The sequence below is a fragment of the Pseudophryne corroboree genome, chromosome 12, assembly GCF_028390025.1.
Source record: "Pseudophryne corroboree isolate aPseCor3 chromosome 12, aPseCor3.hap2, whole genome shotgun sequence".
Taxonomy (NCBI): domain Eukaryota; kingdom Metazoa; phylum Chordata; class Amphibia; order Anura; family Myobatrachidae; genus Pseudophryne; species Pseudophryne corroboree.
In genome coordinates this window covers 5,493,913-5,595,568 of record NC_086455.1, presented here as the reverse complement: position 1 = coordinate 5,595,568, position 101,656 = coordinate 5,493,913, and the positions used below count along the sequence as shown (strand labels likewise).

The 101,656-nt window shown below is 48.5% G+C and overlaps 1 protein-coding gene across 1 annotated transcript; it reads right to left on the bottom strand.

Annotated features, from left to right (window-relative positions):
* Window positions 1-27,781: 27,781 nt before the first annotated feature.
* LOC134980099 (acyl-coenzyme A thioesterase THEM4-like) lies at window positions 27,782-94,357 on the bottom strand. The gene is made up of 11 exons (XM_063946754.1): window positions 94,264-94,357; window positions 88,774-88,876; window positions 88,515-88,677; window positions 82,119-82,272; window positions 81,870-81,980; window positions 48,553-48,655; window positions 48,294-48,456; window positions 45,879-46,032; window positions 45,634-45,744; window positions 37,007-37,131; window positions 27,782-30,235 (listed from the first exon to the last, which is right to left on the bottom strand). Exons 2-11 carry the CDS (start codon window positions 88,855-88,857, stop codon window positions 30,189-30,191), a joined length of 1,215 nt encoding a protein of 404 aa, XP_063802824.1. The 5' UTR covers window positions 88,858-88,876; window positions 94,264-94,357; the 3' UTR covers window positions 27,782-30,188.
* Window positions 94,358-101,656: the final 7,299 nt, after the last annotated feature.

Here is a 101,656-nt window from a genome sequence, read left to right as displayed (position 1 = left end):
GGTAACATTGGATCCCAAAAGACATAATATGGGGGTTAAGGTTGGTTGGACCTCATGGCGGAATGTGTCAAGGAAAACTTTGACCCAGAGACCTGTTCTGGGCCTTCCACTAGATGGATTTGGAAAAAAATTCACAGAGTGGTAACATTGGATCCTAGAAGACATACTAGGGGGTTGGGGGTCCTGGAAGGACCTCAGGGCTACTGATGCCACCACAAAAACAACTGTAAGCTACTAATTATTTTGAATATGTTGACAGTTACATCCAGCTCATCGATTACTCAATAACTGTAAAATGTAAATCCGGGCAACGCCGGGTACTTCATCTAGTTACTACTGCTTGTAACATCAACTCTCCAGATGTCCCCGAACTTGCCGTTTTGCTGATGCAAGTTCCCCCATCTCTATCTCCTGTTTGGGGGACGTAGTGACCTCAGCATGTGGCAGATAATAAGAATTTACTTACCGATAATTCTATTTCTCATAGTCCGTAGTGGATGCTGGGACTCCGTAAGGACCATGGGGAATAGCGGCTCCGCAGGAGACTGGGCACAAAAGTAAAAGCTTGAACTAGCTGGTGTGCACTGGCTCCTCCCCCTATGACCCTCCTCCAAGCCTCAGTTAGGATACTGTGCCCGGACGAGCGTACATAATAAGGAAGGATCTTGAATCCCGGGTAAGACTCATACCAGCCACACCAATCACACCATACAACCTGTGATCTGAACCCAGTTAACAGTATGATAAACGAAGGAGCCTCTGAAAAGATGGCTCACAACAATAATAACCCGAATTTTGTAACAATAACTATATACAAGTATTGCAGACAATCCGCACTTGGGATGGGCGCCCAGCATCCACTACGGACTATGAGAAATAGAATTATCGGTAAGTAAATTCTTATTTTCTCTAACGTCCTAAGTGGATGCTGGGACTCCGTAAGGACCATGGGGATTATACCAAAGCTCCCAAACGGGCGGGAGAGTGCGGATGACTCTGCAGCACCGAATGAGAGAACTCCAGGTCCTCCTCAGCCAGGGTATCAAATTTGTAGAATTTAGCAAACGTGTTTGCCCCTGACCAAGTAGCTGCTCGGCAAAGTTGTAAAGCCGAGACCCCTCGGGCAGCCGCCCAAGATGAGCCCACCTTCCTTGTGGAATGGGCTTTTACAGATTTTGGCTGTGGCAGGCCTGCCACAGAATGTGCAAGCTGAATTGTACTACAAATCCAACGAGCAATCGTCTGCTTAGAAGCAGGAGCACCCAGCTTGTTGGGTGCATACAGGATAAACAGCGAGTCAGATTTCCTGACTCCAGCCGTCCTGGAAATATATATTTTCAGGGCCCTGACTACGTCCAGTAACTTGGAGTCCTCCAAGTCCCTAGTAGCCGCAGGCACCACAATAGGCTGGTTCACGTGAAACGCTGAAACCACCTTTGGGAGAAATTGAGGACGAGTCCTCAATTCTGCCCTATCCGTGTGAAAAATCAGGTAAGGGCTTTTATAAGATAAAGCCGCCAATTCTGAGACACGCCTGGCTGAAGCCAGGGCTAACAGCATTACCACCTTCCATGTGAGATATTTTAATTCCACAGTGGTGAGTGGTTCAAACCAATGTGATTTTAGGAACCCCAAAACCACATTGAGATCCCAAGGTGCCACCGGGGGCACAAAAGGAGGCTGTATATGCAGTACCCCTTTGACAAACGTCTGGACTTCAGGCACTGAAGCCAGTTCTTTTTGGAAGAAAATCGACAGGGCCGAAATTTGAACCTTAATGGACCCTAATTTTAGGCCCATAGACAGTCCTGTTTGCAGGAAATGTAGGAAGCGACCCAGTTGAAATTCCTCTGTAGGGGCCTCTTTGGCCTCACACCACGTAACATATTTTCGCCAAATGCGGTGATAATGTTTTGCGGTTACATCCTTCCTGGCCTTTATCAGGGTAGGGATGACTTCTTCTGGAATGCCTTTTTCCTTCAGGATCCGGCGTTCAACCGCCATGCCGTCAAACGCAGCCGCGGTAAGTCTTGGAACAGACAAGGCCCCTGCTGGAGCAGGTCCTTTCTTAGAGGTAGAGGCCACGGTTCCTCCGTGAGCATCTCTTGAAGTTCCGGGTACCAAGTCCTTCTTGGCCAATCCGGAACCACGAGTATAGTTCTTACTCCTCTCCTTTTTATGATTCTCAGTACTTTTGGTATGAGAGGCAGAGGAGGGAACACATACACTGACTGGTACACCCATGGTGTTACCAGAGCGTCCACCGCTATTGCCTGAGGGTCCCTTGACCTGGCGCAATATCTGTCTAGTTTTTTGTTGAGACGGGACGCCATCATGTCCACCTTTGGTTTTTCCCAACGGTTTACCATCTCTTGGAAGACTTCTGGATGAAGTCCCCACTCCCCCGGGTGAAGGTCGTGTCTGCTGAGGAAGTCCGCTTCCCAGTTGTCCACTCCCGGAATGAACACTGCTGACAGTGCTATCACATGATTCTCCGCCCAGCGAAGAATCCTTGCAGCTTCTGCCATCGCCCTCCTGCTTCTCGTGCCGCCCTGTCTGTTTACGTGGGCGACTGACGTGATGTTGTCCGATTGGATCAATACCGCCTGACCCTGAAGCAGGGGTTTTGCTTGACTTAGGGCATTGTAAATGGCCCTTAGTTCCAGAATGTTTATATGAAGAGATGTTTCCATGCTTGACCACAAGCCCTGGAAATTTCTTCCCTGTGTGACTGCTCCCCAGCCTCTCAGGCTGGCATCCGTGGTCACCAGGATCCAATCCTAAATGCCGAATCTGCGGCCCTCTAGTAGATGAGCACTCTGCAGCCACCACAGAAGAGACACCCTTGTCCTTGGCGACAGGGTTATCCGCTGATGCATCTGAAGATGCGATCCGGACCATTTGTCCAGAAGATCCCACTGAAACGTTCTTGCATGGAATCTTCCGAATGGAATCGCTTCGTAAGAAGCCACCATTTTTCCCAGGACCCTCGTGCACTGATGCACTGACACCTGGCCTGGTTTTAGGAGATTCCTGACTAGCTCGGATAACTCCCTGGCCTTCTCCTCTGGGAGAAACACCTTTTTCTGGACTGTGTCCAGAATCATTCCTAGGAACAGGAGACGTGTTGTTGGAATCAGCTGCGATTTTGGAATATTTAGAATCCACCCGTGCTGACGCAACACTAACTGAGATAGTGCTACTCCGACTTCTAACTGTTCCCTGGACCTTGCCCTTATCAGGAGATCGTCCAAGTAAGGGATAATTAAAACGCCTTTTCTTCGAAGAAGAATCATCATTTCGGCCATTACCTTGGTAAAGACCCGAGGTGCCGTGGACAACCCAAACGGCAGCATCTGAAACTGATAATGACAGTTTTGTACTACAAACCTGAGGTACCCTTGGTGAGAAGGGTAGATTGGGACGTGGAGATAAGCATCTTTGATGTCCAGAGACACCATATAGTCCCCTTCTTCCAGGTTTGCTATCACTGCTCTGAGTGACTCCATCTTGAATTTGAACCTCTTTATGTAAGTGTTCAAGGATTTTAGATTTAAAATTGGTCTCACCGAGCCGTCCGGCTTCGGTACCACAAACAGCGTGGAATAATACCCCTTTCCCTGTTGTAGGAGAGGTACCTTGATTATCACCTGCTGGGAATACAGCTTGTGAATGGCTTCCAAAACTGCCTCCCTGTCGGAGGGAGACTTTGGTAGAGCAGACTTCAGGAACCGGCGAGGGGGAGACGTCTCGAATTCCAGTTTGTACCCCTGTGATACTACCTGCAGAATCCAGGGGTCCACTTGCGAGTGAGCCCACTGCGCGTTGAAATTTTTGAGACGGGCCCCCACCGTGTCCGAGTCCGCTTGTAAAGCCCCAGCGTCATGCTGAAGACTTGGCAGAAGCAGAGGAGGGCTTCTGCTCCTGGGAAGAGGCTGCCTGGTGCAGTCTTTTTCCTCTTCCTCTGCCCCGGGGCAGAAATGAGTGGCCTTTTGCCCGCTTGTACTTATGGGAACGAAAGGACTGAGTTTGAAAAGACGGTGTCTTTTTCTGCTGAGAGGTGACCTGGGGTAAAAAGGTGGACTTTCCGGCCGTTGCCGTGGCCACCAGGTCCGATAGACCGGCCCCAAATAACTCCTCCCCTTTATACGGCAATACTTCCATATGTCGTTTGGAATCCGCATCCCCTGACCACTGTCGCGTCCATAACGCTCTTCTGGCAGAAATGGACATAGCACTCACTCTTGATGCCAGGGTGCAAATATCCCTCTGTGCATCACGCATATATAGTAATGCATCCTTCAAATGCTCTATAGTTAGTAATATACTGTCCCTATCCAGGGTATCAATATTTTCAGTCAGGGAATCCGACCACGCCACTCCAGCACTGCACATCCAGGCTGAGGCGATTGCTGGTCGCAGTATAACACCAGTATGTGTGTATATACCCTTCAGGATATTTTCCAGCCTTCTATCCGCTGGTTCTTTGAGGGCGGCCGTATCAGGAGACGGTAACGCTACTTGTTTTGATAAACGTGTGAGCGCTTTATCTACTCTAGGGGGTGTTTCCCAACGCGCCCTAACCTCTGGCGGGAAAGGGTATAGTGCCAATAATTTATTAGAAATTAGCACTTTTTTATCGGGGGAAACCCACGCTTTATCACACACCTCATTTAATTCATCTGACTCAGGAAAAGCTACTGGTAGTTTTTTTACTCCCCACATAATACCCTTCTTTGTGGTACTTGTAGTGTCAGAAATGTTCAATGCCTCCTTCATTGCCGTGATCATGTAACGTGTGGCCCTACTGGACATTACGTTTGTCTCCTCACCGTCGACACTGGACTCAGTATCTGTGTCTGGGTCTGTGTCGACCCACTGAGGTAACGGGCGTTTTATCGCCCCTGACTGTGTCTGAGACGCCTGGACAGGCACTAATTGATTTGTCGGCTGTCTCATGTCGTCAACAGTTTTTTGTAAAGTGCTGACATTGTCACGTAGTTCTTTAAATACAACCATCCAGTCAGGTGTCGACTCCCTAGGGGGTGACATCACTAACACAGGCAATTGCTCTGCTTCCACATCATTTTCCTCCTCATACATGTCGACACAATCGTACCGACACCCAGCACACACACAGGGAATGCTCTGATAGAGGACAGGACCCCACTAGCCCTTTGGGGAGACAGAGGGAGAGTTTGCCAGCACACACCAGAGCGCTATATATATATATATATAGGGATAACCTTATATAAGTGTTACTCCCTTTTATAGCTGCTGTTTATAATTTAGCTGCCAATAGTGCCCCCCCTCTCTCGTTTTTACCCTGATTCTGTAGGACTGCAGGGGAGAGTCAGGGAGCCGTCCTTCCAGCGGAACTGTGAGGGAAAATGGCGCTTGTGTGCTGAGGAGATAGGCTCCGCCCCTTCACGACGGCCTTATCTCCCGCTTTTTTCTGGAAAACTGGCAGGGGTTAAATACATCCATATAGCCCAAGAGCTATATGTGATGTATTTCTTTTGCCATCCTAAGGTATTTCAGTTTTTATTGCGTCTCAGGGCGCTCCCCCCCAGCGCCCTGCACCCTCAGTGACCGGAGTGTGAAGTGTGCTGAGAGCAATGGCGCACAGCTGCAGTGCTGTGCGCTACCTTAGTTGAAGACAGGAACGTCTTCTGCCGCCGATTTCACCGGACCTCTTCGTTCTTCTGGCTCTGTAAGGGGGCCGGCGGCGCGGCTCCGGGACCCATCCAGGCTGAACCTGTGATCGTCCCTCTGGAGCTAATGTCCAGTAGCCTAAGAAGCCCAATCCACTCTGCACGCAGGTGAGTTCGCTTCTTCTCCCCTTAGTCCCACGATGCAGTGAGCCTGTTGCCAGCAGGACTCACTGAAAATAAAAAACCTAAAATAAACTTTTACTCTAAGCAGCTCAGGAGAGCCACCTAGCATGCACCCTTCTCGTTCGGGCACAAGAATCTAACTGAGGCTTGGAGGAGGGTCATAGGGGGAGGAGCCAGTGCACACCAGCTAGTTCAAGCTTTTACTTTTGTGCCCAGTCTCCTGCGGAGCCGCTATTCCCCATGGTCCTTACGGAGTCCCAGCATCCACTTAGGACGTTAGAGAAATAGCGGATGTCTCAGCCTGCAATATATTATTGTGGTAGAAAGCCAGAAGTAGTATAAGGGGAGGGAATGAGACCCCTCCATGGAAGACCCCTGCTTCCTCCCTCTCATAGTGACAGCCCAGCCTTGAGCAGTAAGAAGGGGTGTGAGCACCAGGCGATTGAGCTGTTTTTTTGTTTTTTTTGTTTCTTTTGTTTAACATATGTTTTCCTCAGAGATGATAGTAAGTTCTGTGGCACACTGCAGAGGGTGATTGTGTTGCCCCAATTCCTGAGGTATATCTAGCATTGTGGCTCATTTGGTATTGGGGTGTGTGGCCCAGCTTCATGGATGTTGAGGCAGGTACAGTAGGGAGCCCAGGAAACATGCATTGTGTCTGGTTGGTGTTCCGCACTCCTCTGCCGCCCCCGTCATTACCTGTGACCTAGTTGTGCTATACTTCAGTCTCTGACTCTTTATTCTAAGTGGCCAGCAGCTTCTCAGGGATAAAAGGATTCTCATACGGGAAGTATATTGGATTCAACAATTAAGAGTCCGCTCCAAAGGAGGTCTGCATAGAGAATGTTATTTCTGTGTTTGTGCGTAACATTGTCACTGCTACAATAATGTACTTTATTATGTGACATACTGGGCCTGATTCTCAAGTGGGAGTAAAGGGAAAAAAGAGCTAGTATATTGCCGGGATTGGCACATATTTGCAGAGGGGAGGGGGGCTGAATGGCACGATTGTCATAGAAACAATTCATTAGGCCACGCCCCCTTCTCAGATCACCGGGGCTATTCAATACAACGTGCTGTGACACCTGACGACGGGATTTCTTCTCGCACCCCTGGTGCAAAAGTGCCGGCCCAATGCTGATTTCTGCCCTTATCGCAGCGGAAACAGAATCTCGCCGGGCACTTAAGTCGGAGAAAGCCGGTTCTCCTGAGAAAACACCCTGTTTAGTGTATCTTTGTGCTGTATTGAATAGGCCCGGGAGCTAATTCCCGTTGCTGTTCAACTCTCTAAGAATTGAATAGAGCCCATTGTGTATTGCTGTAAGCACTATTTTACTTCACATTGATCACTTATAGCACATATATCTGGGAATCATCCCTTGCAGTATTAGAATATCATGTTTCATTATAAACTCTGTGTCAGCCTATAAGGCTTATTTATCAGTTATTATTTGGAGTAATGGAAGTAGCCGGCGACCGCAGCACATATCACAGGTATCAGCTACAATCTCCCATTTTTGCTCGGAAAAGTAGCCCCCATTGGTTTCTGGGAGGGCGGCTTTTTAGCCAAATTTACCAAGTTCCGGATTGCGATGCATCCTGCAACTTGGCTAAGGTAGCTCAGATGGTGTCAGCCTGTTGTAGCCTATGGGCTGCATAGAGCTGTAGCTAAACATTTTGATGTCCTGGGCCAGAAAAAGCATTGACCCCCTTCCCCCCCCCCCCCCCCCCCCTATATTTCTCAAACATAAGGCGAGCACTGGCACTCAGTGACAGCAATTCCTATGATGCCTCTTCCCACACGATATACATTTATAGAACACCTATACTTACAGAACATTCCCGATCCCCTTATGCCATCATTTGCAGTATGCACTTAATATGAGAGCTCTTTGTCATTTAGTTACCTTATTCTCTATTTTAAATCACACATTTCTTATCAGTCATACTCAGGACCTTCAGTCACATCCTCACTTATTTAAAGCACACATTTCAAAATAGTGTCAGGATTGAAACCCATGACATTCCATATTGCAGTCAAGCACCTTACTCACAGAGCTATTTGCTCCTGTATGGGAAGTATGAGAGTATTTTGAAATGTGTGCCTTAAATAAAGGAGTGTGTGACTGAAGGTGCATAGGGACGTGAGAGGGAGATGGGGGGCGGCCAGGTGATTCCAGGCATTAAAGAGGAGGAAGTTGCAAGTGAGATTAAAACAGAAAACTGACAGGTGTTGCAGAACAGCACCCCCTGCCTTGTGGTGCCCTGTGCGGTGGCACGTGTTGCACCACCCCAGTTACGACCCTGGGGCTGCGTTTTGCAAAAAGTACAGAGAGAGGAACCCGCCCCAGCACTCACCAGTAGTAGTGCACACAGATCATGAAGAAGTAGCATATGTAATCCCTTACTCACTGCCTACACACCGCGGTAATGGGCTCCCAGGGCCGTAACTAGGGGGGCTAAGGGGGCATGCGCCCCGGGTGCAGGATTTTAGGGGGAGCCAAGGAGTTACAGAGAGACAGGGTTATTTTTTTTTTTTTTTTTTACCAGCAGTGCTGTGCTGCTCCAGTGAGACAGCAAACAGCTCCCAGGGCAATGTATCTGACCCACCTGTCTGTCCGCAGCTGGCTCCAAAATTGTGCGGGTGAGCTACAGTACCTGGTATCTCTCCTATGTCGGCTTCTGTCTTAAACTCTCTTCTTTGCCATGCAGTGTTGCGACTAGTGTGCAGTGCACCGTGCAAGCTTTAGAAGCTCACTGTGCTCCCAGTTAGCAGTATCAATCTCCGCTTTGCCTCCCAGATGGGGGGATTTGGTGTAGCTTATATGGGGGGGGGGGGGGGGGGGGGGGGATGTAGTGCAGTGATGTAGTGTACCATATAGGGTATGTAGTGTAGTAATGTATTGCAGTATATAGGGGCATGTAGTACACTGATGTGGTGTAGCATATAAGGGGATGTAGCGTAGTGATGTAGTGTAGCATATATGGTATGTAATGCAGTGCATAGGCGCATTTAGTGTAATTATGTAGTGCAGTGGATAGGCGATGAAGTGTTATGATATAGTGCAATGTAAGAGGACACACAGAGGAGCATATAGTTGAACACGCTGGTGGGGCACATGACGCATAGAACATTTGAGGCACACGGGAATATTGTCCAGTAGTAACCCCTTTTTGTTTTAAAAAAAATTGATGATCTCATTATTTTAGTCTGATAGTTTTGGTGTGTTTTTTGGGGAGGGCACCAAATTACTGCCTTGCCCTGGGTGACGAAAATCCTAATTTCGGCCCTGGGGCTCCTTTCATAGTCCCTGCGAGTGTGTTTAATACATTCGGATGAATCATTATAGCTTATTGCTGCAAATAGTGACAATAAGAAATTATAATTATTGGGTCTAAAAAACCACAATAATCAATAAATATGTCCCCTACTGTATATACACTGTGATTGGTGCTCAGCAGTTTTGTGATTGAACTAGTTCCCTTTAAATGACATAACGTACTATGTGTTCATTACTGCTTTCTGCTAATAGAGAGCACGGAAACTGGTAAGGGAATGCTTTCCAAAACTGGTAAGGGAATGCTTTCCATTCAATGCCGGCCTTACACCAATAGCCACTGCTGCAGCTTTCTGACATTCTCACAACTCGTCACAGACGGCAGGGACTGGAGTCCTAGAGATCCCCAGCCGGTCCTGTCACTGTCAGTAGCTTCCTCTTTCCTGCCCACAGTCCCAGACACGAGGGCGGGCGGCTGCCAGCACACTGCTGACAACAAGGAAGGACAGGGCACATCGGGCACACATGTGTCATACTGTACATTCTCCAGATGCCTAGAGAGTAATAGAAAGTGAAGTGTTTGCATGTTGTACTGTACACTGGGCCTCATTTACATAGCACAACATGTTCAGGACGCAGTGTAACGTTCTCTCTGGGGATGGTCTAACCTGGCGGAGATCAGACCTCATCCAGCACATCTAATGGGAACTATATTGTGCCTCCATATTGCACTTCAGCAGACAGTGCAGTGTGTTCGGGGAAAGGGCCTAATGGTCAGGTGTGTAGCCAAACGCAGCACACGCTACTGTTATATTACTACTTCCATATTACTGTCCTCTGCATAATACAGATGCCTGCTGATTAAATGAGGTCATCGCGGTGGTGCACACGCGTGTATAATATGGGACCTTACAGGCACGTTGCACACACATGCTGCAGTCACTGGTAAACACATGACTGGTGATGAAGTGACAAATTAGGCTCAGCACAGGGGTGACAAGACACTCAGTAGCGAATGGGTTAATATATGTTAACATGTGGATATTTGGGTCGCCTATTCCATACCTGGGTTATGTCCGTTCCTAGCTGTGCCATTGTCTCAGCATTTATACCTGTCCGCAGATGGCTTGTGTACTTACACCAGGGTTATGTCCCTTCCTACCTGTGCCATTGTCTCAGCATTTACACCTGTCCGCAGATGGCTTGTGTACTTACACCAGGGTTATGTCCCTTCCTACCTGTGCTGTTATCTCAGCATTTACACCTGTCCGCAGATGGCTTGTGTACTTACACCTGGGTAATGTCCCTTCCTACCTGTGCCATTGTCTCAGCATTTACACCTGTCCGCAGATGGCTTGTGTACTTACACCTGGGTTATGTCCCTTCCTACCTGTGCTGTTATCTCAGCATTTACACCTGTCCGCAGATGGCTTGTGTACTTACACCTGGGTTATGTCCCTTCCTACCTGTGCTGTTATCTCAGCATTTACACCTGTCCGCAGATGGCTTGTGTCGAAGTCAGAAAAATGTCTCCATGCACGATACCATATTTGCACCGCACACTGGTCCGTGCTGCGCATGCGTACGCTCTCCCGTGGAAGCGCATACCCGCAATAGCGTGCACTCGCACGCGCAGTATGCGCATTTACGGTAGAGTTTATGTGATCGTAGCGTGCGACTCATTCGTTACAAAAGTTCACAATTAATGTCGTTTATAGATCATGTTCCCCTCAATAGTTTCTGTAAGTTTGGTTTAGATAGAATGTCCCTGAGCGGAGGAATCCCTCTTTGTATTGTACGAAGGGTCTAACAGGAGTCATACAGCAGTATTTGGTACCCATCGGAAGAGTATTTAATTAGCAATATTCCGGTGTTGGTTTGGAGCGTATTAATCGCTCGTGCGAATAGTTATGAACATAAGAAGTTTATGTCCATTTCTATTATTTACCCATACTCAGGTATGCGGCGGGAAACCCAGTTTCCCACCCACCTGAGCCGTTTAAACTCAGCACAGCCCACCTGTATGAATCAACCTATGACCTTTGGTTACAGTACAGGGCCGAATTCCTGTGTCCAATAAACTGAAGGATTGTAGGACCAGGAGATTGCATTGTGTGTGGGGCATAAATAGGCAGGCCGACCACATCCAGCTCTCACTCTCTCATCAACGGTTATCTGCTGATAATCGGGAGCTGGATATCGAGGCGCAGGCGATCATACCCTTTGTGCGTAAGTTCTCTCCGTAATCATTGTCTTTCTGTGAGCCAATTCCTCTCTCTCCCTCTGTGTCTATCTCTCTCTCTCTATTTTCTCTTTTCTCTCGTAACTCCCCTAGACTAAACTTTATTGTATAGTATTGTATTGTATTGTACTAGATCAGGATAGTATTGTAGTTTATCCCTTAGTTAGGTGTTTGGTTAGGAAGGCTTTGTTATATTGTAGTGTATCATATGTACTGTGTTACTCTTTTACAAGTATACTAGAGATAATACAGATAATAGGCTTTGGAACCCTAAAACAGTATCTGTGTATTTACTATAGTGTTAAGTGTTCACTTGAGCGTCGGTGACGCTCAAACAGCTTTGTAGGTAGTCAGGTTACACAAAGTTGCATTTACACCCTGTATTCACATTAAGGTATATAGCGCATTACATTGTTAAAAGGTTTAAATATAAAGGTATTGTGCTGTGAGCGTCTGCACCGCTGGTGACCTCCTCGTGGTCTCGAGCGTACGCTACGTTACAGCGAATCTTTCCCCTAGACATAACCAATAACGTGTCCTGTGATCGCTGGGCCGTGAGCGAACGTGACGCTTGAGCGTCTCGCCTACGGCTGAGCGATCGTTACGCAAATAGCGTACCATTACGGTATTTCTTAAGTAAACAGCGTACAGTGTTCTTAGCTTCATAAGGGTTGTTTATACGACATAGGAATTTAGCATTGTCAATTGCGGGCTCGCCCGGTCCTTTTCACATCTGCACTAGGTAGATCAGCAGACTTTATCCCCCAGCAAAAGGGTGGGAGGTTGTCTCACAGTTGCTGACGGGATAAGCGTCTGCTTCGCTTAGGTAAAGAGTGCTGAAGGAACCCGGTAACCGGAAGTAAGAACAAAACGCTTGTGTCTTTTAAAACTGTTTATTTTTCTTTTGTCTTGCGTACGCACGCATATACCTGCATTTCTTTCCACTTGTATATTTCATTTTTCGTATATCACTATTCCTGTTTGCCAATTTTTATAGTTGATAGAAAGTGAAAAAAAAAGAGATTTGCTGTTATTTAATAGTAAAAGTAATAATTAAAGTATAGAACACGGTTTTGTCTTAGAGACGAGGCAGCCAGTGTGCAGTGTGGATTGCGGTGGATGATCAGGGATCATCTACATTGATAAATAAATATTGTGTTACGGTGGATCCTCTGCATTGCGTACACGTGTCGCTAACAAAGACTAGCGTACGCAATCCGAAAGGCAGACGCACGCAGCGTACATTACGCAACGTAGCGTCTGGTTACGTCCACGTAGCTCAAGTTGTGATAAAGTGGATTTTAGCGCAAAGCGATAATTAGCGCAAAGGCGATAAGTAACGCACAGCGGTAGATAACGCGACGCGGTAAATAACGCAAATCTATTTTTGGAAAATCTGAAATTTAGTTTAACAGATCCTGCTCCTAATTGGTAACACTCTTGGCCTGAAGACAATTTCTGCGCAGAAATAGAGGTAGAAACAAAAGTGTACATGTGTTGAGTGAGTGTGTTTATACAATTTTAAAGGGGGAACCAAAAGGAAAGTCGAGTACTCGTCAAGGAACATACGTGTAAGTGACATATACGGTGGCCAGGGAGGCATCTCTGGTTAAATAATATTTGAGCATTAGAGTATAGCGGACCATAAGGTGTAACAAGACCAGGAGGTCATAAGGTAACAAGACCAGGAGGTCATAAGGTAAAAAGGTCCGCTATAAAAGTCCAGTGGCACAACGCCTGGGGTGTTGGTGCAGAACCCATATAGGCCATTAAGCTCTGGCTGAAGGAATTCGCAGCCGAAATTTTCGATTCCACTGGTCGCTCCGCACATAAGATTAGTTGCTTATGTGCTGAACGATTGTACCGCACGTAATTGTGTGCATTAGTAAACCTGACCGGTACTATTTGTGTACAAAGGTCATAAACGCTATTTGTACATTCTGACGTGATTTGTGTAATTTTTTATTTTTGGAAGGGAAGTTCGCTGGTCACTCAGGAACTATCTAACAACCCCAACGTTTACTGGAAAGAGTAAGTGTCCTGCGGGTATCCCTCATATGTTCCAGTAAACTGAAGGTTCCATAGGGGCCCTGTATCGAGTACGCCAGCACCATATCGGTGTGATCAGGTCGTATTGGTCGAGGTGGGCGAGTGAGTGGGGTACTCGGTAAACCGCCACCGCCGGCCTACTGTGGAGTAATTTGGTTGTCTGTAAAGGCTTGCTGAAAACCTTGATACAGAAAATCCAAGGAGGACTAAGCAACACCTACAGACGATGGGGGCCAGTTGCTCAGGTAGGGGGCGATCAACCCTGGTTCAGGTTGATTCTGTGAACCGACCAGTTGGGTCGGCACGATATGTAATGTGTGAAAAATATGGAATTCACACCGAATCTTTATGTGATGAATGGGAGAGAATGACTGTACAAGACAGGGACAAGTTCCCAAGAATAGGTAGTTTCAGCCCGGAAGTGTTACAAAATTTAAGGAGGAGGATATGTCTCGTAAAACCAACAAAGAGACGAATTCAGCATTATGATTATTTACAGTTGTGGCACCAGGAAGGTGAGATACAGAGAGGTTTGGCTCTGGCGGCAGGATCTGGGGCAGTAAGGAAACTGATAGCCACAGCTCCTCCTCCACCATATATATCAGGAGAGAAGTTGATTACGGAGAAAGACGCACTGGGTTGTAAAACTAAAACTCTTAGTAACCATGTTAATGTTAATGATGTTAACCAAATAACCCATGCAAGTATTAACCCGTGCAAGTTGTACCCTGTTTTGAACCTTCCCCAGGAGTGTGATCAAGAAGACGATCCATCAACAATTTCAGCTCTCTCTCTTGCAGCCACCATTTCAGAGACTACAGTAGGCACATCAACAGCCACGAGATTAGTGAAGGCCCCTAGCGGAGGGATAGGTGAGGTCGTGTCATCAGGTAAGTACGGCACCATGCATTACACTGAAACACTTACACCCCAAGCTGTAGAATCTACACAGAGTGAAGTTATAAGAGTTAATCCAGTTAAGGTGATAGTAGTTCCCAATGGGAAAACAGATGCATCAGGAGTCACACCCATCAGGAACATCGCCATGTATTGCCCGTTCACTAGAATGGAATTAAGGACCATAGTGTCTGAATTCCCAGACCCCAGAAAGGATTTAGTGGCAAGCCAAAAATATATCAGGGATCTAGGAAACACTTTAGAGCCCAATAATAAGGATTGGCAGGTAGTGCTAAGAGCTTGCTTACCCCCCAGTGTCGACCCAGTTAAATTCTTGGCTGATTGTGGACTAGACAAAGAGGTACCACTTACAGATGTGTACGACCAGGATAATGTAAAAAGGATAAATTTGCAGCTAAAAGAATATTTCCCAGCCGTTGCTAAATGGAATAAACTATTCTCCATTAAACAAAAGGAGTCTGAAACGGCAGCAGAATATTTCCACCGGGCATTATCAGAAATGGCAAAATACACTGGTATAGAAGACATAAAGACCAACCCAAACCATCGAGAAGTAGCAGTATCTGTACTGATGGATGGTTTGAAAGAAACATTAAAGGCTAGGGTACAGACCACGCAGCCATGCTGGCGAGGTCTGTCAGTGTCCACTTTGAGAGAGGCTGCTGTTGATCACGACAAAAACATCACTAGGCACAGGGAGTCGCAAAGTGATAAGTTGATGTCCGTAAGTATACAGGCGCTGACCACAAGGCAGCCTGCGTATGTACCACCGAATCCTGTGGGTAAGGCAAGTGGAATAACATGTTTTTCTTGTAACAGACCAGGACATTTTGCACGAGAATGTAGATCAAAGAATGTACAAAGATCTTTTCAACCCCCCAGACAACAACACCACACACGACATTGGGAGCAGGGTCCACAGAGGCGGAGTTTTGAGCCACATACAGGGGAAACAAAAAGATACCCCCCGAACAGAGATTGGCACGCCTCTGGTAGTTCCCAGCTAACTCCCCCACAAGTAGTTGCTGCCACTGGGATTCAGGGAGGTCACCATACCCAATAGGGGTGTGGCCATACCTGTAATCTGCAACCAGTTAAATTGATTGCCAGTCTTGGAAGCGAACCAGAGATTGCAATCAATGTAGCTGGTAAAACTTTAAATTTTCTTGTAGACACAGGGGCGGCCAAGTCAGTGATAAATTCGACAGTGGGCATGAGAACCACTGGTAGGACAGTTCCAGCCATAGGAGTAACAGGAGTAGTCCAGCACTACCCTGTTAGCAAACCAGCCGAGATTACAATAGGGCCTCTGCACACCAAGCATTCCTTTTTGCTGGCTGTATCGGCACCGACCAATCTCCTGGGAAGAGACTTACTATGCAAAATGGGTTGCGTCATTTATTGTACTCCTGAAGGTGTATTCTTGGACATACCTGAGAATCACGCTCAAGAAGTACGAGATATGTTAGACTCCCCATCAAAATTAATGTCACATTCCATTATGACAAATAGGAATCCATCCCAGGTAGAAGAGATGACATCTCAGATACCAGATTCACTTTGGACAAAAGATGGACAAGACACTGGATTAATGGCAAACGTAGCTCCAGTAGTAGTGCAAGTAAAAGATGGTAGGATAGCTCCAAAAATCCCACAGTATCCTCTGAAGCCAGAGGTGGAGTTAGGAGTTTTTCCCGTAATAGAGCGCTTGCTACAACAGGGCATTCTAGTAAGAACGTCCAGCACAGCAAATAGTCCCATCTTCCCTGTTAAAAAGAGTGGGGGGAGGGGTTACAGGCTAGTGCAGGATCTAAGGGGGATTAACAAAATAGTCGAGAGTCAGTTCCCCGTAGTGCCTAATCCAGCTGTCATCCTAATGCAAATTCCTCCCACTGCCAAATTTTTCACTGTTATTGACCTCTGCTCCGCTTTCTTTTCGGTACCTCTGCACCCTGACAGTCAATATTTGTTTGCATTCACATACAGAGGAGTCCAATACACGTGGACTCGATTACCCCAAGGTTTCATAGATAGTCCAAGTATATTTTCTCAGGCTTTGCATGATTGTTTACAGTCTTTCCAACCGGAAAGTGGATCAGTGTTGATACAGTATGTGGATGATCTACTACTGTGTTCTGATTCATTGGAGGCATCCCTGAAAGATACGAAACAGCTCCTGTTTCACCTTTCAGACACAGGTCACAAGGTCTCCAAAGACAAGTTGCAATTATGCCAAGCTAAGGTAAAATATTTGGGACACTGTCTAACACAAGGACTGAGACACCTGACCGCTGATAGAATCCAAGCCATTAGAGACATGACACTACCACAAACCCAGCAACAGATCAGAACGTTTTTAGGAATGTGTGGGTATTGCCGTAATTGGATCCCAGGGTTTTCCATATTGGCACTACCTCTGCAGGAAATGGTCTCCTCAAACAAACCTGATCGGATTTCGCATACAGACGAATCTGAAACGGCATTTGAGAGACTCAAACAGTGTCTAACACAGGCACCTGCACTAGGTATGCCAGACTATGGGAAACCCTTTGAACTATACGGAACAGAAAGTGCTGGGTGCGCAGCAGGTGTACTAACACAAAAACACGGTGACGCCAGCAGGCCAGTTGCATACTACAGCGCTCAGCTAGATACGGTAGCGCGGTCCCTCCCCACATGCTTGCGTAGCGTTGCGGCGATAGCATTGCTAGTGACGAAAAGCGAAGATGTCGTGCTAGGCCACAACCTCACAATCCATACACCACATGCAGTATCTGCCTTATTAAATTCTGCCCAAACCAGACATGTCTCATCAGCAAGGTTTACGAGATGGGAATTGGCATTAATGGCCCCAGTAAACATCACCATAAGGAGATGCAGCGCATTAAACCCTGCAACATTTCTCCCAGGTGTGCCTGGACAGGCACAAAGGGTGGGAGGTGAGAGTGATGGGGAAGGAGGATTTTATACAAAGGAGGATGCACATGATTGTATGGAATATTTGACCCAAAATTTTACCGCAAGGCCTGACATCAGTGACAATCCACTAGAAGATGCAGAACTCACGTTCTACACGGACGGTAGTTGTCACAGACAGTCAGACTCGGGAGACTTGTGTACTGGATACGCAGTCGTAGATGACCAAGACACCATAGAAGCGGAACCGCTAGGCCCACCTCACTCAGCCCAGGTTGCTGAACTGGTCGCCCTAACCAGAGCATGTGAATTGGCTAAGGGTAAGTCTGCCAATATCTACACCGATTCTAGATACGCGTTCGGGGTAGTCCATGATTTCGGAGCCCTATGGCGGCTCAGAAATTTCATGACGGCAGCTGGCACACCGATAGCGCATGCAGCGTATATAAAAAGGCTTCTAACAGCGATACAGGAACCCGACAGAGTGGCTGTTATCAAATGTAAAGCACATACGTATAGCCAAGACCCAGTATCCCTTGGTAACAGCCGAGCAGACGAAGCTGCAAAGCTTGCAGCTGCTACCCCCATACGGACAGACACCACACAGTTGATGGTATTTAATACCATCAACACACAGAAGTTGTGTGAGATGCAGAATTTGTGTTCCACTCAAGAGAGAGCAGTCTGGAGGGCAAAGGGATATGGCCAGGAGCCCTCAGGGCTCTGGACGGATGGACATGGTAAACCAGTGGCCCCCAGGGCATACCTTCCATGTCTGGCTGAAGCAGCTCACGGGCTGACTCATCTAGGCAAGGAGGGGATGTGCAAATTGGTAAGAGCATACTGGTGCGCCCCAGGATTCTCCTCTCATGCTGGTAAAAGAGCAATGTCATGCCTTACCTGTCTGAGAAAGAATATTGGAAAGGCAATACCTACAGAACCCTCCCATATCCCACCTGCCGGCGGCCCTTTCCAAGTAATACAAATTGACTTCATCCAATTGCCCCCATGTAGAAACTTAAAGTATGTACTTGTCTGTATAGATGTTTTCTCGAATTGGGTCGAAGCTTTTCCAGCAGCTACAAATACCGCCATGTTTACAGCTAAGAAAATTGTGCAGGAATTTGTATGTAGATATGGTATCCCTAGAATCATTGAAAGTGATAGGGGTACCCATTTTACAGGTGATGTCTTTCAAGGAATGTGTAAGTTGATGGGAATTGATAGCAAGCTGCACACTCCGTACCGTCCACAGGCGAGTGCGAAGGTCGAGAGAGTGAACAGCACTATTAAAAATAAATTGAGTAAAGTAATGGCAGAGACAGGATTGACATGGCCAGAAGCTTTACCCATTGTTTTATATAGCATCAGAACCACTCCCAGGTCCCCTCTTAATCTGTCTCCTTTTGAAATTCTGTTTGGTCGACAACCGCATGTCATGATTAACCCTCAGGATGATTTGAAATGTAACAATGAAGTAACTGTAAAGTACTTGATTAACATGAGTAAGCAGTTGAGGAGTCAAAATGATAATCTGAAGTTGGTGATTCCTGATTTACCAGATAGTAATTGTCATGACATTGAACCTGGGGATTATGTAATGATACGAAATTTTCTACGCTCAGGTTGTCTTATTGATAGATGGGAAGGACCATACCAGGTCTTATTGACTAGCACCACAGCATTGAAGGTTGCTGAGAGAGAGACTTGGGTCCATTCATCCCACTGCAAGAAGGTTGCTGACCCAGAGAAGTCCCGTGATAAGGAACAGACGGTAGAGGTTGTATCACTGGAGTGTCTGTTCCAGGAGGACTGAGGCGGCACCTGAGCCTTGAAGATCGAAAGCAGTTGTCGACTCCCTTCTCCCTTTTATTGTTTTTCTCCACTTCCCATCCCTTCTCCCTTGATATTTCTTTTTCCCCTTTCTCATTCTTCTCCATTTCCTCCTCAGAGATGGACTTGCCCAAAGAGACTGTGATCCGGATTTTGATGTTAACCATGATGTTGACCAGAGCAGTCTGTTCCGGCGAGAGTACCATAGAGGTCGAGAGAGGTTCTGGAATGGGTTCCGATTATGATGATGGAGGCGTAGTTTTCCAAGATCAACCAATCCAACAAGCAAAGGCGAGTATCAGAAAACGATCCGATAGAAGAAATTGTGATGGATTGTTAGCTGAGGAAAATTGTATCTGTAGGCTCTGTGGTAATCTGGTTGAAGATGAATGCATAAAGCAATGCCAATCTAGTTTTAATATCCATATGGACCGGCATCCATTGAGTGACTATCACTCTCTAGTGGGTAACGTGTTGAACCAAACAGATTGTTGGGTATGCTCTCAAGTACCTCAGGGTCACAGCAAATCAGGGCTAGTACCATTTCCTTTAACGTTAGGGGAAGTACTTGAGCTAAGTGGTGGGAGACCGGTGGACCGGAGGTTTAACATCTCCAGCCCTCCTAGTTTGAAGCTCCACCAATACCATGTGGATAGGTCCCTCTTATGTTTTAACATCTCCAATCCCAGAAAACCGGGAAATTGGGAAGTGTCATGGAGCAACCTTTCCATGACCTTTTCACACAGAGCAGATAGAATGCCTACAGATACAGAGCTCGTACGCCACATAGCCAGTAGAGGAAAATCTTTTCGGTATCGATATACCTTAGGAAATAGGATTACTAGAGTTGGAGAGGTATCACCAGGATACTGTGCACATATCGTACAGACCGATACGTGCATTAGGCAGATGGAAGAATTAGGGTCAGGAGATTTCACCTGGAAGGTTTGTAACATGGTCATGTCCTTCTCCGTCCCTTATGTTCTCCCCGATGATGCATATTTCATATGCGGGAGAAAGGCGTACAAGTGGCTTGCCCCAAACTCTGAAGGATTGTGTTATATTGGAAAAGTATTGCCTGAAGTGATGACTGTAACACATGACAAAATGAAGGACATACACCGTGGTGCCCAAGCTCCTTATACTCACACTCACTACGAACACCGAGTTAAAAGACAACTGTCAGAAAGGTTAGAGCATCCGGCCTCTGATCTTATCCATGAATCCACCGGGATTCAGGTTCTGGTAGCGTTAGATTTCACTCGTACCGCTCGAGGAGTGATGAATTATAAATACATTTCCGCACTCGCCAATTTGTTAGATAATATCACTGAAATGTATGATGACACGTTTAGATACACAGGAAGAGAACTTCAAGCTTACAAAACAGAACTAGTTCAGCATAGGATGGTTCTTAATTACCTTACAGCAGTAACAGGCGGATATTGTGTTACATTGGCAACACAGTACGGTATAAAGTGTTGCACGTATATCACAAATAACACCGAGGATCCGGTAGAGGTCATAGACCAAAAGATGGATGATATTCTGCAATTAAAGTGGGAATTTCGTCGGAAACACAATCTCACCCTTGCTGCTGTAGGTAATGAGCTGACTGGTTGGGTGTCATGGTTGAACCCGCGAAATTGGTTCTCCGGTTTGGGAGAGTGGGCTCAAGGAGTCATAATGGATGTTGGAAAGTTTCTCCTGTGTATCTTAGGTGTCGTTATATCTATTGGATTGATATTTAGATGCGGGCAGGCTTTGATGAGGTGTAAACAAAGTACGAAAGTGATGAGCTTGAGGAGTGAGGAAACTGTAATTAACCTGGATTTGATTTATGACCCAATGCTAGAAACCATGACGTAATGATGTAATGAGTATACGGTCCGTCTTTCACCCATTTCTATGTTTTCCTCCGAGGTACAAAGACCCACGTAGACGAAGGACCTGATGAGCCAAGGGGCCGACAACGGAAAGATGGAAAGAAGAAGAGCAGACGACCTGATATACAAGATTTTATGGACAATGCCATGGGTACCCCAGTTTCCCTAGGAACTTTAAAATCACGCTAGCCCAACATTTTTTTGTAAATCCATGGACGTTGTTTGCTTTACTCACGATTTATGAGCAAAAGCACAAAGAAGAAGACTGCAATCAAACGACACCAATCAAGACCTCAATCGACGAACGTACATTAACCTGACATAGAATATCATTGCATTTTTCGTAAGTGTTCTTTATCTTCATCTCTGCAACCCTCAGGTAATAACACACATAGTCGATAGGGAATACAGGCACAGATAGCAGCAACCACATACCCCCCCCAATTCATGTATCATCAACTAAAATGTGCATCCCCATTGTGTTACAACCACAGCCGAAATGAGCTCGGTAGAGTTTGACAGCCCATCCACAGACCTGTACCACAGGATAAGAAGGAATTCAAATGTATACTTCGCAATACCTCGAAGCTTGATTTACCACACGTACGGCACGATGATACATGACCCCCCCAAACATGGACTCATACACACATGCTCCTGCTTTCTCACTAGGTCATACTCTCTTCACACCTACTCCATTCTTCCTCCTTTCCCCACCATGGAAATCAATTAACCCCTGACTTACATTTTTCTCCTTAAAAATTTTGTGGCAGTTATTATTGACTGCCAAAGGGTGGACTGTCGAAGTCAGAAAAATGTCTCCATGCACGATACCATATTTGCACCGCACACTGGTCCGTGCTGCGCATGCGTACGCTCTCCCGTGGAAGCGCATACCCGCAATAGCGTGCACTCGCACGCGCAGTATGCGCATTTACGGTAGAGTTTATGTGATCGTAGCGTGCGACTCATTCGTTACAAAAGTTCACAATTAATGTCGTTTATAGATCATGTTCCCCTCAATAGTTTCTGTAAGTTTGGTTTAGATAGAATGTCCCTGAGCGGAGGAATCCCTCTTTGTATTGTACGAAGGGTCTAACAGGAGTCATACAGCAGTATTTGGTACCCATCGGAAGAGTATTTAATTAGCAATATTCCGGTGTTGGTTTGGAGCGTATTAATCGCTCGTGCGAATAGTTATGAACATAAGAAGTTTATGTCCATTTCTATTATTTACCCATACTCAGGTATGCGGCGGGAAACCCAGTTTCCCACCCACCTGAGCCGTTTAAACTCAGCACAGCCCACCTGTATGAATCAACCTATGACCTTTGGTTACAGTACAGGGCCGAATTCCTGTGTCCAATAAACTGAAGGATTGTAGGACCAGGAGATTGCATTGTGTGTGGGGCATAAATAGGCAGGCCGACCACATCCAGCTCTCACTCTCTCATCAACGGTTATCTGCTGATAATCGGGAGCTGGATATCGAGGCGCAGGCGATCATACCCTTTGTGCGTAAGTTCTCTCCGTAATCATTGTCTTTCTGTGAGCCAATTCCTCTCTCTCCCTCTGTGTCTATCTCTCTCTCTCTATTTTCTCTTTTCTCTCGTAACTCCCCTAGACTAAACTTTATTGTATAGTATTGTATTGTATTGTACTAGATCAGGATAGTATTGTAGTTTATCCCTTAGTTAGGTGTTTGGTTAGGAAGGCTTTGTTATATTGTAGTGTATCATATGTACTGTGTTACTCTTTTACAAGTATACTAGAGATAATACAGATAATAGGCTTTGGAACCCTAAAACAGTATCTGTGTATTTACTATAGTGTTAAGTGTTCACTTGAGCGTCGGTGACGCTCAAACAGCTTTGTAGGTAGTCAGGTTACACAAAGTTGCATTTACACCCTGTATTCACATTAAGGTATATAGCGCATTACATTGTTAAAAGGTTTAAATATAAAGGTATTGTGCTGTGAGCGTCTGCACCGCTGGTGACCTCCTCGTGGTCTCGAGCGTACGCTACGTTACAGCGAATCTTTCCCCTAGACATAACCAATAACGTGTCCTGTGATCGCTGGGCCGTGAGCGAACGTGACGCTTGAGCGTCTCGCCTACGGCTGAGCGATCGTTACGCAAATAGCGTACCATTACGGTATTTCTTAAGTAAACAGCGTACAGTGTTCTTAGCTTCATAAGGGTTGTTTATACGACATAGGAATTTAGCATTGTCACTTGTGTACTTACACCTGGGTTATGTCCCTTCCTACCTGTGCCATTGTCTCAGCATTTACACCTGTCCGCAGATGTCTTGTTTACTTACACCAGGGTAATGTACCTTCCTACCTGTGCTGTTATCTCAGCATTTACACCTGTCCGCAGATGGCTTGTGTACTTACACCAGGGTAATGTCCCTTCCTACCTGTGCCGTTATCTCAGCATTTACACCTATCCGCAGATGGCTTGTGTACTTACACCTGGGTTATGTCCCTTCCTACCTGTGCCATTATCTCAGCATTTACACCTGTCCGCAGATGGCTTGTGTACTTACACCTGGGTTATGTCCCTTCCTACCTGTGCCATTATCTCAGCATTTACACCTGTCCGCAGATGGCTTGTGTACTTACACCTGGGTTATGTCCCTTCCTACCTGTGCTGTTATCTCAGCATTTACACCTGTCCACAGATGACTTGTGTACTTACACCTGGGTTATGTCCCTTCCTACCTGTGCCATTATCTCAGCATTTACAACTGTCCGCAGATGGCTTGTGTACTTACACCAGGGTTATGTCCCTTCCTACCTGTGCTGTTATCTCAGCATTTACACCTGTCCACAGATGACTTGTGTACTTACACCTGGGTTATGTCCCTTCCTACCTGTGCCATTATCTCAGCATTTACACCTGTCCGCAGATGGCTTGTGTACTTACACCTGGGTTATGTCCCTTCCTACCTGTGCTGTTATCTCAGCATTTACACCTGTCCACAGATGACTTGTGTACTTACACCTGGGTTATGTCCCTTCCTACCTGTGCCATTATCTCAGCATTTACAACTGTCCGCAGATGACTTGTGTACTTACACCAGGGTTATGTCCCTTCCTACCTGTGCCATTGTCTCAGCATTTACACCTGTCCGCAGATGGCTTGTGTACTTACACCTGGGTTATGTCCCTTCCTACCTGTGCCATTATCTCAGCATTTACACCTGTCCGCAGATGACTTGTGTACTTACACCTGGGTTATGACCCTTCCTACCTGTGCCGTTATCTCAGCATTTACACCTGTCCGCAGATGGCTTGTGTACTTACACCTGGGTTATGTCCCTTCCTAGCTGTGCCATTATCTCAGCATTTACACCTGTCCACAGATGGCTTGTGTACTTACACCTGGGTTATGTCCCTTCCTACCTGTGCCATTATCTCAGCATTTACACCTGTCCGCAGATGGCTTGTGTACTTACACCTGGGTTATGTCCCTTCCTACCTGTGCCATTATCTCAGCATTTACACCTGTCCGCAGATGGCTTGTGTACTTACACCTGGGTTATGTCCCTTCCTACCTGTGCCGTTATCTCAGCATTTACACCTGTCTGCAGATGGCTTGTGTACTTACACCTGGGTTATGTCCCTTCCTACCTGTGCCATTGTCTCAGCATTTACACCTGTCCGCAGATGGCTTGTGTACTTACACCTGGGTTATGTCCCTTCCTACCTGTGCCATTGTCTCAGCATTTACACCTGTCTGCAGATGGCTTGTGTACTTACACCTGGGTTATGTCCCTTCCTACCTGTGCCATTATCTCAGCATTTACACCTGTCCGCAGATGACTTGTGTACTTACACCTGGGTTATGTCCCTTCCTACCTGTGCCATTATCTCAGCATTTACACCTGTCCGCAGTAGTGATGAGCGGATTCGGTTTTACTCGGTTCTCAAAACGGCATCTTATTGGCTCACGGATGTCACGTGTTTTGGATAGCCAATAAGATGCCGTTTTGAGAACCGAGTAAAACCGAACCTCGCTCATCACTAGTCCGCAGATGACTTGTGTACTTACACCAGGGTTATGTCCCTTCCTACCTGTGCCGTTATCTCAGCATTTACACCTGTCTGCAGATGGCTTGTGTACTTACACCTGGGTTATGTCCCTTCCTACCTGTGCCATTGTCTCAGCATTTACACCTGTCCGCAGATGGCTTGTGTACTTACACCTGGGTTATGTCCCTTCCTACCTGTGCCGTTATCTCAGCATTTACACCTGTCCGCAGATGGCTTGTGTACTTACACCTGGGTTATGTCCCTTCCTACCTGTGCTGTTATCTCAGCATTTACACCTGTCCGCAGATGGCTTGTGTACTTACACCTGGGTTATGTCCCTTCCTACCTGTGCCATTGTCTCAGCATTTACACCTGTCCGCAGATGGCTTGTGTACTTACACCTGGGTTATGTCCCTTCCTACCTGTGCCATTATCTCAGCATTTACACCTGTCCACAGATGGCTTGTGTACTTACACCTGGGTTAAGTCCCTTCCTACCTGTGCCATTATCTCAGCATTTACACCTGTCCGCAGATGGCTTGTGTACTTACACCTGGGTTATGTCCCTTCCTACCTGTGCTGTTATCTCAGCATTTACACCTGTCCGCAGATGGCTTGTGTACTTACACCTGGGTTATGTCCCTTCCTACCTGTGCTGTTATCAGCATTTACACCTGTCCACAGATGGCTTGTGTACTTACACCTGGGTTATGTCCCTTCCTACCTGTGCCATTATCTCAGCATTTACACCTATCCGCAGATGGCTTGTGTAATTACACCAGGGTTATGTCCCTTCCTACCTGTGCCATTGTCTCAGCATTTACACCTGTCCGCAGATGGCTTGTGTACTTACACCTGGGTTATGTCCCTTCCTACCTGTGCCATTGTCTCAGCATTTACACCTGTCCGCAGATGGCTTGTGTACTTACACCTGGGTTATGTCCCTTCCTACCTGTGCCGTTATCTCAGCATTTACACCTGTCTGCAGATGGCTTGTGTACTTACACCTGGGTTATGTCCCTTCCTACCCGTTACGCGATGTTGAGCATATACACAATCTGGTTGCGTTTGGCCACTCTTGGGTTTCCTATTCAGTACTTGTGACTTGGTTATTCCTGTCTATACTTGTCTTACTTGTCCACACCTGATTACTAATGTTTCTCCCTATTCATCGCTTGGTTACTAATCTTTATGGTCTTCTACCTGTGTGCCTATGTGCCCGGTTTTCTATCCAGGTGTCTTAGCTTGGTTTAATCGGAAGTCGTGCTCCCCAGTGTCTGTTACAGACGGTCAGATGGAGCATGGTGCTTCACAGACGACAGGGACTGGAGTCCTAGAGATCCCCAGCCGGGTCCTGTCACTGCCAGTAGCTTCCTCTTTCCTGCTCACAGTCCCAGACACGAGGGCGGGCAGCTGCCAGCACTCTGCTGACAACAAGGAAGGACAGGGCACATCGGGCACACATGTGTCATACTGTACATTCTCCAGATGCCTGGAGAGTAATAGAAAGTGAAGTGTTTGCATGTTGTACTGTACACTGGGTCTCATTTACATAGCACAACATGTTCAGGACGCAGCGTAACGTTCTCTCTGGGGATGGTCTAACCTGGCGGAGATCAGACCTCATCCAGCACATCTAATAGGAACTATGGGCCTAATTCAGACCTGATCGCAGCAGCAAAATTGTTCTCTAATGGGCAAAATTATGTACAATGCAGGTGGGGCAGATATAATGCCAGGAAGCCAACAGGCCGACATAGGACACTATGTAAAGAGGCGTCAGTAGGCCATGTGGAACGCTGAGGGTATTGGGTTCACGTAACGCTGCTTGAATTCTGGTCTGGCAACCAATCATGGAATGACTTGTACAACAGGGCTGGTTTCATACTTATGTATTTCCTAGGCAGTGGCACTTTGGCAGTGGCACTTTGTGTAAATGAGAGGAATAATACAAATATAAAACTGCACTATCAGCAATGACCAAATGGCAGATCCACTGGAGAAATCCCCGCTCCCTTCTCCCCCAACAAAGACCCTTTGACTGCAAGTAGATGAAACACTATTGAGTTAAGCGGGGCGCACACTTTTACCATCACTCTTCTGTTCGGGTTAATGCTCCAGGGCTTGATTCAGGTAATGGTGGCACATACAGCAAAATACGGATGTTCAGTACTTTTGCGCAGGCGCCCGAGCAGTATGGCTTTGCAATTTCAGTCGGACTGTGGCAGCAGACTGGCAATGATTGTAGGTGTGACGCCGTTTGGTTGTGGGGAGGGGGCAGTGACGGCATATTTCTCAAAACGGAGACGTGTCCCCGCTGTAGTGGGGGTGGGATGATGCCAGAATCTCCAATCAGAGGACAAAGATTTCCTGGCCTCTTGCTCGGACCTTTATTATTCCAATGCTGCTGCTTCTATGTAAGTAGCAGCGACAGCTCCTCCAACCACATCTGAATCAGGCCCCCAGTCAGCAGAGCAGTGTGTCCCCAGCTTGACCTGCTGTCAGCTCCTATGACACCCCTACACACTGTACTACAAACAGCTGTGTGTACGGGCTTCTATGGGGCCGGGAGGTCGGGCCAACAAATATTACACAGTACATAAGATGCAACCTCCCGATCCCGACCGATGCAGCAGCGTCAAATCGGCTAACACTCCTGCAACGTCACAGTATACACACCAATACAGTGGTCGGCCCGTACAGACAATATCGGGTGGTCAGGCCACTCATTGTATAGGTGTGCAGCCAGCTTTACGGAGCGAGACATTACAGGTGCGATGATATAAGTATCCAATGCTAGCATAATACAACTGAATAAATATAAAGGATATTATCTATAAAATGTTCTATTAACATCTTTATAAGGAACAACAATAAGGATAAAATAAAACAGCAAAACATACTGAAAGAGAAGTAATGACCGTGTTACGTGCTGTTATACACCAGTCATATATTTAATACATTTCACTCTGAATACCCAAAAGAGCTCACAATCTAGGGGTGCGGTACAAACATTTTTTTTATGTGCCGCAGCCAAATTGGTCCAGAAATGGTATAGTGTTACCAGTAGAGGTATTGTGTGTGTATGAGAAGATATGCTGCCCTTCTAGTGGGTACCTCCATGGGCAAAGACCCAGAAGTGATCTCTAGTGGGTACCTCCATGGGCACAGACCCAGACGTGATCTCTAGTGGGTACCTCCATGGGCACAGACCCAGACATGATCTCTAGTGGGTACCTCAGTGGGCACAGAACCAGAAGGGATCTCTAGTGGGTACCTCAGTGGGCACAGAACCAGAAGGGATCTCTAGTGGGTACCTCAGTGGGCACAGAACCAGAAGGGATCTCTAGTGGAGGGATGCAGTCAGAATCCTGGAAGTCAGACTGCCGACTATGGGAATCTGAAGGTAAGTATGGAAAGGTTAGGCACTAGTGGGAGGATTAGGCTGCGGGAAGGGACAGTTAGGGTAAGGCTGCGGAGGGGTGGGTTAGGGTTAGACACTAGGGGGAGGATTAGGCTGCGGGAAGGGATGGTTAGGGTAAGGCTGCAGGAGAGGGGGGGTTTGGGTTAGACACTAGGGGGAGGATTAGGCTGCGGGAAGGGAAGGTTAGGGTAAGGCTGCGGGAGAGGGGGGGTTAGGGTTAGGCACTAGTGGGAGGATTAGGCTGCGGGAAGGGAAGGTTAGGGTAAGGCTGCGGGAGAGGAGGGTTTGGGTTAGACACTAGGGAGAGGATTAGGTTGCGGAAAGGGAAGGTTAGGGTAAGGCTGCGGGAGAGGGGGGGTTAGGGTTAGGCACTAGGGGGAGGATTAGGCTGCGGGAGAGGTGGTTAGGGTAAGGATGCAGGAGAGGGTGGGTTAGGGTTAGGCACTAGGGGGAGGATTAGGCTGCGGGAGAGGGGGGGTTAGGGTTAGGCACTAGGGGGAGGATTAGGCTGCGGGAGAGGTGGTTAGGGTAAGGATGCAGGAGAGGGTGGGTTAGGGTTAGGCACTAGGGGGAGCATTAGGCTGCGGGAGGGGTGAGTTAGAGCTAGGCACTAGGGGGAGGATTAGGCTGCGGGAAGGGAAGGTTAGGGTAAGGCTGCAGGAGAGGGGGGGTTAGGCACTAGGGGGAGGATTAGGCTGCGGGAAGGGAAGGTTAGGGTAAGGCTGCAGGAGAGGGGGGGTTAGGGTTAGGCACTAGGGGGAGGATTAGGCTGCGGGAAGGTTAGGGTAAGGCTGCGGGAGAGGGGGGGTTTGGGTTAGACACTAGGGGGAGGATTAGGCTGCGGGAAGGGAGGTGCTAGGGTTAGGCTGAGGGAGGGGAGGTTAGGGTTAGGCTGCGGGAGAGGAGGTTAGGGTTAGGCTGAGGGAGGGGAGGTGTTAGGGTTAGGCTGCGCGTGAGGAGGTTAGGGTTAGGCTGAGGGAGGGGAGGTTAGGGTTAGGCTGAGGGAGGGGAGTTGTTAGGGTTAGACTGCGTGAGAGGAGGTGTTAGGGTTAGGCTGCGGGAGGGGAGGTATTAGGGTTAGGCTGAGGGAGGGGAAGTTAGGGATAGGCTGCGGGAGGGGAGGTTAGGGTTAGGCTGCGGGAGGGGAGGTATTAGGGTTAGGCTGAGGGAGGGGAGGTTAGGGTTAGGCTGAGGGAGGGGACGGATAGGGTTAGTGTTTCAATACTTACCGTGATCCATCAGGATTCTGACTGTTGGGATGCCGCTGTCGGCATCTTGACCGTTGGGATTCTGCTTGCCGAGAATCTGAACCCAACCCCTAGTGGGGCATCCCCATGGGCAACAGACTCAGAACTGATCTCTACTGATCATATCCATAGGCACAGTCACATAAGTGATCTCTAATGAGCATCTCCCTGGGTATAGACACAGAGCAGATACTGTAACACGGGGCACCTACTGTCCATAGATACAGTACACAGAGCTGGCCCCACTGCAGGATGTCTCCATGTCTCAGTACAGAGCTGGGGGCTGACGTCAGCAGGAGGCCGGGGTATGATCATAGTACGAGGAGCTGAGCATTGTATACTGTGACAGAACAATACATCACAATGTGCGGTAACCATTGCCGATCATGGCGGATCATCTCTGAAGTCCATATTGAGGAGAGGTGAAGGGGCAGCTTTCAGTATAAGGCGGCTCAGGATACATCGTTTATGTCACATCTCTTTCTATAGACATCCCAAGCCAGGACATACGCGGCTGTCAGACTACACTGCCATGTCCTGTAGACTCCAACTTAATAAAGAGAACTAGACAAAATAGTAAGAAAATAATCAGTAATGACTGGAGAACAATAGACAAACATAGGGGTCGCCTAGGCGGTGGTGTTGGGATCCTTTTACCCTCTAGCTACTCCTACCAACTCATCCCCCCTGAACATCCCTTACATTCTCTACATTTGAGGTTCATGCGATTCGCCTCTCTCAACCTGTCCATCTACGAGTAGCTGTAATTTCCCTCCACCCTGGCATGCACTCCAAATTCCTTGACAACTTTGCTTCCTGGCTTCCTCACTTCCTCTCTTCTGACATTCCCTCCATTACCTTAGTTGACTTCAACATCCCAATTGATATGCCAACAAAATCCTCTTCCTCTAAACTCCTTAACCTTACATCTTCACTCGGTCTCTCCCAGTGGACCTCCTCCCCCTCCCATGTGAATGGGAGCTCACTGGATCTGGTCTTCACTCACCGCTGTGATATTTCTGATTTCTCCAACTCCCCATTTCCCCTCTCAGACCAGCACCTGCTCTCCATTAACTTATCTCTATCTGCTACTCCATCTCTACCTCCTAAGGCTACCATCACTAAACGCAACATTGAGGCTATCGACACCACTTCCCTATCCTCCCTACTCGACTCACTTCTCTCTCCTATACTGCCTCTCTCATGCCCTGAACAAGCCACATCCCTATACAATGCTTCCTTTACTTCTGCTCTTGACTCTGTCACCCACCAACCACTATTCACCCTTGCAGATCAACACCTCAACCCTGGCACATTAAATGCACCAGATATCTGCAAAAATGCTCACGTACTGGTGAGCGACACTGAAGGAAATCGCGCTCTAAGGCAGACTTACACTTCAAACTTATGCTCTCATCATTCAGTGCTGCCCTTTCCCTCGCTAAACAGTCATACTTCAAGAACCTCATATCCTCCCAGTCTTCCAACCCCCGGCGCCTCTTTGCCACTCTCAACTCCCTCCTCTGCCCACCTCCACCTTGTCTTCCCCCTTCACTCTCTGCTCTTGACTTTGCCACTTACTTCACATCCAAAATTGACTCCATACATCAGGACATCACATCCCACCAAAAAATCAGTAACCAGCCACCTCCTATCCCTTACCACCCCTCCCCTTCCCTCTTACCAACTCTGACATCTTTCTCCCTTGTATCTGGTGAGGAAGTCATGGCCCTCATTCATTCCTCACTCCCCTCCACCTCCCTACTTGACCCTATCCCCACCCGCCTCTTCTGCTACCTCTCTCCTGCTCCCATCTTGCCCACCTCTTCAATCTCTCCCTATCATCAGGCCCTGTCCCCTCTGCCTTCAAGCATGCACTCATCTCTGCTATTCTTAAGAAAACCTACCCATGATCCAAACACTCTCTCCAACTATCGACCCATCTCTCTTCTTCCTTTTGCCTCCAAACTCCTTGAGCATATTGTCTTTAACTGCCTGACTGCCTTTCTTTCTTTTCTCCCACTACTTGACCCATTCCAGTCTGGCTTCCATCCTCTCCACTCCACTGAAACTGCCCTCACAAAAGTCTGCAATGACCTCCTATCTGCTAGATCCAAGGGTTACTACTCTTTGCTTATTCTCCTTGACCTCTCTACTGCTTTTGACACTGTGGACCACCCTCTCCTTCTGCAAATCCTTGGTCTGCGTGATACTGCCTACTCCTGGCAGTCCTCCTACCTCTCTGACCGTTCCTTCTCTGTCTCCTCTCGTGGCTCCACCCCCATCCCCGCCCCACTTCCACTAACTGTAGGTGTCCCCCAAGGCTCTGTTCTTGGTCATCTCCTTTTCTCTCTATACATCCTCTTTAAGAGAGCTCATTAGCACTTTTGACTTACAATATCATCTCTATGCTGATGACACTCAAATCTACCTTTTTCTACCCTGACCTCTCACCTGCTCTCCTCACTCGTGTATCCAACTGTCTCTCTCCTATCTCTTCTTGGATGTCCTAGCACTTTCTTAAACTTAACATGTCTAAGACTGAGCTGATCATCTTCCCACAATCCCGCACAACCTCACCTCCCACAATATTATTACCTATCGATGGCAAGACTATCTTCTCCAGCCCCCAAGTGCGCTGTCTTGGAGTAACCCTTGACTCCTCCCTCTCCTTCAAACCACACATTCAGCACCTATCACAAACCTGTCATTTTCATCTCAAAAATATTTCCAGGATCAGACCCTTTCTCACCCAGAATGCCACTAAGACCCTTATCCACTCACTGGTCATCTCCAGACTGGACTACTGTAATCTCCTCCTGACTGGCATCCCTGACACATACCTCTCTCCACTCCAGTCTATCCTCAATGGTGCAGCCCGGCTCATCTTCCTCACCAAACGCACTACATCCAACTCTCCTCTCCTACTAGCCCTTCACTGGCTTCCCTTCCCCTTCAGAATCCATTTCAAGCTTCTCACACTCACTTACAAAGCCCTCACCCACTCCTCTCCCAGTTACATCTCTGACCTTATCTCCCTTTACACTCCCACCCGTCCTCTTCATTCTGCTAATACATGCCGCTTCTCCTGCCTTCTAATTACCTCCTCCCACTCCTACCTCCAAGATTTTGCATGTGCTGCTCCCTTTCTCTGGAATTCCCTACCTCTCCCCCTCAGACTCTCCACCTCTCTACAGAACTTCAAACGGGCTCTCAAGACCCACTTCTTCACCAAACCCTGCCGTCTCTCATCCTAAGCCTTCTGTGGCCCACGCTCATTTTCTAACCCAAATCACCGCTGTCTGAGTAGTAGAGGATGTAGTGTGCAGTAACAGTATGACAGAGTAGTAGAGGATGTAGTGTGCAGTGACAGTGTGACAGAGTAGTAGAGGATGTAGTGTGCAGTGACAGTGTGACAGAGTAGTAAAGGATGTAGTATGCAGTGACAGTGTGACAGAGTAGTAGAGGATGTAGTGACAGTGTGACAGAGTAGTAGAGGATGTAGTGTGCAGTGACAGTGTGACAGAGTAGTAGAGGATGTAGTGTGCAGTGACAGAGTAGTAGAGGATGTAGTGTGCAGTGACAGAGTAGTAGAGGATGTAGTGTGCAGTGACAGAGTAGTAGAGGATGTAGTGTGCAGTGACAGAGTAGTAGAGGATGTAGTGTGCAGTGACAGTATGACAGAGTAGTAGAGGATGTAGTGTGCAGTGACAGTGTGACTGAGTAGTAGAGAATGTAGTGTGCAGTGACAGTGTGACGGAGTAGTAGAAGATGTAGTGTGCAGTGACAGTGTCAGAGTAGTAGAGGATGTAGTGTGCAGTGACAGTATGACAGAGTAGTAGAAGATGTAGTGTGCAGTGACAGTGTGACAGAGTAGTAGAGGATGTAGTGTGCAGTGACAGTATGACAGAGTAATAGAGGATGGAGTGTGCGGTGACAGTGTGACAGAGTAGTAGAGGATGTTGTGTGCAGTGACAGAGTAGTAGAGGATGTAGTGTGCAGTGACAGTGTGACAGAGTAGTAGAGGATGTAGTGTGCAGTAACAGTATGATAGAGTAGTAGAGGATGTAGTGTGCGGTAACAATGTGACTGAGTAGTAGAGAATGTAGTGTGCAGTGACAGTGTGACGGAGTAGTAGAGGATGTAGTGTGCAGTGACAGTGTCAGAGTAGTAGAGGATGTAGTGTGCAGTGACAGAGTAGTAGAGGATGTAGTGTGCAGTGACAGTGTGTCAGAGTAGTAGAGGATGTAGTGTGCAGTGACAGAGTAGTAGAGGATGTAGTGTGCAGTGACAGTGTGACAGAGTAGTTGAGGATGTAGTTTGCAGTGACAGTGTGACAGAGTAGTAGAAGATGTAGTGTGCAGTGACAGTGTGACAGAGTAGTAGAGGATGTAATGTGCAGTGACAGTGTAATGGAGTAGTAGAGGATGTAGTGTGCAGTGACAGTGTGACAGAGTAGTAGAGGATGTAGTGTGCAGTGACAGAGTAGTAGAGGATGTAGTGTGCAGTGACAGTGTGACTGAGTAGTAGAGAATGTAGTGTGCAGTGACAGTGTGACGGAGTAGTAGAGGATGTAGTGTGCAGTGACAGTGTCAGAGTAGTAGAGGATGTAGTGTGCAGTGACAGAGTAGTAGAGGATGTAGTGTGCAGTGACAGTGTGTCAGAGTAGTAGAGGATGTAGTGTGCAGTGACAGAGTAGTAGAGGATGTAGTGTGCAGTGACAGTGTGACAGAGTAGTTGAGGATGTAGTTTGCAGTGACAGTGTGACAGAGTAGTAGAAGATGTAGTGTGCAGTGACAGTGTGACAGAGTAGTAGAGGATGTAATGTGCAGTGACAGTGTAATGGAGTAGTAGAGGATGTAGTGTGCAGTGACAGTGTGACAGAGTAGTAGAGGATGTAGTGTGCAGTGACAGAGTAGTAGAGGATGTAGTGTGCAGTGACAGTGTGACGGAGTAGTAGACGATGTAGTGTGCAGTGACAGAGTAGTAGAGGATGTAGTCTGCAGTGACATTGTGACAGAGTAGTAGAGGATGTAGTGTGCAGTGGCAATGTGACGGAGTAGTAGAGGATGGAGTGTGCCGTGACAGTGTGACAGAGTAGTAAAGGATGGAGTGTGCAGTGACAGAGTAGTAGAGGATGTAGTGTGCAGTGACAGAGTAGTAAAGGATGTAGTGTGCAGTGACGGAGTAGTAGAGGATGTAGTGTGCAGTGACAGAGTAGTAGAGGATGTAGTGTGCAGTGACAGAGTAGTAGAGGATGTAGTCTGCAGTGACATTGTGACAGAGTAGTAGAGGATGTAGTGTGCAGTGGCAATGTGACGGAGCAGTAGAGGATGGAGTGTGCCGTGACGGTGTGACAGAGTAGTAAAGGATGTAGTGTGCAGTGACAGAGTAGTAGAGGATGTAGTGTGCAGTGACAGAGTAGTAAAGGATGTAGTGTGCAGTGACGGAGTAGTAGAGGATGTAGTGTGCAGTGACAGAGTAGTGGAGGATGTAGTGTGCAGTGACAGTATGACAGAGTAGTAGAGGATGTAGTGTGCAGTGACAGTGTGACAGAGTAGTAGAGGATGTAGTGTGCAGTGACAGTGTGACTGAGTAGTAGAGGATGTAGTGTGCAGTGACAGTGTGACGGAGTAGTAGAGGATGTAGTGTGCAGTGACATAGTAGTGGAGGATGTAGTGTGCAGTGACAGAGTAGTGGAGGATGTAGTTTGCAGTGACAGTGTGACAAAGTAGTAGAGGATGTAGTGTGCAGTGACAGTGTGACAGAGTAGTAGAGGATGTAATGTGCAGTGACAGTGTAATGGAGTAGTAGAGGATGGAGTGTGCAGTGACAGTATGACAGAGTAGTAGAGGCTGTAGTGTGCAGTGACAGAGTAGTAGAGGATGTAGTGTGCAGTGACAGTGTGACGGAGTAGTAGAGGATGTAGTGTGCAGTGACAGAGTAGTAGAGGATGTAGTGTGTATTGGCAATGTCACGGAGTAGTAGAGGATGGAGCGTGCGGTGACAGTGTGACAGAGTAGTAGAGGATGTAGTGTGCAGTGACAGAGTAGTAGAGGATGTAGTGTGTAGTGACGGAGTAGTAGAGGATGTAGTGTGCAGTGACAGAGTAGTGGAGGATGTAGTGTGCAGTGACAGTATGACAGAGTAGTAGAGGATGTAGTGTGCAGTGACAGAGTAGTAGAGGATGTAGTGTGCAGTGACAGAGTAGTAAAGGATGTAGTGTGCAGTGACGGAGTAGTGGAGGATGTAGTGTGCAGTGACAGTATGACAGAGTAGTAGAGGATGTAGTGTGAAGTGACAGTGTGACGGAGTAGTAGAGGATGTAGTGTGCAGTGACAGAGTAGTAGAGGATGTAGTGTGCAGTGACAGAGTAGTGGATGATGTAGTGTGCAGTGACAGTATGACAGAGTAGTAGAGGATGTATTGTGCAGTGACAGTGTGATAGAGTAGTAGAGGATGTAGTGTGCATTGGCAATGTGACGGAGTAGTAGAGGATGGAGTGTGCGGTGACAGTGTGACAGAGTAGTAGAGGATGTAGTGTGCAGTGACAGAGTAGTAGAGGATGTAGTGTGCAGTGACATTGTGACAGAGTAGTAGAGGATGTAGTGTGCAGTGGCAATGTGACGGAGTAGTAGAGGATGGAGTGTGCCGTGACAGTGTGACAGAGTAGTAGAGGATGTAGTGTGCAGTGACAGAGTAGTAGAGGATGTAGTGTGCAGTGACAGAGTAGTAGAGGATGTAGTGTGCAGTGACAGAGTAGTAGAGGATGTAGTGTGCAGTGACAGAGTAGTAGAGGATGTAGTGTGCAGTGACAGAGTAGTAGAGGATGTAGTGTGCAGTGACAGAGTAGTAGAGGATGTAGTGTGCAGTGACAGAGTAGTAGAGGTGTAGTGTGCAGTGATAGAGTAGTAGAGGATGTAGTGTTCAGTGACAGAGTAGTAGAGGATGTAGTGTTCAGTGACAGAGTAGTAGAGGATGTAGTGTGCAGTGACAGAGTAGTAGAGGATGTAGTGTGCAGTGACAGAGTAGTAGAGGATGTAGTGTGCAGTGACAGAGTAGTAGAGGATGTAGTGTGCAGTGACAGAGTAGTAGAGGATGTAGTGTGCAGTGACAGAGTAGTAGAGGATGTAGTGTGCAGTGACAGAGTAGTAGAGGATGTAGTGTTCAGTGACAGAGTAGTAAAGGATGTAGTGTGCAGTGATAGAGTAGTAGAGGATGTAGTGTGCAGTGACAGAGTAGTAGAGGATGTAGTGTGCAGTGACAGAGTAGTAGAGGTGTAGTGTGCAGTGACAGCATGGAGTATAGGTAGCAGTTATAGTCAGTATTTCTCACCTGTGGCATCTGCGTGCAGGATCAGATCATTGTGACTCCGGATCTGGCAACGACCATAAACTTTTCGACCGTCTTCTTTTTCTATGTTACTGTCCACGAGCACAGTAGTACCCATGGGAATCGGACTGTGGAGAGAGACAGATTGTAGTAGCGTCCAGACGTATGTACCGACACTTCCTGTCTAGCAGATTTCACACATTAACCTCAGGTTTACATGCGGTATTCCTATTTATATCAAGTTCCTGAGCCCTTAATCTAGTAGAAGGCATCAGGACTCCAGATGTAGCAGCTCCTTCCACTGGTAGAATACACCAGTCATCCCAAGAGATCCACTACTTACGGGATGCGGTTATGTGTCCGGCGGTCAGGAGACCGCCAATCACAATACCGACGCCGGGATCCAGAACGCTGAATAGCCGACCAACACGGACTATTCCCACTCATGTTCACGCTTCGTTGCACTCACCACCTTCCCCGCTGGCCATCTAAATGCCGGGATCCTGGTGTCGGTATGGTGACACGAACGCAACCCCTACTGACTGTTAGCTTTCCAACAGACATCCCCATTTATATTGCAGTAAGTGGTAGACTTCCAGATACTTTCCTGTAATCATGCAGGCCATGTTATCCTCCACTCAGTGTAAATTAGCCACAATCTATTAGGCTCTGCAACATCAGACCATAACATCAAGGACTATGCATTCATCGGGCCCACCAGGCAACACACAGTAATCAGTCAACATCTGGACGTCAGGCAACATGCATGCAAAACCCAGTCATCAGGACCATCAAGCACTACCCAGTCATCAGTCACCACCTTGCAGTCAGACCAGGCTGTGTTTGTGGATCCTTGGACTCAGACCAACCGAAGAAGCAGGTGCTCCTGAGTGCTGGAAACAAGGAGGACGAAGATAATTCCTTTTCATATATTTATTAAGGATAACAGATAGAATGAGACTGTAGGAAGACTGAGATTAATAAGTTCAGGATCGGGAAACTGCAGGGAATGAAGTCACTGAATGATACGAGGCCGAGATAGAAGAACTGTGAGGAATATACTTAGGATGATATAAGGACAAGACTGACGAACTGTGAAGTTGAGTGTGTTGAATGATGCAAAGGTGAGGCTGAAGAACTGTAAAGACTGTTGGCCGGATGATGTGAAAACGTGAACGTGGGACTGTGAAGACTGATTGCTGAATGATGCGAGGACGTGAATGAAGAACTCAGGCTGAAACTGGCGAAACACCCTGAGAATCCTGTGGAATCCGAAGGCACCGGTGGGAGAGAAGTTGACCGTGACCGCGCACTGGAGAGCTGTTGAGCGTTGTGCAGCGAGAGTCGGCTGAAAACTCGGAGACTGACGGGGACCAATAACAAGAGACGCACAGAACAAACTGCGGGAGCACAGAGCTAAGGCACAGAGTAACCACAACAAAGCACTGGCACAGAATGCAATAATCCCAGCCTATTTATAGGCAGCAGGAAAACAGGATTGGCAGACACTCACCCGTCACGCTCATTGGTCTTGACCTTGGTCTCCAACATGGCCGCTCCCAGCACTGCAGACACGCCAGGGAGCTGCAAGCCACTAGGTCCTTCCCACAGCCTCCGGAAGCCGTCACTCCTGCCGCCGACCCAGCCATGTCCCTGCGCGGCCACAGAGCGCCGCAGGCAGCTGCATCAGCAGAGGACGGATCACAGTAAGCGCCTGCAGCGTGACAGTACCCCTCCCTCTGAGGGTGGTCTCCGAACACCTTCGAGCTTTGTTAGGGTTTTTGGAATGAAAGTTCTGAATTAACCTTGGAGCATGGACATCTTCTGCGAAAACCCAAGACCTCTCCTCGGGTCCATACCCCTTCCAGTCGAGAAGATATTGAAGACGTCCATAACGATGACAAGAGTCTAGAATAGGGGTGGGCAAAATACGGCCCGCGGGCCGGATGCGGCCCGCAAACCGATCCTGACCGGCCCACTGCTTCCCACCAGCATGCAATGACAAGCGGCCCGACTGACTGAGCTGCTTGTCATTGCTCTGCAGTACACCACGCTGCCGGCGCCTGTCTCCCCTGCTGCTGCTGCACGGCGCCTGACACACATCCTCCAGAGTCCCCATTGACAAAGGCAGCGATCAGACAAAAAGGGGGTGGAGCTATGCAGAGACGAGGGGCGGGGCTACACGGGACTTTAGGGGGCGGAGCTACAAAAGCCACTGCTACAGATCCATCCTTCCTGCCACTGCCAGCCAGACACAGATCAGTAGGTTAATGGAAAAAGTGAGGGAAAGAAAGTGTATGTGTGTGTGTGTGTGTGTGTGTGTGTGTGTGTGTGTGTGTGTATATATGAGAGAGTGTGTGTGTATATGAGAGAGTGTGTGTGTATATGTTTGTGTGTGCGGGCAGTGGCGTCAGACTGTTTTTTAGGTTAGGGGGGAGTTCTTTAACGCTTGCTGTACCACCCCCCAACCCCCCCCCCTCCCCTGGATTCTTTCACCGTGTCACCCCCCATGTTCTGTCACTAAGTCACCCCCCCATGTTGTTACCGTGTCACCTCCCGTGTTCTGTCACCGTGTCCTGTCACCCCCGTGTTCTGTCACCGTGACACCCCCCCACGTTCTGTTACTGTGTCACCCCCGTGTTCTGCCACTGAGTCAGCCCCCCCATGTTCTGTCACGGTGTCATCCCCCCCCCCCCCCCGTGTTCTGTCACTGTGTCACCCCCGTGTTCTGTCACTAAGTCACCCCACCGTGTTGTTACCGTGTCACCTCCCATGTTCTGTCACTGTGTCACCCCCCCCGTGTTCTGTCACTGTGTCACCCCCCCGTGTTCTGTCACTGCCCCCCCCCCCCCGTGTTCTGTCACTGTCACCCCCCGTGTTCTGTCACTGTTGTTACCGTGTCACCTCCCGTGTTCTGTCACTGTGTCACCTCCCGTGTTCTGTCACTGTGTCACCCCCAGCGTTCTGTCACTGTATCACCCCCCCGCGTTCTGTTACCGTGTCACCCCCCCCCCCCCCCGTGTTCTGTCACCGTGTCATACCCTGTGTTCCATCACCGTGTCCCACCCCCATGTTCTGTCACTGTGTCACACCTTTCCCCAGGGGCCATAAGACACTGGATAATTTGCTTGCTGTGCAATGATTATCCCAAATAAAATGTTAATGTGTAAAAGGGGGCTCTACCTTCCGTAATGAGTAAAAGGGGGCTCTACCTGCTGTAATGTGTAAAAGAGAGCTCTACCTGGCGTAATGTGTGACAGGGGCTCTACCTGGAGTTATGTGTGTAAGTGGCGCTACTGTGTGGCGTAATTTGAATAATGGAGACTATTGTGCAGCCTAAAATGAATCTGTATTATTTTTTGGCCACACCCCTTCCCCATGAAGCCACGTCCCTATATTTTTGGCACATAGGGGAGCTGCTATTTTGTGTGCGGCCCTCGAAAACTGACATGAAAGTGTCAAGTGGCCCCTCAGCTGAAATAATTGCCCACCCCTGGTCTAGAATCTCTCTAACCTCAAATTTCTCATCTTGTAGATTGCGAATTTTAGGAGGTTTGGGCAAGGCTGTACGAAATTTGTTGAGAATCAAAGGCTTCATTAGTGATACATGAAAAGCATTAGGTATCTTGAAGGAAGACGGCAGTTTGACTTTATAAGACACAGGATTAAACACTCTTTCTATAGGAAAAGGACCAATGTACCTGGGCGCAAATTTCATGGAGGGTACTTTGAACTTGAGATTGCGAGTAGAAATCCAGACATGGTCCCCCATCTTGTAACAGGGCACTGTCTTTAATTTTTTATCAGCAAAGGATTTATAACGTATGGAAGTTTTAACTAGAGACTTGCGTACTTGAGTCCAAATCCTAGAAAGTTGCTTGAGGACTAAGTCAGCTGCTGGCACTTCTTGAGTTGGAAGAGGTTTAAATTCTGGTACTCGCGGATGGAAACCATAGTTGACATAGAACGTCATGGATTCAGAAGATGAATGAAAGAGATTATTATGAGCGAATCCAGCTAGCGGAAGATAGTCCGACCAATCATCTTGTGAAGAGGAAATATATAAACGAAGGAAGGTTTCAAGATCTTGATTTACTCGTTCTGTTTGTCCATCAGACTGGGGATGATATGCTGAAAAATGATTCAGTTTGATGCTTAGGAAACAACAAAGTGCTTTCCAAAACTTGGCCACGAATTGCGTGCCCCGATCCGAAACAATTTCTAAAGACCATGCAGCTTGAAGAGCTCGGAGATGAATAATTTGGCTAGTACTGGGGCCGAGGGCAGTCCTCTAACTAAATCTATCCACCACTATGCAGATGGTATTTTGTCCCTTTGACGGGGGTAACTCAGTTATAAAATCCACTGAGATATGGGTCCAAGGCCTTTCGGGTATGGATAACGGATGTAGCAGACCAGGTGGAGGGTCCTTTGTTTTTTTGTGTTGGGTGCAATTAGGGCAAGCGGCTATAAATTCTTGAACGTCAGTTCTAAGACATGGCCACCAGTAGGACCGTTGAATGAATTCAAGAGTCTTGCGGACCCCAGGGAGGCCATAAAAGATGACACATGAGCCCAAGTTAATAGCCGTTTAAGGAGATTTGGGGCAACAAATGTTTTCCCAGGTGGGGTTACAGGAACTGCAGAAATCTGAGTCGTTAAGAAAGAAGTTGGACTTACAATAGCTTGTTCAATTTTTTAGATCACTGGATTCAGAAGAAATGAAGGACCGGGAGAGGGCATCAGCTTTTTTATTCAAGGATCCTAGGCGATAAGTGAGCTTGACGTTTAACCGGGTGAAAAAGAGAGCCCATCTTGCTTGCCGCGGATTGAGACATTGAACTGTTTGAAGATAAAGAAGATGTTTATGATCAGTGTATACTGTGATGGGATGTTGAGCTCCTTCTAAAAGATATCTCCATTCTTCGAATGCTAACTTAATGGGAAGCAATTCCTGCTCCCCGATGGTGCTGTTTCTTTCGGCAGGCAGGAATCTTCGAGAATAATAACCGCATGGATGGACCTTCTTGTCCTCGTAATCTTGGGATAAAACAGCCCTAACAGTCTCTGTGGAAGCATCCACCTCCACGAGAAATGGACGATTAAGGTCAGGTTGACGAAGAATGGGAGCAGATGTGAAGGCTTGTTTCAAACCGAGGAAGGCTTTAGCAGCTTCAGGAGTCCATTTCGAGGGATCCGCTCCCTTACGTGTTAAGGCCATGGTGGGTGCGACCAAGGTGGAGTAACTTTTAATAAATTTCCTGTAGAAATTGGCGAAGCCAAGGAAGCGTTAAATCCCTTTGAGAGTCGTGGGAGCTGACCAGTCACGAATAGCTTGAACCTTGGCAGGATCCATCCTTAGCTCTAATCTGGAAATAATGAACCCCAAAAATGGAATGGATGGTACCTCAAAGGTACATTTCTCCAATTCACAGTGTAACCAATTCTTCCTCGGATGAGTTAACACTTCCTTGACTTAGCGACGATGGGACTCTAGATCTTTGGAGAATATTAGGATATCATCTAAGTATACCACCAAGCGTTTATAGAAAAGATCCCGAAAGAGTTCATTCACATAACTTTGGAAAACTGCTGGAGCATTACAGAGACCAAACGGCATTACGAGATACTCGGAATGCCCATCCCAAGTATTAAAGGCCGTTTTCCATTCATCCCCTGCACGGATTCTAATCAAGTTATAAACGCCTCGAAGATCAAGTTTAGTAAAAACTGTAGCCCCATTCACTCGATCAAACAATTCAGGGATCAGCGGAAGTGGATACCGATATTTGATGGTGATCTCATTGAGTCCGCGGTAGTCAATGCATGGTCGTAGGCCACCATCTTTTTTCTTGACAAAAAAAGAATCTGGCCCCTTCAGGAGATGACAATGGTCTAATAAAGCCTTTGGCCAAATTCTCTTGTATGTAGTCAGACATAGCCCGAGTCTCAGGGATAGATAATGGGTAAATTCGACCTCTGGGTGGAGTCCTACTCGGCACCAAATCAATCGGGCAATCCCATACACGGTGAGGTGGTAAAGAATCTGCCCCTTGCTTACTGAAGACGTCTAGGTAAGACTGGTAAACTGTGGGTAATTCGGAAACATGAACTGAACGAAGAGGTTTAACTGAAGGCCAAACAAGCGTTGGTGTAAGATTCTCTCCAGGATTGGATCTCCATAGTACGCCAACAGAGTTTTGGATTATGTTTTTGTAACCAAGGTAATCCGAGAATCACGTCATGAGAGGCTTTGGGAATCACGAGAAAGGAGATATATTCGGAGTGTAATACGCCCACTTTCATTCTAAGATAAGTAGTTTGAAAGGTGATTATGCCTTCAGGGAGTCAACTCCCATCCACCGCCGTAACGGAAATTGCCTGTTCCAAGGGCACGGTCCGAATCTTTAATTGCTGAACGATGGCAGAAGAAATTAAGTTCAGAGCTGCTCCGGAATCTAATAAAGCTGAGACAAAGAGGACAGAAGACGGAATTTCCAAATAAATGGGCAAAATTGGCTCCTTTCCAGTACGTGACTCTAGAGTAACTCCTAGCTTAACCTCTCTGGAGTAAGCTAGGAGCGGGAGTTTTCTGGCTGGAGTTTACAAGACTTCACGAAGTGATCTGAAGAGCCGCAATACATACAGAGATTCCCCTGATGGCGGCGAGCACACTCTTCTTCCGAAAAGCCGAGAGCGACCGATTTGCATCGGCTCTTCAGTTTCTGGAGCAGGTGGAGACGAAGAGGGATCTTGCAGAGGTCTTAACCGGAAACAAAGACTTGGACGTTTGAACTTAGATTTCTCCAGTGTTCCCTATACCGCAAGTCCAGTTTGTTACAAGTAGAAATCAGTTCATCCAATTTCGTGGGCACATCCCGAACCATCAAGTCATCCTTAATCTGTCAGAAAGGCCGTTCCAAAGGGCAGCGATTAAGGCCTCCTCATTCCAGTTCAATTCAGAAGACAGAATCCGAAACTGGATCACATACTGACTGACAGGACGCAAGCCCTGCCGAAGACGAAGGATCTCAAGGGACGCTGAGGTGGTTCGGCCCGATTCGGCGAAGCTCTTCCTGAATAAAGAAACAAATTCAGCATAATTAAAGAGGATTGGGTCCCCTCTCTCCCAAAGCGGAGATGCCCACTCCAATGCTTGACCAGTGAGGAGAGAAATAATATATGCGATCTTTTGTGCGGGCCGATGGGAAATTGGCCGACTGAGGCTCAAACTGGATTTCGCACTGGTTAAGGAATCCCCTACAAAGTTTCGGAGAGCCATCGAACTTTCTAGGTGGAGGTAGCTGCAGTAGTGATGTTGAGACTGTCGCTGGAGGAACTACTGCAGAGGAAGAGACTACTGGAACCGGGGACTGTGGGGCCCTAATGGCCGCGTGAAGAGCCTCTAACCGGTCTGACATGGTTTGCATGAATTGAACAATTTGCGACTGAGTGGACTCCTGAATCTCCAGGCGTGAATGCTGGCCGTAGGATCGCCTCCGGAGGCCTGGTTGCCTGTCGGATCCATGTGGCCAGTGCTTACTGTCAGACCAGGCTATGTTTGTGGATCCGTTGGACTCAGACCAACCGAAGAAGCAGGTGCTCCTGAGTGCTGGAAACAAGGAGGACGAAGATAATTCCTTTTCATATATTTATTAAGGATAACAGATAGAATGAGACTGTAGGAAGACTGAGATTAATAAGTTCAGGATTGGGAAACTGCAGGGAATGAAGTCACTGAATGATACGAGGCTGAGATAGAAGAACTGTGAGGAATATACTTAGGATGATATAAGGACGAGACTGAAGAACTGTGAAGTTGAGTTTGTTGAATGATGCGAAGGTGAGGCTGAAGAACTGTGAAGACTGTTGGCCGGATGATGTGAAAACGTGAACGTGGGACTGTGAAGAATGATTGCTGAATGATGCGAGGACGTGAATGAAGAACTCAGGCTGAAACTGGCGAAACACTGCGAGAATCCTGCGGAATCCGAAGGCACCGGTGGGAGAGCGGTTGACCGTGACCGCGCATTGAAGAGCTGTTAAGCATTGTGCAGCGAGAGTCGGCTGAAAACTCGGAGACTGACGGGACCAATAACTAGAGACGCACAGAACAAACTGCGGGAGCACAGAGCTAAGGCACAGAGTAGCCACAACAAAGCACTGGCACAGAATTCAATAATCCCAGCCTATTTATAGGCAGCAGGAAAACAGGATTGGCTGACACTCACCCATCACGCTCATTGGTGCTGCCCTTGGTCTCCAACATGGCTGTTCCCAGCACTGCAGACACGCCAGGGAGCTGCAAGCCACTAAGTCCTTCCCGCAGCCTCAGGAAGCCGTCACTCCCGCCGCCGACCCAGCCGCGGCCACAGAGCGCCGCACGCAGCCGCACTGGCAGAGGACGGATCCTGAGACCCGCGGCGGTAAGTGCCTGCAGCGTGACATGCAATACCTAATCATTAGGGAACACCAGGCAATACCCAATCATCAGGGCCACAAGCTCACACGCAGACATCACGCATTATCAGGCAATACTCTATCATCCACCAAAACCAGACAACACTCAGTCTGACCAACAAGTCAAGGCATGCTGGCCTCTACGTCCGTTATGCATTAGTGAAACTCACTTCTTGTAGTTGATGTTCAGATTGGCCGTCATAACACGCCCACAGCTGTACACGGCCCCTGTCACGGCTGTGGTGTCAATAATAGTGGCTATGCAGCCACCGTGTGTGTACCTGAGGAGAAAAGAGGACGCCAGAGGAGAACCACGAGACGTGTGTCTGTCAGCTGGGGCAAGATCAACGCTTACACGTTTCACAGCTTATTAAATCATAGACTTTATTTACCATATTCAACTAAGGAAACTTACCCTGGGGGGCCCTCCAGATAAGCCCCCGGCTGGAATATGCAGATCATCCTTTTCTCAGCCTTGTTAAAGAACATGCTGTATTCAAACCCAACTCCGTCCTTGTCTAGGTGTCTGGTGAAGAGGCGCGAGTCTCTTCTTGCCTCAGGAGGCTTACCTGGAAATGGGCACAAGGTCCTTCAATGCCTCTGAACAGGCCCCTAAACCCAATCAGTATCCGGATGTAAGATAGACAGTAAATGTTCAGTAGGTCAACAGTCAAAATTTCAACGTGCAAATGGTCAACACAAAAAAAGTTTGACTCATGATTTGTCTTGATTGTTAGGGTTTGGCCCTTGGCTAAGGGTTAGGCACATGGCGGAGGGTTAGGCACCAGGGGGAGGGTTAAAATAAGATAAAAATCACATGTTAATTGTTTTTGCGTTGACCATTTCCATATTGACCCTGTCGACCATCTGGTGTCAACCTATTGACACTGTCGATCTTTTAATCCACACCCAACACAGCCACATGTAACACCCACAGACACAACTGAAGATATATAAGATAACAATAATTATGGAAATAAACTGATGCATCATTTGCCGTGTCCCGAATGTCGCATAGTCCTTAGGCTGCAAGGTGGCAGCTTGATGATGTCACAGGATGTGTCTCACACCCGCACTGACCACGCTCCTGCCATTACATGGAATGGACGCCCTCTCATCACTACCCATGAATCGTTACAGCTGCCCAGAAAATAGATAGCTGCATGTTTATACCTCACACAATTTGTAATCCTGGAACCAGGACAGGGGACACGAATGCACCACCTGGGGGGCATCACAGCATCTTAGGGAGTGTGGTCATGCCTCCTCGGGGCATGCTTAGTACTTTTTGAAATGTCAGACCACCCTCCCTCGTACAAAGTTCCAAATTCAGATTTATATGTAAACTGGATAGTAGGGTGGCCAATCGGCAGGATCCTGGGATTTGAAGCAAAAAATGCTGGGATTTGAATCCCGGGATTGGAGCCACCAATCCCAGGATTCACGGGATTAAAGTGCGCATGCGCATTATTGTGATTTTAGTTTTTTTCTCCGGGCAGCGCTGCTGAGCTCAGCCTCAGATGCTGCCCGGATCTGCGCGGCGTGGCGTCAGCGAGGTCACGCTGCGCATCCGCATACCTTTCCTCCGACAGCCTGCCGTATCTGCTCTTCAGTGTGGCTGTCTTCCAGCCCGCCTGCCTTCATTTTAAATGGAGGAGGACGCCACCAGACTGCGCTCCTGCCTGCGTCTGGACCGCATTACGGCATAGTGATCATGTTCTTTTTCTTTTTTTTATCTGAACTTGAAATGGGCGTGGTCGGGGTGGGAGGAAAACAGAATCACAGTTCAATCCTGGGAATCCCTGGATTGAGCCTTTTTCAATCCCGATTCCCAGCATTGAAAATATGGCCCGGGATTGGCCTCCCTACCGGATATTTTACATACAAATCCGATGTTTAGAGGTCTTCACAGGAGCATTTTTGTGTATGTGCATGTGATGTCGCTCGCAGTCCCCTGTCAGCATACTGCGGTGTTTGGGGGAGGAAGGGGGCAGCATTCGGTACTGTTCCTCAATATGGAGTCGTGTTGCCCATGTCTTGAAGGTGTGCTGGGTCCTTCGCCCAGTGTGAGTAAGCTTACGCAGACTGACCGCAGTCTCTGAACATCATGGGATAGCCTTCTCCAGTCGGTACCATTCCCCAAAATCGGGAGGGTTGGGCGGTATGTAAGAGGAGGAAGATATCAGGGATGTAACGTACACTGGGGCATATGACATGTACTAAGATGGTCACAATAACACACCGGGATCCTGCCCCCTAACAATCCCCATGTCGACTAACAGGGACTATTCCCATTCGGGGGTCAATAGAATGGGAATAGAGTGGGAATCGCTGTTCGCCACCGAGCCCGCAAGGTGCGTCTTTGCACTCGCCCCCCCTCCCCCACTGGGCATCTCAAAGCTGGGATCCCGCTGTCGGTATGGTGACCAGCGGTCTACCCAACCCATTAGAAACCCCTACCTCACCGATTCCCATCATTTTTGGGTCGTAATCAGAGAATCAAGAATTTCCAACTTGGATTCTGCCAATCCGTAAAACAGAGCATTGTGCGGATAGATTGCTGATGTATGGGCCACTATGTCTTTAGAATAACATTTGTTTTATGTTTTAAATAAATACCCTTTGGCATCTTATGGGCTTGATGTACCAAGCAGAGAGAAGAGTGGAGGGTTTGCCCATACCAACCAATCACAATTATGGAAGCATTTATCACGTACATTCTATAAAAGATACTTCTCTGCTTGATAAATCACCCCTTATTCCCAGAGAAGCATGCACCTTGCTCATTGCACCTCCCGGATGTATAACAGATAACAGCCGCTGCGTTTACCTTCAAAGTGATGCAGAAAAGTATCAAATGAAGAGATGCGTCTCCACGCCCCGCTTTCACTGAGTTCCAGATACCTGTTGTACAGTTCCCGCGTATTTGGGTTCCACGTGGCGTTGGGTAACGCAAAGTCCCGCTGTCCATAGCTGAGGCTGGGGTGGGAGACCTGGAATAGGATGTAGAATCTGTTGTCTATCACACTACGTGATCTAATCCCAGTAATTCAATCCCCCACGCTGTTAAACAGAGGCTGGCTACTTACCGAGAAGCTGCGCTGTGCAGACTGGCTGGCACGCTGGCATATTGCATTGCCCACACGGAGCAGCCTGGCACATCCCTGCTGCATGGTTCTTCCTGTACGAACACTGAACAGAGAGAGAGAGAGATTTATATAATACAGATTATGTACGCTCACAAGGTATCACACTGCCTGATAGCCTCCAGTCTCAGCAAACAGTTCTCCAGTCTCAGCAAACAGTTCATTTTTTCAGTGCATGAAAGGTGAACACACACACACCACACACACACACACACACACACACACACACACACACACACACACACACACACACACACAGTACTGGAGTGTGGAGAGGACTGCCTCTATCAGGAGGTCAGATGCCCTTTTTGTCCTGTTTGGTTTCCATAAACATGGCTGGCCTTTGGATAAGCAAACCTTGGTCAGATGGATTAGAATGGTGATTGCACAAGATTATGTGCAGGCGGACTCCCAGCTCCTGCTGCTATTAAATCCCATTCTACTCGGTCTGTTGGACCTTCTTGGGCGGCCCGCCGTGGCTTGTCCGCTGAACAATTGTGCAAGTAGCTACGTGGTCCTCTGTGAACACGTTTATTGGGTTCTATGCCTTTAATACTTAAACCTCCCAGGATGCTTCCTTTGGACGCCGGGTTCTCATACCCGTTAAGGTGCGTCCCCTCCCTTGACTAACTGCTTTAGGACATCCCCGATGTTTCTCTGTGAAAACCAATGTAACCTGCTGCAGAAAAGGAGAGTTATGGTAGACTTACCATTGTTAACTCTCTTTCTGCGAGGTACATTGGGTTCCACAGGGGGTGTCCACCCTAACGGACCTAGCTTCTATGGGTTTGTATGGCATTAGCCGCTGGTCCCTTCTCCTATTGTGAGAATGTGGTTCTATGTGACTAACATCTGCCTTCTCTCTTACCTGCTCCTGTATTGGACTGGTTAACGAAACAGAGCTCTCAGTGCTTAGAGGCGGGGTTATAGAGGAGGCCATAATGCATCCTGGGACAGCCTAAAGCATTAGCTTGTTGGTGCCTCTGGATCAAGATCCACTCTACACCCCGATATTTCTCTGTGGAACCCAATGTACCTTGCAGAAAGAGAGTTAACAATGGTAAGTCTACCATAAATCTCCTTATTTCTTAAGGGTACTACATCTGCATAGCATGATGCTTAATCTAGTGCCCTAAAAAACATACTGGTGGACTCAAGCTGACTTTTCTAGGGGCCCAACCATATCCATGATGATTTGCTGAAAGGTTACCTGCATGAATGGCAGTGGAACAAGAGGGGCTTGGTATGAGGGTTTAGGGCAGGTTCTTTTGCAGAAAGGGCAAGCCTGACAATACTGTCTCCCATGTGCACACATGGCCAATAAAACCTAAACAGGACCCTCTCTTAGGTTTTGTCCTTACACAGGTGCCCTCCCCCAAACATGGTTATGTGCTGCTTTTAAACCAGCGGAAAATGTACTTGGGGCACTACTAGCTGTTCCACCACTCTCTCCGGTCTGTGAATCAGTTGCTGGTATGTCCGGTCAGACTTGCTGTAAGATTATTCTAACGAAACAAAGGGAAGTCACCTTCCAAGATGAGAGGGTATGGCAGCTTAGGAGCTATCGCCGACACGGTCCACAGTGTCTGGCAATTAGCATAAATATGGAGGATAAGGGTGACTGGCGCAGTGGTCAGTTGCCAGCAGCTCCGCCATCCGATGGGTTGAGTTTTCCTCCGGTTTCAACCACTTCCTCCGTATTTTGATCAAGGCGGCCAACTGAGTTCTGACCGGAATTTCTTTGGAGAAACTCCACTCATGGAGCGCAGCCTGGCCTGGTAACTCTGACACGAGTCAGTATCTTGGTCTTTAACATTGAGTACACCTACCTCTCCGTGAGGTCCATATAAACCCGCTGGGCTTTACCGGACAATTATGGCACCAGCTTCTCCACCGAGATTTATGGTGGCAATTGCACCCTATTTGTCTTTCTCTCAAAGGTGGTAGGCTTCTATGTCATCGTCACCTGACATTTTCTGAAGCTTTAGCTCCTTCTTAGGAGACAAAGAATCATGTATCTGTACACTAATATTTTTATATCAAAAGGAGAGAAGGATAGTACCCCTATATTCTAAGAAGAATGATTTTGTGTAAGTGTATACGTTATCTTATAGGGGGGCTGCCTGCTACAGTAGGAATACAATTGTAGAACAAGACAAGAAGGAAAGAACTGTATCCTGGGCGCACTAGAGAATTAATGATTAAAACTTATATTTTAATATCCTCGTATGGATGGAATAGTATGACAATTACTCACACTGAAGTAAAATATGAATAGTAAAATTAAAGAGTTCAATTTCACTGTCATATTTGACTTCAGTGAGATTAATTGTCATATTATTCCATCCATACGAGGATATTAAAAGTTAAGTTTTAATCATTTATTCTCTAGTGCGCCCAGGATACAGTTCTTTTTATTTATTTATTTATTTATGATTTATTTATTAACAGTTTCTTATATAGCGCAGCAAATTCCGTTGCACTTTACAATTAGAACAACAGTAATAGAACAAAACTGGGTAAAAACAGACAGACATAGAGGTAGGAAGGCCCTGCTCACAAGCTTACAATCTATAGGGAAATAGGCATTGATATACACAAGGATAGATGCTACCTAATGCATAATGGTCACCAGATTGCTAGTTCTTAATGGGTTGTATGATATGATCACCCAGCAATGTTGGCCAAGGGTCAGGAGGGTGTGAGAATAAAGGAAGACAAAATATGTGAGGTTATATGTACTGTACAGAGAGGATGTAACTACATAGGGAAGCATTGAAGGTTATGTGTATTGTACAGAGAGGATGTAATTACATAGGGAAGCATTGAAGGTTATGTGGGTAGGTCTGGAATTTGGTAGGCTTGTCTGAAGAGGTGAGTTTTCAGGAAACGTTTAAAGGTTTGGAGACTAGAGGCGAGTCTTATTGTGCGTGGGAGGGCATTCCACAGAGTGGGTGAAGCCCGGGTAAAGTCCTGTAATTTTGAGTGTGAACAAGTAATACATGTGGATGAGAGACGCAGATCTTGTGCAGAGCGGAGAGGTCGGGTTGGGAGATATTATGAGATGAATGAGGAGATGTATGTTGGTGCAGTTTGGATAATGGCCTTGTATGTAAGCAACAGTATTTTATATTTAATAAGATAGAATACCGGTAACCAATGGAGGGACTGACAGAGCGGATCTGCTGAGGATGAACGTCTAGCGAGGAAGATTAGCCTCGCAGCTGCATTCGGAATGGATTGTAGTGGTGAGAGCCTATGTTTGGGAAGACCGGTCAGGAGACTATTACAATAATCAATGCGGGAGATAATGAGAGCGTGGATTAGAGTGTTAGCGGTGTCTTGTGTAAGATATGATTGTATTTTGGATATGTTTCTTAGATGTATGTAACATGATTTTGAGACAGATTGAATGTGGGGAACAAAGGACAGATCAGAGTCAAGAATGACACCTAGGCAGCGAGCTTGTGGGGTAGGGGTGATTGTCTTGCTCCTCCTTAGGACACCTCTTGTGATAAAGAATCTGTGTAGTGGGAGCACAAACGGACTATTCCACTAAGGCTTTATTTTGTCAGGATGACTGCAGACCAGTTATCATTACACAGATATGCATGGCCCTGTCACAACTAATAGATCTACTCCCTAGTCATCGGCCAGCTTTCCTGGTGTCTGTCATCAACATAAATTCCCCCAAACAGTCTTTTTATACCTTTGAGTCTTCCTCCCCCTCCCAGATTGACAGGCAAGCGACACGTCCACCCTGCCTTCATAAGGAAGTGTCTTACACTTACTCTGTTTTAATCAGTCACATGTCTTCAGCTGTGCCAGGCTGCAGGGAAAACACACTGAAATCAACAAGCAGGTGGAACACACACTTTATATCCTGTAAATGCATGCTATTACCACAACACATATGATGTCACCCTACTCGCTGCTGACTGAATCTACTCACCTTACCCTACACAGAGATGATCTGAGGGGAGGATAGAAGCAGGACCGGTTCTTGCCCTTGTGGCGCCCCGGACAAAACGATAGGGGCGTGGCTTCATACAGGGGCGTGGTCAGTTACGCCCCCATTTGTGCCCCCTGTAGCGCCGCTGGAAGAGAAAAAAAATGTATACTTACTATCCCCGCTCCTGATTCCAGACCGCTGCAGACAGCCGCCGGCGCTGCTCCTCTCCTCGGATCAGCATAGACACTAGAGGTCAATTATGACCCCTAGCGTCTGTGCCACAATGCTGTGCGATGTGCAATGACGTCATCGCGCAGCAAAGGTCCCCTCCACGAAGGGAAACTAGACGCGTAGCGTCTGGTTCCCTTCACAGCGGGGGCACAGCGGCGGGAGTCACAGCGGGGGGCACAGTAGCGGCTCTTGCCATGGTGCGGCGCCCTCCGGAAGGCGGTGCCCCGGGCAAAAGTCCTGCTTGCCCGTAGCAAGATCCGCTACTGGATAGAAGGGCCCAATCAGACCCTTTGTTTGGCTCCCCACTCTGCATTTGTCCAGTTATATGTACCAGAAAACAGGGAGCATAAAGGTCTGTTTCGCATTTTAGCTGGAGAAAGCCATTCTTTTGTGTTTTCCACATTTATAGAATTTAAAATTGCAGATAAATCACTGTCTTTCCAAAAATAACGCCATCTTGTGATCCCGTTTGCCTCTCTGATTTGCCAACTTGCATTGCTGAGCTCACACATACTGTAGGGCAGTGGTTCCCAAACTGTGTGCCTTGGCTCCTTGGGGTGCCTCGGGACACTTGCAGGGGTGCCCTGGGTTGGTGGTCCAGAACCAATTCAAATTCTGCATGGTCAATGTAAAAAGCAAAACCAGTGTTAATGGCTGCCAATCATAAAATATATTGACAATCAGAAGCAAATCTGGTCCCTCACCACATAAGCTACCCTAAGGATGACCTATAAAGACAATTTACATAATTTAATATTTCTTTCTACATTTTTCAATAAGAAACTATTGGCTTAGGGGTGCCGTACAAAAAATTCTGATACTCTAGGGTGCCATGATTCAAAAACGTTTGGAAACCACTGCTGTAGGGTCAGGAGCAGCCATGTCAGGGGACCTAGAGGCAGATACTGGCGAATTTCCTAATAATGCCAGACGTACGCAAATGTGCGTCACCTGCACAGCCAGCATTAAGCATGGAAGGTGGGACACGGTGTCTGCGGAAGACATTTTATGCCGACACAATGTGATGTACTATATAGGAGATGGTGTGTGGGAGAGTTTATGCCGACACAAAGTGATGTACTATATAGGAGCTGGTGTCTGCAGAAGACAGTTTATGCCGACACAATCTGATGTACTATATAGGAGATGATGTGTGTGGGAGACAGTTTATGCCGACACAATGTGATGTACTATATAGGAGATGGTGTGTGTGGGACACAGTTTATGCCGGCTCAATGTGATGTACTATATAGGAGACAGTGTGTGTGGGAGACAGTTTATGCCGACACAATGTGATGTACTATATAGGAGATGGTGTATGTGGGAGACAGTTTATGCCGACACAATGTGATGAGCTATATAGGAGATGGTGTGTGTGTGGGAGACAGTTTATGCTGACACAATGTGATGTACTATATATGAGATGGTGTGTGTGGGAGACAGTTTATGCCGACACAATGTGATGTACTATATAGGAGATGGTGTATGTGGGAGACAGTTTATGCCGACACAATGTGATGAGCTATATAGGAGATGGTGTGTGTGTGGGAGACAGTTTATGCCGACACAATGTGATGTACTATATATGAGATGGTGTGTGTGGGAGACAGTTAATGCCGGCACAATGTTATGTACTATATAGGAGATGGTGTGTGTAGGAGAGAGTTTATGCTGACACAATGTTATGTACTATGTAGGAGACAGTGTGTGTGGGAGACAGTTTATGCCGACACAATGTGATGTACTATATAGGAGATGGTGTATGTGGGAGACAGTTTATGCCGACACAATGTGATGAGCTATATAGGAGATGGTGTGTGTGGGAGACAATTTATGCCGACACAATGTGATGTACTATATAGGAGATGGTGTGTGTGGGAGACAGTTTATGCCGGCACAATGTTATGTACTATATAGGAGATGGTGTGTGTGGGAGACAGTTTATGCCGACACAATGTTATGTACTATATAGATGGTGTGTGTGGGAGACAGTTTATGCCGACACAATGTTATGTACTATATAGGAGATGGTGTGTGTAGGAGACAGTTTATGCAGACACAATGTGATGAGCTATATAGGAGATGGTGTGTGTGGGAGACAGTTTATGCCGACACAATGTGAGGTACTATATAGGAGATGGTGTGTGTGGGAGACAGTTTATGCCGACACAATGTTATGTACTATATAGGAGATGGTGTGTGTGGGAGACAGTTTATGCCGACACAATGTTATGTACTATATAGGAGATGGTGTGTGTAGGAGACAGTTTATGCCGACACAATGTGATGCATAAAAAAAAAAAAAACACTTTCTTGGCCATTTTGATTATATCTTACTTTGTGTATTTAGAAGGATTAAAAAGATGGATGCTAATTTCTGACAATACAAAGATGTCCTGGGAAAAAGAAAACGAGAGGTGTGATTTGTGTGGGTGCGACTTATACATTACTAGCGCTACTGATGGTGGATGGGATGTGCGCAATTGTGAGCAGAAACTGGTTCAGCACTGGCGGGAGGAAAACCTCAGCAGCGAAGGGGATAAGGGTCCTATTTATTAACATTATTTTTACTAAAATTATGTGAAAAAGGGTGTTTATTTAAGTATGACTCAAATGTATTAAACGGCATTTGGAGCAGGTTTTCGTGAAAAACTGCTCCAAACCCCTTAATTGTAATTTTATTAGTAAGCCACATCGCACCTCCCATACTTATAATGGGAAATGCGATGTGGCCGAATTTACTTAAAAAATAACCCAGTGTGCCCTGTGATAATTTCGCCAGCCCAGGCTAGTGAATTCACAGGGCTGCACTGCGATATGCTGACTTTGCCCGACCTTCTCTGCCCCCTGAAGAGAAAGCTGTGCAGGTAGGAAAACCTCAGCAGCGAAGGGGTTAAATATCTCAAAGGACAAGGTGGTTCTAGGACCCAACTCTCTTGCCAGGCGGAATAGAGAAATATGATGAGGGCCTTATTCGCTTAAAAGGCCGCACAGAACCACAGTATTTTCTGTTTGTTTGCATTACATGTATGAAGTCTCCGTGATCACCCACACAGGATTTTCCACATATTCAGATAAGATAATGTCATTTACGTCATTTATTTCCTGCTCTGTGTACCAAATGACGGGCCTGGTCTGGGAAAGAAGGGAGGCTTGGACTGCGCCACAGTCTGTAGTAATTGTTCCAAACTGCGTCCACTGTAAGAGCATCAGCGCCGTCCTGTGGCAGAAACAGGTTCCTGCAAGATTTAAAATCATGGCTAAAAGTAAAACTAACACAGCAATACTTTTTTGTACTGTACTACAGTGTATAATATTATTTGTGAAATGTGGTAAGGGAGAGATTGCAGAACGAAAAATAAAAGGGTTGTTAGCAGAGTCGGCCCGAACCAATATGATGCCCTAGGCTTTAGCCTGTTGTAGCCTATGGGGTAAATGTCACAAAAAGTACTGGGAGAGGGACCTCTAGGATGCGCAGTACTCAGCCCAGCGCCCAGGGGGAACGTAACAGTGACCCTTTCACTATTTACATACCACAGGGACTGGGTCCTATCGGAGCCCTTGTCCCTGAGAGTGCATTTTACTACATTTTGGCGAATCAAATAGATAAAATATGATAATTTTCAGGTCTACGATCCAATGATTAATAAATATTCCCATTAAACATTATCACAATTTTTAAAAATAGCTATATATCATTATTTACTGTCCTCATGGACAGTGCGGAGAATGTAGAATATATATACAGTATATACTGTACATATGTAGATATATATAAATATACACACACACATATATACAATATATATGAATGTACATACATACACACACACGTATATATATATATATGAAAGGAAGGGGGGATGAGGGATATATAGCGACTAATGTGTTAATACAATATACAGTTGCCACTTATATATAAAAAAATATTTATTAATGTAAACATAAAAGAAACATAAAGGCATATATAAAAATGGGACAACAACACATACACAGCTGGGCTAAAAACACTTAAATGAAACCTTAAAATTACAATAAAACCAAGTAAAATGGATTTTCCTTATCTTAGGTGAGGTAGGTACAGGATTTCCCCAACGCGTTTCGTCTCAAAAGACTTCTTCAAGGGGACCCCTTAAAGAAGTCTTTTGAGACGAAAAGCGTTGGAGAAATCCTGTACCTACCTCACCTAAGATAAGGAAAATCCATTTTACTTGGTTTTATTGTAATTTTAAGGTTTCATTTAAGTGTTTTTAGCCCAGCTGTGTATGTGTTGTTGTCCCATTTTTATATATGCCTTTATGTTTCTTTTATGTTTACATTAATAAATATTTTTTATATATAAGTGGCAACTGTATATTGTATTAACACATTAGTCGCTATATATCCCTCATCCTTCCTTCCTTTCACATTGTTTCAGGGGCTTACCACCCCTGTATTTTTTGAGGGACCAAGCAGACGCCCCATTAACAGTAGAGGGGAGTGTTTTTTAGGTTGCCGGTTGCACAACATATCTGTGTTCTAGCATAAGTGGCGCAATATTATTCCTTGCTTATATATATATATATGTATATAGGATATGCTGTGAAATGGGGTCCCTTGATGTTGGTCTGCAAGCTTAGATACATTATACAACTCATGAACCAAAACTCCATTGTTTATTCATGTACTGATGTATTAAGGTGAGTGAGCTTGTTATGGTGAGTGTTGGGTTCTCGGTATATATTATTTATATTTATTTATTGTGGTCACAGGCCACTGCACCCCTGACTGGGTTTGGAGAGTGCAGGTGCGCACCCCATTCCTGGGAATGGAGAGTGCGGTGGTTTTCTGTATGTATATATAGAGAGAGATATATTAGTTATTATCATTCCAGCACTTATTATTTGTGCATGATTATTTGTAAAGAAAACAAAGGTTCCCGCCAGTGTAACGTGACCTATGAAGCAGGGCCGGTTCTTGCCCTTTTGGCGCCCCTGGCGGGGGAAAAGGGGCGTGGCTTCATACAGGGAGCGTGGTCAGTTACGCCCCCCTGTACAGTAGAGTAGCGCCGGTGAAAAAGAAAAAAATATATATACTTACTATCCCCGCTCCCGACCGCTGCAGACCTCCGCCGGCGCCGCTCCTCTTCTCGGATCTGGCATAGACAAACACTGGAGGTCAATTATGACCCCTAGCGTCTGTCAGTCCCACAATGCTGTGCGGTGCGCGATGACGTCAAAGGTCCTCTCCATGAAGGGAAACTAGACGCGTAGCGTCTAGTTCCCTTCACAGCGGGGAACCAGCGGGGCGGCGGGGGACACAGCGGGCAGCAGGGGGTACAGTAGCGGATCTTGCCATGGTGTGGCGCCCTCCGGAAGGCGGCGCCCCGGGCAAAAGTCCTGCTTGCCCGTGGCAAGATCCGCTACTGCTATGAAGCACTGCTCCTGCTGTTACACTACATGTGAATAAATAGGTGCGTCCAGTCGTACACAGTCATCATTGGTAGTTTTGCAGTCACCATTATTAACTGTTACTTATACTGCAGACAGAGCTAATGCAGGTCACACCAGTTTAGGAGACTGTTTGAGACTGTTTTGTGGATTACACAAGGAGACTGTTTGAGACTGTTTTGTGGATTACACACCCACATCGTGCCCTTACTGTACTTTCTCAGACATCCACTAGGGGACACTGGAGGCAGTAGAATTGATGCCTGCTTTCTGTGAGTTCACACACACATCTCAGCCCCCCTAGTCGCAGCAACGTGCCTATTCCAGCCCCGGACACAGCAACGTACCTATTCTAGCCCTGGACACAGCCCCCCTAGTCGCAGAAACGTGCCTATTCCAGCCCCGGACATAGCCCCCCTAGTCACAGCAACGTACCTATTCCAGCCCCGGACACAGCCCCCCTAGTCACAGCAACGTACCTATTCCAGCCCCGGACACAGCCCCCCTAGTCACAGCAACGTACCTATTCCAGCCCCGGACACAGCCCCCCTAGTCACAGCAACGTACCTATTCCAGCCCCGGACACAGCCCCCCTAGTCACAGCAACGTACCTATTCCAGCCTCGGACACAGCCCCCCTAGTCACAGCAACGTACCTATTCCAGCCCCGGACACAGCCCCCCTAGTCACAGCAACGTACCTATTCCAGCCCCGGACACATCCCCCCTAGTCACAGCAACGTACCTATTCCAGCCCCGGACACAGCAACGTACCTATTCTAGCCCCGGACACAGCCCCCCTAATCACAGCAACGTACCTATTCCAGCCCCGGACACAGCCCCCCTAGTCACAGCAACGTACCTATTCCAGCCCCGGACACAGCCCCCCTAGTCACAGCAACGTACCCGTTCCAGCCCTGGACACAGTCCCCCTATTCACAGCGATTCACCCGTTCCAGACCCGCCCCCCCCCCTCCCCAGGCGCAGCGACGCACCCGTTCCAGCCCTGGACACAGCCCCCTAGTCGCAGCGACGCACCCGTTCCAGCCTCGGACACAGCCCCCCTAGTCACAGCGACGTACCCGTTCCAGCCCTGGACACAGCCCCCCTAGTCGCAGTGACGCACCAGTTCCAGCCCGACACAGCCCCCCTAGTTGCAGTGACGCACCCGTTCCAGCCTCGGACACAGCCCCCCTAGTCACAGCGACGCACCCATTCCAGCCTCAGACACAGCCCCCCTAGTCACAGCGACGCACCCATTCCAACCTCGGACACAGCCCCCCTAGTCACAGCGACGCACCCGTTCCAGCCCCAGACACAGCCCCCCTAGTCGCAGCGACTCACCCGTTCCAGCCCAGGACTCAGCCCCGCAGTGACGCACCCGTTCCAGCCCAGGACTCAGCCCCGCAGTGACGCACCCGTTCCAGCCCACGACTCAGCCCTGCAGTGACGTACCCGTTCCAGCCCAGGACTCAGCCCCGCAGTGACGCACCCGTTCCAGCCCAGGACTCAGCCCCGCAGTGACGCACCCGTTCCGGCCCAGGACCCAGCCCCGCAGTGACGCACTCGTTCCAGCCCCAGCCCCCCTAGTCGCAGTGACGCACCCGTTCCAGCCCAGGACTCAGCCCCCCTAGTTGCAGACTGGAGACTTTTTACAAAAAAAGAAGACACCGATTCCAGAAAGGCTCTCATGCGCAATGTGAAACATAAGAAAAAGTCTCAACTGCATTTGTGTCTGTCTCTGAATAAGCCCCATAGGGTGGACTGTCTCATATCTTTCAAGACAGACATCTGGAATCCAACACAGCATAATTCGGGATTTAGTTATGTCTCCTCACCACCAGTCACATTACAGACGGCTACATCCCGCCCCCCTCTAAATCCCGACAGTCACCGTGCCGACTATCAGGGACTATTCCCACTCGTGAGGAACAGAACCCATTCCAGCCGCCGCAAGGGGCTAGTTGCGCTTGCCACCCCACCCCCTCCTGCCGGCATTTTGCGGCGGTCTTGCATACCCAACCCCATAATTCAGAGTAACCCTGGTTAACCCAGCAACCAATGCTCCAGTGGTGTCCAAACACCTGCCCACATCAACCCATCCTGACTGTCATCCAGCAGAGGCTCTACACGGCGGACAGCTCTCCTCATTTACCCACCTACCCCTCCTCAGTCCCCACATCAACCCATCCTGACTGTCATCCAGCAGAGGCTCTACACGGCGGACAGCTCTCCTCATTTACCTACCTACCCCTCCTCAGTCCCCACATCAACCCATCCTGACTGTCATCCAGCAGAGGCTCTACACGGCGGACAGCTCTCCTCATTTACCCACCTACCCCTCCTCAGTCCCCACATCAACCTATCCTGACTGTCATCCAGCAGAGGCTCTACACGGCGGACAGCTCTCCTCATTTACCCACCTACCCCTCCTCAGTCCCCACATCAACCCATCCTGACTGTCATCCAGCAGAGGCTCTACACGGCGGACAGCTCTCCTCATTTACCCACCTACCCCTCCTCAGTCCCCACATCAACCCATCCTGACTGTCATCCAGCAGAGGCTCTACACGGCGGACAGCTCTCCTCATTTACCCACCTACCCCTCCTCAGTCCCCACATCAACCCATCCTGACTGTCATCCAGCAGAGGCTCTACACGGCGGACAGCTCTCCTCATTTACCCACCTACCCCTCCTCAGTCCCCACATCAACCTATCCTGACTGTCATCCAGCAGAGGCTCTACACGGCGGACAGCTCTCCTCATTTACCCACCTACCCCTCCTCAGTCCCCACATCAACCCATCCTGACTGTCATCCAGCAGAGGCTCTACACGGCGGACAGCTCTCCTCATTTACCCACCTACCCCTCCTCAGTCCCCACATCAACCTATCCTGACTGTCATCCAGCAGAGGCTCTACACGGCGGACAGCTCTCCTCATTTACCCACCTACCCCTCCTCAGTCCCCACATCAACCCATCCTGACTGTCATCCAGCAGAGGCTCTACACGGCGGACAGCTCTCCTCATTTACCCACCTACCCCTCCTCAGTCCCCACATCAACCCATCCTGACTGTCATCCAGCAGAGGCTCTACACGGCGGACAGCTCTCCTCATTTACCCACCTACCCCTCCTCAGTCCCCACATCAACCCATCCTGACTGTCATCCAGCAGAGGCTCTACACGGCGGACAGCTCTCCTCATTTACCCACCTACCCCTCCTCAGTCCCCACATCAACCCATCCTGACTGTCATCCAGCAGAGGCTCTACACGGCGGACAGCTCTCCTCATTTACCCACCTACCCCTCCTCAGTCCCCACATCAACCCATCCTGACTGTCATCCAGCAGAGGCTCTACACGGCGGACAGCTCTCCTCATTTACCCACCTACCCCTCCTCAGTCCCCACATCAACCCATCCTGACTGTCATCCAGCAGAGGCTCTACACGGCGGACAGCTCTCCTCATTTACCCACCTACCCCTCCTCAGTCCCCACATCAACCCATCCTGACTGTCATCCAGCAGAGGCTCTACACGGCGGACAGCTCTCCTCATTTACCCACCTACCCCTCCTCAGTCCCCACATCAAGCCCTCTGCTGTATCCCTCTCCTACAGACACAATGTCGCTACCAACAGGGGTTCTACAGTGTGTCCGGCAAGAATGTGACCACACAAGAGGTCCGGGCAACGTGGCCGACATAGGACACTATGTAAAGAGGCGGCAGTAGGCCATGTGGAACGCTGAGGGTATTGGGTTCACGTAACGCTGCTAGAATTCTGGTCTGGCAACCAATCATGGAATGACTTGTACAACACGGCTGGTTTCATACTTTATGTATTTCCTAGGCAGTGGCACTTTGTGTCAATGAGAGGAATAAGACAAATATAAAACTGCACTATCAGCAATGACCAAATTGCAGATCCACTGGAGAAATCCCCGCTCCCTTCTCCCCCAACAAAAACCCTTTGACTGCAAGTAGATGAAACACTATTGAGTTAAGCGGGGCGCACACTTTTACCATCACTCTTCTGTTCGGGTTAATGCTCCAGGGCTTGATTCAGGTAATGGTGGCACATACAGCAAAATACGGATGTTCAGTACTTTTGCGCAGGCGCCCGAGCAGTATGGCTTTGCAATTTCAGTCGGACTGTGGCAGCTGACTGGCAATGATTGTAGGTGTGACGCCGTTTGGTTGTGGGGAGGGGGCAGTGACGGCCTCTTTCTCAAAACGGAGACGTGTCGCCGCTGTAGTGGGGGTGGGATGATGCCAGAATCTCCATCAGAGGACAGAGATTTCCTGGCCTCTTGCTCGGACCTTTATTGATCCAATGCTGCTGCTTCTATGTAAGTAGCAGCGACAGCTCCTCCAACCACATCTGAATCAGGCCCCCAGTCAGCAGAGCAGTGTGTCCCCAGCTTGACCTGCTGTCAGCTCCTATGACACCCGTACACACTGTACTACAAACAGCTGTGTGTACGGGCTTCTATGGGGCCGGGAGGTCGGGCCAACAAATATTACACAGTACATAAGATGCAACCTCCCGATCCCGACCGTTGCAGCAGCGGTATATCGGCTAACACTCCTGCAACGTCACAGTATACACACCAATACAGTGGTCGGCCCGTACACACAATATCGGGTGATCAGGCTACTCATTGTATAGGTGTGCAGCCAGCTTTACGGAGCGAGACATTACAGGTTACAATGATATAAGTATCCAATGCTAGCATAATACAACTGAATAAATATAAAGGATATTATCTATAAAATGTTCTATTAACATCTTTATAAGGAACAACAATAAGGATAAAATAAAACAGCAAAACATACTGAAAGAGAAGTAATGACCGTGTTACGTGCTGTTATACACCAGTCATATATTTAATACATTTCACTCTGAATACCCAAAAGAGCTGACAATCTAGGGGTGTGGTACAAACATTTTTTTTATGTGCCGCAGCCAAATTGGTCCAGAAATGGTATTGTGTTACCAGTAGAGGTATTGTGTGTGTATGAGAAGATATGCTGCCCTTCTAGTGGGTACCTCCATGGGCACAGACACAGATGTTATCTCTAGTGGGTACCTCCATGGGCACAGACCCAGATATGATCTCTAGTGGGTACCTCTATGGGCACAGACACAGATGTGATCTCTAGTGGGTACCTCCATGGGCACAGACCTAGACGTGATCTCTAGTGGGTACCTCTATGGGCACAGACCCAGATGTGATCTCTAGTGGGTACCTCCATGGGCACAGACCCAGATGTTATCTCTAGTGGATACCTCCATGGGCACAGACCCATATGTGATCTCTAGTGGATACCTCCACGGGCACAGACCCAGACGTGATCTCTAGTGGGTACCTCCATGGGCACAAACCCAGACGTGATCTCTAGTGGGTACCTCCATGGGCACAGACACAGATGTGATCTCTAGTGGGTACCTCCATGGGCACAGACCCAGAAGTGATCTCTAGTGGGTACCTCCATGGGCACAGACCCAGAAGTGATCTCTAGTGGGTACCTCCATGGGCACAGACCCAGACGTGATCTCTAGTGGGTACCTGAGTGGGCACAGAAACAGAAGTGATCTCTAGTTGGTACCTCCATGGGCACAGACCCAGACGTGATCTCTAGTGGGTACCTCCATGGGCACAGACCCAGACGTGATCTCTAGTGGGTACCTCCATGGGCACAGACACAGATGTGATCTCTAGTGGGTACCTCCATGGGCACAGACCCAGAAGTGATCTCTAGTGGGTACCTCCATGGGCACAGACCCAGAAGTGATCTCTAGTGGGTACCTCCATGGGCACAGACCCAGACGTGATCTCTAGTGGGTACCTGAGTGGGCACAGAAACAGAAGTGATCTCTAGTGGGTACCTCCATGGGCACAGACCCAGACGTGATCTCTAGTGGGTACCTCCATGGGCACAGACCCAGACGTGATCTCTAGTGGGTACCTCCATGGGCACAGACCCAAATGTGATCTCTAGTGGGTACCTCAGTGGGCACAGAACCAGAAGGGATCTCTAGTGGAGGGATGCAGTCAGGATTCTGAAAGTCAGACTACCGACTGTGGGAAATCTGAAGGTAAGTACGGAAAGGTTAGGCACTAGGGGGAGGATTAGGCTGCGGGAAGGGACGGTTGGGGTAAGGCTGAGGTAGGGGTGGGTTAGGGTTTGGCACTACGGGGAGGATTAGGCTGCGTGAAGGGTTGGTTAGGCACTAGGGGGAGGATTAAGCTGCAGGAAGTGTGGGTTACAGCTAGGCACTAGTGGGAGGATTAGGCTGCGGGAAGGTTAGGGTAAGGCGGCGGGAGGGGTGGGTTAGGGTTAGGCACTAGGGGGAGGATTAGGCTGCGGGAAGGGATGGTCAGGGTAAGGCTGCGGGAGGGGAGGTTAGGGTTAGGCACTAGGGGGAGGATTAGGCTGCGGGTAGGGTGGGTTAGGGTTAGGCACTAGGGGGAGGATTAGGCTGCGGGAAGGGATGGTTAGGGTAAGGCTGCGGGAGGGGTGGTTAGGGTAAGGCTGCGGGAGGGGAGGTTAGGGTAAGGCTGCGGGAGGGGAGGTGTTAGGGTAAGGCCGCGGGAGGGGAGGTGTTAGGGTAAGGCCGCGGGAGGGGTGGGTTAGGGTAAGGCTGCGGGAGGGGGAGGTTAGGGTAAGGCTGCGGGAGGGGTGGGTTAGGGTAAGGCTGCGGGTAGGGTGGGTTAGTTAGGCACTAGGGGGAGGATTAGACTGCGGGAGGGGTGGGTTAAAGCTAGGCACTAGGGGGAGGATTAGGCTGTAGGAAGGGTGGGTTAGAGCTAGGCACTAGGGGGAGGATTAGGCTGCGGGAAGGGATGGTTAGGGTAAGGCTGCGGGAGGGGTGGTTAGGGTAAGGCTGCGGGAGGGGTGGTTAGGGTAAGGCTGCGGGAGGGGAGGTGTTAGGGTAAGGCTGCGGGATGGGAGGTGTTAGGGTAAGGCTGTGGGAAGGGTGGGTTAGAGCTAGGCACTAGGGGGAGGATTAGTCTGCGGGAAGGGGAGGTTAGGGTAAGGCTGCGGGAGGGGTGGTTAGGGTAAGGCTGCGGGAGGGGAGGTTAGGGTAATGCTGCGTGAGGGGAGGTGTTAAGGTAAGGCTGTTGGAGGGGAGGTGTTAGGGTAAGGCTGCGGGAGGGGTTAGGCTGCGGGAGGGGTGGGTTAGGGTAAGGCTGCGGGTAGGGTGGGTTAGTTAGGCACTAGGGGGAGGATTAGGCTGCGGGAGGGGTGAGTTAGAGCTAGGCACTAGGGGGAGGATTAGGCTGCGGGAAGGGTGGGTTAGAGCTAGGCACTAGGGGGAGGATTCGGCTGCGGGAAGGGATGGTTAGGGTAAGGCTGCGGTAGGGGTGGTTAGGGTAAGGCTGCGGGAGGGGTGGTTAGGGTAAGGCTGCAGGAGGGGTGGTTAGGGTAAGGCTGCGGGAGGGGTGGTTAGGGTAAGGCTGCAGGAGGGGTGGGTTAGAGCTAGGCACTATGGGGAGGATAAGGCTGCGAGAAGGGACAGTTTGGGTAAGGCTGCTGGAGGGGTGGGTTAGGGTTAGGCATTAGGGGGAGGATTAGGCTGCGGGAAGAGGTGGTTAGGGTAAGGCTGCGGGAGGGGTGGGTTAGGGTAAGGCTGCGGGTAGGGTGGGTTAGTTAGGCACTAGGGGGAGGATTAGGCTGCGGGAGGGGTGAGTTAGAGCTAGGCACTAGGGGGAGGATTAGGCTGCGGGAAGGGTGGGTTAGAGCTAGGCACTAGGGGGAGGATTAGGCTGCGGGAAGGGATGGTTAGGGTAAGGCTGCGGGAGGGGTGGTTAGGGTAAGGCTGCAGGAGGGGTGGTTAGGGTAAGGCTGCAGGAGGGGTGGTTAGGGTAAGGCTGCAGGAGGGGTGGGTTAGAGCTAGGCACTATGGGGAGGATTAGGCTGCGAGAAGGGACAGTTTGGGTAAGGCTGCTGGAGGGGTGGGTTAGGGTTAGGCACTAGTAGGAGGATTAGGCTGCGGGAAGGGGTGGTTAGGGTAAGGCTGCCGGAGGGGTGGGTTAGGGTAAGGCTGCAGGAAGGGTGGGTTAGAGCTAGGCACTATGGGGAGGATAAGGCTGCGAGAAGGGACAGTTTGGGTAAGGCTGCTGGAGGGGTGGGTTAGGGTTAGGCATTAGGGGGAGGATTAGGCTGCGGGAAGGGGTGGTTAGGGTAAGGCTGCGGGAGGGGTGGGTTTTTGTAAGGCTGCGGGTAGGGTGGGTTAGTTAGGCACTAGGGGGAGGATTAGGCTGCGGGAGAGGTGAGTTAGAGCTAGGCACTAGGGGGAGGATTAGGCTGCGGGAAGGGTGGGTTAGAGCTAGGCACTAGGGGGAGGATTAGGCTGCGGGAAGGGATGGTTAGGGTAAGGCTGCGGGAGGGGTGGTTAGGGTAAGGCTGCAGGAGGGGTGGTTAGGGTAAGGCTGCAGGAGGGGTGGTTAGGGTAAGGCTGCAGGAGGGGTGGGTTAGAGCTAGGCACTATGGGGAGGATTAGGCTGCGAGAAGGGACAGTTTGGGTAAGGCTGCTGGAGGGGTGGGTTAGGGTTAGGCACTAGTAGGAGGATTAGGCTGCGGGAAGGGGTGGTTAGGGTAAGGCTGCCGGAGGGGTGGGTTAGGGTAAGGCTGCAGGAAGGGTGGGTTAGAGCTAGGCACTAGGGGGAGGATTAGTCTGCGGGAAGGGGTGGTTAGGGTAAGGCTGCGGGAAAGGGTGGTTAGGGTAAGGCTGCGGGAGGGGAGGTGTTAGGGTTAGGCTGCGGGAGGGGAGGTTAGGGTTAGGCTGAGGGAGGGGAAGTTAGGGTTAGGCTGCGGTAGGGGAGGTGTTAGGGTTACGCTGAGGGAGGGGAGGTTAGGGTTAGGCCGCGGGAGGGGTGGGTTAGGGTAAGGTTGCGCGTGAGGAGATTAGGGTTACGCTGAGGGAGGGGAGGTTAGGGTTAGGCTGCGGGAGGGGTGGGTTAGGGTAAGGCTGCGGGAGGGGTGGTTAGGGTAAGGCTGCGGGAGGGGTGGTTAGGGTAAGGCTGCAGGAGGGGTGGTTAGGGTAAGGCTGCGGGAGGGGTGGTTAGGGTAAGGCTGCAGGAGGGGTGGGTTAGAGCTAGGCACTATGGGGAGGATTAGGCTGCGAGAAGGGACAGTTTGGGTAAGGCTGCTGGAGGGGTGGGTTAGGCACTAGGGGGAGGATTAGGCTGCGGGAAGGGGTGGTTAGGGTAAGGCTGTGGGAGGGGTGGGTTAGGGTAAGGCTGCAGGAAGGGTGGGTTAGAGCTAGGCACTAGGGGGAGGATTAGTCTGCGGGAAGGGGTGGTTAGGGTAAGGCTGCGGGAAGGGGTGGTTAGGGTAAGGCTGTGGGAGGGGAGGTTAGGCTGAGGGAGGGGAAGTTAGGGTTAGGCTGCGGTAGGGGAGGTGTTAGGGTTACGCTGAGGGAGGGGAGGTTAGGGTTAGGCTGCGGGAGGGGTGGGTTAGGGTAAGGTTGCGCGTGAGGAGGTTAGGGTTACGCTGAGGGAGGGGAGGTTAGGGTTAGGCTGCGGGAGGGGTGGGTTAGGGTAAGGCTGCGGGAGGGGAGGTTAGGGTTAGGCTGCGGGAGGGGGAGGTTAGGGTTAGGCTGCGGGAGGGGTGGGTTAGGGTAAGGCTGCGGGAGGGGAGGTGTTAGGGTTAGGCTGCAGGAGGGGAGGTTAGGGTTAGGCTGAGGGAGGGGACGGATAGGGTTAGTGTTTAAATACTTACCGTGATCCATCAGGATTCTGACTGTTGGGATGCCGCTGTCGGCATCTTGACCGTCGGGATTCTGCTTGCTGAGAATCTGAACCCAACCCCTAATGGGGCATCCCCATGGGCACAGACTCAGAACTGATCTCTACTGATCATATCCATAGGCACAGTCACATAAGTGATCTCTAATGAGCATCTCCCTGGGTATAGACACAGAGCAGATACTGTAACACGGGGCACCTACTGTCCATAGATACAGTACACAGAGCTGGCCCCACTGCAGGATGTCTCCATGTCTCAGTACAGAGCTGGGGGCTGACGTCAGCAGGAGGCCGGGGTATGATCATAGTACGAGGAGCTGAGCATTGTATACTGTGACAGAACAATACATCACAATGTGCGGTAACCATTGCCGATCATGGCGGATCATCTCTGAAGTCCATATTGAGGAGAGGTGAAGGGGCAGCTTTCTGTATAAGGCGGCTCAGGATACATCGTTTATGTCTCATCTCTTTCTATAGACATCCCAAGCCAGGACATACGCGGCTGTCAGACTACACTGCCATGTCCTGTAGACTCCAACTTAATAAAGAGAACTAGACAAAATAGTAAGAAAATAATCAGTAATGACTGGAGAACAATAGACAAACATGGGGTGCAATGTGTAGTCAGAGGAAAAGTAAACAGTGGATACTGTTCAGTGACAGTATGGACGAGTAGTAGAGGATGTAGTGTGCAGTGACAGTATGACAGAGTAGTAGAGGGTGTAGTGTGCAGTGACAGTATGACAGAGTAGTAGAGGATGTAGTATGCAGTGACAGTATGACAGAGTAGTAGAGGATGTAGTGTGCAGTGACAGTATGACAGAGTAGTAGAGGATGTAGTGTGCAGTTACAGAGTAGTAGAGGATGTAGTGTGCAGTTACAGAGTAGTAGAGGATGTAGTGTGCAGTGACAGTGTGACAGAGTAGTAGAGGATGTAGTGTGCAGTTACAGAGTAGTAGAGGATGTAGTGTGCAGTCACAGTGTGACAGAGTAGTAGAGGATGTAGTGTGCAGTGACAGTGTGACAGAGTAGTAAAGGATGTAGTGTGCAGTGACAGTGTGACAGAGTAGTAAAGGATGTAGTGTGCAGTGACAGTGTGACAGAGTAGTAAAGGATGTAGTGTGCAGTGACAGAGTAGTAGAGGATGGTGTGCAGTGACAGAGTGGTAGAGGATGTAGTGTGCAGTGATAGAGTAGTAGAGGACAGTGTAGTGTGCAGTGATAGAGTAGTAGAGGATGTAGTGTGCAGTGACAGTGTGACGGAGTAGTAGAGGATGTAGTGTGCAGTGACAGTGTGACAGAGTAGTAGAGGATGTAGTGTGCAGTGACAGTGTGATAGAGTAGTAGAGGATGTAGTGTGCAGTGACAGTGTGACGGAGTAGTAGAGGATGTAGTGTGCAGTGATGGAGTAGTAGAGGATGTAGTGTGCAATGACAGTGTGACAGAGTAGTAGAGGATGTACTGTGCAGTGACAGTGTGACAGAGTAGTAAAGGATGTAGTGTGCAGTGACAGAGTATTAGAGGATGTAGTGTGCTGTGACAGAGTAGTAGAGAATGTAGTGTGTAGTGACAGAGTAGTAGAGGATGTAGTGTGCAGTGACAGTGTGACAGAGTAGTAGAGGATGTAGTGTGCAGTAACAAAGTAGTAGATGATGTAGTGTGCAGTGACAGAGTAGTAGAGGATGGAGTGTGCAGTGACAGAGTAGTAGAGGATGGAGTGTGCAGTGACAGAGTAGTAGAGGATGTAGTGTGCAGTGACAGAGTAGTAGAGGATGTAGTGTGCAGTGACAGTGTGACAGAGTAGTAGAGGATGTAGTGTGCAGTGACAGAGTAGTAGAGGATATAGTGTGCAGTGACAGAGTAGTAGAGGATGTAGTGTGCAGTGACAGTATGCAGTATAGGTAGCAGTTCTAGTCAGTATTTCTCTTACGTCCTAGAGGATGCTGGGGACTCAGTAAGGACCATGGGGATAGACGGGCTCCGCAGGAGACATGGGCACTAAGAAAGAACTTTAGGTATGGGTGTGCACTGGCTCCTCCCTCTATGCCCCTCCTCCAGACCTCAGTTTATTACTGTGCCCAGAGGAGACTGGGTGCATTACAGGGAGCTCTCCTGAGTTTTCCTGAAAAGAAAGTATTTTGTTAGGTTTTTTATTTTCAGGGAGTCTGCTGGCAACAGACTCCCTGCATCGTGGGACTGAGGGGAGAGAAACAGACCTACTTTAATGTTAGGCTTTGTTTCTTAGGCTACTGGACACCATTAGCTCCAGAGGGAACGGAACGCAGGTCTCACCCTCGCCGTTCGTCCCAGAGCCGCGCCGCCGTCCTCCTCGCAGAGCCGGAAGATAGAAGCCGGTGAGTATGTGAAGAAAGAAGACTTCAGAGGCGGCAGAAGACTTCAGATCTTCATTGAGGTAACGCACAGTGGAAACGCTGTGCGTCATTGCTCCCACACAGCACACACACGGCAGTCTCCCTGGGCAGCAATAAGGACCTCCAAATCTGGCTTAAAAAGTGATATACAGGTAAGGCACTGTATATATGAGACCCCCGCCAGTTTTTTTACATTTTTTCAGCGGGACCGAAGCCCGCCGCTGAGGGGGCGGAGCTTGTTCCTCAGCACTCACCAGCGCCATTTTCTCCACAGCACACCGCTGAGAGGAAGCTCCCCGGACTCTCCCCTGCTTACCATGGTGAAAGAGGGTTTTTAAGAAGGGGGTGGGGACATAATTTGGCGCAAAATAAGATGATAACAGCGCTATCTGGGTAAACATATTGTGTTTTTTCCTGGGTCATTAGCGCTGGGTGTGTGCTGGCATACTCTCTCTCTGTCTCTCCAAAGGGCCTTGTGGGGGAACTATCTTCAGATAAGAGGATTCCCTGAGTGTGTGGTGTGTCGGTACGCGTGTGTCGGCATGTCTGAGGTAGAAGGCTCTCCTAGGGAGGAGGTGGAGCAAATGAGTGTGGTGTCTCAGTCGGCAACACCGACACCTGACTGGTTGGATATGTGGAATGTTTTAAGTGCTAATGTGAATTTATTGCACAAAAGGTTGGACAAAGCTGAGTCCAGGGAACATGCAGGGAGTCAAGCCCTGCCTGCCCCTATGTCGCAGGGACCTTCGGGGTCTCAAAAGCGCCCTCTATCCCAAATAGTAGACACTAATACCGACTTGGATTCTGACTCCAGTGTCGACTACGATGATGCAAAGTTACAGCCAAAATTGGCTAATAGTATTCAATATATGATTATTGCAATAAAAGATATTTTGCATATCACAGAGGAACCCCCTGTCCCTGACACGAGGGTACACATGTATAAGGAAAAGAAACCTGAGGTAACCTCTCCCCCTTCTCATGAGCTGAACGAGTTATTTGAAATGACTTGGGAATCTCCAGACAAGAAACTGCAGATTCCCAAAAGGATTCTTATGGCGCATCCTTTCCCAACTAAGGACAGGATACGGTGGGAATCCTCCCCAAGGGTAGACAAAGCGTTGACACGCTTATCCAAAAAGGTAGCGCTGCCATCCCAAGATACGGCTACCCCCAGGGATCCTGCTGATCGCAGCAGGAGGCTACCTTAAAGACCATTTACACACATTCTGGTACCTTACTCAGACCGGCGATAGCGTCGGCTTGGGTTTGTAGCGCTGTAGCAGCATAGACAGATACCTTATCGGCGGAAATTGATACCCTGGATAAAGATACCATTTTATTGACCCTGGGTCATATTAAAGATGCTGTCTTATATATGAGGGATGCTCAAAGAGACATTGGCCTACTGGGTTCTAGAGTCAACGCTATGTCGATTTCTGCTAGACGAGTCCTATGGACCCGGCAATGGACAGGTGATGCCGACTCAAAGAGGCATATGGAGGTTTTACCTTACAGGGGTGAGGAATTGTTTGGGGAAAGTCTCTCGGACCTGGTCTCCACAGCTACGGCAGGTAAATCAAATTTTTTGCCTTATATTCCCTCACAGCCTAAGAAAGCGCCACATTATCAAATGCAGTCCTTTCGGTCAAATAGAAACAAGAGAGTACGAGGATCGTCCTTTCTTGCCAGAGGTAAGAGCAGAGGGAAAAAGCTGCCAACCACAGCTAGTTCCCAGGAGCAGAAGTCCTCCCCGGCCTCTACAAAATCCACCGCATGACGCTGGGGCTCCGCTGAGGGAGTCCGCCCCACTTTTCAGCCACATCTGGGTTCACTCACAGGTGGATCCCTTGGCAATAGAAATTGTTTCCCAGGGTTACAAGCTGGAATTCGAAGAGGTGCCTCCTCGCCGGTTTTTCAAATCGTCCCTACCAGCTTCTCCCCCAGAAAGGGAGATAGTTTTAAATGCAATTCACAAATTGTGTCTTCAGCAGGTGGTGGTCAAAGTTCTCCTGCTTCAACAAGGGAGGGGGTATTACTCAACCCTGTTTGTAGTCCCGAAACCGGACGGTTCGGTCAGGCCCATTTTAAATTTAAAATCCTTGAACCTATACTTGAAAAGGTTCAAGTTCAAGATGGAATCGCTCAGAGCGGTCATCGCCAGCCTAGAAGGGGGGATTTTATGGTATCCCTGGACATAAAGGATGCATACCTTCATGTTCCCATATATCCACCTCATCAGGCGTACCTGAGATTTGCGGTACAGGATTGTCATTACCAATTTCAGACGTTGCCGTTTGGGCAAAAGCCCAAAGGTAATGGCAGAAATGATGGTGCTCCTGCGCAAGCAGGGTGTCACAATTATCCCGTACTTGGACGATCTCCTCATAAAAGCGAGATCACGAGAGCAGTTGTTGAACAGCGTGTCACTTTCACTGAAGGTGTTACAGCAACACGGCTGGATTCTCAATATCCCGAAGTCACAGTTGGTTCCTACGACTCGTTTGTCCTTCTTAGGCATGATTCGGGATACGGACCAGAAAAGGGTTTATCTTCCGATAGAAAAGGCCCAGGAACTCATGACTCTGGTCAGGGACCTATTGAAGCCAAAACAGGTGTCAGTGCATCACTGCACTCGAGTCCTGGGAAAGTTGGTGGCATCTTACGAGGCCATTCCCTTCGGCAGGTTCCATGCGAGGACCTTCCAATGGGACCTACTGGACAAGTGGTCCGGCTCACATCTACAGATTCATCAGTTGATCACCCTGTCCCCCAGGGCCAGGGTATCTCTCCTGTGGTGGCTGCAGAGTGCTTACCTTCTAGAGGGTCGCAGGTTCGCCATTCAGGACTGGATTCTGGTAACCACGGACGCGAGCCTCCGAGCTTGGGGAGCAGTCACACAGGGAAGAAACTTCCAAGGTCTTTGGGTCAACTCAAGAGACTTGTCTTCACACATCAACGTCCTGGAGCTGAGGGCCATATACAACGCCCTTCGTCAAGCGGAGACTTTGCTTTGCGACCTACCGGTTCTGATCCAGTCAGACAACATCACCGCAGAGGCTCATGTAAACCGCCAAGGCGGCACAAGGACACGATCTACATCCAGGAGAGTGGGGACTTCATCAGGAAGTCTTCGCACAGATTGCAAGTCAGTGGGGACTGCCCCAGATAGACATGATGGCGTCCCGCCTCAACAAAAAACTACAGAGGTATTGCGCCAGGTCAAGAGACCCTCAGGCGGTGGCAGTGGACGCCCTAGTGACACCGTGGGTGTTCCAGTCAGTTTATGTGTTTCCTCCTCTTCCTCTCATCCCCAAGGTGTTGAGAATAATAAGAAAAAGAGGAGTACAGACAATTCTCATTGTTCCAGATTGGCCGCGAAGGGCCTGGTATCCGGATCTGCAGGAAATGCTCACAGAAGATCCGTGGCCTCTTCCTCTAAGACAGGACCTGTTACAACAGGGGCCCTGTCTGTCCCAAGACTTACCGCGGCTGCATTTGACGGCATGGCGGTTGAACGCCGGATCCTAGCGGAAAAGGGCATTCCGGATGAGGTCATTCCTACTCTGATAAAGGCTAGGAAGGACGTGACAGCTAAACATTATCACCGTATATGGCGAAAATATGTTTCTTGGTGTGAGGCCAGGAATGCTACTACGGAAGAATTCCATCTGGGCCGTTTCCTTCACTTCCTACAAACTGGAGTGAATTTGGGCCTAAAATTAGGCTCCATTAAGGTTCAGATTTCGGCCCTATACATTTTCTTTCAGAAGGAATTGGCTTCTCTCCCAGAAGTACAGACTTTTGTGAAGGGAGTGCTGCATATCCAGCCTCCTTTTGTACCTCCGGTGGCGCCTTGGGACCTTAACGTGGTGTTGAGTTTCCTTAAGTCGCACTGGTTTGAACCACCTAACACGGTGGAATTAAAATACCTCACTTGGAAAGTGGTCATGTTGTTAGCCTTGGCTTCGGCTAGGCGAGTGTCGGAATTGGCGGCTTTGTCTCATAAAAGCCCCTATCTGGTTTTCCATATGGATAGAGCGGAATTGCGGACCCGTCCTCAATTCTTGCCTAAGGTGGTTCATCTTTTCATATGAACCAACCTATTGTGGTGCCTGTGGCTACGCGAGACTTGGAGGATTCCGAGTCCCTTGCTGTGGTCAGGGCTTTGAAAATTTACGTGGCCAAAACGGCTAGGGTCAGGAAAACAGAAGCACTGTTTGTCCTGTATGCAGCCAACAAGGTTGGCGCTCCTGCTTCCAAGCAGACTATTGCTCGCTGGATCTGTAACACGATTCAGCAGGCTCATTCTACGGCTGGTTTGCCGTTACCAAAATCGGTTAAGGCCCATTCCACTAGGAAGGTGGGCTCTTCTTGGGCGGCTGCCCGAGGGGTCTCGGCATTACAACTGTGCCGAGCTGCTACTTGGTCGGGTTCAAACACCTTTGCAAAGTTCTACAAGTTTGATACCCTGGCTGAGGAGGACCTCCTGTTTGCTCAGTCGGTGCTGCAGAGTCATACGCACTCTCCCGCCCGTTTGGGAGCTTTGGTATAATTCCCATGGTCCTTACGGAGTCCCCAGCATCCTCTAGGACGTAAGAGAAAATAAGATTTTAAACCTACCGGTAAATCTTTTTCTCCTAGTCCGTAGAGGATGCTGGGCGCCCGTCCCAAGTGCGGACTACTTCTGCAAGACTTGTATATAGTTTTTGCTTACATAAGGGTTATGTTAGTTTTCCTCAGTCTCGGACTGATGCTGTGTTGTTTCATACTGTTAACTGGTTCGTATATCCCAAGTTGTATGGTGTGGATGGTGTGGGCTGGTATGAATCTTGCCCTTGGATTAACAAAAATCCTTTCCTCGTACTGTCCGTCTCCTCTGGGCACAGTTTCTCTAACTGAGGTCTGGAGGAGGGGCATAGAGGGAGGAGCCAGTGCACACCCATACCTAAAGTTCTTTCTTAGTGCCCATGTCTCCTGCGGAGCCCGTCTATCCCCATGGTCCTTACGGAGTCTCCAGCATCCTCTACGGACTAGGAGAAAAAGATTTACCGGTAGGTTTAAAATCTTATTTTCTCACCTGTGGCATCTGCGTGCAGGATCAGATCATTGTGACTCCGGATCTGGCAACGACTATAAACTTTACGACCGTCTACTTTTTCTATGTTACTGTCCACGAGCACAGTAGTACCCAAGGGAATCGGACTGTGGAGAGAGACAGATTGTAGTAGCGTCCAGACATATGTACTGACACTTCCTGTCTAGCAGATTTCACACAGTAACCTCAGGTTTACATGCGGTATTTCTATTTACATCAAGTTCCTGAGCCCTTAATCTAGTAAATAAGAATTTACTCACCGGTAATTCTATTTCTCGTAGTCCGTAGTGGATGCTGGGAACTCCGTAAGGACCATGGGGAATAGCGGGCTCCGAAGGAGGCTGGGCACTCTAGAAAGATCTTAGACTACCTGGTGTGCACTGGCTCCTCCCACTATGACCCTCCTCCAAGCCTCAGTTAGGTACTGTGCCCGGACGAGCGTACACAATAAGGAAGGATTTTGAATCCCGGGTAAGACTCATACCAGCCACACCAATCACACCGTACAACTCGTGATATGAAACACAGTTAACAGTATGAAACAATAGAGCCTCTCAACAGATGGCTCAACAGTAACCCGATTTAGTTAACAACAACTATGTACAAGTAATGCAGATAAACCGCACTTGGGATGGGCGCCCAGCATCCACTACGGACTACGAGAAATAGAATTACCGGTGAGTAAATTCTTATTTTCTCTAACGTCCTAGTGGATGCTGGGAACTCCGTAAGGACCATGGGGATTATACCAAAGCTCCCAAACGGGCGGGAGAGTGCGGATGACTCTGCAGCACCGAATGAGAGAACTCCAGGTCCTCCTCAGCCAGGGTATCCAATTTGTAGAATTTTGCAAACGTGTTTGCCCCTGACCAAGTAGCTGCTCGGCAAAGTTGTAAAGCCGAGACCCCTCGGGCAGCCGCCCAAGATGAGCCCACCTTCCTTGTGGAATGGGCATTGACAGATTTTGGCTGTGGCAGGCCTGCCACAGTATGTGCAAGCTGAATTGTACTACAAATCCAACGAGCAATAGTCTGCTTAGGAGCAGGAGCACCCAGCTTGTTGGGTGCATATAGGATAAACAGCGAGTCAGATTTTCTGACTCCAGCCGTCCTGGAAACATATATTTTCAGGGCCCTGACAACGTCTAGCAACTTGGAGTCCTCCAAATCCTTAGTAGCCGCAGGCACCAAATAGGCTGGTTCAGGTGAAACGCTGACACCACCTTAGGGAGAAACTGGGGACGAGTCCTCAATTCTGCCCTATCCATATGGAAAATCAAATAAGGGCTTTTACAAGACAAAGCCGCCAATTCTGATACTCGCCTGGCAGAAGCCAAGGCCAATAACATAACCACCTTCCATGTGAGATATTTCAGATCCACGGTTTTTAGTGGTTCAAACCAATGTGATTTTAAGAAAACTCAACACCACGTTGAGATCCCAAGGTGCCACAGGAGGCACAAACGGGGGCTGACTATGCAGCACTCCTTTTATAAATGTCTGAACTTCAGGTACTGAAGCGAGTTCTTTTTTTGAAAGAAAATCGACAGAGCCGAGATCTGTACCTTAATGGAACCCAATTTAAGGCCCATAGTCACTCCTGCTTGCAGGAAATGCAGAAATCGACCTAGTTGAAATTCCTCTGTTGGGGCCCTTTCGGCCTCATACCATGCAACATATTTTCGCCATATGCGGTGATAATGAGTTGCTGTAACCTCTTTCCTGGCTTTAGTAAGCGTAGGAATTACTTCCTCCGGAATGCCCTTTTCCTTCAGGATCCGGCGTTCAACCGCCATGCCGTCAAACGCAGCCGCGGTAAGTCTTGGAACAGACAGGGCCCCTGCTGCCGCAGGTCCTGACTGAGTGGCAGAGGCCATGGGTCCTCTGATATAAATTCTTGAAGTTCTGGGTACCAAGCTCTTCTTGGCCATCCACGAGTATCGTTCTTACTCCTCGCCTTCTTATTATTCTCAGTACCTTTGGTATGAGAGGCAGAGGGGAGAACACCTAAACCGACTGGTACACCCACGGTGTTACCAGAGCGTCCATAGCTATCGCCTGAGGGTCCCTTGACCTGGAGCAATATCTTTTATAGCTTTTTGTTAAGGCGGACGCCATCATGTCCACCTGTGGCCTTTCCCAATGGTGTACAATCCTATTGGAAGACTTCTGGAGGAAGTCCCCATTCTCCCGGGTGGAGGTCGTGTCTGTTGAGAAGATCTGCTTCCCAGTTGTCCACTCCGGGAATGAACACTGCTGACAGTGCTAACACATGATTTTCCGCCTATCGGAGAATCCTTGTGGCTTCTGCCATCGCCATCCTGCTTTTTGTGCCGCCCTGTTGATTACATGGGCGACTGCCGTGATGTTGTCTGATTGGATCAGTACCGGCTGGTTTTGAAGCAGAGGCCTTGCTGGCCTCAGGGCATTTTAAATGGCCCTCAGATCCAGAATATTTATGTGTAGGGAAATAACCTGACTTGACCAAAGTCCCTGGAAGTTTCTTCCCTATGTGACTGCCCCCCAGCCTCAAAGGCTGGAATCCATGGTCACTAGGACCTAGTCCTGTATGCCGAACCTGCGGCCCTCTTGAAGATGGGCACTCTGCAGCCACCACAGTAGAGATACCCTGGTCCTTGAAGACAGGGTTATCAGCCTATGCATCGGAAGATGCGATCCGGACCACTTGTCCAACAGGTCCCTCTGAAAAGTTCTTGTATGGAACCTGCCTAATGGGATTGCTTCGTAAGAAGCTACCATTTTTCCCAGGACTCGCGTGCAATGATGCACCGCTACCTATTTTGGTTTCAGGAGGTCTCTGACTAGAGATGACAACTCCTTGGCTTTCTCCTCCGGGAGAAACACTATTTCTGGTTTATGTCCAGAACCATCCCCAGGAACAGTAGACGTGTCATAGGAACCAGCTGTGACTTTGGACTGTTTAGAATCCACCTATGCTGTTGTAGCACTTTCCAAAATAGTGCTACCCCGACTACCAACTGCTCCTTGGACCTCGCCCTTATAACGAGATTGTCCAAATACGGGATAATTACAACTCCCTTTTTTTTTTTTTTTTTTTTTTTGAAGGAGTATCATCATTTCGGCCATTACCTTGATAAAACACCCTCGGTGCCATGTACAGTCCAAACGGCAGTGTCTGGACTTGGTAATGGTAATCCTGTACCACAAATCTGAGGTACTCCTGGCGAGGATGGTAAATGGGGACATGCAGGTAAGCATCCTTGATGTCCCGGGATACCATGTAATCCCCCTCGTCCAGGCTTGCAATAACCGCCCTGAGCGATTCCATCTTGAACTTGAATTTTTTTTTTTTTTTATGTTCAAGGATTTTAATATAAAATGGGTCACACCGAACCATGCGGTTTCGGTACCCCAACCCGTGTGGAATAGTAACCCCGTCCTTGTTGAAGTAGGGGCACCTTGAGTATTACCTGCTGGGAATACCGCTTATTAATTGCCTCTAGCACAGCCTCCCTGCCTGAGGGAGTTGTCAGCAAGGCATATTTTAGGAAACGGCTGGGGGGAGACATCTCTAATTCCAGCTTGTACCCCTGAAATACTACTTGGAAGAAACAGGGATCCACCTGTGAGCGAGCCCACTAATTGCTGAAATTTTTGAGGCGGCCCCCCACCGTACCTGGCTACACCTGTGGAGCACCCGCGTCATGGTGTGTACTCACAGGAGGCGGGGGAAGAATCTTGATTCTGGGAACAGGCTGACTGGTGCAGCTTTTTCCCTCTACCCTTGTCTCTGTACAGAAAGGAAGCGCCATTTGACCCGCTTGCTTTTCTGAAGCCGAAAGGACTGTACCTTTTTCTGTGAGGAAACCTGAGGTAAAATTATTTCTTCCCAGCAGTTGCTGTGGATACGAGGTCCCAGAGACCATCCCCAAATAATTCCTCACCCTTATAAGGCTCTCTATGCGCTTTTTAAGTCAGCATCACCTGTCCAGTGACAGGTCTCTAATACCCTCCTGACAGAATGGACATTACATTTATTTTGGATGCCAGCCGGCAAAATATCCCTCTGTGCATCCCCCATATATAAGACAACGTCTTTAATATGTTTTTATGTTTGCCAACTATTATCCCTGTTTGACAGGGTCACCAACCACGCTGCAGCAGCACTATCTGCAGGTCTCAGTCTAGTACCTGAGTGTGTAAATACAGACTTCAGGATAGCCTCCTGTTTTTTATCAACAGGTACCTATTAAAGTGGCCGTATCCTAAGACGGCAGTGCCACCTTTTTTGACAAACGTGTGAGCGCCTTATCCACCCTAGGGGATATCTCCCAGCGTAACTTATCCTCCTGGCGGGAAAGGGTACGCCATCAGTAACTTTTTATAAATTACCAGTTTCTTAACGGGGGAACCCACGGTTTTCACACACTTCATTTATTCATCTGATGGGGGAACAAAACACTGCCTGTTTTTTCTCCCCAAACCTAAAACCCATTTATAGAGGTTAAAGTCAGAAATGTATAACACATTTTTTATTGCCGGGATCAAGTCACGGATTGGATTGTGTATATGTCTCCACCTTGTCGACACTGGAGTCAGACTCCGTGTCGACATCTGTGTCTGCCATCTGAGAGAGCGGGCGTTTTTGAGCCCCTGATGGCCTTTGAGACGCCTGGGCAGGCGCGGGCTGCGAAGCCGGCTGTCCCACAGCTGTTACGTCATCCACCCTTTTATGTAAGGAGTTGACACTGTCGGTTAATACCTTTTACCTCTCTATCCACTCTGGTGTCGGCCCCACAGGGGGCGACATCACATATATCGGCCTCTGTTCCGTCACCATATAAGCCTCCTCATTCAACATGTCGACACAGCCGTACCGACACACCGCAGACACACAGGGAATGCTCTAAACGAGGACAGGACCCACAAAAGCCCTTTGGGGGGACAGAGTGAGAGTATGCCAGCACACACCAGAGCGCTATATACTGCAGGGACTAACTGAGTTATGTCCCCTATAGCTTTATATCTATATATATAATGTATACTGCGCCTAAATTTAGTGCCCCCTCTCTCTTTTTTTAACCCTTGTAGACTGCAGGGGAGAGCCAGGGAGCTTCCCTCCAACGGAGCTGTGAGGGAAAATGGCGCCAGTGTGCTGAGGAGATAGGCTCCGCCCCTTTTTCGCGGCCTATTCTCCCGTTTTTTATGGACTTCTGGCAGGGGTATTTACCTCATATATAGCCCCTGGGGCTATATATTGAAGTATTTTTGCCAGCCAAGGTGTTTTTATTGCTGCCTCAGAGCGCCCCCCCCCAGCGCTCTGCACCCTCAGTGACCGGAGTGTGAAGTGTGTATGAGGAGCAATGGCGCACAGCTGCAGTGCTGTGCGCTACCTTGGTGAAGACTGAGCCTTCATGCCGCCGATTTTCCGGACCATCTTCTTGCTTCTGGCTCTGTAAGGGGGACGGCGGCGCGGCTCCGGGACCGAACATCAAGGCTGGGCCTGCGGTCGATCCCTCTGGAGCTAATGGTGTCCAGTAGCCTAAGAAGCCCAATCCGGCTGCAAGCAGGCGAGTTCGCTTCTTCTCCCCTTAGTCCCTCGCTGCAGTGAGCCTGTTGCCAGCAGGTCTCACTGAAAAGAACAAATTCTAAGACTATAACTTTCTAAGAGCTCAGGAGAGCCCCTAGTGTGCATCCAACCTCGGCCGGGCACGAAATCTAACTGAGGCTTGGAGGAGGGTCATAGTGGGAGGAGCCAGTGCACACCAGGTAGTCTAAGATCTTTCTAGAGTGCCCAGCCTCCTTCGGAGCCCGCTATTCCCCATGGTCCTTACGGAGTTCCCAGCATCCACTAGGACGTTAGAGAAATAGAGTTTTAATCTAGAAGCACCGCCAAAATATAAATAAAATGTGCAATTATTTTTTATTTAATATTCTGTTATGGATATTACTTTAACCATGAGCTGCTATGCACTATCTGAAGAAGTCGGAGAGGTATATAGGCGGGGAAACTCGTTATTGGTTTTTCTAAACTGCTGCACAGCTAAGGCACCTGAACGAACCAGCCGGCGAAAGATCTGCAGCTCCTGGTATTCCAGCTCCTGGTTAAGTGGTGATCGGAAGGCTGCTCTAAGCCTAAAGGGCAATACACCTTGCTCTGGACTGCACGTGAAAATTCTTAGCAGTGGAGAGGTTGGAAAGCGGATTCAGACAATCCAGGGAACTGGAGGGTGAACCACAGATAATATAACTGAGCGACTTGAAAGGTATATAAGGAGCAAGTTTAGTTTATTAAAGTCCAGGCAACATGCATGGAAAACCCAGTCATCGGATCCATCAAGCACTACCCAACCATCTCCACCAAAACCAGACAACACTCAGTCTGACCAACAAGTCAAAGCATGCTGGCCTCTACCTCCGTTATGCATTAGTGAAACTCACTTCTTGTAGTTGATGTTCAGATTGGCCGTCATAACACGCCCACAGTCGTACACGGCCCCTGCCCCGGCTGTGCTGTCAATAATGGTGGCTATGCAGCCACCGTGTGTGTATCTGAGGAGAAAAGAGGACTCCAGAGGTTAGAGGAGAACCACGAGACGTGTCTGTCAGCTGGGGCAAGATCAATACTTACGTGTTTACAGCTTATCAAATCATAGATTTTATTTACCAAATTCAACTAAGGAAACTTACCCTGGGGGGCCCTCCAGATAAGCCCCCGGCTGGAATATGCAGATCATCCTTTTCTCAGCCTTGTTAAAGAACATGCTGTATTCAAACCCAACTCCGTCCTTGTCTAGGTTTCTGGTGAAGAGGCGCGAGTCTCTTCTTGCCTCAGGAGGCTTACCTGGAAATGGGCACAAGGTCCTTCAATGCCTCTGAACAGGCCCCTGAACCCAATCAGTATCCGGATGTAAGATAAACAGTAAATGGTCAGTAGGTCAACACAGTCAAAATTTCGACGTACAAATGGTCGACACACAAAAAATTTGACTCATGATTTGTCTTGATTGTTAGGGTTTGGCCCTTGGTGAAGGGTTAGGCACATGGCGGAGGGTTAGGCACCAAGGGGAGGGATAAAATAACATAAAAATCACATGTCAATCGTTTTTGCGTTGACCATTTCCATATTGACCCTGTCGACCATCTGGTGTCGACCTATTGACACTGTCGATCTTTTAATCCACACCCAACACAGCCACATGTAACACCCACAGACACAACTGAAGATATATAAGATAACAATAATTATGGAAATAAACTGATGCATCATTTGCTGTGTCCCGAATGTCGCATAGTCCTTAGGCTGCAAGGTGGCAGCTTGATGATGTCACAGGATGTGTCTCACACCCGCACTGACCACGTTCCTGCCAGTACATGGAATGGACGCCCTCTCATCACTACCCATGAATCTTTACAGCTGCCCAGAAGATAGATAGCTGCATATTTATACCTCACACAATTTGTAATCCTGGAACCAGGACAGGGGACACGAATGCACCACCTGGGGGGCATCACAGCATCTTAGGGAGTGTGGTCATGCCTCCTTGGGGCATGCTTAGTACTTTTTGAAATGCCAGAGCAACCTCCCTCGTACAAAGTTCCAAATTCAGATTTGTATAAACCGGAGCAACCGACCCAGTGTGAATACAGCTGCATGAGGTGTGAGTGAGCGGCTGCCCTGGAAGCCCAGGTAACTGATCTAGAGCAAACCGTTACGCGACTAAGGGAGATTCACAATCTCGAGCGGAGCTTAGATAGAACGGTAGAGGAGTTGCAGTGGGGGCCACCAGTAGCCGAGGACGAGGCTAATCAGGTAGCTAGCTGGGTCACGGTTAGACGGAAGAAGAAGAGGGGGAGGCAGGACATCTCCAATCTGCCAAACCCCAATAAATTCACCCGATTGGACGAAGATTCTGGGGAGGACAGTGAGGAAATGACGGCACTGGAGGAGACCGTTCCCTCTAGCAACCGGAGGAGTGGTCCCTCCAGGACAAAGGGAACAAAAGAAAGCAAGGTACCTAGTCAGATTGTGGTGGTAGGGGATTCTATTATCAGGGAGACAGATAGGGCAATCTGCTACCGGGACCGTGATCACCGTCTGTCGTCTCCCTGGTGCTCGGGTACGGCACATTGCGGACTGGGTAGAAAGATTGTTGGGGGGGGGGGCCGGGAACGACCTGGCGGTCTTGGTGCAAGTTGGCACCAATGACAAAGTTAGTGGTAGGTGGGATGTTCTTAAGAAAGATTATAGGGACCTAGGCCAAAAATTAAAGGCAAGGGCATCTAAGGTAATATTCTCTGAAATATTACCTGTGCCACGCACTAGTCCAGGAAGGCAGAAGGAGATTAGGGAGGTAAATGTGTGGCTTAGAGACTGGTGTAGGAAGGAGGGGTTTGTGTTCCTAGAACACTGGGCAGACATCTCAGTCAGGCGCCATCTTTCTTGTCGCAATGGATTGCACCTGAATGAGGAGGGGGCAGCGGTGCTGGGGGCAGGATGGTTAGAAGATTGGAGGAGATTTTAAACTAGGAGCCTGGGGTGAGGGATTAGAAAGAATTAGTGGGACAACTAGAGAGCAAAGAAAAATGGGATGTATAAAGTATAATGAGGGTGGAGAGGGGGGGGGGGGAATAGTCAGCGATGGTAATTTAAGGGAAACTCAGATTCTTAAGGAAACGTTATCCACAACAAAACTCACGGATCAGGGAATTACCAAACTAAGGTGTATGATTACAAATGCAAGAAGCGTAACAAGTAAAATGGAGGAATTAGAAACAACTGCACTTAATGACCAATATGATATAATAGGCATTACAGAGACAAGGTGGGACGATTCACACGACTGAGCGGCAAACATGGGGGGGGGGGGGGGGTACACCCTCTTCAGGAGAGATAGGACTAATAAAAAGAGAGGGGGTGTTTGTCTAGATGTTAAACCTTTCTTAAAACCGTATTTAAAGGAAGTCATTTAGGAGCGGACTGGAGATAACGTGGAGTCATTGCGGGTTGAGATTTCGAGTGGGGGTGAGGATACAAAAAAACTTCTAATAGGGACATACTATAAACCACCAGATATTAGTGTGTCTGACGAATTACTACTCTGGCAGCAAATCGAAAAAGCTGCAGGTATGGGGGACATCATTATCGTTGGGGACTTTAATTACCCAGACATAAACTGGAACACCAAAACAGTAAATATAGCTAGGGGTAATAGGTTCTTAAACATGCTAAAAGATCACTACCTGTCCCAGGTAATCGGGGAACCAACTAGGCAAGGGGCTATACTGGACCTAGTACCAACTAATAAAGAGGAAATAATATCAAATACTAAAGTAGGGGAGACCCTAGGAAATAGCGATCACAATATGATCACATTCGATATCAACTTTAAAAAACAACAATATAAGGGTCTAACTAAAACTTTTAACTTTAAGAAAGCCAATTTCATATTGCTGAAACAAGCAATGAGGGACATCAATTGGGACATTGTATTGCAAGGTGTCAGGAATCTGCATTCTCCGTCGCATCACTACTGTGGAACTACAGGTTCCAGCAGTTCAGTTCTGTTCCAGTTTTCAGTCTATTGCAGCCTGGAGTACACAGTGCTTCAGCTAACTCACAGCTGATCTGAACACCTAATCCAGCGGGGTGTGTTCTCACAGAGATGCAACATCCAATCATCACAGACCAAGGGGTATAAACTCCAGTTCCTGGCTCAGTCTCATCGCCTTGGACAATGCGTCACATCCTTTGAACAGGCGTCTCCTGTCTTCAGAGATTCCCCAGTGTATTGGACCTGTGGAACTACAGGTTCCAGCAGTTCCATTCCAGTTCCGTTTCCAGTTCCAGTCTGCAATCCCCTGTTTCCAGCGATCTCCTATTTCTGGCATTTCCAAGTTGTTTCCCTGTACCAGTGTTCCTGTGGAACTACAAGTACCAACATCCATTCCAGCTTTCCTACGAGTCACATTCGGTGTACAAGTTCTCCTGTTTCCAGTGGTTTCCTTGTTGTCATTCTTCAGTCTTCAGTTTGCTATGAACTCCAGCCACAGTTTGCCACGACAACTTGCAGTAAGAGACTTTCTTCAGGTGTTCTTCCATTACTCAGCCTGTGCACCTGATTACCAGCATCTAGCATTGTGCATTGCATTCATCACTTAACAACTTGCTGTGTTAGAACTGTCTCCTGCTAGGGCCTTGCGTGGCTTAAAGATGTGTGCTTCTACAGAGACGGTGTGCTTTGATTGCTATTTGTTATATATCGCAGTTTCATTTGCTGCATCTGATTTCATTATTGCCTTATCATTTATATCAAGTTACAAGTTCATCTTCATTGCTCATTTGTTACCAGTGACTTTTGAAATATTCATTTATCGGATTAAGTTATTCTTCATTGTTCCTGTCATCCGTTATCCCTGTGTGATAATAAATATCAAGCGCACATGCGCGGAACTTTTCGTCAGTTTCCCCGTTTCCTCTATCACACCTACACTGACCCACTAGTGCCCCCTCCGGGGACAGACAAAGTTACAGAATCCTGACACAAGGTAAGAATACTACTGAAATGTGGGATGTTTTTACAACTACGCTCAATAAGTACACTCATTTGTATATACCCAAAGTCAACAAAAACAGGAGTAGGAAATTCAAACCGATGAGGCTTAATAAGAGGGTCAAGGAACAAATGGATAAAAAAAGGCGTGCTTTCAAAGCATTTGAGTCTGACGGAACGGTGGAATCATTCCAGTTCTACAAGGAATGTAACAAAAAAATAAAAAATAAAGAAATCAGAGCAGCAAAAATAGAAAAGGAAAACAAATCGCAAAGGAGAGTATAACAAACCCCAAAAAGTTCTTTAAGTACATATACGGAAAAAGGTTAAAAAGGGAGAATACTGGGCCTTTAAAGGGTGAGTTGGATGTCTTGATTAATGATGATAGGGATAATGCAGATTTATTTAATAAATTCTTTTCATCAGTATTCACGAATGAGGACAGGTTGACGAGAGTAGAGCATAACATAAACTACGAAAACCGACCCGATGCTAGGTACTTGGTTAAACGAGGATGTACTCGGGGAGAGACTAAGTAAAATTAAGATAAATAAATCTCCTGGGCTGAATGGACTGCACCCCAGGGTTCTTATGGATCTTAATGTAGAGATATCGAGACCCCTATATTTGATTTTCAGAGAGTCAATTAGATCAGGAACAATACCAAAGGACTGGCGTATAGTAGAGGTAGTCCCAATATTTAAAAAGGGTATTAAAACTCACCCAGGTAACTATAGACCGGTAAGTTTGACATCTATAGTGGGGAAATTACTAGAAGGTATATTAAGGGACAGCATACTTGAGTACTTGGATACCTCCAAGGTTATTACTAGGAATCAGCATGGTTTTGTGAAGGACAGATCCTGTCAAACTAACTTAATAAGCTTCTACGAGAAAGTGAGCAAAAATATTGATCAGGGTCATGCAGTGGATGTGATCTTTTTGGACTTCGCTAAGGCCTTTGACAAAGTTCCACATAAGAGACTAATTCTCAAATTAAGAGAGCTTGGTGTAGGGGACACTATTTGTACTTGGGTGAATAATTGGCTGTTCAATAGGGAATAGCGAGTGGGGATTAATGGTATGTTCTCTGAGCGGCCACACCTGGAATATTGTGTACAGTTCTGGGCACTTCACTATAAAAAAAATATCTTGGAACTCGAAAAGGTTCAGAGGCGAGCCACCTAACTGGTTAAGGGGTTAGAGGCATTGGATTATGAGGAAAGACTTAAAGGTTAGATATGTTCACACTGGAAAAGAGGAGACTGAGAGGGGATATTATTCATATTTATAAATATATTAAGGGACAATATAAGGATTTATCAAATGATTTATAAAAAAAACCACTACATAGGACACGAGGAGACCCCCTGAGGTTAGAAGAAAAAAAATTCCATACACAATGGAGAAAATTAAGAGCAGTAAGGTAGTTATGGTGGACTCAATCAATAAGTTTAAAAATGGATTAGATAAATTCCTAGTGGAAAAAATATCCAAGGATACAGCATTTAATTAAGATTAAAAAAAGAAGAAAAAAAAATATTTATTATCCAGGTTGAACCCATTGGACATCTGTCTTTTTTCAAGCTCAACAACCATGTAACTAAAGCCGATGTTTAGGGGTTTTCGCAGGAGCAAGACACAGTTTTGCGCATGTGCAGAACGTGTCTTGTGATATCGCTCGCAGCCCCCTGTCAACATGCTGCGGTGTTTGGGGGAGGAAGGGGGCAGCATTCGGTACTGTTCCTCAAAATGGAGTCATGTTGCCCATGTTTTAAAGGTGTGCCGTGTCCTTTGGCCAGTGTATGTAAGCTTACGCAGACTGACCGCAGTCTCCTAACATCATGGGATAGCCTTCTCCAGTCGGTACCATTCCCCAAAATCGGGAGGGTTGGGAGGTATGTAAGAGGAGGAAGATATCAGGGATGTAATACACATTGTCTACAGAAGCCACACTCACTCCTGGGCGCAAGAGACACGAGATATCCAAGAGAGGATAATGATCATTACTGAGCATCTCTCAGCCCTGGGACTTCACCGACTTATGGGACCAATACATCATATTGCCGCACCCCCCCGCCCCATCCCTGATCCTATTCTCCCATCCCCGTTTCTTAGACAATTGGCAAAATCCTACCCGTTAGAAACCCCCGCCTCACCGATTCCCATCATTTTTGGGTCGGAGAATCAAGAATTTTCAACTTGGATTCTGCCAAATTTTTAAAACAATCTGTAAAACAGAGCATTGTGCGGATAGATTGCTGATGTATGGGCCACTTTGTTTTTAGAATAATTTTTTTTTATGTTTTAAATAATAAATACCCTTTGGCATCTTATGGGCTTGATGTATCAAGCAGAGAGAAGAGTGGAGGGTTTGCCCATACCAACCAATCACAATTATGGAAGCATTTATCACGTACAGTCTATAAAAGATACTTCTCTGCTTGATAAATCACCCCTCATTCACAGAGAAGCATGCACCTTGCTCATTGCACCTCCCGGACGTATAACAGATAACAGCCGCTGCGTTTACCTTCTAGGTGATGTACAGTAGCATTAAATGAAGAGATGCGTCTCCACGCCCCGCTTTCACTGAGTTCCAGATACCTGTTGTACAGTTCCCGCGTATTTGGGTTCCACGTGGCGTTGGGTAACGCAAAGTCCCGCTGTCCATAGCTGAGGCTGGGGTGGGAGACCTGGAATAGGATGTAGAATCTGTTGTCTATCACACTACGTGATGTAATCCCAGTAATTCAATCCCCCACGCTGTTAAACAGAGACTGGCTACTTACCGAGAAGCTGCGCTGTGCAGACTGGCTGGCACGCTGGCATATTGCATTGCCCACATGGAGCAGCCTGGCACATCCCTGCTGCATGGCTCTTCCTGTACGAACACTGAACAGAGAGAGAGAGAGAGATTTATATAATACAGATTATGTACGCTCACAAGGTATCACACTGCCTGATAGCCTCCAGTCTCAGCAAACAGTACATGACACACAATAGGTGAAAGGTGAACACATACACACACAGGCCTTCCCCAGATTGATCCACCTCCTTCTCTGCCCCGTCCCGCCTCTGATGCTGCCCTGCTCAGTGCTGTACATGCTGGTGCTGAGAATAATCTGCCTCCTTCACTGCCCCGTCCCGCCTCTGATACTGCCCTGCTCAGTGCTGTAACTGCTGGTGCTGAGGAGAATAATCCGCCTCCTTCTCTGCCCCGTCCCGCCTCTGATGCTGCCCTGCTCAGTGCTGTAACTGCTGGTGCTGAGAATAATCTGCCTCCTTCACTGCCCCGTCCCGCCTCTGATACTGCCCTGCTCAGTGCTGTAACTGCTGGTGCTGAGGAGAATAATCCGCCTCCTTCACTGCCCCATCCCGCCTCTGATACTGTCCTGCTCAGTGCTGTAACTGCTGGTGCTGAGGAGAATAATCCGCCTCCTTCTCTGCCCTGTCCTGCCTCTGATGCTGCCCTGCTCAGTGCTGTAACTGCTGGTGCTGAGGAGAATAATCCGCCTCCTCTCCCCGTCCCACCTCTGATGCTGCCCTGCGCAGTGCTGTAACTGCTGGTGCTGAGGAGAATAATCCACCTCCTTCTCTGCCCTGTCCCACCTCTGATGCTGCCCTGCTCAGTGCTGTAACTGCTGGTGCTGAGGAGAATAATCCGCCTCCTTCTCTGCCCCGTCCCACCTCTGATGCTGCCCTGCTCAGTGCTGTAACTGCTGGTGCTGAGGAGAATAATCCGCCTCCTTCTCTGCCCCGTCCCACCTCTGATGCTGCCCTGCTCAGTGCTGTAACTGCTGGTGCTGAGGAGAATAATCCGCCTCCTTCTCTGCCCTGTCCCACCTCTGATGCTGCCCTGCGCAGTGCTGTAACTGCTGGTGCTGAGGAGAATAATCCGCCTCCTTCTCTGCCCTGTCCCACCTCTGATGCTGCCCTGCGCAGTGCTGTAACTGCTGGTGCTGAGGAGAATAATCCGCCTCCTTCTCTGCCCTGTCCCACCTCTGATGCTGCCCTGCGCAGTGCTGTAACTGCTGGTGCTGAGGAGAATAATCCACCTCCTTCTCTGCCCCGTCCCGCCTCTGATACTGTCCTGCTCAGTGCTGTAACTGCTGGTGCTGAGGAGAATAATCCGCCTCCTTCTCTGCCCCGTCCCGCCTCTGATGCTGCCCTGCTCAGTGCTGTAACTGCTGGTGCTGAGGAGAATAATCCGCCTCCTTCTCTGCCCCGTCCCGCCTCTGATGCTGCCCTGCTCAGTGCTGTAACTGCTGGTGCTCAGGAGAATAATCCGCCTCCTTCTCTGCCCCGTCCCGCCTGATGCTGCCCTGCTCAGTGCTGTATATGCTGGCGCTGAGGAGAATAATCCGCCTCCTTCTCTGCCCCGTCCCGCCTCTGATGCTGCCCTGCTCAGTGCTGTAACTGCTGGTGCTCAGGAGAATAATCCGCCTCCTTCTCTGCCCCGTCCCACCTCTGATGCTGCCCTGCTCATTGCTGTAACTGCTGGTGCTGAGGAGAATAATCCGCCTCCTTCTCTGCCCCGTCCCGCCTCTGATGCTGCCCTGCTCAGTGCTGTAACTGCTGGTGCTGAGGAGAATAATCCGCCTCCTTCTCTGCCCCGTCCCTCCTCTGATGCTGCCCTGCTCAGTGCTGTAACTGCTGGTGCTGAGGAGAATAATCCGCCTCCTTCTCTGCCCCGTCCAGCCTCTGATGCTGCCCTGCTCAGTGCTGTAACTGCTGGTGCTGAGGAGAATAATCCGCCTCCTCTCCCCGTCCTGCCTCTGATGCTGCCCTGCTCAGTGCTGTAACTGCTGGTGCTGAGGAGAATAATCCGCCTCCTTCTCTGCCCCGTCCCACCTCTGATGCTGCCCTGCTCAGTGCTGTAACTGCTGGTGCTGAGGAGAATAATCCGCCTCCTTCTCTGCCCTGTCCCACCTCTGATGCTGCCCTGCGCAGTGCTGTAACTGCTGGTGCTGAGGAGAATAATCCACCTCCTTCTCTGCCCTGTCCCACCTCTGATGCTGCCCTGCTCAGTGCTGTAACTGCTGGTGCTGAGGAGAATAATCTGCCTCCTTCTCTGCCCCGTCCCGCCTCTGATGCTGCCCTGCTCAGTGCTGTAACTGCTGGTGCTGAGGAGAATAATCCGCCTCCTTCTCTGCCCCGTCCCACCTCTGATGCTGCCCTGCTCAGTGCTGTAACTGCTGGTGCTGAGGAGAATAATCCGCCTCCTTCTCTGCCCTGTCCCACCTCTGATGCTGCCCTGCGCAGTGCTGTAACTGCTGGTGCTGAGGAGAATAATCCACCTCCTTCTCTGCCCTGTCCCACCTCTGATGCTGCCCTGCTCAGTGCTGTAACTGCTGGTGCTGAGGAGAATAATCCGCCTCCTTCTCTACCCCGTCCCGCCTCTGATGCTGCCCTGCTCAGTGCTGTAACTGCTGGTGCTGAGGAGAATAATCCACCTCCTTCTCTGCCCTGTCCCGCCTCTGATGCTGCCCTGCTCAGTGCTGTAACTGCTGGTGCTGAGGAGAATAATCTGCCTCCTTCTCTGCCCCGTCCCGCCTCTGATGCTGCCCTGCTCAGTGCTGTAACTGCTGGTGCTGAGGAGAATAATCCGCCTCCTTCTCTGCCCCGTCCCACCTCTGATGCTGCCCTGCTCAGTGCTGTAACTGCTGGTGCTGAGGAGAATAATCCGCCTCCTTCTCTGCCCTGTCCCACCTCTGATGCTGCCCTGCGCAGTGCTGTAACTGCTGGTGCTGAGGAGAATAATCCACCTCCTTCTCTGCCCTGTCCCACCTCTGATGCTGCCCTGCTCAGTGCTGTAACTGCTGGTGCTGAGGAGAATAATCCGCCTCCTTCTCTACCCCGTCCCGCCTCTGATGCTGCCCTGCTCAGTGCTGTAACTGCTGGTGCTGAGGAGAATAATCCTCCTCCTTCTCTGCCCTGTCCCGCCTCTGATGCTGCCCTGCTCAGTGCTGTAACTGCTGGTGCTGAGGAGAATAATCCACCTCCTTCTCTGCCCTGTCCCGCCTCTGATGCTGCCCTGCTCAGTGCTGTAACTGCTGGTGCTCAGGAGAATAATCCACCTCCTTCTCTGCCCCGTCCCGCCTCTGATGCTGCCCTGCTCAGTGCTGTAACTGCTGGTGCTCAGGAGAATAATCCACCTTCTTCTCTGCCCCGTCCCGCCTCTGATGCTGCCCTGCTCAGTGCTGTAACTGCTGGCGCTGAGGAGAATAATCCGCCTCCTTCTCTGCCCCGTCCCACCTCTGATGCTGCCCTGCTCAGTGCTGTAACTGCTGGTGCTGAGGAGAATAATCCGCCTCCTTCTCTGCCCCGTCCCGCCTCTGATGCTGCCCTGCTCAGTGCTGTAACTGCTGGTGCTGAGGAGAATAATCCACCTCCTTCTCTGCCCCGTCCCACCTCTGATGCTGCCCTGCTCAGTGCTGTAACTGCTGGTGCTGAGGAGAATAATCCGCCTCCTTCTCTGCCCCGTCCCGCCTCTGATGCTGCCCTGCTCAGTGCTGTAACTGCTGGTGCTGAGGAGAATAATCCACCTCCTTCTCTGCCCTGTCCCGCCTCTGATGCTGCCCTGCTCAGTGCTGTAACTGCTGGTGCTCAGGAGAATAATCCACCTCCTTCTCTGCCCCGTCCCGCCTCTGATGCTGCCCTGCTCAGTGCTGTAACTGCTGGTGCTCAGGAGAATAATCCACCTTCTTCTCTGCCCCGTCCCGCCTCTGATGCTGCCCTGCTCAGTGCTGTACATGCTGGTGCTGAGGAGAATAATCCGCCTCCTTCTCTGCCCGGTCCCGCCTCTGATGCTGCCCTGCTCAGTGATGTAACTGCTGGTGCTCAGGAGAATAATCCACCTTCTTCTCTGCCCCGTCCCGCCTCTGATGCTGCCCTGCTCAGTGCTGTAACTGCTGGTGCTGAGAATAATCCACCTCCTTCTCTGCCCCGTCCCGCCTCTGATGCTGCCCTGCTCAGTGCTGTAACTGCTGGGACGACAGGCCAATCTCCGCCCGCTGTATGCTAAATATATAAGGTTTGCAGGGATAGGCTGACTCTATTCCAAAGGGCCCTAGGTCTCCTTGCTTAGACTCTCGCTCTCCTTAGGGTTCTTCCTTTGAGTAAAAAAAAAGATTTTCGCACAACACTTAAGGTCACTGGGAGAGCTGTCAGTACCCTTTACACAGCAGATAAGCAGCTGCTGACTATCAATCTTTCCTTTAATGCATTCAAGAGTCAAAATATCTATGTCTCCTTTCCTCCTATTGCTCTCTGAGAGGTTCTGCAATGTTTAATTCAAGTGACAGGTTAACCTCTGATAACTGAGACACTATCCTCTCCTGACTGGAAATAGATTGGTTAAGTACTTATATCTGAAATCTATACACTGTTATAAAAGGCAAATACCATTGACTCATCACAAAATCTCCTGAACCATAAAGCTGCACTTCCTTGCCAGTGGCAGTTTTAGAGCAGTCCAATGTTCAAATACAGGAGCCACACCCAGCGATGTTTGACAGTGTTTAGGGGTGGCAGTTGATGTGGCTCCTCTATTTGAATAATGGCCTGCTCTGCAACTGCCACTGCCACTGGCAAGGAAGTCCAGGAACAGAGGATAGAGGATAGATAGATAGATAGATAGATAGATAGATAGATAGATAGATAGAGGAACTGGAATCCAGTTTGACCATACACAGAAAGAGCGCACACTGTAACGTGCAACTTTAAAAAGTGCACAAAAGTCACAGCTGGATCTGCGGAAGCGACAGTGGTAAATACGGTTCTTAAGACAACGTTTATCTATGGGGACTGTTTGTATATTGCGTCACATTCACAAATAGTTTTAAGAAGTTCTTCTGCAGTGAAAGCGCGTCTTTAATGGCTGCATGGCTGGTCAGCGCGGAGTCAACGTTGTAAGCATGTGACGTCTAAGCATCACCATTAGCAAGTTAGTGGTCATTTGCATTTAAAAAAAAAAAAAAGGGGGAGGGGGTGGATTTTTTTTTTTTTGGGGGGGGGGATCACAGTAAAGGTTTCCTCTGACAGCTTGCAATGAATGGAACCATCACGATAATCCACAGCAAAGGACACTGGTAGTTATACAGCGGCGTGAGGCAGCTCCCTGTGGCTAACCAGCTGCTGTAGTACTACAAGTTTCAGCGTGCCCTGTGTCTGCCAGACATGCTGGGGGTCGTGGTTCCACATCAGCTGGTGATCAACATCACGTGAGACTGAGCACCTCACAGTCACCCGAACCCCCATATCTGAGCCCTGTCACCCACCTCTCCAAGTGTCTCCTGTACCGGCCGGCAGATCCCAGCAAGGTCCTTCTGTCACACCAGCAGCCTCACACACCGCTGTCTGCACTACAGGCGACATCTTGCGTAAGACAAACTCATAGGCTCTCATGACTGCGGAGCTCTGGCAAAATGGCGGCAGCCCGCTCTCGTTACCGCAGCCTAATGTAGACTCTATGGCAGGTTACTGTGCGGCCTCTGCCAACACATGCATACGGCTGTACATCCAATGTACAGTATGTAGTGGGCTGGCTCTGACGTCACCGCCAGGCCTGAGCCATGTGACAGGGCGAGTTATCATACACAGCTCTGTACACACATTGTATGTGACAAAGTATACACTTTAGTGATTGTGTTTGCATTTAGCTCAGGATAGAATGTCCCTTTCTTATACGTCCTAGAGGATGCTGGGGTCACATCAAGAACCATGGGGTATAGATGGGATCCACAGGAGACATGGGCACTTTAAACTTTCAAAGGGGTGTGAACTGGCTCCTCCCTCTATGCCCCTCCTCCAGACTCCAGTTTAGAATATGTGCCCAGGCAGACTGGATGCACACTGAGGAGCTCTACTGAGTTTCTCTGAAAATACTTTATGCTGCATACCTCCCAACATGACCCTCTCCAGGAGGACACAATGCTCTGCTCCTGCTCATCCCTCTTACTGTATGATTACCATCACCTGTGCTGATACACCTTTCTTATCCAAGCACCCTGTTCAGCACAGGTGATGGCAATCATACATTAGAAGAAATGTCCAGGAGCAGAGCATTGTGTCCCTCCTGGAATAGGTCACGTTGGGAGGTGTGGGTATGAGCATCTGTAAGCCCAGTGCTATATTAATAATAATCCTAATTTTATTTATATATTGCTTTATCTGTTAGGACTCAAGTTGCTTTACAGAGACCATGAACACAATGCAGCACTGAGGCAGCGATATTGGGTCATCGGTTCCAGGGACTATTCATCCTACTCACACAGGTATCAGTATATGATGTGTATAATGTATGATCTAACTACATCTTACTACACAGCCTGCGCACCACACTGTAGTGCAGATTACGTTAAGGGGGCTATTCATCAAAGTCATCCTGCCCTTAGAACATGCACAAACCCCTATGTTTACATCTTTAGGGCAAAAGCAAGTATCACCCCTATTTACTAAGAATCAGGACATATCTATACATATAATAAAACTGTATGGGTTGTGTCTGTACGTAGAATAGTTTTTTATAAATATAGTTCTAGGGTCTGTTTATGAACTATGAAGCAGAAAAAAACATTTTTGGAATTGTCTGGTCGTTACGGCATCACGCAAAAAAAAAACACGGGATGAATCTGGATGGCGTTTTCACTATTGTATAGCTTAGTGACCTAGAATGAAACTGAGCTATGTATGATCTCTATGTGACATCAGGGAGAGGGGCAATACAGGAAAAACCAGACACCTAACACTCGGCGCGTGCAGTGCGCAGGCTCCTCCAGCCCAAAATGACCATATGTGTGGAATTCCGAACTATCTTAGTACATCTGGACTTCCAGCGCCCAGCATTTCACTAATGCTGCATTCAGATCGCAAATGCCGGATCCTACCCGGTAAGAGAAACGTGTACTTACCGGGTGGGATCCGGCATTTGCGCTCTGTTGCTGGCTTTCCGACCCGGCAATATACCGGGTCGGTTGCCATAGCAGCGGAGGGCGCAGCGGGGGTGGAGGCGGCGCCGGGAGATGAGCTCATCTCCTGCGCCGCCTCTGCCTATGCTGTGAATGGGAGCCGTGTCGCATCGGAACGGCTCCCATTCACACTGCGCCTGACCCGGTAATCAACCAGGTAATAACCCTTCTTTTTTACCGGGTTGAATTACCGGGTCAGGCGACCCGCTAATTCTGAAAAGGACCTTTCACATCGCACACTGACCCGTTTCGACACGGCAATATGCCGTGTCGATACCGGGTTTTTAGTGCGATGTGAAAGGGGTAAAAGTTAGTGTTCCGATCATGTTCTGCGGAACTTAACATTGCCCAAGTTATGCAACGGAACCTGATTTAAAGTGACTGCTCTGCAGGCAGAGATTATAATGGGGTGTGGTGCAGGTGAGACTGTATTTATACCACATACTGTATACCCCTTATCCTCTACAATTTTTCCTTTTCAATTAAAGCGTCTGCAGTTTCCTGTAAGCGTCTGCTTCGCTATGACAATCAACAAGTCGCCGGGGCAAACGCTCAGGGCTGCAGGCGTAGATCTCAGGACCAGCTGCTTCTCCCAGGGGCAGCTTTACGTGGCTTGCTCATGAGTTAGTAACCCTCAAGCATCTTGTTGTATTAATCCTTGAAGGAAAAACTGCAAATATTGTTTACAAAGAAATGTTGTGATCAATGTCTACAATATAAAATCTGTTTCCCAATATTAACAGACATCCACGCGAGAGAAGCCACGGGCAAACGCTATTGGAGATAATTCCTGCGTTCAGGACCGTGCTCGCCGTAGCAGGCGTCCCCATGGACATGGCGTAATGGGGCTATTTATCAAGCTCAGCAAATATTAGCATTTCAGAGATTGTCTCCTTTAGCTAAAGCCGTCTGAAGCCGCCTTTATCCTGCGGAGACTGGGAGAAGCGCAGTTGGAGAGGGATCTATTGATTTTAGGATAAAAAAACAAACCATGTGCCTGTATTTATTTTATTACTTATTAACAGTTATTTCTATAGTGCGTACATATTAAATAGCGCTTTACAGGATGCGTTATAAAACTAAAACACCTAAGGTTGAATTCAATTGCCGGTAAATCGCTTCGTCCGGCTGAATCAGCGCGACAATAGCCGCGCTGTGCGGCAGCCCAATCACGCACAATGGGTTTGCAGCCTCATAGGTAGTGAGCACTTTTGTATGAATCTGGCATTCGATTGGACGAAGGGTGTGAGGTGGGGTGTCGCTGCTGGCGTTAATGCCACAACAATTCACACCCTTCACCTACAATTTAATTCTACCCATTATTTGATTAACGTAATCTAAACTCCTGCGCCCCCTATCTGTAGAGCTGGTAACTCATTCCTTTGCTCATAGTGGTTTTCATGTATTTAATGCTGAAGGCTTTGATCTAGTTTAGCACTTAGCTGATTGAATAAACACTGAAAAGACCCCATAAGTTACCTACGTCTACAGATGCACACGGAGCCCAGAGACTGAAAAAGACATGTTTATGGTGTGTGGCCAGCAGGGGGTGCTATATGATGCATCATTAATATACTGTACAATGTTTGACCTGACACACCCTGAAGTGGGAAATTGCGCTCATCTGCCTGACTAAAGACAAAAGCAAACATACCTCTACAGCAAGTGTTTCTATTCGACATTCCTGGCTTTGTCACTAGACTGAGGAATCCAGTGTAACCCTTATTTCTACCTCTACGTGCAGCGGCTTATTTGGACAGCATTCATTTCTAATGCAAATATTCCCCAGCTGCACTGCCGGCAGATCTGTGTGTCAGTAACGCTGTGTTACGCAGGGACCCGGGGGGAAAAAGAAAAACAGCGATAAAAGTAATTTCAAGCAATCGTACAACAAAGAAAATGCCATACACGCCCGATGTACTTACGCTGTAGGTGTCAGGCTGAAGTGGTGACAATGTGATACGGTGATCCAAATATTTGGTATCCGTTCAGACATTACGTCGACCACTATTGGTCGACATTGACATGGTCGACATGGACACATGGTCGACACATGAAAATGGTCGACACGTGAAAGGTCGACACGTGAAAAGGTCGACATGCGTTTTTTAACTTTTTTTCCTTTTGGGGAACTTTTCCATACTTTACGATCCACGTGGACTACGATTGGAACGGTAATCTGTGCCGAGCGAAGCGGTAGCGGAGCGAAGGCACCATGCCCGAAGCATGGCGAGCGAAGCGAGCCATGCGAGGGGACGCTGTGCACTAATTGGGGTTCCCAGTCACTTTACGCAAAAAACGACACCAAAAAAAGTTACAAAACTCATGTCGACCTTTTCATGCGTCGACCTTTCACGTGTCGACCATGTGCCCATGTCGACCATGTCAATGTCGACCAATAGTGGTCGACCTACTGACTGTCGACCATAACATGGTCGACCATTCATACCGGAACCCAAATATTTACCTTTTTGGGAATTGTTTTTTTTTTCACCCTGCACCACTGTATATACTGCAATGGTCAACACAGCTATTCATACAAGTATACTGTATATAAAACCAGTCCTTTTCCTGGCTGTGTGCCGTCACTAATATCCCGTCACAGGCACACAGCGTGTACACTTAGAGTAAAACAAACCTGTTTCTAAAATATTCACATGTTAGTTACACGTCTACACTCATCTGACCTGCACAAGGTAGTGTGTATATTTATTATTAGTTATCTATATAGCGCACGCATATTCCGCAGCGCTTTACAGAGAGTATGTTTGGGCATTCACATCAGTCTCTGCCCCAGTGGAGCTTACAATCTATATTCCCTACCACACGTACACGCACACACATTCACACTAGGGTTAATTTGTAGGGAGCCAATTAACCTACCAGTATATTTTTGGATTGTGGGAGGAAACCGGAGTACCCGGAGGAAACCCACGCAAGTACGGGGAGAACATACAAACTCCACACAGTTAGGGCCAGTCCCTGTCCCATTGGAGTTTACCGGCTTTAGCAGAAGTTCCCAAACTTGGTCCTCAAGGCACCCTTACAGTACAGGTTTTAAGGGTATCCATGCTTGAGCACAGATGACCAAATCAAATTAACTGAGGTACTTATGGAGCCACCTGTGCTCAAGCATAAATACCAGGAGTGTTGGGGTGGTTTGAGAACTGATTTAGGGAACAATTGGTCTAAGGAAAAGATTAATTTCACTGCGAGCTGCCAGCGTGTCTCATCAGTACGGTAGGCTGGTTTTATCGCGCCTCCGAAGTGTGCGGGTATGATCAGCCTGCTGTGCTAATGCAAGGAACCTGGGGTAAACCCACGCAAATTCAGGAGGAATGTACAAACTCCACACAGATATAGTCCTGGTTGTTAAGTTATTTCAGTAAGCTGTGCGAGGGCAATGCTAACCACTGTTTCACCATGCCCCCATGCCAAGCTGCACTTATCGTTATGCCGGTCACCCGGGGCAGATGTTTTTACAATCTACGAGCCATAGTAATTATTGGGATTATAAAAAACAAAGCTGTACACATCAGGCCCAAAATCTGGGCGGGAAGGGGAAGAAGGAAATAGTGAGAGCGCTTGCTCCTAGCATTCTGCAGTTCCGTCATCTTGCAGACAGCATGAAGGGTGAGTCACTGGAGGTGATGCCAGCTCTGTAGCTGCACTAAGCGGATGTGGGCACACCCAGCCCGAGCAGGAACCTTCCCCCGGCCTCACCACAGCCCTGCAGCACGCCGCTGAGTGATCCTCTCATGGAGCAGGGCTTGCACACCGCTCCACCGTGCTGGCTGCTCTATCTAACACACCGTTCCTGGCCTGAAGTCATATTCAGGGGCATGCAACCTGTTTATTCACCAGGAATTTGTTATATCACTGAGGCACGAGGCACATTGTGCCTCATGGCTCCTTTGATGTGTAAGATACAAGCATACTATGTAGATTTGTCAACATGGCAGCCATAGTGTGATGCTGAGACTGTGTGTGTCTGGCCCTTTCTAGTAGGTAAGCTCTCAGGACTGGGGCCACTTCCTACCACTGTCTCCCATGCTCCCGGGCGCTGACCCACCTCACACGCCTGCCACCGACCACTGCCGCTCCCTGTCCTGTCTATAGCTGCATCTGCTGTGTGGCCTGGTTGTGTGCTGTCAGTGTGTTGCTGCTTCTACTGTGGAATGATGTATTATCTGTTGTCGTTGTATTGTATAGTACTGTTACACGCACTGTCTGGCCACTGCCTGCGGGCGGCGCTGCTGACCCTGTGTGGCACCTTACATATAATAGATAATAAGGATGATAATGATAATACTTTTGTAGTTTTGTTATTTGTAGACGAAGCATCTGTAGAATGAGGGAGTGTTCTGGAAATATGTGTTTTCTTGTGAAATCAGTGAGTTTTTGGCAGACCGTTCTCTTGAACTTGGCAGTGTGTGACCCAACATTGCAGGAATCTCATCCATGGGGATTGTACACCCACAGCATTGTTCCTGCATCGGCCTATCTGCAGTGCAGAGGCCCCACCCAGCTCCTGGCTTCATGACTTCACCCCTGTGAGCAGCCGGAGAGAGATCCCGTGCCAGGACCTGAGTCACAGGACAGAGTGAGCGCAGGCTGCCTGTGCCTCTCTCCCGCCTTGTAATGTCTCCTCTGATCAGGCCCATGCTGCGTGCGTGGTGTTATCTCGGGGCGGCATGGCCGGATAGCCGTGTAAGATACAGATGTGTCCACGGTTATCTTGACTAGTTTTCTGCACCTAGGCACAACATGGTTTATTAGCATAAGCATTTCATCTATTGTTCTCAGCTGCAATACAATACAGAGAACAATACAGCAGGGGATTAAGTAATTATAGCAGGGGATTAAGTCCGACAGCCCAGTCTCAATTAGTCTTATTAAAGGTCAAGATAAACGTGGACCCATCTGTAATATATATATTCTGTGGATGGGGTTCTTATTTGGATTTGGAGTTGCGCGTGTTTTACGCTCATGCCATTCCAGAGGCGGGTCTGGGGATGTTGGCAGTACAGTTAGGCTGTGCAGGCACAAGGGAGTCTTGCCCCTTTCATTTACACTGATCTTGAATATCTCCCATCTATGAGATATAAGTTTTGCACCTACATACGCTGGGGGTAAGTTCTGGAGTCGGCAATAATGACGCCACATCTTTCTCCCGCATGCATCTATGCGTTAGATTTAAGGCTGCAGGCATCTTAAAATCTTACACGTAAGTAAACCTGGATATTTCCACACCCGCCCTGCGTTACGTTTCGCCCGTTTAAACGGGTAAGAGCGTGGTTTAGTGCATTTTGTGATGCAGGCCGCTGGTCAGATCAGGGCTTTCCCCCAACATCTATAGCACAGGCACAAACATTTCCTCTTACAGGATGTGTAAATGCGCTCCGAGACAAGTGCGGAACATGACTTGTTTTTCACCTTATAATGAGACCGTTTTTGTGCCATTCAGGGATATGTTACCATACGGCACAATGCCAGGCCCAGCGTTTCCTCACCCTTCTGACCTGACAGCTGATTACACTGATTTCGTTCTGGAGGTTTGTGCATTGTCTTTTGGACACACGGGCTTATTGTTTAACACCATAATGAGACTGATTTATAGCTGGCATCTACAGGAAAACACACACATCTGCAGAAATAATCTCCCCAATGTTCCTTATACATGCTGCAGGTCACCCAGGTATAT

Coding starts and splice junctions, on each gene's coding strand:
- LOC134980099 (XM_063946754.1), bottom strand. CDS start 88,857: ATGCAGCAGGGATGTGCCAGGCTGCTCCATGTGGGCAATGCAATATGC. Junction 81,981..82,118: donor TATCTGGAGGGCCCCCCAGG/GTAAGTTTCCTT, acceptor TTTTCTCCTCAG/ATACACACACGGTGGCTGCA. Junction 45,745..45,878: donor TATCTGGAGGGCCCCCCAGG/GTAAGTTTCCTT, acceptor TTTTCTCCTCAG/GTACACACACGGTGGCTGCA.